Below are 133824 nucleotides of genomic sequence, written 5' to 3'. Positions count from 1 at the left end.
TTCTCTCTCTGTCTCTATTTATAAATAACAATAAAAAAAATAAATAAAACACATGAGAGTTTATTGAACAAACTTCAGCACTTCAAGTTTGCCTTTTAATTTGGACTATATTAGAGGTTCTCAGCCAGGGTGTATCCCCCCCCCCCCCCAGGGACATCTGGTGATATCCAGAGATACTTTAGTTGTCACAATGTGGAGAAGGAGGTGTTAATGGCATCTAGTCATTAAATGTCAGGGATGCTGCTAAACTTTCTACAATGCATAAGATGCCCCCACATGAGAGAATAATCTGGCCCCAAATGTCAATAATACCAAGGTTGGGACATCTTGGGTCATCTTGAGTGTAAAAGGTCCGTGGGCTGTTCAGGGAGACACACAGGAGAAAGCTGGGCCCATCCTGGCAAGTGTGTCTGTGAGTTACCTGACTGGAAAGACAATGGGTGCCCTAGAGCTGGTCAGTAAGGTCACTTGGGGATCGAAGAGGGTAGGGATACAGAAGCTGCACTGAGGGAGAGGGCAGGCAGAAGCACAGCACTGGAAGTGGAGACAGCCACATCTGGAGGGTTAAGGAAGACTGGTAATAGATACCATCACCTGTGCCCAGAAGTCATGAAGTCAAGGCCTCAGAGGGGACAGGTTTGTGGTTAGCAAGTCATCAGAGTCCTCAGCCTGGCAGCCAATGGGCTAAGATCAAAGTGGAAAGATAAGAAGTGGAGGCAGTGGTCGGACTAGGAACAGGGTACCAGAAAGACATCTGGAAGTGGAGCATGACTGGGATGAGGGAAGGGCTTCTCATGGGGCTCCAGAAGCTCACAGCAGACTATTAGGGGCAAAGATTTTTTTAAAAAGAGAGAGAGAGAGAGAGAGCAAGATCCCATTCTACACTGTTGATGGAAAATGATGCAGCCACAAACGGAAAACAGTTTGGCAGTTCCTCAAAAACTGAAATGTACAATTACCATATGACCCAGCAATTTCACTCCTAGTATATACCCAGAAGAATTGAAAACAGGGACTAAGACAGATACATGTATATGTGTGTTCACAGCAAGCGCTATTCACAATTGCCCGGAAGTGGAAACAGCCCAAGGTGCCATAGATGGGGGAATGGGTGAACGAATGTGGTCCATCCAGACAGTGGAATAGTTCTCAACCATGAAAAGGAGTGAAGCACTGACATGATACAACTTGGATGAACTCCAAAAACATGCCAGCTGAGAGAAGCCAAACACAAAAGGCCAGATAGTGTGTGATTCCATGTGTATGAAATGCCCAGAACAGGCAAATCCACAGAGACAGAAAGTGGATTAGTGGTTTCCAGGGGTTCACTGCAGAGAGAGATGAGGAGAGAAGCCCAAACCCAGGGAAAATGGGTATGAAGTCTCCTTTTGAGGTGATGGAAAAATTGGAACTAGATAGGATAGAGGTGATGGTTGTCCAACATTATGAATGTACTAAATGTTATTGAATTGTACACTTTAAAATTGTTAACTTAATATGATGTGAATTTTACTTCAATAAGAAATAAAAAGAGAGAGTTCTGCAGGAAACAGAGCACTCCAATGGGGTAATTTGAATAAAGTTTGATAAAAGTATTCTTTTCAAAGAGATAGTATATCACCCCAGAGGCTAAGAATACCCAGCAGCCATCACCACCCTGTGGGCTTGGGCCTGGGCAAAGAGGCTGAAGCAGTTACTGGAACCTGGACGACCAGATAGGGCTATGTAAGGAAAACTAGCTGGCAACCTTCAGTCCAGGGACACAACCAGCCTGCATAGACCATAAAGGAAGGGAGATGAGGTATTGACACCCTGACCTCACTCTCCTCTCTCCCTCCAATGCCTGCTGTGGCTCCCCATTGGTTGTATCCAACCAGAAGCCACAAGCATAGGAACCTACTAAGTGGTCTATACAAGTCAGCCTCCCAGGACACAAACTATGGGGCAGAAGGGTAGAGACAAGACAGGGGCTATCAGAGATTTGAAGCAAAGACAAGAGCAGTTCAGGAGTGTGGGGCAAATGGGGGAGCAAACAACCCCTTCCAACTCATCACTCACCACTCTCTTGCTCCATCCCAGCCCCTCATGGCCATTTTTTCCAAACCCACCAAGCCATCTCTGCCACCTCTAAACCTTTGTATATCCTGTTCCCTCTGCTTAGAATTCTATTCCCTCTCACCTTTCCAGCTAACTCCTACTTATCCTTCAGATCTCAGCTCGAAAGCCATTTTTTTCTGAGGGTTTCCCCACCTCTGGGCTGAGTTCAAGCCCATACTCTATGCAGTCACATGTCCTGTGCATCCTCAGTCACAGCAAAATTGCTCTTGGAATGACTTGTTTAGCAATTGTCTACCAGATGGGGCTGTGAGCTCCATGTGGGTAGACACGGTCTTTCACATACCCTGTTTTTTCCTCAGCCTCAGCTGGCAGAGAGCACATATTCATTCAACAAACATCAAGTACACAGAGAGTACGGGGTGTTGCTCAACACTGAACAAAAGGGGTCACATTCTTGCTCTCTGGAGATTACATAAAGCACAACTAAAAACACATAATGAAAGGAGGTGTTCTTTGTGACATGTACTATGGAGGGAAATCCAGCAAGGAAAGAGGTAAGGAAGAGCTCTCTGAAAAAGTGATATTCAAGCAGAGACCAAAAGGGAAGGAGGGGGATATCTGGAGGAAGAGCATTCTAGGCACAAGGCAAGCCTGTGCACAGACCCTGAGGCTGGACTGTGTCTAAAGGAACATCCAAGAGACCAGGGAGGCTGGAACAGAGTAGGCAAGGGGGGGAGTGGGAGCAGATGAGGGTAGGAGGTGACAGAACACACCACGCAGGGCCTGAAGGGCCACTGGAAGGACCTAGTGTTTTGGACATCAAAGATCACTAAGGTCTGAATGGTCTTCCACCCTCAGCAGTCCAAGCTCCATCTTTTGGACACAGGCCTCTGTGAAAGGTGGGACACACAGGGTTCTGAGCAGAGAAGGATGAGGCCTGACAGGTTTTAAGACTCCCACTAGTTGCAATATTATGGACCAACTGAAGGGGGCACAAGAGTAGCAGAAGCAGACCAGGGAGGTGGTTGTAACCTTGGCCCTGCACAGCAGCAAAGGAGGTACTGAGAGTTGTGAAAGGTGGAGAAATTTGTAATTTATTTTAAAGTTGAAACTGATGGGATCTACTAACAGATTAAATGTGGTTGTGAGAAGTTATCCTAAAAATAAAAAGATCTTTCAAAGTGAGAGGCAACAGACATTTATCTGAGATCAATAAGAATAGCTATTTGGGAATCATTAATTCAGAGAGATGCCAAAATAGTGTTCTGATTGGGAAACGAACACAAGGAGTGTTTATGAGAGGGGGGAGAAGAACAATTACACCGACGGAAGGAAGGCATTTTTATTGATGCAGATCACATAACATAATGGTATTAATTCTAAACAGTGTTTTTAATTTTCAGTCTGGTAGTCATCAGTCCAATAGTCATAGTATCTGCTTTCTTATCTTGAAACATTACTTGGGGCACAATGTTGTCTTAGGCCCTATCCAAAGGTTATTTTGCCATTTCAACATTCCAGGTATTTGAGGTATAAGACAAGCAAGGCAGTTGGTTCCTCTGGGGTGGCAGCTCTGGCTCCATTTTAAAGTAGCTCCATTGATGTACTTATTTATTGTCAGAGAGAAGGAGAAAAGTCAAAGGTGACTCTAAGGTTTTTGGGCTGGGTCACATTGAGACTCAAGTTTTTGATGGAGAACAAGAGAAAAGGGAAAGGGGGATAGAGAGAAAGATAGCAAATTGGGGGTGGGGGTAATGTATGAGAGGGAGAGAATTCCTGAGGAAGGAGGAGGATGGTATCAATGAAAAGCCAGACTGGGGCAGGGAAAGCCTTGGAGGTGGTGCAGAGAGGAGAGGCCCTCGTCCTCAGAAACTAAACGGAGAGATGGAGAGGTGCTCCCCTAGAAAGTGAGGAGAGTGGGGGTGCTGCTGGGCAGGGGTAGGAAGCTTAGGAGGACCAAGGTGCAAGGACCTCACCCACCACCTAGAGAATGAGTGACTCGTCTCCTGCCTGGGCCAAAAATCCTTATGGTCACATCACTCTGACAAAGGGCTGACAGGCAAAATCTAAATTGGCTGTGATTAGCAAATAGGATGAGTTCACAGGGAGGAACTGGGAACCTAGTTTAAATAAGATGGTCAGGGCTAGGCTTCTAGGAGGAAGTATGTTGGAATGATCCCTGAATTACACAGAAATACATGAATTGGAGCATTGCAAGCAAAGTAAGTGGCAAGTGCAAAGGTCCTGGGGTTGAGTGAGGGTGGCATTCTCAAGGAGCAAGAGACCAGTGAGCTAGAGTGGGGAACCCACTAGGATAGTAGAACAGAGTGACTGATGGAATCATGATAGTTCTAGTGTGTATAGGCAGAAAAGAGAGAGAAGGTGGATGGGTGCCCCAGAGCAGAGGCACCAGCTAAAGCCAACACCTGGAAGCAAGGAAGTACCTGGCCCATGCCTGTCCAAGGCACAGGAAGTCACCCTGCCTCTGGCTGTGCTGATATAAACTGTATTGCAAAAAAAAGGAGTGAGTGAATTGGGGCAAAAGTGACCTCCACCATGGGACCAGTTGTTGTGGTTCATGATCACAGGCCACCCCAGGTTGATTCAGCAAGATTATATGTTGTCAGAGGTCAGCTTCCCAAAGAACAAAGCAACACAGCAACAAACTACCCCCTTCTCCAGAAGACCCACCTTAGGAATCTCTCCTCACTAGCTCCCAGAGGGGTTAATCTTCAGGAAACTTCTCAAAATTGTTTGCAGGCTGGATCCAATCACCAACTGCTGTGTGACTTTTGGCAAGTTACTTTACCCCTCTGAACCTCAGTTGACCACTTTTTTGTTTGTTCGCTTCATCTGTAAATGAAAGGCACCATCCTCTGCCTACATTACCACATTCATTCTCCACAATAAGGCAGGGACTCCGATCATGATCATTAATAGGTAGAGAGATGGTGGCTCAAAGGAAAGAAGTCACTTACTCAAGTTGGGAGTTAAACCCAGATTTATCAGGCCCTGACCAGATAGCTCAGTTGGTTAGAGTATCATCCCAAGACACCCAAGTTGCAGGTTTGATCCCCAGTCAGGGCACATACAAGAATCAACCAATGAATGCATAAATAAGTGGAACAACACCCAAATCTGTCAGATTCCAGTGACAGTGAGGCTTTCAGGGACCCAATTCTAAGATCCTCTATAGCAAGTGTCTGCCTTTGGGAGGCATCAGAGATATGAAGTGTGTAAAAATAAATGGTGGAGCTTCGGCAGTTCCTCAAAAAGTTACACATAGTGTTACCACATGGTCCAGTAATTCCACTCTAAGACATAGACCAAAGAGAATTGAAAACAGTACTCAAACAAGAACGTGTGTCCACATGTGCATAGCAGCACTAGTCACGTTAGCCCAAGTGGAAACAATTCAAATGGTCTATCCACACAGTGAAGTAGTACTCACCCATAAAAGGAGTGTCATGCTGACACACGCTACAATGTGTGTCAAAATGCTGAGTGACAAGAGCCAGACTCAAAAGGACATATATTGTATGATTCCTTTTATATGAAATGTCCAGGGTAGGTAATTCCTAAAGACAGACAATAAATTGGTGGTTGCTAGCAGCAGAAGGGAAGGGAGAACAGGGAGTAATTACTTAATCAATATTGGATTTCCATCTGCGGTAATAAAAATGTTCTGCAAGTCTGAATTGTACGTGGGATCTCCATGACCTCAAGCAGGTTCCACTCCTCTGCCTGAGAGCCATGCAGGTGATACACCCCCACAGTAAGGTCACCACCCTTGGACACAGGTGACTCAGCGAGAGGGCAGAGAGCAGAACCCAGAATACTGGCCAGTTTGACCTGGTTCTTTCCCCCTGGCCCAGGAAAACCCAACCAGGGAGGCCCAGGGCTAAGGGATTGTACCCAGTCTTGTGCTAATACCCCAAGAAGACTCAACTCCGAAGCCAGCAACCCAGGAGCTCCCAGTCTGGACATAGACATCCCAACCTCTCAGTGTCAGCACAGAGCCAGAGAAAGAAGCCTAGAGCTGGGAAAGCCAGAGAAGGGAAGGCCACCTAGAAAGGATAATACAGGAGATGGGTTTTGAAGAATAGCTAGGAGTTCACCAGATTAAAGGAAAAGGCTTGTATTTTGTATACTCTCATACCTTATGAGTGAGAATGCAAAGTGATATAAACAAACGACAAAGCTTGTTAATTTTTCACACACTTTAATACTTTACTAGTGGTAAAGAAAACTGGTGATATCTGGCAAAAATTATATATGTATTTATTCACTTAGAGGACTATATCCCAATGATTCTCTTACAAAGATTTAAAAAAAACATAAATAAATAAGATATTTTAAACACTATTTAAAATATCAAAAGGCTATGGATAGACAGGATGTCCATCCACAGGGGGCGGTTGAATCCGCTATGGCACAGCCACACAAAGAAGTGCCCTGTAGCTATGAAAAGGAATAAGAAAGGTCTCTGTATACTGGAAACAGTGTTAAGTGGAAAAACAGCAAATTTGATTCATATGGATATACTTTTGAAAGATAGACCACGAAGAATGATAAGTGATGACCTGAAGAAACAGTAAAGAATATAATGGAGGCCTGACCTGTGGTGGCGCAGTGGATAAAGCGTCGACCTGGAAATGCTGAGGTCGCCGGTTCGAAACCCTGGGCTTGCCTGGTCAAGGCACATATGGGAGTTGATGCTTCTAGCTCCTCCCCCGTCTCTCTCCTCTCTTCCTCTCTCTCTCTCTCTCTCTCTCTCTCTCTCTCCCCTCTCTAAAATGAATTAATAAAATTTAAAAAAAAAAATTAAAAAAAAAAAAAAGAATATAATGGAAGTACAGGAATAGAAGATAGATGTCTGTCTATACACTCTGTTTTGTAGTTGACTGAAACCATGTATCTTACATAATTCTAAAATAATATTATATTTTTCAAATAATCCCCTCAGTTCACACCCACTAGGATGGCTTTAATAAAAATAAACTAATAAGTGTTGGTGAGAATGTAGAAAAAGTGAAACCCTGTGCACTGGTGGTGGGAATGTAAAATGGTGTAGCTGCTTGGAAAACAGTATAGAGATTCCCCTCAAAATTAAACAAACATACAATTACCATATCATTCATCAATTCTACCTTTGGATATATACCTAAAAAAGGTGAGACCAGGAATTCAAACATATTTGCACATGAGTGTTCATAGCAGCATTATTCACAATAGCCCAAAGTAGAAACAACCCAAATGTCCATCAACAGATGAATGGTTAAATAAAATAGAGACAGACTCATAGATAGACAGCAAACTGACAGCTGGCGGCAGGCAGGGAGAAAAAATTTCATGGACACAGACAACAGTGTGGTGATTGTCAGGGCAGGGGTGAGGGTCAGGTGGAGGGGGTACGGGGGAATAAACGGTGATCCAAGGAGGTTGGATTTGGGGTGGTGAACATACAGTACAGTGTGCAGATGATGTGTTATAGAATTGTGCACCTGAAACAGGTGTATTTTATTAACCAGTGTCACCACAACAAATTCAATCTAAAAGGAGGAGAGTATGGTCCATCCACCCAATGGAATATTATTTATTCTTAAAAAGAAAGGAAATTCTGATACATGCTACACAAGGATAAAACTTTTTTTTTTAATTTTTTTAATTCATTTTAGAGAGGAGAGAGAAAGGGAGAGGGAGAGGCAGAGAGACAGAGAGAGAGAGAGGAGAGAGACACAGAGAGAGAGAGAGAGAGAGAGAGAGAGAGAGAGAGAGGAGAGAGAGAGAGAGAGAGAGAGAGAGAGAGAGAGAGAGAGAGAGAAAGGTGGGAAGGAGCTGGAAGCATCAACTCCCATATGTGCCTTGACCAGACAAGCCCAGGGTTTCGAACAACAAGGATAAAACTTAAAGACACTTTGCTAAGTGAAATAAGCCAGTCACAAAAGACAAACATGATTTCATTTGTATGAGGTCCCTGGAGGAGTCAAATTTACATGGAAAGAAAGTAGATGGTGGAAATGCTGAGGTCGCCGGTTCGAAACCCCGGGCTTGCCTGGTCAAGGCACATATGGGAGTTGATGCTTCCAGCTCCTCCCCCTTTCTCTCTCTCCCTCTCTCTCTCCTCTCTAAAAATTAATAAATAAAATTTAAAAAAAAAACTTTAAAAAAAAGAAAGTAGATGGTGGGTGCCAGGGACTGGGAGAGGGGAGAATGGAAAGTTAGTGTTTAATGGGGACAGAGTGTGAATTTGAGAGATGAAGAAAAAATTCTGTAGATGGATGGTGGACACCTGTTTCAGGTGCACAATTCTATAACACATCATCTGCACACTGTACTGTATGTTCACCACCCCAAATCCAACCTCCGTGGATCACCGTTTATTCCCCCCGTACCCCCTCCACCTGACCCTCACCCCCGCCCTGACAATCACCACACTGTTGTCTGTGTCCATGATGTCAATGCACTTAATGCCAATGAAATGTATACTTAAAAATGGTTTAGGGCCCTGGCCGGTTGGCTCAGCGGTAGAGCGTCGGCCGGGCGTGCGGGGGGACCCGGGTTCGATTCCTGGCCAGGGCACATAGGAGAAGTGCCCATTTGCTTCTCCACCCTCCCCTTCCTTCCTCTCTGTCTCTCTCTTCCCCTCCCACAACCGAGGCTCCATTGGAGCAAAGATGGCCCGGGCGCTGGGGATGGCTCCTTGGCCTCTGCCCCAGGTGCTAGAGTGGCTCTGGTCGCAGCAGAGCGCCCCCCGGAGGGGCAGAGCATCGCCCCCTGGTGGGCAGAGCGTCGCCCCTGGTGGGCGTGCCGGGTGGATCCCGGTCGGGCGCATGCGGGTGTCTGTCTGATTGTCGCTCCTCGTTTCCAGCTTCAGAAAAATACAAAAAAAAAAAAATGGTTTAAATGGATGTACTTTTATTAACCAATGTCACCCCAATAAATTCAGTTAAAATAAATTTTATGTCATATATATTTTACCATAATAAAAAAGTAATGTGATATTACCTCACTTGAATGATCCAGTGTTTCTAGTTGCACAATCTTTTTTTTTAAAGGCGAAAGATTTATACGATCTGAAGAGAAACCAGAGCATAATAATGCACAATCTTATCATGAGGTGTTGTTTTTATTATTGTTCCTATTTACCAAAATTAAAACTTTATGCCATCAAAAAAATCCCTAAAAATCAAAAGCTTCTGGTTAATGGCTCTGGCAGGTTGGCTCAGCAGTAGAGCATCAGCCTGGTGTGAAGAAGTCCCAAATTCAGTTCTGAGTCAGGGCACACAGGAGAAGAGACCATCTGCTTCTCCACCCCCCTCTCTTTCCTCTCCTGCAGCCATGGCTCAAAGCTAGTTGTTACTCGGCTCGGAGGATGGCTCCATGGCCTCACCTCAGATGCTAAAATAGCTCCGTTGATGATCAACAGAGCAGGGGTTTCAGATGGGCAGAGCATCGCCCCCTAGTGGGCTGCCAGGTGGATCCCAGTCAGGGTGCATGCAGGAGTCTGTATCTCTGTATCCCTGCCTCTCACTTAATTAAAAAAAAAAAAAAAGCTTCAGGTTAATAACATAACTACAGAAAGAAACTATTTCAAGTGACAAACAGTAGTTTGTTGGACATAGTTTGTCCAAAAGGACAAAAAGAATCCGAAAAAAAAGGTCTTAAACTGTTTTTCAATTGTTTAAGGTACTGTCAGTATGTTATTCTGAGATTTGATGTGCATGTATTGTGGAATAAAGGAAATGTTGGCATCATTGAGTATTTGTATTTTCAGTGTGGAGAAAAGAGAACATAAGATTGACGACGTTAGGTAAAAGTCATGTAATCTTGAGTATGAAGTGGAAGTATAAACATACATTCATGATGTATTTTATTTAAAAAAAAAAAAAAAAAAAGAATGGCCCTGCCTGTTTAGCTCAATTGGTTAAGAGCGTTGTCTGGAAACAAGATTGAGGGTTCCATCCTGGGTCAGGACACACACAGGAAGCAACCAGTGAATGTGAAACTGAGTAGAGCAACAAATGATGCTTCCCTTCCCCCTCCCCTCTCTCCCATTCTCTGTCTCTGTCAGTGAATTAAAAAAACAAAAATAAATTTAATTAAATTAAGCCCTGGCTGGATAGCTCAGTTGGTTGGAGCATCAACCCAGAGTGCAGAGGTTGTCTGTTCAATTCCTAGGTCAGGGTACATAACAGGAGCAGCTTGATGTTCCTGTCTCTCCTTGCCTGTGGGGCAGCTGTGTTAGGCTTGCCCGCTGTTTTACCGGCTGCAAGCCCTTAGCCTGATAGTGTGTGAGCATGTGGCAGCACCATGTGTGTATGGCCTACATAAGGGTATGGGTATTTGCGCTCAGGAGGATTGTGGATGCGCAGATTGCTTGCCCACCACTGTGAGGGTCCATTTTGCTGTTTGTTTGCTTGAGAGGCAGTTTCCCCTGCCTGTGTGCTTGTCCGTCCTTGTGAGACTTTATTAAACAAAATGGCCCAACCCTTTCCGGCTCCGCAGTTTTTCTACCATCTGCCAGAAACCGATGTCAACCTGCCTGGCCTTGGCCACCAGCATTACATCTGGCATAATGGGCAGGATTTGGAGCAGATGGGTATAGAGCCGCAGCCACCTTTGAGGGGTGGAGTAGAGGACTAGTCATTGTTATGGCTCCCATGGCTGTCCTTTTGGGCAGTGGTCCCCAAACTTTTTGGGGCCACGGACCGGTTTAAAGTCAGAAAATATTTTCACAGACTGGCCTTTAGAGTGGATGTAACAGAGGGAATCTGGCCATTTTTTAAAAATAAAACATCGTTCAGACTTAAATATAAATAAAACGGAAATAATGTAAGTTATTTATTCTTTCTCTGCGGACCGGTACCAAATGGCCCACGGACCGGTACTGGTCCGCGGCCCTGGGGTTGGGGACCACTGCTTTTGGGGACTGTAGGCTGGCTGTTTTTTACAATCCTGCGAGAAGAAACCAAGAGCTCTGTGGGAGAAGCTGAGCAGGTGGAAAGCTCCAGGGTGAGCTGCATACTGAGCGCCAACAATGGTGGGAACTGGAGCGAGCGCTGGAGAAGAAGGCCAATCAGGTCTGAGAGCTGCAGTGTGAGGTGCGGGCTGAGCGTCAGCGCGCCTGGAACTGCAGCAATCTCTGGACAAAGAGTTACAGGTTCTCGAGTTGCAGTTTGCCCTGGAAGCTGAACATTGGCAGTTACGGTTGTTGGAGAAACAACTGCGGGTTCAGGAGCTCGAGAGTCAGCTTCAGGCTGAGAGCTGGCAGCCACAGAAGCCAAAGTGGGTGCAGAAGATGGAGCTGCATTCCTGCCAGCGGAGTGGCTCTGAGTCAGCAGGAGCAGGCATTTCCGACTCTTCTGAGGGGGAGGCTCAGGCAGACTCAGAGCCCAGGCCGCGGTCGCCAAGATGGTAAAGACCCAGCAGCCAAGAGTCCCTCAGGGTCAGCCACAGCCTCCTCCCCAGGTAGAGGAGCACTCTGTGGTCTGGCCCCAAACCCAGGCAGGGCTGATGGAGCTGGGGGTGAAACTCAGGCAGAAACCCACTGAGCTTGGTGCGGCTGCAGGACATCAGGATGAGTGGCATCATGCTCTCTGAAACAGAGGTGGACCGTAAGGTTGTGAGGGCTGCTGCCTGTGCTGCTCCCCCCCCCCCCAACAAGAGAAATGGGCCTGTGAAAGTTACCCAAACACAGATGTGGGTAGAGTTGATTGCAGCTGGGGCAGATAGAAAAGATAGAAATTAGATGGCAAACTTAATAAAGTCTTGTTGGAGCTTTGCCGGCAGCTTGAGTCAGAACAGAGGTTCCAGCCACTGAAAAAGTGGAGGAAGGTGGTGGCCCCGTCATCTGCCAGGAAAATGGCTGGCATTCAGGTTACAGGATCCCCAGACCTGTTGTCCCAGTATGAATAGGGGGAAGGGTGAGGGTCCTGTCTGACAGGGTTGGGCGGGGGCCAGAGACCCCATGAGAAATTGGCAATCCACTGGTCCCCTTCTAGTGTGCAGCAGATATTGGCATTAGATTGTAATAGGTGCTTTTAAGCCTGACCTGTGGTGGTGTAATGAGATAAAGCATCGACCTGGAATGCTGAGGTCACAGATTTGAAACCCTGGGCTTGCCTGGTCGAGTCACATACAGGAGTTGATGCTTCCTGCTCCTCTCCCCTTCTCTCTCTCTGCCCTTGACTCTCTCTCTCCTCTCTAAAAATGGAATAAAGTCTTTTTCTTTTTTTAAAAAAAAGAGAAGGTAATAGGTTCTTTTCTTTCTTTCTTTCTTTCTTTCTTTCTTTCTTTCTTTCTTTCTTTCTTTCTTTCTTTCTTTCTTTCTTTCTTTCTTTCTTTCCAGCAGCAGCAGCTAATAGAACTGTTAAGGCAACACAGGCCTTGAATGTGTTTGACCCTGCCAGGCCCTGTGAGCTTGTTGAGGGGTTTGAATGGGGCTTGTAGCAATGAACAGCACACTATGGAAAGGTGCTGAAGTCCGTTACTAAAGAGCTATATGACTGGTTGCCTGTAATGGACTTTTACCTTGGTGATTTGCACAGACAGCTGGGCTGTCTGTCATAGACTGACTCTTGGACTGCAACCAGAAGCAGAAACTGACTGCCTTAATGGATGGACATGTCGCTTTCGGATAGTACTGTGAGAGACCCTAATTGGGGGGGGGGGGGTGCCGTGACACTTGTGAAGGCCCTTCTGCACTGGTTTTATCCAATTGCAGAGGTGCACCAAGGATACTTTACAGTTTCCATGGACACAGCCCTGGACTATACAGGCCCACCCACCTACTATGGAGTAGGGAGTGAGAGGTGGGTCTCCAGGTGACACCCTAGGCAAAGTGCTCAGAGGACATTGTGAAAAGCACCCTTGTAATTGTGTGATTATTGCGTAACTTTTGCTGTTGCTGTAAGTCTATTTCCTGTCATGTAGATTGTGAAGTGAGCAACCCTAAAGGGGTAGAATGCTGGCAGCTGTGTTAGGCTTGCTTGCTGGTTTACTGGCTGCAAGCCCTGAGCCTGATTAGTGCATGAGAACGTTAGCATCATGTATGTATGGCCTATATAAGAGTGCTTGCACTCAGGGGGATGGCAAATGCATGGATTGCCTGCCACTGTGAGGGGCCATTTTGTTGTTTGTTTGCCTGAGAGGCGGTTTCCCCTGCCTGTGTGCTTGTCCACCCTTGTGAGATTTTGTTAAACAGAATGGCCCAACCCTTTTCGGCTCCCCAGTTTTTCTACTGTCTGCCCTAATCCATTGTCAACCTGCCTGGCCTCGGCCACCAGCATTACAAAAAGAAAAAATAAAACATTGAGGATTTCTAGGTCCTGGTCCTTTAGTTCAGTTGGTTAGAGTGTCATCCTGAAATACCAAGGTTGCTGTTTAATCTCCAGTCAGGGCACATATGAGAGGTAACCAATGAATGCACAACTTAGTGGAACAATAAATGAATATTTCGTGGTGGCGCAGTGGATCAAGCATCGACCTGGAATGCTGAGGTCGCTGGTTCAAAACCCTGGGCTTGCCCGGTCAAGGCACATATGGGAGTTGATGCTTCCAGCTCCTCCCCACTCCTCCCTCTCTCTCTCTCTCTCTTGCTCTCTCTCCTCTAAAATGAGTAAATAAATAAAAATAATTTTTAAAAAAAAGACCTTTCTCATTAAAATAAATAAATAAATAAATAAATAAATATTTCTCTCTCTCTCTCTCTCTGTTGTGTCTAAAATCAATCAATAATAATAAGCTTGGCCAAATAGTTCAGTTGGTTAGAGCATCATCTCAAAGCACAGAGGTTGCTGGTTCCATCCCTGGTCAAGGGACATACAGGAACAGTTTGATGTTCTTGTCTCTCTCTCCCCCTTCCTCTCTCTCTCAAATCAATAAAATAAACATTAAATAAATAAAATATTGAGGGTTTCCTATTTCTTTCCAATAAGAAGACCTAGGAATAACAACTAACCCAGTAGCCACCTGCACCCATATCATCTTGATTGTAGTCTCTGAATATCACTCTCCAATCAAAGGAACAAGAGCTCCTTAGAGAAATGACTGATCCCTGGCTGTGGCAAGAAATGTACAAGATGTTCTTGGACTTTCTGGTTACATCATAAAGTAAGAAAGCTACCTAAGCATCCTACAAAAAAACTCGAGTCAAGGTGAAGAGAATCCCACTGGCCAAAGAAGGAATAGTAATTTGATTATCAGTAATGATAAGAACACTATGTATTGACCCATTTCAGTAAATTCATGGGTTCATACATATGTATATATAGGAATCTCATTTTTACCTTTGGAAGAGGTTAAGAAACTCAGTTACTTTTGAAACTAGAAGGGAAAAAAGTATTTATCTTGCCTTTCCCACATAAACTGTATCATTGGGTAACCAAATGGTAAATAAGAGGATGTCTCTCTTTCCAGAGGTAATCTAGCCAATAAATGAAGAATATTTTAATATCACTGTTTTAGCTTCTAATAAATTAACAGATCTAGGCAATGAGCATCAATGTGAGATAACATCGCAGAAGAGAGCCAGTGAGTGAAGATTATAGAAGAAATAAGATGGCTTGCCTGACCAGGTGATGGCGCAGTGGATAGAGCGTTGGACTTGGATGCAGAGGACCCAGGTTCGAAACCCCAAGGTCGCCGGCTTGAGCAAGAGGTCATTCGATCTGCTGCAGCCCCCCCACACTCAAGGCACATATGAGAAAGCAATCAATGAACAACTAAGGTGCTGCAACAAAGAATTGATGCTTCTCATTTCTCTCCCTTATTGTCTTTTCCTATCTGTCTCTCTCTGTTTCTTTTTTGTTTTGTTTTGTTCATTTTAGAGAGGAGAGGGAGAGACAGAGAGAGAGAGACAGAGAGAGAGAGAGGAGAGACAGAGAGAGAGAAGGGGGGAGGAGCTGGAAGCATCAACTCCCATATGTGCCTTGACCAGGCAAGCCCAGGGTTTCGAACCGGCAACCTCAGCATTTCCAGGTTCTCTCTGTTTCTGTCACACAAAAAAGGCTCATAAATTGACACATGTCAACTGAATGATGGATATTTTTAATATTTTTTAAGTGAGAGGAGCGGAGATAGAGAGACAGATTCCTGCATGTGCCCCAACCAGTATCCACCTGGCAACCCATCTGGGACGGATGCTGGAATCAACCGAGCATCCTCAGTGCTGGGGCCAACCCTCCAACCAATTGAGCCACTGGCTGCAAGAGAGGAACAGAGAAAAGAGAGAAGGGGGAGAGAGAGGGGAAGAGAAGCAGATGGTCACCTCTCACATGTGCCCTGACCTGGGATCGAACCTGGGATGTCCGCATGCCAGGTGGATGTTCTATCCACTAAGCAAACCAGCCAGGGCCTGAATATGTTTGAAATATTCTATTTAGAAAAAAAAATGTTTAAAGCATTTTGCCTTGTGTCATTCTATTGGAACAGGGTGATGATAGCTAGGAGCCTGTAGGTGCTGGGTAAATGTTTCCCAGGGAGTACCAGCACCTGGTCCCATTTATCCCACACTCATTCCTGGCCTCTAGCATACTGCCGTGGGCTGAGTTCATGATTTGCTATAATATTTAGTGTCCTCAGTTACAAAACTTCCTCTGCTCCTGTTCCAGACCCAGGTGTCCCAGAGATTAAATCTCACCTCTACTCTCCCAGAAAGACACAACATAAGTCAACTTCTGCCCACCGGGGACTATAGAATAGCCCCAGCTGGAGGCTGTGAGGTTGATTGCTCACACCACAACTTGCTTTTCCCTTTGGCAAATTAGGTGTGACCAATCCTGTAGCTGGCCTGCCCTGGCTTCAATGATTTGGCTGGGGTTCCAGACTGGGTTAAGGCCCAGCCCTAAGGCCCAGCTGGCTGCTGAGGGACCAGAGCCAACAGGGAAGCCTGGGGTTGGACAAATGCCCCAGCTGCAGAAATAATACATGACCACAACGTGGGAGTCTTGTCATAATGAATTACCCTGTGGGCTGGACCTCTGCTGGGAGACTGGGGCAGGTGAATAGATGGACAGAAGTGACTCCTTACTCACAGAATGTTTTCCATATGCTAGCACGGTCCTAGCTAGTTTACCTCTCACAGTAACACTATGAAGTTGGTTCTATTGCCCTATTTTAGAGATGGACAAAATGAAGCCTAGAGATTAAGCCACTTAGTCCAGCTAGTAAGCAACAAACTGAGAATTTGAGTCTGGGTGGGCTGGCTAAGCACAGATCAGCAAACTTTGTGAAAATAATTGTACCACAAAAACCTATTTTTGCAGATCAGACAGTCTCTGTCAAAACAACTGAATTCTGCTGTTATAGCATGGGGAAAAAATCATAGACAATACATAAACAATTTGGGGAAAATGTATTCAAATACAATTTCATTTTATATAAGCTAATATTCCAGACAATGGAATATTATTCATCCATGAAAGGAATAGTTTCATGATAAAAAGCACTTATTCATACTATAGTGTGAATGAATCTCATAAACATTATGCTCAGTGAAATTTTAAAAAGCCAGAACAAAAAGTCACATATCGCATGATTCCATTTATATGAAATGTCCAGACAGGCACATCCATAGAGACAGAAAGCAGGTCAGTGATTGCCAGGGGCTGATGAATAATGGAGAGCAACTGCTTAATGGGTACAGGGCTTTATTTCAGGGTGATGAAAATGTTTCAGAACTAGATAGAGGTGGTGGTTTCACAATATTGTGAATGTACTAAATGTCACAGAAGCATACACTTTAAGCATACACTTTAAAATGGTTTTATGTAAGGTAAATTTCACCTTGAGAAAAAAAATATAATGTTCACAAAACAGACAGCTAGTCCATAGGCTGTAGTTTGCTGACTCCTGCTATATGACATCTCTTAACAAAACCCAGAGCTAAATAAAAAAGCACAGGCATATATAATCTTAGCTCAAAGCCCTGCACACAGCAATTATTATTATCATCAGGGTCTTCATTATTATTATAGGTACTGCTACTAAAGTGAATATTATTAACTTGGATTTTGGCCCCAAGCCCAGCCCTGCCCCAAGTTTCTTTTCCTCTGGCCTCTGGCCCTGATCCCAGCCTCATTTCAGCTCCAGGGCCCAGGGCTCTGCCTGTCTGTGCCAATGATACTTCCATTAAGGCTGTCCCCAGGCCCTGAACAGGGAATACTCTCACGAGACCCCTGGTCAGTCTGCAGCCTAGAGAGGCCTTGACCAACTCTGGCAGGTGGGCCTCATGAGGTGAATGAATGAAAAGTAGAGGTGAGGTGATTCATCCTTGGAACCCCAGCCTTTCTGCTTCCTCCCTGGCCCAGCTCAGACCAGGTGATTTAGAGTGTGTGTGCCTGCATGTTTGTATGTGTGCGTGTGTTTCACAGCCTGACCCCAAACTGACCCCACATCCTCAATCAAGCCTTTCATGTACTCAGCAATCCTTCCCTGCCACTCACTTGGTCCCTGGTCTGTGCCGAGCACTTCTGGGCACTCCAATAGGACTCAGCATCTTCTAGTCTCAGGGAGATGGAACTGGACAGAGAAAATCCTAGTCCTGTATGGATAGGTCTGGGTTAAAGGGAGGAACCTCAGGCTAGGGAGCCAAAAGGGAAAATGGGGGAGCCAGGGGAAATCAGGGAGGCTTCCTGGAAAAAGTGTAGTATTCTAGAAGGTCACAATTCCCAGACAGACCCTAAAGGAAAGGCAGTTGTCCATGGTATTCCCTGGCTCAAACTTGACCCACTCTCTGCCACCAACTCCAAGCTATAAAAGGGAATCAGGGCTGCCTCTCTGGCTGGCTTGGTAATGTTGCCTGCAGCTAGTCTGCAAACACTTTTCCAGGGTGAAGGGTCATAACTACATTGACCCTAACCCAGCCACAGGAGAGTGAAAACATGCACTGGATTTGGAGCCCTCCCTAGTTTCTAGCTTTGTGACCTTGGGCAAGGTACTTAACCTCTCTGAGCTTACCCTTTCGCTGGGTAAAAAGGGCATACAATGGTTAAATAAAACCACAATGTCCCCCCACAGACACAATTAATGGGACAATCAAAGGGTCAAACCCAGGATCCAAAATGCTGAATCAAGGCCATTCCCAGACCAGGTGGACATCAGGTGGGATCTCATGTGATAGCCACGCCCATAGCATCCCAGGGCTCCCTTTTGATCTATGCTAGGCCACTAGGACTAGGGTGGGACAAGTGAGGCACAAAGACAGGATCAGAATTCTTGATTTTTTTTCTTTCATCTCTGCTCCAGTAGTCAGTTCCTGATCCTGTCTTTATCTAAAATGTTGAGAAATATTTACCTAAAATGTTTGCTCATCATAGATTTTTGACATTCACTTTAGTTTATTAAAATATTGCATTAAAATATTACTTCTCTCTGACTCTCTCTGTCTGTCACAAAAATCATATATTATCTTCATTACTGAGATTTTTGACATCACCCTAAAGTTTGCGCCTGAGGAAGATGCTTCACTCTCCACATTCTAGTCCCTGCCCCAGATGAACACACAAATTACTTCCTGCATGTGCTTCTACCAGGCAGAGCCCCATCCCCTAATCCTTGGAAGCTGGGACTCAGAGGGAGATATTACCTTGGATTCCCCTGAGGAATGGCCCGCGTTCACTTCCTCTCCTAGGACCCTTCTCCAAGCCCCACTGTTTGCCTAGCTTTGCGCTGGACAATGCTGAGTTCCCCAGACGGAAGACACTGGATATCTGAGCAGGCCTCCCTGGGGAATCCCAAACCTGGTTCAGCCTGGGTATTCCCAGGTCCGCCCAGGGCTTGCCTTTTGCTAAGTGCCCAACCTAGTGGGTCCCCCAGAAACTCCCCAGGCTGGTTTTGGCATGGAAGGCCCATAGTGAAGCAATTTACAGAGCATTCCCAGTCATGTTGAGCCCATCCCACCTGACATTCAAATAAAGGAGAGGCAGGCTTACTTCTGCAGAACTCAGCCACAGCCCAGGGGAAGAGAGAAGACCCCTCAATGTCAACCCAGGTAAGCCAAACAACCAAAATCAAGGTCTAGAAGACCCTAGGCCAATCCTTAGCTATGTCTGATATTTTGGGATCAGGAGCTAGAACTGGGTGAGAGAAGATATTTCCTAATCCCCTGGACTCACAGCAGGCCTTAACAAAAATAATCCCCAGCCCTACACCTGTTCTCTGCCTGCACCTAAAGTGCTAGCAGCAAAGGCAGGAAGCAGTGCCAACTTCAGGTGAGGTGTGTCCTTCTCTCCCCGCCCCCAGCACAGCCAGTCTTACCAGTTGGGCTGGCATCTGAGAGTCACCTGCAGTGGCAGCAGCAGCTACTGAATGATCAGAGAAGGGGTAGGGCTTGTTGAATTGGCCTCAGTCTACCTCTCTTGGGAATGGGCAGAGTCTGTTGAAGTTTAAACTACTTGGCTTCCAGGTGCCTTCTAGGTTGGGTCTGGCTTAATGACCTTTGACCTCAGCTTGGGAGGGACAGGATAAGATGGGGGAGCCCTTAAAACCCAGATGACCTTGACCCAGGGCACTCTGTGCCCACACCTCTGCTACCTCCCGCCCACAGCTCTGCAAGAGACACCCATGTCATTCACCCCTGGACTTTGACAGTGGTCAAAATTACCACTCAGTTACCCATGCCCGTCTCCTTCCAGCTCTGCCGAGGTCTCTGCTGAGGTCAACCGGATATGCCTCCCAGAAGTGGGAATCCCACAGCAGTACTCCAGGGTGTCCTCTGGATCCTACTTGGATTGTGGGCAGAGCCAGGGACAGGTAAGTCAGAAGGTAAAGGTCTGCAGCAAGTACAATAAATTCTACAGAAGTGTACTGCTGTCCCTCTCTGCTCAGCCCTGTACAGGGTAAGACTGGAGACCCCCAAGAGACCCCCAAGAGACCCCAGTCACAAGGAACCTCCAGTCCGGGAACACAGATGCTCTCAGCCCACCAGAGTCAAGACAGGGGGTAGGAGAAAGACCTGGGTCCAGAAGATCAAAAATCAGAAAGGTTTCCTGGAGGAAAAGATACAGATCTAGGACAGGAAAGAGAAGAATTTTACTTGGGAAGAAGCAAGAAAGGATATTTTAGCCAGAAAGAAAAACAGAGGAATTACAGTGTATACTGTCTGAAGAAGAACTTGAATTCCTGGGTTCATAATCCTGCTCTGCCTCTTCCTATCTGTGTGACCTGAGACAGGTCCTTTAACCTCTTTGTGTTAGAGTCATTGTGAAGATTAAATTTGTTAAGTTATGTAAGTCACCTACAATGGTGCCTGACACATAGTAAATATTTAATAAAGGTTAGCTACTATTCAACAACCCACCTCAGCTCTGAGCCCAGCACTTCTAGGTTCCAGTTCAGCTGCTGACATTTCCCCCACAAGACACAGGCCCATCCTCTTCTCCCCTGAGCATCCTTCAGACACCTTGCCCTTTAAAATTCCACAAAAATTTTAATCCATCACCAAAAACTGTCCCTCTTCCCTCAAAATGCCTGGGAACTCTGCTCACTTTTGTCCGTCATACTGCCATTATCCTAGCTTTGGCAATCTTTATTGCTCACTCCAAACTGTTTCCCCATCTCTACACTAGCCTCCTGAAAATTCATTCTCCACAGGAAGCCAAAGGAGCAATCTTAGAATGCAATCTGGCCATATCTCACTCCTGCTCATGAACCTGCCATAGCTCCCCAGTGCTCACACATAGTCTAAGCTCCTTAACCTGTTCTCTATGCCCCAGTTTCCTTATTTACATGAGGATGGTGTTGGGGAGGTTATAGGGTTGTCACATAGAGAGCAGGGGGCACTGAGAAGATGTGGAAGCAGCAGAGGGAGGCTCAGGAACAGAGGGCACTGGGCCACTGGGCTAATACCATCTCTCCTCCTGCAGCATCCCTGCCCCTTCTCATGGATTCTGTCATCCAGGCTCTAGCTGAGCTTGAGCAGAAGGTGCCAGTCACCGAGGTCAGCCATACTGCCTCTGCGTGGCAGCTGTCAGCCCAGGACTTTGGTCCCCATAATCCCCTCTATCACTTCCTGTTTGGGGGATGGAGGCTCAAAACAACGAAGTTGGATCCCTCCGTACTGAGCCCAGAGCTGCAAGGCCTGACTGAAAAGGTGATCCAACACAATGTGCGGGGCCGGCAGGAATACGGGGTGGTACTGGCACCCGATGGCTCGACAGTGGCTGTAGAGCCTCTTCTGGCAGGGCTGGAAGCAGGGCTGCAGGAGCACAGGGTCGTAAACTTGCCCTTTGAGAGCATAGCCACCCCTCCGGGTGCCAGAGCCACCCTTCCAGATGTTGGAGCTGTGGTTCCTGACATAAGAGTCACCATCCCAGGACTCAAGGATGACTCTTCAGATATCAGCTCCACAGATGTCAGAGCTATGTCTCCAAATGTTACAGCCACAGATCTCAATGTGGGAGCCATCTTTATGGATGTCCCAGCCCCCTCTCCAGATGACCAAACCTTCTTGCCAGATGCCAAAGCAAAGTCCCCAACCACTGTGGACAGCCTCCTAGTGGTCACCTTGGCCAGAGATCTGGGCCTGACCTTCCTCCAAGGCTCCCAGACCCAGAGCCAACCAGGCCTGGGAGCTGAGGGCTGCTGGGACCAGCTCTCTTTCCCCAGGAACTTCACACTCCTGGAACCTGAGGCATCACCACTTACCGCGGCCTTCCTCAATGGTGCTCTGGATGGGGCCCTCCTTGGAGACTACCTGAGCCGGGCCCCTGAGCCCCGGCCACCCCTCAGCCACCTCTTAAGGCAGTACTATGGAGCTGGGGTGGCCGGAGACCCAGGACTTCGTAGCAACTTCCGACGGCAGAACGGAGCTGCTCTGATTTCAGCCCCTGCCCTGACTCAGCAGGTATGGGGCGCCCTCATCCTGCTACAGAGGCTGGATCCAGCACACCCTCAGCTGCAGGGCATGAGCCAAGAACAGCTGGCACAGGTGGCCACCCATGCCACCAAGGAGTTCACTGAGGCCTTCCTGGGTAAGGCTCCACCCCCTGTGACCCTCCCTAACACAGATGCAGACAGTCAGCTTGATGTGGTCAGGGGCTCCAGAATTAGGGATTCCAGAGAGGGCAATGAGGCTCTGGCTGGTGTGGGGTAGGGGGAGAGGTCAGGGCAGCTGCATAGGTAAGGAAAGGCTAGATTCGTGTCTTGAAGTATGAATAAGAGTTTGACCAAAAGAAAAGTGAGAAAGAAAGCATTTCAGGAGGTGGGCTCAGCACATACAAAGGCACAGAGATTGAAATCGAGGTTCAGCCAGTTATTCCTGTGTATCTTTAGGTGAGTTGCCTCACTTCTCTGAACTTCACTTTCTTCAGTGAAGCGAGGTAAATCTGCTTGCTACCCCTTAGATTTGCTGGATGGTTTGAGAAAGATGAAGCATGTAAAGCAAGTATCGCACAACTAGAGCATAATAAATACGGGCCAAGATTCTTTCTCAGTGTGGTTGTCTCTCCTAGGGCTCAGATAAGGGCCGGCTGCAAATAGTGTTGAGTCCTTGGTTGTAAAGAGCCTTGAAGTCTGAACTGCAATTCTTGGGGTTCATCCTGAAGGGGGTGGGAGTCATAGCCAATACTGTATTCCAATAGTACTGGGATGCTGTTAGATCCCGATGGAAGTCAGTGTGGTGTGAGATTGAGTTGTCCCCAAATCTGGAGAATGGCCCATTAGATTCGTCTAATGGGGGTGCGGGCGTCAGGAAGAGAAATGCTGGCTAACCCAGCCCTGAACAACCCTTCCCCGCAGGGTGCCCAGCCATCCACCCCCGTTGCCGCTGGGGTGCGGCACCGTATAGGGGCCGCCCAACGCTACTTTCGCTGCCGCTCGGGTTCTTGTACGTGCATCACACATACTTGCCCTCGCCCCCCTGTACTGCCTTCATGAGCTGCGCGGCCAACATGCGCTCCATGCAGCGTTTCCACCAGGACACACGTGGCTGGGACGACATTGGCTACAGGTAGGCGGAGCTTGGATGGGGCGGGGCCGGCTACCTCGTTCACAGCTTGCGTGGGCGGAGCCTAACGCAGGATCGGGTTGGACAAAGCAAATCTGGAGAAAAAGCAGAGTGGTGTGGGTGGGGCCAAGATGGGGAGGGCGTGGCCTATGCGGGGTGTGGCCTTTACAGGGACCAGAAATGGGGTGGAACAGGGAAAGAAGGCGGGACCTGGGAGAGGAGCAGGGCTGGAGCTGGGGCTGGAGCGGGGCAGTGATGGGATTGGGCCTAAAACAATCAGAAAAGGGCTGTGAAACTAAAAGGGCTGTGAATTGGGTTGGAGAAGGACTTGAGACAACGGTGAGGGGGCCAGACAGAAAGAGGCGTGGCCAATGCCAGAGAAACAGGAGGGTTACTGGGGTGGTATTTTAGAAGAGGAGCCAGACAAGGCTGGGCCAGGCAGAGGCAGTGCGACCAGGCAGGACTTGGCAGAGATATGGGACAAGGCACCCCTGACACTGCGGTCCTTGTCTCCCTATTTTCCGCAGTTTCGTGGTGGGCTCAGATGGCTATGTGTACGAGGGCCGCGGCTGGTACTGGGTTGGCGCGCATACACGAGGTCACAACTCCCGCGGCTTTGGCGTGGCCTTCGTGGGCAACTACACAGCAGAGCTGCCTGCCAAGGCCGCACTGTGCACGGTGCGCGACGTGCTTCCCAGGTGCGCGGTGCGCGCTGGCCTCCTGCAGCCAGACTATTCCCTGCTCGGCCACCGCCAGCTCGTGCACACCACCTGCCCTGGCGAAGCGCTCTTCCACCTGCTGCGCACCTGGCCGCACTTCGACGCTGTGAGTCACCAACGCCCGCAGAACCTCGACCTGCGACCCATCAGACACGAGCTCAGCCTCTGACCTCTGCCTGTCTCTCCAACCTTAGCAGGCCCTTCTCTTTCCTGTAACCCCTTAGCCTGCACAGTCTGAGCCAGGTCCCTGGTCTCCCTTGCATCCTTTCTATTCAGGCAACCAAGTCCCAGCCAGGGAGGTGTTAATTCTCTGGCACTTTTGGGCTGCTTGTTCTGCTTGCAACATTTCCTCCCCCCAGGCCCCTGCCCGCATAACCTCAGCCTAGCCCCCGACCCAACCAGCTTGTTGTTTGCCCAGCCACCAATACCATTGACCTCCCAACCAGGTCATAGCCCCTAACTCCTGCAGCAGCCCCTCTGCATTCACAACTTCAACCTAGCCTGTGTCACCTTCACATATGTCACAATGCTTCTGCCTGCACAGCCACATCCCCCCCAACCTAATCTTGGCCTCACCCTTTCCCTCTACCCAAAGGACTTCTGTGTATACAAAAGTAAACTAGCTAGTGTCCTTCTGCAGAAAACACCATTTGCCTGCACATTCTCTGTCCAGCTCCTAACCCTATTTTGCAGTCTTCTGACCAGATAATCTCGGCCCCGAGGATGCTTGCTCAGCCCCAGCCTCCTTGGCCCTTGATGACAATTCTCATGCTGGATCAATGGAGGCCCAACCAACACAATGTTGGCCACAGCCCTGACCTCAATCACCAAAACACCTCTACTCACACACCTGCACAAGCTTGTGCTACCTGCATACTACCACTCCATCTCATTAAGCTGGCCTGCAGTCAGTGTTGTACCCACCCCCTCACTTTGTCCTCTTCCTCGGTCGGGGTCCCACCATAAGGAGAGAGACCTAGCCTCACCCCCCCCCCCAGCCTCACACTCTCTTGTCTCTACTAGAATGTGAAGCCAAGAACTTCCAGGAGGGCCTCCAGGAGATCCAAGAGGAAGCTGCCTCCAGGGACCCTGCCAGCCACAGACCTCCAATAAAGAGATTGTGCAAAGAAAGCCTGTGTCTACGCACCATCTGTGTTTGCATAGGTTGTCTTAGTTAGGGTTTGCCCAGAATCAGACCCTGAAACAAAAGTTCCAGTGAAAGGAGTTTGGGAGGTGACCTCAGGACATATCATTTGGGAAATAAGAGGTAGGAAAGGGACAGGTGCTTTATCAAGCAAGTTGGCACTGAGGGTACATGGAACTCAACCCTTTGGGGACCTCTGGGGAACAGTGTGGTACACACACCTCAAAGTCATTTCACCCAAGGGGTGACGGAACTGAGGTATTGATCCTCCAACTCCTATAGTCATTGACTAAGGGCTTTTTTCAGGGAGGTGTTAATAATCTGGCACTTTTCAGCTGCTTGTTGCATGGGCTCCATCTGTCAGAGAAAGTTCTCTAGCAAAAATGCAGGGAGTTGGGAGTCGAGCCAGTATGCAATAAGGTGATAAACACTCAGGTATATGGCAGAACACAAGGAGCCTCCCTGTGTGTGCAGTGAGTGGCTCAGTGCAGTATGAATAAGATGAATATATCTAAGGTGTACGCATCTGCCTGAATGTGTCCTGCTCCGAAAGGGTCTATGGCCCTTACTGAATACCTTCCTCCTCAGGATGGGGTATAAAATTTGCAAGGCCCAGTGCAAATAAAAATGCAGGGCCCTTTGTTCAAAAAGCAGGAACTTCAAGACAGCGTTAGCAGAGCATTAAATCAAAAGTACTGTGGAGCCCTTCTGGGCATGAGGTTTTGGGCCATCGCACATGGAACACACCCATCAAGGTGATCCTACCCATCCCACCCCTTGCCTTTGCACAAACTGTTCCTTCTACCTAGCGTGATCTTTCTATGGCCAGCTCCTTCTCATACTTCAGGTTGCAAATGCCATCTCCTCAGAAAGCCCTTCCTGCATTTTTCCAGCTCAAAGAGTATCACTTCTGCTCAACCTCTCTTTTCCAGTTGGTCTATTTTCTTCCAGGTCCTCCTCATCAGGTAGAAATGTCCTGCCTGTGCTCAGAATCTGTTTCCCTCGCTAAACTGTGAGCTCCAGAAGGGCAGAAATCGAGTTTGTTTAGTTCCACATTGGCTTCTTCAGCACCTAGCACATAATAGATACTCAGAAAACCTTTTCTGAATAAAAGGAGACACTTATTACAAACCTTCTGAAATTGATATTATCATTGTGTTGTACAAATATGAAAATCAAGGCTCAGAGAGAGGAAGTAACTTGCCTGAGGTCACACAGCGAGAGAAATACCAGCTGACACTGGAACCTACTCCTGAGCCAGGATTCTACTGACTCTCATGTTGACTCATTTATTTCTCAGAACAGTATTTTCCCACCTCTTTTTTCATAAAAACATTTATTAGAAAAGTACATCAATAAATTTTCAGAATTGAACACCACATCCATGTAACCAGTACCCAGCTCAAGAAATAGATGTGTTAAATTATGTTATGTGGTCTTCACCTCAATTTTTAAAGGAGAAACAAAAACCATGATCAGCTCCCAGAAGCCTCCCTTATCTCCCCCTCACTAGCCCCTCTAAAGTAAACCGACATCCTGACTTTTGCACTTGGTTTTTCTGCTTTGGAACTTTATATAAATGGAACAACACAGTGTGTATTATTCTTATTCTTCTTCTTCTTCTTCTTCTTCTTCTTCTTCTTTTTCTTCTCAGTAGTTTTTTTGTTTCTGTTTGTTTGGGGGGTTTTGTTTTGTTTTGTTTTGTTTTGTTTTTTGCTCAGCATTGTTTGTGATTTATCTGAGTTTGGTCATTCAGTAGTTTGTTCACTTTCATTGCTGCATGGTATTCCACTGTGGGAAGAGACCACAACTTACCCATTCTACAGTATATGGACACTTGAGTTGTTGCTAGTTTGGGGCCATTATGAATAGTGCCAGTGGGCATATCTATTGGGTAAACTGCTGGATCAGAGGAGAGGTGTATGGTCAATGTTTATAAATCAGACCAAACAGTTTTTCACTCAGGTGAATCAGTCTAGTCTCTAACTAGCAGTAGATGAGAGTTCCAGAGGCTCCATGTTCTCACCAGTATTGGGGCAACACATGCCCATTTTGCAGAGAAGGCAACTGAGGCTCAGAGAGGGACATGTGTTGCCTCCTAGGCAGTGAAAGATTCTGGTTTCTACTCTGTCACCTCCTCTCTTCCTGCATCCTGTCCCCCATTGTGCCCTCCCAGTCTGGCTGTGGGGTGGGGTGAAACGACAGGGTCACGTGGAGTAGCATTCGGCAGGAGGAAGCCAGGCAGTGTGCAGATGGCTGCTGCTTCTGGGGCTGGTCAGTAAATCAAGGTAAGGGAGCGAGTGTGTTTGGTCCCAAGGGGGTTTTCTGGGGATAGAGCTGAGAATGGGGATGGGGCTGAGGTGAGGGTATAATGTGGGCAGACATGGGACAAAACTATCACCCTTTCAACCTCCAGGAGGATCCCCACCATGGACCCACCATCAACAAGCCAGTCCTCCAAAGTCCAGCCTGCAACCCCATCTCCACTAACCTCCTATCGCTGGCACATGGGCGGTGGTGGGGAAAAGGGGGCTGGAGGCTTCCACTGGGGCCGCCTTGCAGGCTGGGGGAGGACACTGAGCCACCAGGAACCCATGGTCAGCAGCCAACCGGCCCGGTGTTCCCTCTTCCATCGTGTCCTCTCTGTGCCTCCCAAGGAGTCACGCACAAGCCGCCTCCGAATATCCAAGGCCCTCTGGGGTAGGCATAAGAGCTCACTAGTGGAGCCAGAACTAGAGCCAAAGGCCTCAGGTACGTAGCTTCCCCACTCAGAACTTGGGCTGGGCTGAGAGCCCAGATGCTTAGGTTTTGTCTGCCTCCAGAGCATCAGCTATACAGACACAGGAAGTTGTGGGGAGTACAAAAGCCCAACAGGAAGTGGCTGGGGCCCTGTTGCCCTCTTCTTTGTCTCCCCCTTACCCAGCGCCTGGGGGTGTGGGGTGTGGCCAAGGACCTGTGGGCAAGGGATTCTAGTCTGGGGAAGAGACAGGGAATAGCCTGATGGCAGTGCTATCCAGATGCCAAATGGTTCTTGCCCCCAACTGGTCTCTTTTCATATCTAATGGCCCAGTCTCATCCTATTCTGCCTGGATATTCACCTCAGTCTCCTCCTGCTCTCCTATCATCCAGCTTCCATGTCTGAGTTTCTTTACTTCCCCATCAGCTAAATGCTAATCATAATTCCTACTTCAAAGGGTATATGTCATTCATTCATTCATTCAAGCAGAGGTCTGTTGAGCACTTACTATGTGTCAGGTCCTAATTTAGGCACTGAGGACACAGCAGTGAACAAAACAGATATCACTGGCTATCTGTGAGGCCCACGGTATAGTGGGCATGAATGACAATGAACAAGTATAAACAAGAAAATGACAGATGGGATAAGTGTTGTACAAAGGGAACTAGAGGGTAGCATGAAATTTGGAGCTCTTTCATGAAGCACTAGCCCAGGCCCTGGCATATTCTAAGTGGTCTGGTAACAGTGGGAGCTATCATTTTTTCCTCTAGTGGTAAGGGAGGTTCAGCCTTCCTATTCCCAGAAGCTCATTTAATTCTCGCCATTCATATATCCCAACCTGCTGTTCAAGTCCTAGAACAAACTCACTCTCTTTGGGAGGCCTTCCTTGACCTGCTATACTACCACCACCCCTTACCCTGACCTTTTTCTATTCCTTTATCAAACTTTTTTTTTTACAGAGACAGGGAGTGAGTCAGAGAGAGGGATAGACAGGGACAGACAGACAGGAACAGAGAGAGATGAGAAGCATCAATCATTAGTTTTTCATTGTGCATTGCAATGCCTTAGGTGTTCATTGATTGCTTTCTCATATGTGCCTTGACCACGGGCCTTCAGCAGACTGAGTAACCCCTTGCTGGAGCCAGAGACCTTGGGTTCAAGCTGGTGGGCTTTGTGCTCAAACCAGATAAGCCTGCGCTCAAGCTGGCGACCTCGGGGCCTCAAACCTGGGTCCTCTGCATCCCAGTCTGACGCTCTATCCACTGCGCCACCGCCTGGTCAGGCCCTTTATCAAACTTTGAATATAGTCCATATTAGACTAGTTATTTATGTAAGAAACCAAGACTGCTGTCTTGTTGTTTAAACTCTTGGACCTTCCCACTGTTGGTTAAAAAAAGAATGCTTGTGTCTGAGGCCCAGCTCAATCAATCACAAGCTGTGTGAATCCATGCCAGTCACTCAGTCTCTCTGGATTTCAGTTTCCTCCTTGGTTAAATGAGGGTTATCATATATACATGATATATATGGGTTATAATATAGTGGAGGATTAAGTAAGAAAAGGCATGAAGAGCAGTAAACATAATTACAAGTCACATAGTAGGTAGGCTGAGTCCACTACCCATGGCCAGTGGGGACAAGGCCCAGAGAGGAGCCTTGCTCAACAACTACCTGATATGGCTGCTTGGGGAGGGAAGTGAGGAGCAGAGGAGGCAATTAGGAGGGAACACTCAATGAGCTTTAGTGAGTGTCAAGGGTGGTCTGAGATTCAGGAAGAACTCCCAGGTCTCCAGCACTTCCTCCTCTACCCAGGGCCTGAGCCAGAGCTGGAGCCCCCTACCCCACAGATCCCTGAGGCTCCCACCCCTGATGTGCTGGTCTGGAACATTGGGGCCTTCACTCTGCTCAATGGGAAGCTGGTGCTACTTGGGAATGAGGAAGAGGTAAGAGGGTGCCTATGGGCAAGGGAAAAGAAGGAAGGAATGGAAGGGAGGGAGGATAACGGAAAGGTGCCTGCCTCTTCCTCGGTCTGTCTGCCTGCCTGCCTGCCTGCCTCCTCTTTCTGACTACCCACTCCTGTGGAGGAACAGGGTTCTCGCCAGTCCCGGGCAGGGAGTGCTAGCTCTGAAAGCAGCATCCACACGGCCATGGGGAACCTCAGAGATTCAGGTAAGTAAGCGTGAGAGGTGGGAAGGGCTGAGGCATTTGGCAGGCCATAATTCTACCACTGAACCACCAAGGCTTACTGCTGGGGCATTTGGGAGCCTGTCAATGTGGAGCAGAATCCAAGATGATCCCATCCCCCAACCTTCTACCCCTGACCACCCACAGACCGGATCCCTGGAAAGACCGAATCTGAGGCTGCTGGCCCTAACCAGGTCCACAATGTTCGGGTGAGGCATCCAGTGGGAGGTGTAGGGGAGGTCAAAGACTTTCACCTCAGAGGTGAAAGGGCACTCTTACTGGATGATTCTGGGAAGGTCACTGAACCTCTCTGGGCTTCAGAGTCTCTGAATAGAACTAAAGGAAGAAACTCCCTCTCTGGGCTTTTTATGATAAATCAGTAGAGAACACAGGAAAGCATATAATTGGTGCTTTAGAAATGGGAGCTATTGGTTGCCTTTATTGTTCCTGCTAATACAGCCTGAGCTTGTGGTCCCTCAAGCTTGTGGTCCCCCAAGACTAGCAGATCCTCCAGGATACCCTGAAGGAAAAGGAGCTGAGGAGGAAGCACAGGGTTCTGCTCTGCTGACATTCCTCTCCCTATAGGGCTTGCTCAAACGGCTGAAAGAAAAGAAAAAGGCCAGGTCAGAGCTGGGAGCCAATGCCTCCCGGGATGGGTAAGAGTCTGTGAGGGGCTAGACGGGCTGGGATTTAACATTACCCCTTCTCCCTCCACCTGCCTTTCATTCTGACCTTCACCACATACTCCTTGTGGCTTCCTCTATGTCCTGTCCTGTGGTGGGTCAGGCTGGGGCCACTGAAAGACCCCAGCATGGACCTAGTCCCCCATGGAAGAGTGGAAGCAAAGTCCTACATAATAACTCTAAAACAGGAGCTAAGTCAAAATCTTGGTCTGGGCCTGACCTGTGGTGGTGCAGTGGATAAAGCGTCGACCTGGAAATGCTGAGGTCGCCGGTTCGAAACCCTGGGCTTGCCTGGTCAAGGCACATATGGGAGTTGATGCTTCTAGCTCCTCCCTCCATCTCTCTTTCCTTTCTCTCTCTCTCTCTCTCTCTCTCTCTCTCCTCTCTAAAATGAATAAAATAAAATTAAAAAAATAAAAAATAAAAATCTTGGTCTGGGAGTGTCAGGGAAGGGAACTGAGCTGAGAGCTAGCTGAAGGATGGGTGGAAATTAACTAGGCTAAGGGCAGAAACAGCATTCCAGGCAGATGGAACAGCATGCACAAAGGCCAAGAAGTCAGATGAAGACACAAAAACAAACCAGTGTGGCTAGCCCTGGCTCAGTAGCTCAGTTGGTTAGAGCATCAGCCCCATACGCCAAGGTTGCAGGTTCAATCCCAGGTTAGGGCACATACAAGAGTCAACCAATTAATGCATAAATAAGTGAACAACAAATAATGTTTCTCTCTCTCTCTAAAGTCAATAAACAAAAATTTTTTGAACTAAAAAAAAAACCCAGCCTGACCAGGCAGTGGCGCAGTGGATAGAGTGTCAGACTGGGATATGGAGGACCCAGGTTCAAGACCCCGAGGTCTCCAGCTTGAGCGCGGGCTCATCTGGTTTGAGCAAGGCTCACCAGCTTGAGCCCAAGGTTGCTGGCTTGAGCAAGGGGTCACTCAGTCTGCTGTAGCCCCCCAGTCAAGGCACATATGAGAAATCAATCAATGAACAACTAAGGATCCCCAACGAAGGATTGTTTCTCATCTCTCTCCTTTCCTGTCTGTCCCTATCTGTCCCTCTCTCTGACTCTGTCTCTGTCGCAAAAATAATAATAATAATAATAATAAAAAACAAGGCTAGTGTGACTGGAGTTCAGACAGTGAAGGATTTAATGAAGGAAAGTGAGGTCAAATGAAAAGAGTTATATACTACGGAAGGTCATGTCATGCAGGGTACCATGAGAAGTTGGGTTGATCCTAAAAGTGATGGGGTCAAGTCCAATTTAGGTTCAAGTCCGTCCTGGCCTCCCTCCACCCTTCAGGCTATAGAGGATGATGAGGGAGAAGGGAGAAGTGACTCTTGTTCTCCATCCCTTTCCAAGACCCCCCAGTGCTCTGGGCTCTCGGGAATCGCTGGCCACACTCTCTGAGCTGGACCTGGGCGCTGAGCAGGATGTGCGAATCTGGCCACTGCACCCCAGCCTCCTGGATGAGCCCCACTGCTTCCAGGTAAATGTAGGCAACTCTTCAAGTCACCTCGACCCTTTGGCTCCACTCTTGGTCTCAGCCGCAACCTGAAATCCCTTTCCCAACAGGTAACATGGGCAGGCGGAAGCCGCTGCTTCTCCTGTCGCTCGGCTGCTGAGAGAGACCGCTGGATCGAGGAACTTCGTCGCCACTTTCTGCCCAGCCAGGTCAGTACTGCAGGAAGTAAGAGACAAGGAGGCCCCGCCAGAGCCAGGACCTACCCCTTTCATCACCCGGGGCCATGGCTCCGCCCTTACCTGCGCAATCACTCTGACTCTCCTCATCTTCATACCAACACCTTGTACAACTGCCCCCCTCCCCCCGTCCCTTCTTTTCATTCTGGGCTTTATTTACACCCAAAGTCCCGCGGCTGCTTCTCGGTACTCTGTAGCCAGGATCTATCTGGGAGATTATGGAACAGCTAAAGGGCTCCCGCGTGGCCACCTTACGACCCCTATGTCCCCACTCTACTCCCCCAGAGGCCCAGAGATCTCCCTGGGGACATGGGCCCCCCGTTTTTATCTCTGGTGCCCACCATCGAACACCTACTCCTTCCCCCATCACTCTGGTCCGCAGGACAATGTGGAACGCGAAGAGACGTGGCTGAGCGTGTGGGTGCACGAGGCGAAGGGGTTGTCCCGGGCGGCGTCAGGGGCGGCAGGAGTACGCGTCGAGCTATGGCTGGACGGCGCGCTACTGGCGCGCACCGCACCGCGGGCTGGTCCAGGCCCGCTCTTCTGGGCAGAGCGCTTCCACTTCGAAGCGCTGCCGCCAGCACGTCGTGTATCGTTGCGGCTGCGCGGAATGGGCCCGGGGAGCGCGGCGCTGGGCCGCACGACACTGGCACTGGAGGAGCTGAACGCCCCCCGGGCGCCCGCCGCGGGCCTGGAACGCTGGTTCCCGCTACTGGGGGCGCCTGCTGGCGCGGCACTGCGGGCGCGCATCCGGGCGCGGCGCCTGCGCGTTCTGCCGTCCGAGCGCTACAAGGAGCTGGCGGAGTTCCTCACTTTCCACTACGCGCGCCTCTGCGGGGCACTGGAGCCCGAGCTGTCCGCGCAGGCCAAGGAGGAGGTGGCGGCTGCCATGGTGCGCGTGCTGCAGGCCACCGGCCGGGCGCAGGTGCGGCGCAGGAACTCGGCGGCCCCGGGTGACCAAAACAAGTGACACCTGCGAGGGGTGGGGCACTCTGAGAGGAGCAGAGTGAGCTTCAGCTACCGAGTGTAGGGCACATGGAGAGGCGGGCCCTGAGCTTCAGCTGAGAAGGACTGGGTTTGAGCTGACCCTCAGCGCTGAAAGGTGAGGTGTCACCTCACCTAACAGTTAGGGACATACCTGTGAGGGCCGGGCCTCAGCTGTAGCTATGAGGGGCGGGGCGTATGCCCAGGTGGGAGGGACTCACCAAGGGCAGGGCTTCCCCAGGCTCAGTCTGAGCCCAGGCAACAAGAACCCTGCTATGCCTAGGCACTGGTGACGGACCTGGGCACTCTAGAGTTGGCACGCAGTGGAGGCCGTGAGGCGCTGCTGTTCCGGGAAAATACATTGGCCACCAAGGCCATCGATGAGTACATGAAGCTGGTGGCACAGGACTACCTCCAAGAGACGCTAGGTGAGCAGTGTGTGTTTGGGGGGTGGGGGCTGTCAGAAGCCTGCTGGGAGGACTTATGGACCCCTTGGAAACCTGGGAATCCCTGGGTAACCTGGATTCTAGCTGAGGGTGATGCCTTGGGGGTGCTGGGATCCTGGGGAAAACTGAGGTTCCTTAAGATGTTAGGTGCCTCCAGAGTAAATTGGAGATAGAGTTGGAGATTGGGTGTGGTGGGTCCTGGTGATCATGGCCCTGGCTCCTGTCTGGCTGTGCTGGACTGCAGGACAGGTTGTACAGCGTGTCTGTGCCTCCACTGAGAACTATGAGGTGGATCCCAGCAAGTGTCCAGCCTCAGAGCTGCCCCAGCACCAAGCCAGACTGCAAAACAGCTGTGAAGAAGTCTTCAAGAACATCATCCAGTCCTATGAGTAAGAATTAAGGCTTTAGCATCTGAGCCTGCCCCTGCATCCCAGCCACTGCGCTAATAGTCAGATAAAGTACAGGGTGCCCAGTTGAATGTGATGCAATATTTGGGACATACTTATATTTTAAAATTATTTATTTTTTATCTGAAATTCAAGTTTAACTCATCCTGTAGTTTTATTAGCTAGCTCTGGCATCTCATGCCCAATATTATGCCACCTAACCCCATGTAATTCCTTGTTGCAATTCCTCATCCTCTAGCCACAGATGACCCCATACCCTAATTCCATGCCACCTGACCCAGTTAACATAGGACCTCAATCCTATGACCTCTGATTTCAGGTGATGTTATGCCCTCAATCCTATAACCCCAGGCCTTAAATGACTCTGTTCCCCAAATCCCATGCAACTGATCACAGGAAACCTGAGATTTCAAATCCTTGACTTCTAACCCTAGGTTATCCTGTATGTCTAATCCCATGTCACCTGGGACATCAATACCATGGTTTCTGAACCTAGGAAACCCCATGAGCCCATTCTATTTCATATCATGTACTCTGTCTGCTATCACAATCTCATGTTATAGCTAGACCCCAAATTAATGGCCTCTGTCCCCATGTAAACCTTTAACCCCAACTCCAAGATTACTGACTCCAGAGGTCACCACAATAACACCACCATATATTCTGATTGCAAGCATCACTCTCCCTGATAGCTCCAATCTTGGAACTCAGAATGCAAGTGACTCCTGATCCCTGACCTTAAGTTTGTCCATCCATGAACTTTATGCCCATAGACTCCCCCTTTGACTATATCCTATTCTGCCCCAGCTGGTTCCCAGGAGAGCTGGGCACTGTGTTCTCAAACTGGCGAGAAGCATGCAAGGCACGTGGATCTGCAGCACTGGGCCCCCGGCTAGTGTGTGCCTCCCTCTTCCTGCGACTTCTGTGCCCTGCCATCCTGGCACCCAGCCTCTTTGGCTTGGTGCCAGAGCACCCAGAACCTGGCCCAGCCCGCGCCCTCACACTGATTGCCAAGGTCATCCAGAACCTTGCCAACCGTGCCCTGTAGGTGCTGGCAGGCTGGGGGGGGCATGGTGGGGCCATGGAGGTGGCAGGTGCCTGACCTGACCCACCCAGTTGGAACCCTGACCCAGGTTTGGTGAGAAAGAGGCCTACATGGACTTTATGAATAGCTTCCTGGAGAATCATGGACCTGCCATGGAACACTTCCTGGACCAAGTGGCCATGGTGGATGTGGATGCAGCACCCACTGGTTACCAGGGCAGCAGTGACCTGGCTCTCCAGCTGGCAGTCCTGCATGCTCAGCTCTGTACCATCTTTGCTGAACTTGACCAGGTGTGGCCTGAGCCCAGAACCCAGGACATATTAGAAAGGAAAGAGGACAGGGAGCTTCTGGCCCCAGAGAGCTTGCTCAGCATCTTCCTTACATGCCTCACCAGGCAACCCGTGACAGTCTGGAACCCCTGCCCACTATCCTGCAAGCCATTGAGGAAGGCCGGCCTGTACCTGTGTCTGTGCTAATGCATCTTCCACAACCCCCCACCCAGGTCCACTCCAGGTAACCTGCCTGTCTCCAGTCTGGTTCAGTTCTGATGGGTGAGAACAGGGGCAGGGCCAAAGGAAAGCTCAGGGTCTGACTAGAATCAGAGGTGAAGGCAGGATTATGTCAGGGGTCAGAGATGAGGTCATGTTGGTGTCAGTCAGAAACACTTGGGTGGAGGTCAGTGGCTGGTCATTGGATGAAGACAGGGTCATCCAAAGGATCAGGGAGAGGCTCACAATGTGATCAAGGGCAGGCACAGGATCTGATTGAAATCCAAGATGGAAATTGGTTATTGCAGAGGTCAGGGAGAGGTCACATCTGGCATCAGTGAGAGAAAGTGACATTGTGGTCAGTGATGAAGCTCAGTTTTCAGTGAGAGGTGTGGATGGGGTTAAATCAGGGGTCAGATGTTAAGACACATCACCAAGGGTCAGGGACAGGTTCATATTGTAAGCAAAGGTCAGAATCAGATGGGTCAAGGGTATGGGCAGAGTCATGTTTGGGGTCAAAGGTCCAGCATCACAGTCTTTCAGGAAACAGACAGGGTCAGTTTAAAGTCAGAGGTAGGGAATAAAAGGGGGTCAGTTAGGAAGGAAGAAGATGATACCCTTATGAGCAGAGGTTGAGCCCAAGGTCCGATTGAAATTTATATTATAGAGGGTCAGGTCAAGGCCCACATTGTCTCAGAGTTCAGGATAAGACTAGATAGAGAAGAGCCAAAGGTTAAATTGGGGTCGTGTCAAAGATCATAAAGAGGACAGTATTATCAAAACTCTAGGACAGGGTCAGAGGTCAAAATGAGATCCCATCAGCGACTGGGTGACATAGAAGTAAAAAGATCATGGGTGTGGTCATTTCGGGTCAGAGCTAGGTGTGAGGTTAGCTCAGGGGCTAAAGGTCTGAACTCCTTCATCCCACCCCCAGCTATTCTGCAGTGGAGAAGCCGGGTTTCCTGCCCCCTCGGGACCTCCCCAAGCACACCCCTCTCGTTTCCAAGAGCCAGTCCCTGCGCAGCGTTCACGGCTCAGGAAGTTGGGCCAGGCAGCGGCCAGATGAGGAGCAGCCCCTACGGCTTCCCCGGCCGGTGCAGCGCACGCAGAGTGTACCGGCTGGCCGCCTACCTGGCCGCCGCCCGTCTGCAGGGCCCCGGCCACGACCCAAAGGCTCCCTACGCACCGGCCTCGCGCCCCGCGGCCAACCCTGGGCCGGGGCCTCGGCCTCACTGCCTCGAAAGCCGTCGGTACCCTGGCAGCGTCAACTGGACCAGCCGCGAGACAGAGACCAGTCGCTTGGCATGCACCGACCCATGGGCAAGGTGAGGTCCAGCCTAGGTCCGAGCACCGAGAGGAGAGACGAGCCGGGAGGCCAGACAGGTCTGGGTTCAAATATCAGCTCCCTGTGTTGTGTTACCCCGGGCCTAGCCCAACCCTCTCTGAGCCTCAGTTTCCTCCTCTGTACAAGAGAGCATAGTTCTCCAAGAGGCAGGGCAATGAGGAAGCAGAGAGCAAGGAACTCGGACGTCAGGGTCTTCCCAGAGAAGAAGGGGCGGGACAGCGGGTCAGATTACAGAGGCTCCCTCCCCTACAGCTGGCCGAGCTGCAGTGCGAGGTGGCCGCCCTGCGCGAGGAACAGAAGGTGCTGTCCGGCCTCGTGGAATCGCTGGGCACCCACATCCGGGCCTTGACTGAACAGCAGCAGCAGCTTCGCGGCCAACTGGAGAATCTGGACTCCAGGCTTGGTGGAAGGTGAGCCCTGCCTCTCCATTAGCTGAGCCCCCAGGTGGACCCGCTAAATGTACTCAGAACGCCTAGGACCCACTTTCATTCAGGCCCTGCCTCTCAATCAGTCCCATTCTAAACCTGCCAGGCACGGTCACGCCCCCTAGGCCAGCCCTGCCCCAAATACACCTGTTAAAACACCCAACTCTAGGTCCGCTCTGCCCGCCCCGAGGTCCCTGGCAGGTCTTTTCGTCAGTCGCCATCCTTTAATCAGGTCCTCCCATCAGGTTGGGCCAGGCCCTCTTAGTCTGGGCACGCCTCCATCCCGGACACCACCACACCCAGGATGGGCCAAGCCCCACATCCAAGGGTTTTTCGCTGGTCTTTTTAAAGCTCCAATTCAGCCTCTTTAGTTTGCCTAGGCCCCGCCTCCAACTCCAAGCCGCGTTCCCGAACCCTAGCTCTCTAATCAGGGACTGGAGCTTCCCCCTTTCCCCTGATTCCTACAGGACATCGCACTTAGACCCAGAACGCAACCTTCCAAGCAATGAGGCCCACAGGCTGAAAACTCTGGTGAGACCCCCAGCCTTAATCCTGAAGCAGATCTGGTTGGTGAGGAAACTAGGGTTGGGGTGCAACCCTCTCCTGGCTTTGAGCCCACTGCTACTACCTCTCCAGGAGCGCCGCCTGGCTGAGATGGAGAATTCTCAAGCCCACCTGAAGGATGCCATCCAGAGCCTGCAGCTCCTTCCAAGGACGCAGGGGTCCTGGAGCCAACCCCTGCCCCTCAAAGCGCCCTGCATCAATGGGGACACCACCTGAACTGCCCACTCCACGTGGTCTGGGAACAAAAATAGCGTTTTAGGGGCCCTGCCTCAACTCTACATGGTCTACAGTGTGGAGTAGAGCTGTAGGTGACAACCTGTCTGGCACTGAGGTTGCCCAGTAAAATTTTGATTTTGGTAAAATTGATGGGGTTTTTTGTCCCTAAGTGTTGACAATCAGAAAGCACCTTTCCCCATTCAGCTCTCCCAGATCCCCCCCCCCAATTGGAGGGCTCATGAAGGAGGAGATGTAAAGAGATTCTCACCAGCTGTGTGACTTCAGACCTTCACTCTCTTAGAGCCTCAATGTCCTCTTTTGCAAATTAGATCTAAAGGTCCTTACACAGTAAAACAACCATAGTTTAAAGTTTCAAAAGAAGGTATGCATAGTTTGTTAGGCCTAACACCTACCTCTCAATGAAGCCCAGATGCTACCTCCACCAACCCCTAGGCCCTAGATGAGAGCATCCTCAAGGGCCCCTAAATCCCATACCAGCTCCCTTATGGCAGGAAGAGCATGCATCTGGAAAGCAGATGAAGGAAGGAGCAGGTCGGTGTGGAGATAGTTGAACTCTGTGGGTGTTGGCTGAGTAAAAGAGTGAACATTTGAATTATGGGTGAGCAGTAGGGTGGACAGGACATAGGCAAATGAATAGGTTAGCATTTGCTGGGATAAACTGTGTAGAAAAGTCCTGTGTCATACTATGAAATAAATATTTGAATCGAGTATGTAGTTATATACAATATGTAGTATGAACATTTGTTAGTGTCCTGAGAGTCTAGAGCTGGGCAATGGGGAAACAGTAATGAATTAGGACTCCTGTTCTAAAGAAACACACCAGTGGAGGAGACAAGTTAATATGTAATTGATGATTGATGGCTGTTCCAGTAGCTGGGTGAAAGATTCTGTCTAGGTAAGGGTGGTGTTGTATAGATCAGTAGGTATTTACTTGGATGGTGGATGGATGAACAGGTAGACTGGACATGGATGGGTGAGTTGAGTGGATGTTCAGATGGGTGGATGAGTGTGGGGATTTGGGAGGGTGACTACCTGGCTAATGGGATCAGATGTTGGTTGAGTGGTGGATGGATGAGTAGGTTAGATGGTTGGTGGCTGGGTGGTTTGAGTGGGTGTCTGGCTAGATGAATAGGTAGATGTTGGAGAGGTGGATGGATAGGTGGTTAGTTGATTGGATGGGTAGATATGTGGTTGATCAATTGAATGTGTGTATGAATGGGTGGGAAGATAATGGGTGGTTGGACATGTGGATGGGTGGTGGCTGGGAGAAGGCAACAGACCTATTCTGTGTGGATGATGAGGTTAGTCCTGGAGTTTGCAACTCTTGGATTTGAGTGGAAAAGGCAGGCTTAGCCGTGCAAACCTAGGGCCGGCTCTGGGGGCATGGAGGTGCTGAAGTCCAGTGTGGATAATGAGGATGGTGGGAGTGAGCTTGTCGTTGGAAGGTAGCTGATTAGGGACTAAAGGCTAAGGACTGGCTAGGTGGAGTCCTCAATGATCTATGAGTGACCCATAGGGGAACTTCTCTGCCCCCTTCCCATTCTTCTGGTTCTATTAGTGAGCATAGCATTGGACGAACCAGTGGAGTGATGAAGAGCCATTGGGGACAGGAGGACAAGAGTGTTGTCATGGTAATAGAGCCTCTCCTTGGACTTTCAGGCTGAGAGTTCCTTTAAGAGTGACCCACCAGGCCACTCCCAACATGGCGCGCTCACGCTGACCGCACCCCCTCCGGGGCGCCGCTGGGGCGGAGTGGGGGGGGGGTAGGGGGGCGCCCCGGACCTCCTCATCATGGCGGCGCGGCAGGGCTGTCGCGCTTAGGTCACGGCGGCGCGCCGGGGGGGCGGGGCGGCGGGGGGGGGGGAGCGATTTAAAGGGACAATGTCCCCCGAGCGGTGGAGGCAGCGGCAGCTGCGGAGGCCGCGGCACCGGCACCAGTAGCGGCAGCGGCGGTAGCGGCAGCGACGGCTGCACCAAAGAGGAGAGTTCCCAACCCCGGCGCCTGGCTGGCGGCGCCACCTCCCCGGTGAGGCCCGGTCTGGCCTGGGGAGCCCGCGGGCGGGGCGGAGTCGGAGCGGGGAGGGGAGGCCCGGCCGGGCCGGGCCAGTTGGGACCCCCTGTAGCGGGGGAGGGGGCGGGGCCGTCGGGGCGGGGCCTGTCCGGGGGCGGGGCCGCGCAGGTGGGGGGAGGAGCGGGGGGTCTTGAGGCAGGTGTTCCCCCCACCTCCGCGCGTCCCGCGGGGTCTCCCACCCCGAGATGCACGGGCGGAGGGCGCAGCTCCTGGACCTTGGTCCCCCGAGGGGTGCGCTAGCGCGGCGCCACTCCCACCCCTGTGACTCCTGGGGGCCGTCCAGGCAGGAGCCCCCTTCCCCACGCTACCAAAGTGCTTGGAAGTTGCGGTCCCGCCGGTTCCCGGCCGGCATTGCCCACCCGGTGGGCACCCGCAGGTGCTTCCTCCAGGCCTGGACAGGGACCCTCGCCACGACTGCCAGTCCACGGACGGGCCCCGTGGGAGCCCCTAGGCCCCCAGGGCAGCGCCTGCAGCCAGGCCTGGAGCCCCGGCCCCGCCCCAGTTGCCTGGGCCTGGCCTCCCCACCACCTCCCCAGGGAGGGCGCCTCATTCCTGCCCTTCACTTTCTGCCGTTACCTTGAAGGTATTTATAGGTGTAGAGGACAGCCCCCACCCTCACAGCCTCCTCAGGGTCCTCATTTCTGGACCAGGAGCCCCATCCGTCCCTATTGCCTGAGACTAGAGAGATCTTGGGAGGGTGGGATGGATTAACCCAGGCTGGGTGTGCATGAGGGGTAATGTTGGGGGAAAGCAAAGGGGTTAATCTGGGGTCACTTGAGGCTGTTGTGAGGGTGAAGGTATTGATGCTGGAGAATCCTACGATTATGTGGGGGAGGGTTGGAGTGTGGAAAAAGTGCAGAGGTAATGATGGGAGGACTTTCGACAGGTATAAGATCAGAGTGTAGAAGTGGTGGACATGCATGCCAAGGCATGGACATAGGGTATATGTGTGCATGGAAGTGAGGGCACAACTGACGAAAGTGCAAAAGGAAGGCATCTGTGAGAAGTAGTCGGATTAATGCTGGGAAAAAAGGTAGCTGAGTGTACCTGTATAAAATGGGTAAACTGGGGCAGCACAGGATCTGTATATAGAGAGGTGTTCTCTGTACACTGTATGGGGATAAGGCCTCAGCACCATTTATTTAGCTCACCTGAGCCAGGAGGTAAACTGAGGTAGTAGGCTGCAAGGGTGAGAACTGGGGCTTCAAGGAAGGAGAAACTGAGGGAAAATCCCTTTCCAACCCCTGCTAAGCACCTGTCTCTTTACCACCAGACCTACAATGCCTCACTGAGCCAGCCCGGCAGCTGAGTGGAGTCAAGCAGAGAGCATCCATGGATGGCCCCCTGGCAGGTGGCCTGGCTGCCCCAGACCGTCCTCGAGGCCCTGAGAGACTGCCTGGCCCGGCACCAAGGGAGGACATCGAAGGTGGGGCTGAGGCAACTGAGGGGGATGGTGGCATCTTCCGGCCCACCCATTACCTATCTATCACCAAGGAGGGCTCCCGAGACATTCTGGATGGCAGAGGTGACATTTCTGGTAAGAAAGTGGGCCCTTTGGCCCTGGGTCCCAAGGCTCAGAGTGGGCCAGGTCATCCAGCCCAGCAGGGACTGAGGTGGGATTCAGATTCTGCTTGGGTCCAGAGCCTTCTCTTTGCACTCTGCTTAGTTTTCCATTTTACAGTTGTTAAAACAGAGGCCCTATGAGCCAATGACCTGACCAAAGCCACACAATGGGTGCCAAGGAGCTCGGACTTGGAACTCAAATCAGCCTGGCTCCCTCCTCTGAGCATACTGATTGGGTCCAGGTGCCCAGTTTAGAACCCCAAACTCCCTGCCCCAACCCACTTGTTCCCCAGGGTTACACTGCCCAGCAATCTATCCTCGCTCTCTCCTGCTGCACTGTCTTTGTGAGTTCTACCCCAGGCCATAAGCCAGAACAGCTTGTAACCTCTAGTGGCTGGGGAGAGATTGGGTAGTTAGGGATGACAACCAGCCCTTTGTGCTTCAGTTTACCCAGCAAAAGGGAATCTCACACTGTCCCCACCTCAAGATTTGTTATTCATTAAATACTCAGCATCTATTATGTGCCAGTCTCTCTTCTAGGCTGGGGATACAGCCATAAACAAGAAACAAGTTCCTGCCCTTGGGGCCTGACATTCTAGTAGAGGAGACAGACAATAACCAAATAAATAAGGGCAAGTAGTGACAGATGTTGTGAAGGTATTCAATAGATTGCCAGACCTGTGGCTGGGAGAGAGACCTGGGAAAGCCTTTCTGAAGGGGTGGAATTTGAGTTGAACATGGAATGAATGGTGGGAAGGGCAAACCATGTGGAGGGATGGCCAGTGCAAAGACCCTGTGGTGAGGAGAAGATTGGCATGTTCAAGGACCAGCCAGGAGCCTGGGATGGCTGGAGAGTGGTGGCACAGGCTGATGCACCAGACACATCTCCCTTCATTTCCTTGGCCTGCCCTGAAGGCCTTGGTTTCCAGAAATCTGCAAGTACCCAATTGCCAAGCCCTTTATATGATCCCCTCATGGCATTCTCAAGAACCCTGTGGGTAGCTTTGGTTATTATCCCATGTTAGAGATGGAGAAACACACCCAGAGGGTTTAAGTTGCCCAAGGTCATAAAGTTAGTCAGTAACCTGGCTTAACAGCCTTCATCCTTAACCCCACACTTCATTAAGGCATCCTTGATCTCCCTCACTCACCCTTAGCAACATACATCATGCTTAGATGTTTATAGAGCACCTTCCTGTGCTGGGCACTGGGGTATTCCTGCCCTCATGGACCCTGCCATCTGGGATCAGGAAGGCAAACCAGCCACCAGGTGTTATGATTCGGTTGCTAGGGGTGCAATGGGGGAAGTCCTGTCTGGCCAAGTCTGGGGGACATGCAGGAATCAAGGATGAGGGACAGCGAATTAGACAGCAGGCTCCATGCATGCACTGGCATGGAGATGACTGGTGGCCCCTGAAGGTGTTATACAGGGGGATGGCAAGGATATCAGAGCTCAGGGAACCTTAGCAATCCCCTTTTCCACACCCTTAGTAACTGAGGCTGAGAGAGAGGCAGGACCCTGTCCCAGGTCACAGTGCCTCCACAACTTCCCTGCAGAGAAGACCCAAGACCTTGACTATGGGAGCCATGCTCTGGGGTCCTGGGGTCCTTTCTGGGTCTGGTTCTGAGAAATTGGGTGCTTCTTCCCTACCTGGCAAAAGCCGCAGGTAAGTAGGTAGGTGTGTCCTCATTTCCCCCAGGGAATCAACGAAGGTCCAGTGCATGTGCCTGGGGGGAAGGAGAATGGCTGTTGGGGGTTCCAGGCCCGCCCCTAGTGGCTCCCTGAACAAATGGCGGCATGGGTGGGGATGGCTTGAAGTGAGGTCTTGGCCTGGAGGTTGGAGGAGGGACTGGGCTTCGAACATGGCATTCCCCCACCCCCTACTGCCCTCTTGCCCTGCTTTATCCCCCTTCCCTGGCACAGGCACCTGCCCTAGTAGTCTTGTGATGCTATAAATAGGAATAGTTTCTGGGGCTGCTGCTTTCACCCCAAAGCCTGGGCCCTCCCTCAGCCACCCCAAGCCCTCAGAATCCCCAAAGGGTACCCCTGGAATGGCCACCTTCCAATTTATCTGCCTGGACATGAATGTGTCCACTGCCTCCTCTGTCCTCTAGTATGGCTGTTGCCCTGGATCCCCCACAACTTCCCTGAGAGTACCCCCCAATATTTGGCCTTTCTGGTTGGCCTCCCAGGTACAGCCAAGTTTTGGGGGGCTAACATGGTCCACACAGATTGGTGAAGAGTTTGATGTGTACTGACATTGGGACCAGGGAGCCAGGGACAAACAACATGTGTACCGTTGTGGAGCCTCAGGCTGGAGAGGAAATCAGAGCATGGAGTGAGGTTCTGGGGCCAGCTTCCAGCTCCCAACCTGGGATGTCAAGCCAGCCCTGACCCCTAGGGCACTCCTAGCTCCTCCCTTCCCTACTACTGCTGCCTCTGTGGATGGAACATTTACTGTGATCTCCTTAGCACAGGTGACCTGCAATGTGAGAGAGGGTCGGTGGCTATTCCCACATACAGAGGCTTGGAATAGGAAAGGCATGCCCTTCCAGTCACTGCTGAATCTTAAACTAGGATCAGTCTGACTCCAAAGTTCAGATTCTTGGCCACTCTTCCATGCTGTCTGGCTAGGGGTTCAAGCTGCTCACAGATACTCTTCTTGTGTTCCTTCTCTCATTTTCAAACTTCTTGGGGATCCCAGAAGGTGGGAGTCCATGAGGACCCTTTGGCATGGCCACTGCCAAGGGCTGCATCCTGGCTGCCTCATCTGACCCATAGGGACTGCTGGATCCCTACTGACTGGGTGAGCTCCTAGCTCCTAGCCCCTGGGTATCCCGGATATGGGGCTCTGTTTGGCCTCCTTCCTTCAAAGTCACTGCCACTAAAAATAGGAGCCTTACTGGAGCTGCTCAAAGAGGCCAATGCGGCCCCCTGGCTCATGGCATTCATTCTTAGACAACAGCAATTGCAGAATCATCAAATCTGGGACGCCTGGAATCTCAGGAGCTTGAGGTCCCAGAATCTGAGAAGCAGGACACCCAGACCCTGAGATTTGTGACTGTGCTGGGGCCTGTTGCCGGTGAACTGGTTGCCCCATCCCAAGAAGCTTACACCTCTGATGCTTGTAGTCTTGCTCCCTTGGCTGGTTCAGGTCTGGCTTTCCCAACCACCGCACTGTCTCCAACACCCCACTCACCCCACCCTCCCACTCTGACACCAGCCCTTGCATCCATGCATACCTCTGGCCTGGCTCTGCTCCTCATCTATCTCAGCAAAGGTTCTCAAACAAGGGATAACCCTGCCCGCAGGGACATTTTGGCCATATCTGGAGATATTTTTGTTGTCATAACTGCAGGGGTGGGGGTGGAGACCAGAGACACTGTTCAGCATCCTACCGTGCATAGGGCAAGCCCTCACCAAAGAATAATTGGTGCCAAATATCAACAGCATCAAGGGTGATAAACTGCTCTGGACAATGAATCTCTATACCTCATTAGCATTTTCACCTTCCAGAGGCCACCCGGCAAGAGTGACAGACCTTTTCTCAGGCTCAGCAGAAAGACCCTCAGGCAGTGACCACAACTTTGTGACCTCTGAACCTATTCCCACCCATACTTTTAATTCTTTGGCTCCTGACCGACAGCTTTCACTGTCCTGGGAAAATTTGATGGTGAAGGATTCGAAAAAGAATGAGCCCCGGCACAGTCCTCTTTCTGGCCCTTTTTCAAATTGATACTAATCCAGCAATTGCATCTGTCGGGCTCTGGATGGGGTGCAAGTTCCCCCAGTGTGTTAACCCTGGCCCAGGCCATTGGCAGGAACCCTAGTTGGCACACTCGCCTTGTTAGGCAGGGGTGTCAGGCAGAGGAGGTGCACACCAGGATCCCTGTAGTTGCGCCAGGCGGCTCCACAGGTGGATAATGGAGAGTTGGCTCTATCTGTGTGAGGAGTCCCAGGAGGGGATTTGATTCTAGGATGTAGGCCTGGAAGGGGGTCTGGAAGGCAGTGACGGGAACACCGCAGCTCAGGCTAGAGAGTTCCTCACTCATCATCTGGCCAGGATTGCTTGAGCACCTATTATATACCAGGTGCTAGATGCTGCCGTGAATGAGGCTGAAAATGTCCCTGCTCTTAGGGGAGCTTACAAGCTAGCAGGGGCCACAGGCATGCAGCCATCCGGAGAAGGAACTAGGCAGTTTCAGAGAGTGCTAAGAGAGAAATGAAATAGGTGATAAGACAGAAAATCATAGGAGCTCATTTTAGAAGGTGGCTAGGGAAGGGCTCTTGGGGGCAGAGGAAATAACCAATGCAAAGGCCCTGTGGCCAGAAGAAACTAGATGGGCTTAAGTCTTCAGGACAAGATGGGGTGGAGTAAGTGAGGGGAGAAGAGAGGGAGGTGAGGCTAGAGAGACCTACAGAGGTCTGACCTCATAGGCCCTTGTAGGTGGTGGTTGGGATATGGCTTTTATCATAGGTATGAGGAGCCAGATGAGTTTTTACCAGTGTGTGACTTTAAAAAATCACACTGGATGCCCATCAGGGACAAAGAGGATGGTTGAAGGCAGCAAGTCGCTGATGTCCCCCAGGAGAGCTAAGGGGAGTCCTTTAAGGAAACCCCTTTCGGGGCTCAGGAATGTAGAGGCCAAAGGCCTCTCAGGGGAGAGAGTTGGGGAGCTGGGCCCTCACAAGGTGCCCAGTAGGGCTCCCAGAGCTGAGGTGCAAAGGGTCCCAGCCAGGGGGACCCCAGCCCCTCAGGGTCTCCCCTCTCTGTTGCAGATGGGCAGCCCCATCCCGGCCTCAGCGAAGCCCTCCCCTGTGCCACATCTGCCACCCATCGGATCAGCAGCTGGTGAGTGCCATGCTGGCCCTGACCTCAGGGAGGGCAGGGGGGCAAGCAGGATGTGCCCAGGCCTGAGAGAAGCCCCGGGAGTGAGAAGGGGACCAGAGGGAATCAGGAAGCCAGGCAAGAGGAGGTGGCTCCCAGCAGGCAAGCCTCTGGGCATGTGTAGGGGGTTGGGGGAGGACTGGGATGAACAGAGACAGTCAACTCTCATTATCCCTGCCAGGAGCAGAGCCAGAGGGGCAGGAACCTGGAGGTTGGACCCTTGGAGTCCTGTCTGTGCCAGTTGGCCCTTAGAACCTTAGAATGATGCCAGGCCTCTATGAGACTCAGTTTCCTCATCTGTAAAGTCCATAAGATGCATCTCACAATTGTCTTAAGGATCCAAAGGATGTTGAGTAGGAACAGGAATCAACAATAATGCTGACGGCAATGACCCTTTATTAAAAGGCTTGGTGCATACTAATATGTAATAATAGTCCTATGGGGATTAATAATATCTCTCTGTTGCTGAGTGCTCACTGTATGCTGGGCTCTTGGCACAGGGTTACCCCACTGATTTTTTTCCACAGCCCTTGGGTAATGGTCCTGTTAGTATCTTATGTCACCAGCGGAGCTTAGAGAGGTGACCCCATGATTTCTGACCAGCCTCTTGGTGTGGTTGACAGTCCCTTATGGAGGCAGGATCTTGGAAATGAAGGAAGTTACAGTAAGAACCCACATTGATCATGGGAGCCAGGCTTTGAGCTAAACAAAGCATTTCCCCAGAACCAAGTTATGTCATCTTCACACTACATTTCATGTGGTCAAGGTCCCCTGCTGAAAGGCTGTGGTAGGGATCATTTAAATAAGTATCTGTCATATGTTAAGTTTTCCTTGTTATGGATATGAAAGCTCCTTAGATCTTACATAAGAGCGTATAAGCTCCTGGTTCTTTGGACTTGTCCCATTTTTAGGATTGGAAAACTGAGGCTCAGTGAGGTGACATCACATCCCCTGAAGGTGGTCAGGGTCACTGGGGCCAGAGGCTGAGTGGGAACTTTGCACCTCTCCTGACTCTACCCTTCCGTGAAGGGAGATGCGGGATCGGGGTAAAGTGGCAAGGGGAGTTATGTCCCTGCAGCCATTCATGCCACAGAGTTTCAGCAAATGTGCTGGAAAGCCTGACCAGGTGATGGCGCAGTGGATAGAGCATCGGACTGGGACGCAGAGGACCCAGGTTCAAAACCCCAAGGTTACCGGCTTGAGCGCAGGCTCATCCGGCTTGAGCAAACGAAGAATTGATGCTTCTCATCTCTCTCTCTTCCTGTCTGTCTATCCCTCTCCCTGACTCTCTCTCTGTCTCTGTCCCCCCCCCCCAAAAAAAAAGTGCTGGAAAGGTGAAACTAAATCACTATATCACCTCAGTTCGGGGAAGACTAATACAAAAGCAGCTTGGAGCATAGGTCTAAGCCTTGGGCCTTCCCAGGGGACAGATGAGAGTTGACTGTGCCACCAGAATTGGGGACACACCTTGTGACCCCAGTGTGGTTTCCACACACTCCCCTACAAACAGGGCTAGGCTATATGCACAAGTGCATCTTGGGAGGTGAACCTGGCTTTTGGTCTAACAACTCTAGAAGGGTCCACAAATACTTCCCTTTCCTCCCCCCTCATACCCACACGCCTAGCCACTCTGAAGTCACCCTCGGGCTGGGTCTCGGGGGCCTGGTTCAGACTGCTTGGGAGGAACCCTCTACCCTTGCCAAGGAAGGGAAACTGAGGCCCATGGCTAACTTGTCCCCATTGGCACTTCTTTGCAGCTGCTGGGATGGAGGCAGCCTGGACTTCCGGCCGGGCTCCCCACCACCCCATCTCCTGGGCCACTTCCCTGGCCTCCCTGATGGCCGGGGGCCCTGGGAGCACCCCCTGGTTCAGGAAGCTGGGGAGGGCATCCCATCTGAGCAGAGGTTCGAGGACTCGGTCATTGTGAAAACTGTCAAGCCCCACACTGAGCTCAAGGGCTCTAGAAGGTTCTTGTACCATCAGGGTGAAACCAAACTCTTGGAGAATTCCCCCCAGGGCTACCCCAGGTTCAACTGGCTCCAAGATGCAGATGAGCAGTCCCCACCCCAGGATGCAGGGCTACCCCTGGACCTGCCACCCCCACCGCCACCTCTCACTTCCTTCAGGACAGTGCTGGTGCCTGTAGAAGACACCACGAAGACCTTGGCGGTAGTGGGCACTAGAAAGCACTTGACAGACCTAGAGAGTCTGGCCCAGCCAACTGTGGAGTGGTGCCTGTCTAGGTCAGCCATGGAAGTGGCCACTCAGACCTGGACAGTGAACTCGGAAGCATCTGTGGAGCGACTGCAGCCGCTGCTGCCCCCGGTTAGGACTGGTCCCTACCTGTGTGAGCTGCTGCAGGAGGTGGCTGAGGGGGTGGCCAGCCCAGATGAGGATGAGGATGATGACCCAGCTGTGTTCCCATGCGTGGAGTGCAGCATCTATTTCAGGCAGAAGGAACACCTTCTGGAGCACATGAACCAGCACCGCCAAGTCCCAGGCCAGGAGCCTCCAGCTAACTTGGCCCCACTGACCTGCAGTGAGTGTGGCTGGGCCTTTGCTGACCCCCGGGCCCTGGAGCAGCATCGGCAGCTGCACCAGGCCTCTAGGGAGAAGATCCTCGAAGAAATCCAGAAGCTGAAGCGGATTCCAAGTGATGAGGGCCGGGAGGCACGGCTCCAGTGCCCCAAGTGCGTCTTTGGCACCAGTTCCTCCAAAGCCTTTGTGCAGCATGCCAAACTGCATGTGCACGAGTTACCGGGCCAGGCTGCCAAAGAGCCCTTTGGGGGTGGCAGCCCAAGTCCTGATGCCACTGCCCTCAGCTATCAGCCCTATGGAGCCTCCTCGGGCCTCAATGCTTGCATTTTCTGTGGCTTCCCAGCACCCAGCAAGAGCCTGCTCAGGGAACATGTGAGGCTTGTGCACGCCCATACCCATTGGGAGGAGGATGGCGAGGCTTTTGAGGAGGATCCTGCCAGCCAGCCTGGCACCAGCCAGGATGTGTACGCCCACTTCCCTGAAACTGCTGAGGACTACTTTGGCAACACTGAGCCGCTCTTGGCCCCCACATGGCGGAAGAACCCTGCTGGATACGACCCCAGCCTGGCCTTTGGCCCAGGCTGTCAGCAACTGGGCACAAGGGATTTCCCACTATCAAAGCCACTACCGCAGAGCGTGGCCCAGAGGCCCCTGGGAAGACCAGCCTTTCCCTCACCACTAGCATCCACCCTCTATTCCTTGCAGCCCAGTAGAAGCAAAAATGCTGTCCATCTTCAAGGTCTCCCAGCCCAACTGGGGGACCAGAGGCATCCTTGGAATGAAGAGGAAGAGGAAAACATACAACTGGCCTCAGAAATGGACTTTTTTCCTGAAAATGGGGGCTTACCACCCCTTGCCATCCCTGGCTTCATCCCAGAGCCAGCCCTGGAGCTGAAGCGAACTTTCCGAGAAGCCCTGCAGGCAGCCAAGGCCTCACCTGCACAACAGCAGCAGCTCCTCAGTATGGTGCCAGTTGTGCTGGTGCTAAGGTCCCAGATCGTGGCTGCAGCAACCAGGGGGCCCCGGAAGCTGCAGCCCCAGGAGCTGGGTCTGGGAGGCACCCACCCCCTGGACTTCCTGCTCCTGGATGCACCACTGGGCAGCCCACTGGGGCTGGACGAAATCCTGGATGGGGACCCAGCAGTGGTGCTGAAGCACGAGGAGCGGAAGTGTCCCTACTGCCCTGATCGCTTCCACAATGGCATTGGCCTGGCCAACCACGTACGGGGCCACCTAAACCGTGTGGGCGTCAGCTACAATGTGCGGCATTTCATTTCCGCTGAGGAGGTGAAGGCCATTGAACGCAGGTTCTCCTTCCAGAAAAAGAAGAAAAAAGGTAGGGGGGCTTCAGTCTAGCACCCACCTCCCTCCAAGGCCCCTGAGACACACAGCTGGGCAGCTGAGTCTGAACCAACCAACCCTCACTCTAAATCCTCCCATAGTGCCAAGCTGGGTGAAGTTGGGAAGAAGTTCCTCCCCTCTGGGAAGAACTGGGAGCCGCAGCAAAGGCAAGCACCTCGGTGGAGGTGTGGGGATACCCCCATGCCCCTGCCCTTCCAGCAGCTGGAGGAAGGAATATAGGCAGAGGAGTCAGCACCAGGCAGGGGATTTCATTGGTTTCTTCATCTGACAAATATTTACTGAGCGAGATCCCCACTGTTCTGGGCTTTGGGGCCACAGAAGTGAATGGAACAGCAGTCTCTGCTCTTCTGGAGTTCGTGGCCCAGCAGTGGTGGGACCCTGGTGGCTTCAAAATCCCTGGGGCTGTCTGTGAGGTATGCAGAGTCCTGGACACCAAAGTTCTGATTCCAGAGGTCTTTCTCCAACACGAGTTCCCCGGGTGGTTCTGATGCTGACAGGCATGGAAAGCACTTTGGGAGGTGCTGGTATGGTGTTTGAGAGTGTGTGTGTGCATGTGCACTGGGGGTAGGGACATGGGTGGACAGCCACAAAACCAGGTGGTTCTGATGTTGACTGACCAAGGCTGTGGTGGGGGAAGTTCTGGAAACATGAGCCCTAGACATAAGAAGGGTCTTAATTGATCATTCACCCAAATGATTGCAAGTCCACAATTGGAGAAGTGTTTGAGGGTGGGGTCCCTGATGCTATGAGCTGTTGAGGGGGGAACCTGGGAGATCAGGAGAGAAGGCTTCTTGGAGTGTGTGTGGAGGACACTCAGGAACTGATATAGGCAGGAGCCTGATGGGCAAAGGGGAAGGGAGGCATCCAGGTGAGGAACAGCACCAAGTGTGTGATCCTTGGAGAATGAGCAGCCCTGGGAGAGGGAAGGGCTGGGACTGTAGAGTCACTTCCTCTTTCCCTCCCAGGCAGTCCATGTTCTCTTTCTCCACAGTGGCTAACTTCGACCCTGGCACCTTCAGCCTGATGCGCTGTGACTTCTGCGGGGCTGGCTTCGACACAAGGGCTGGCCTTTCCAGCCATGCCCGGGCCCACCTGCGTGACTTTGGCATCACTAACTGGGAGCTCACCGTCTCACCCATCAACATCCTACAGGAGCTGCTGGCTACCTCGGCTGCTGAGAAGCCCCTCAGTCCCCTTGGCCGTGAGCCTGGGGGAATGCCTGGTGTCTATCTGACCTCCCGCAGGCCCCGCTTACCTCTCACAGTGCCCTTCCCACCCACCTGGGCTGAGGACCCTGGGCCAGTCTACGGAGATGGTAAGGGGAGAGAAGGTGGGCAGGTGTGGAGCCCTGACCCTTTCCAGGAGCCTGGAGGGATAGAGGGATGGGAGGGGGGCAACCACTCCCCTTTCCTGAAAGAGTTTTAAGTTACTCTACAAAAAATGTTGACAACTGTCCTCACAACCACTCTGCCACTTACAGGTCACTTTTGTTTTACTGTGACTGGCCCAGGGCTCCTCCTTGATCCAGTTCCACCCTGCCTTACCTATGATTTTAACATATGCTTACTGAGCTCTTACTAGGAGCCAGATACTGTTCTAAGCACTTTACAAACATGAACTCATGTACATCCTCATGACAACCCTATAAGGGTGGTACAATGAGCCCCACTTTACAGATGAGGAAACTGAGGCACAGAGAGGTTAATTAACTTGTCTAAGGTCACACAGCTAGAAGTGGTAGATCTGGGATTTGAAACTTCAGGCAGGTCAGGCTTCAGATCCTTGCTCTTAATGACCTCTTCTATCTAGAATGGTGCCTGCCGTTTGGTAGAACTTTCGGAGATGATGGAAATCTGTGCTTGTAATATAAGGCCACCACTGGTCATATATGGCTGTTGAACACTTGAAAGATACAGGGTTAGTCGGATCCTATTGGACAGTGTAGATCTAGAATCTACACTCTACATTTTCAATGGTGCCTAATTTGTCCAGCAGCAGTGATAATCGCTCCCATAATTGAGTACTAAGGTTTCATCACACATATGCCACAAAGCAATTCCATGTGGCTAAGGGTTGTTATGTTCCTGTTTTATGGATAAGGAAACTAGGTCATCTGCTTTGCCATAGCCACAAAGCAGTAGAGCTAGACTTCTGAACAGCATATTTGGTGGTCTCTCTAGTGAGATGGCTTGGGAAATGCAGAAGTAATATTTTGAAGAGGACTCAGGCTGGGCACCATAGAGGGACCTGGCTTTACAAAGCCTGACTTTTTGGAAGCCTTTACTGAACCTTGAGACAGAGAACTTGGCAGTGAGGAGTAAGTGGGCTTTGGGGAATGGAGAAGATACCTGAATATGGTGGGGGTTGGTGTTTGTCCTGGACTGCTTCAGGCTGAGGCTTCCTTCTTTGTTTCTCTTATCTGGAGTTTCCAGGGACCTACCTTGTACTCTGGGATAGGTTGGTCCCATGTGCAAGCCCCCTTACCAGTGAAGGGCATTTGAGGATCTGCAAAAGGGTGGGGAGGGCTATAAGGTTACTGAGGCACAGAGAGAGTATAGTAGTGGGTTGAGATCACATTTTGGGGAAAGGCAGAGTGGGGACGTGACCTCAGGCTTCTTGCCTCTGCTGGAGACTGCCCCCTGGGCATTCAGCTCACATACCTGGCTAGGTTTGTGGTGTCTCAGAATTGGATTGGAGGTACAGCTTGCAGGTCAGAGGCCTGAATGCCAGGTTCACATCCCTTACCAGCCAGGAGCTCTGGCGAAACTGTTTCTACCACAAGACCAATGTGTCAGCTTCCTAGTTAGTGCTAGGGGGCTGGCCAACTATTACAGTATGAGGAAGCAGTCCAGCACTGCTCTGGCTTTGTCCTTGAGAAGGGGAGCTATGATCAGTCTTTCAGTAGGGTGAGGGGCAGCTCAGGGGCGGTGGGCGGTTGAGAGATGGTTAAGATCCTTGAGGAAGGATGGCCAAGATTATGGCTAGGTCTGGGCATTGTCCCTGCAAAGCTGTCCTAAGAAGCCTCTCCCACCCTTCACTATATGGGTCGTAAGGAGCGGGTGCCAACTTGGGGGCGGGGCAACGGTCAGATTCTGGCCCCACCCACCTGTCAAGTAACAGCTGAGGGCAAATCAGATTAGTGTTAGAGAGAAGCGAGTTGTGTTTAAAATGTGCCGGCCGTGTGGGGAGTTCTGTAGAACTGCGGGTCAGCGCGGTCAGAATGATGTTGGGAGGATCCTCGAGGTTGGGAATCGGGGATCCTCCAGGATCCTAGACCCGGATGGGAGGCTTCCAGGGAAGGGAATGGTGTAGGGTTCCAGGTCCTAGTTCCGCTCGTCGGGACTCTGGCAACCTGGCGGCTATTAAGGCGGATGCGTGTGGAGGGAGGATTTCCATCCTAGCCCTAAAGCTGTCCGGGCTGGCACTGTCGTTGGCCGCCGCTGGGAGCACAACTTGCGTGCATCCGCGAGCCGCGGCGCTCGGTGTTTGGCTGGTCGCCCTGGGCGCGCACCAAGGGGCGGGACGGAGCGGAGCGGGTTTGGCGGCGGTACTCGGCGCTCGGCTGCTCCCGCCTGGGGCGGCCGCTCCGCGTGTGCCGGAGCCAAGATGGCCGCCTCCACCGCCCAGTGCCGAGTGACAAAAGCGGAGAGCAAGGCGGCGGCGGGGCCGCGCGCGGGGGGTGTCCGGGAGCGCGCGCCCGCGGGGGCGCCGCCGCCCAGCCCCCCGAGTCCAGGCCCCGCGGTCCTCCCCGCGCCGCTGCCGCCGACCCCACCCCCGCCGCCGCCTCCGCCTCCGCCGCCGCCTCGGGACGGGCCCAAGGCCGAGTCAGAGCCAGGGCCAGGGCCCGCGCCCGCGCCGGGTAAGAACCCGAGCCGGGGAGGGTTAGGGGAGGGCAAAGTCGGCGTCCTGCCCGCCCCCTGCTACCCCCGACACCCACCGTCCAGTCTCTGGGACTGCCCCTCCCCCCCAGGCCCTCCAGTAGCGCGGGTCCCGGCCCTCGTGTCGCTGCTCGCAGGGTCCCGGGCTTCAGAAATACTCCACCGGCACTCTCTGGGACCCTTGCCCCATCTGACAGATACCCTTTGCTCCACTTGGAGCCCCGGGAGCGTCCTTCACCAGAGTTACGGTCTCCCCGGCGCGGAAACCCACTCCAAGGTCCGTGTCCCACCTGACAGACGTGCCCACTTCACTTCACTTCACTTCACTGGGAGACTTTGACAAAGTCCTCGGTGTCCCGGCCCCACTGGCCCCCTCTTCCTGACTTCTCGCTTCCGAAGGACTCTAACTGAGCAGGGGACACGCCGGCACCCCATCATAGACTGAGTGCCTCCAGGGCTCCATTTGACACACCGTCCTTAATCCTCAGAGCCCTGTCCATCCATGCTCTAAGCACTAATCCTAGGGCTCAACAGGCCTCTCAGGCCTCTTTCTCTGAAAAAAATAGACCATGAACATGCACCTTTGACTCCCTGCCTTCATGCACACCCAATCCAAGGAAACCTAACTGGCCTGATAGATGATGCTTCACAAACTTTATACTAAGTTCTGCGAGTCCCACCCCTTCTGTCTCCAGACATAAATATACCCGTTCTCACCTTACCGCACTTAGAGCTCAGCTTGTGATTAGCCCAGCCGGAGGTCCCTCAGTTGCCTCTGCAGCCCCAGCCGCAGCTGTCTTCTCTACTTGGAGATTGCCCACAAGTACCTTTGAGCCTCCTCTCTGTCCTTGGCTCCTCGCCTAGCATTGCCTCTCTGGCCTTTGACCCTGGCCTTCTCTTAACCAAATTCTTCTGACCATCACCCCCCATTTCCCTCCAAGACTGAAAGATGTTCCCCACCACAGTTCTGTCCAAAGAAAGATTTTCTCTGAGATCTTCTAGGATGGGAGTCTTATCTCAGACTAACACTGCATTCCTGACTTGTCTGTGTTCAGAGTCTGGGGTGGAAGCTGTTCCCAGTCTCTGCTATCAGTGGGCAGCCTTTACATCCCTATGTCATACTGGTTCTGGAGGTTATGGATGGAGCCTCAACTTCCGTAGGGTAAGCTGCCTCCAAGAGTGAGAGCAGGAGCCAAGGATGAGGAAGAAAGTTCCTCCCACCACCATGTTCCTGCCGTCAGTCCTTATGGGGGTAGACAGCCCAGGCAACACTTGTCTTCCCAACCTCACAGGCCTGGGTTCTGAGGAAAACACCATGGTGGCTATGGACTTGGGCTCCCCACCGCTCCCCAAGAAGAGCTTGTCTGTTCCTGGGCCCCTGGAGCAGGTGGCCAGTCGGCTGAGCAGCAAAGTAGCTGCAGAGGTTCCTCATGGCAGCAAGCAAGAGCTGCCGGACCTCAAGGGTGAGTGGCCCAGGTGGCAGGGTGGGGGTGCTGGCCAGGCTGGTCACACTCACAGGTAGCTCTTGGGCCTGGGGGTTAATGTGGGGCCCCTGGTTGGCCACAGATTTCTCTCTGGTACCCCAAAGTACCAAGGAAACATCACCAGCTGTCTTTACTGAGTTGCTGCTGCCTGGCCTTGAGCTTCACCCTCACTGGGCAAGGGTGGGGCATCTGGAAAAGCAATGGGCACGGTTGTCAAGATCTCATACTCAGACCCAGTTCATTAACTGACTGACCCTTGTTAGCTATGTGATCATCCTCATGAAACTGCCTTATCTTTGTGTTGATTCTCAGGTCATTATTGAGTAGTGACGTACTGTCCTGGACCTCTGTGTGAGAGATGAAAAATAGACCTGGTCCTTATCATGAAGTTGGGAAGTGGGGAGGCAAAGAAGCAGACAAGCAGGGCCAAGAACTCTCTGCAGAAGAGTGTGCAGGGAACCACAGGGACTGTGGCTGGGGCTTCCAACCCAGGGTTTGGGGCATGAGTTGAGTGGGATAGGGTGACCAGGGCTTAGCTGTGTTAAGTGCATGTCTGGCAGGTTGTGTGAATACCTGTTGCCAGGACATAGGTACATTGGAGATCTGAAAGGCATTTTACCAGCCGAACCACAGTAGGACTCTTCCTCCTGCTGTGTGTGCTTGGGTACAACTCGTCCATCCTCTGAGACTCAGTTTCCTTATTTGCAAACTGGACAGGCCAATTTCTGCCTCATTGAGGTCATTTTAAGGATCCTGGGCGCTTGACTGAAGCAAAACCCTTATAAGGAGCCTGTGTGAATGGGGCCCCAGGGGAAGAGAAATGGGAGAGAAGGCCCTATGGGGCTTCACAGCTGGCTCTCCTGGCCTCTCTCTTACCCTCCAGCCCAGAGCCTGACCACCTGCGAGGTCTGCGGTGCCTGCTTTGAGACACGCAAGGGTCTGTCCAGTCACGCGCGCTCCCACCTGCGGCAGCTGGGTGTGGCCGAGTCCGAGAGCAGCGGTGCCCCCATCGACCTCCTCTACGAGCTCGTGAAGCAGAAGGGCCTGCCCGACACACCCCTCGGGTTGCCCCCAGGCCTGACTAAGAAGTCCAGCTCACCAAAGGAGGTGGTCGCTGGGGCCCCCCGACAGAGCCTGCTTACCCTGGCCAAGCCCCTGGACGCCCCTGCTGTCAACAAGGCCATCAAGTCGCCTCCTGGCTTCTCAGCCAAGGGCTTGGCTCACCCGCCCAGCTCCCCACTCCTCAAGAAGGCACCACTGACCCTGGCAGGCTCCCCTATCCCCAAGAATCCTGAGGACAAGAGCCCCCAGCTGTCCCTGAGCCCCCGGTCGGCCTCCCCAAAGGCACAGTGGCCTCAGTCTGAGGATGAGGGGCCCCTGAACCTCAGTGAGTGTGGGTCCTGGGAGCCGAGGGAGGTGCCAGCACTGGGAGGGTGCGGGCCTCAGGTTGGGCCATAGAGTCCCGGGTGGGGGAAATGGAGACCACAGCTCTTGTATCTTGGGTCAGAGTATTTATTGGTCATGGTGCTGTGTCTCCTGTTGTGCTGGCCAAGCTACATATTATCATCTGTCTCCCACTGTACTTTGTTATTTTTCCCCTAGAGGCTTGGCTGTGGTTGCTAAGCCAGCTAGGGTCACCCTTGCCACTTAGGAGCAACTTTTGGCCATATATGGGCCTGAGGGTTGGGGCAGTGAAGGGAACAAGGGTTCTTGTGGAGCATCTTGGGTCCTGCAGGTAGACAAGTGGTCCACCTGACAGGAGGTCCTGTGATTGGCCCTGTCTTCACATGCTCAGCCATCAGTCCTATGCCGAGGCACCACTGACTGTGCCAGGTTCAGTCTGCCTGTGGTCCTAGCTAAGTAGGCTGTGGGAAAAAAACCTCCTCAGACACAGCAGGATTCACTGGGGTGGCCCTAAGGAAGTCAGGCCTTCCCACACATTGGTAGCCCCTAGAGCCTGGTGATGAGCCCAGAGTCTTGGCCCCCTGCTCAATTGGACACCACAGTTGGCACCTCAGGTTCCAGTGAAGCTGCTTCCATGGTCTACTGTGCTTCCAGAAACAGGCCATAAGCTGGTGTGCCCTTGGCTGCACGATGCTGGGCAGCCAGGCAGGGCCCTGCTTTGTACCTACCGCCCACCCTGCACAGCTCCGATAGCTGGGGTTCCAGGGAAGAAGGCCTGGGAGCATCAGATTAGACCACTGGAATTGGGCTACTGCTTCTACCCCACATCTTTTGAGCTCTCTACACTCACTTTGATGTTAAAAGACAAGAAGGAAGCAGGACTTCCCAATTCCCAGAACCTCTTAAAATCAATCTGCGGCATAAGTCTTGGACCCTGGATGGCCTGAGCAGCTGAGAATCACACCAGGCCCTCCTGCCTCAGTTCCCCAGGGCCAGCCAAGGTGGCGGCCGTGAACCCCCACCCTGTGTTTTGTCTCCGCAGCTTTAGATAGTGACGGGGGCAGAGAGCTGGACTGCCAGCTGTGCGGTGCCTGGTTTGAGACCCGCAAGGGCCTGTCCAGCCACGCCCGTGCCCACCTGCGCCACCTGGGCGTCAGCGACCCGGACGCCAAGGGATCCCCCATAGACGTGCTCCACGGGCTCATCAGGAGGGTCGGAGTCCAGAATCGCCTCCCACCCGGGCGCGGCGTGCTGGCCCAGCTCGGGCGGCCTCCACCCGCCTCTGCGGCCCTCTCTTTGCTCCCCCCCCCACCGCCGGCCAAGAAAGCCAAGTTGAAGGCTGCGGGTATGGCCAACCCCTGGGGGAAGCAGGACCTCTCGGCCGCCGCAGCTGCCGGCATTTTCTGGGCCTCTGATGTGGAGCCGTCTCCTCTCAACCTCTGTAGGTTCTCGCTTCAGCTGCCCCCTCCTCCCTGCGGGCCCTGGAGCCCCTCCCGGGGGGGGGTCGCAGCCCTCTCCCCACTCTCTCCCTGCTGGGGCAGGGAGTAGACAGGGGCCCTTGGCAGTGGGCTGGTTCAGCCCAGAGATCTTGTTGGCAGTTGGCTATTATGCCCTCCCTCTTGGCCTTTGACCTCCATGACTGTGACCTTCCTTGAGAATGAAGGCCAAGGGTGGGGTGTTGCCTGTTGGTGTGGAAGGTGCCCATGGTTGTCCCTGGTCTGGAAGGCACATGGCAATTAGGCTGCCACTTTTTGTCCTCCTGCCCCACTCCTTGTCAGTACCCGCAGAGCTGTGGAATCTTGGTTCCGTCCTCCGCCAGGACCGAGGGCCCATGGCTCTCTGGAGCTTACCCTCACTCCTGCCGGCTGTCTGACCCCTACCCTGATCCTCAGCTTCCTGGTCTGCACTTGCCCTCTACCACCACCCCAGCCTGTGGGCGTGCGGCTGCCCACACCCAGCTGACCAGGAGACCCACAGGAGACAATGCTGATGGTGCCCATGTTGCTAACTGCCCCTCTCTCCTGCTGCAGCCTCAGGCCCGGAACCAGCTCGCGACATCCGCTGCGAGTTCTGCGGTGAGTTCTTTGAAAACCGAAAGGGTCTTTCCAGCCATGCACGCTCGCACCTGCGGCAGATGGGCGTAACTGAATGGTATGTCAACGGCTCGCCCATCGACACACTACGTGAGATCCTCAAGAGACGGACCCAGTCTCGGCCTGGCGGACCACCCAATCCACTGGGACCCAGCACAAAAGCCCTGGCCAAGGTAGTGGGCAGTGGAGGTCCTGGCAGCTCGCTGGAAACTCGCAGCCCTGCAGAACTTCACCTCTCGCCCCTGGCCAAAAAGTTGCCGCCACCACCAGGCAGCCCCCTGGGCCACTCACCAACTGCCTCTCCTCCTCCCACGGCCCGAAAGATGTTCTCGGGCCTGGCTGCACCTTCCCTGACCAAGAAGCTGAAACCTGAACAAATGCGTGTGGAGATCAAGCGTGAGATGCTGCCGGGGGCCCTTCATGGGGAGTCACACACTGAGGGTCCCTGGGCAGCACCACGGGAAGACCTGGCCCCTCTGAACCTGTGTAAGTGTGACCCTGGGGCAAGCCAGGGAGCACAGGTCGGGTGGGAGCATTTCCTTATCTCTTCCCCGCAGGGTACCCAGAGGGCCAGGGTTGAAATGGAAGAGAGGATGCACAGGTCCAGAGGATAAGGGGCTAGCCGTATAGTCCTGCTAAGCTCACCCCCATCTTACCTGCTTCTTGATTCTCCTTCATTGATACATTCAGTGGCAGCAAAAAGATTCTATTTCTTATGTCATCTTCAATCAGTTGCTTGTGGCTACCAACCAGATTCTGAAGGAGAAAGATTGCAGGGCTCAATTAGTAATGTCTGCCATGGGCAGAGTATAACCCACCATAAGTCAGCATCTAAACTGTGTTTCTGACATTTGTGGTCACTAAGTGCTTGACATTTGGAGTTAGGGTCAAGTTAGGATCTCAGTTGCCCCACTGGCTAGCAATATATGACCTGTAAGTTTCCTCTTTTTAGAAGATAGAGATTAGCACGGTCCCTACTCATATGGTTTCTGAAGTGGTGTGAAGTGCTTATACGGTACCAGCTTTAAAAAAGCTATGTGTGCCTGACCAGGCAGTGGTGTAGTGGATAGAGCGTTGGATTGAGACACAGAGGACCCAAGTTTAAAACCCCGAGGTCTTCGGCTTGAGTGCAGGCTCATCTGCCTTTAGTGTGGGCTTACCAGCTTGAGCGGGGGTTGCAGGCTTGAGAGGGGGATCGCAGACATGACCCCATGGTCACTGGCTTAAGCCAAGGTCGCTGGTTTGAGCAAGGGGTCACTGGTTCGGCTGTAGCACCCTCCCCCCCCCCCCCCGTCATGGCACATACGAGAAAGCAATCAACGAACAATTAGGGTGCTGCGACAAAATTGATGCTTCTCATCTGTCTCCCTTCCTGCCAGTCCTTCGTTCATTTCTCTGACTCTCTGTCTTTGTCAAAAAAAAAAAAGCTATGTGTAAGCAGTAGTTTTAATGTCCCTGTTACTGATTTCCTTCTTGCACTACCAGGTTGGCTGAATTCTTACTGCATGCCTAGCAGTTAAGGATGGCCTAGCCCTAGGCTTTAGTGTTTATGTGATTTTATGCTGCTTGATGCCACGTGCTCTGAACTGCTCCTGCTTTAGGCCATCCCAGTAACATGGGGAGGTGGAACTTTTCATCTCCTTGCAGAGGGGAAAACTGAGGCTCAAAGGGGAAGTGGCTTACCTAGCGTCACATGGAGTCACGGCCACCCTGGCATCTGAGCCCGGGATCAAGGGAATGCTTGCTCCTTAATACGTTACCATGTCACAGGGAGTCATCTGGAAGCCAGCTAGACTTTGAGGTGACAGAATAAAAGCCCTTGGAGGCAGACAAGGGAGTAGGTCATTTGGCTCTGGGGCTGTACAAACAGGTCAGCAGGGTAGTTAACATTGGCCTTGAGTTTGGAGGCTTTCTGCCAGTAGCCAATTTCTTCTTCCACTCTTTCCTGACCCTGTGTAGCATCGCGGGCAGAGCCAGTGCGTGACATCCGTTGTGAGTTCTGTGGTGAGTTCTTTGAGAACCGCAAGGGCTTGTCCAGCCACGCACGCTCACACCTGCGACAGATGGGTGTGACTGAGTGGTCTGTCAATGGTTCACCCATCGACACACTTCGAGAAATCCTTAAGAAGAAGTCCAAGCCATGCCTCATCAAGAAGGAGCCCCCAGCTGGAGACCTCGCCCCTGCCTTGGCTGAAGATGGGCCCCCCACAGCAGCTCCTGGGCCCGTGCAGCCCCTCCTGCCGCTGGTGCCCATGGCTGGCCGGCCAGGCAAACCAGGAGCTGGGCTGGCCCAGATACCTCGCGAGCTCAGTCTGGCACCCATCACCAGTGCCAAGCCCTCAGCCACCACCTACCTGGGCTCAGTGGCAGCCAAGCGGCCCTTGCAGGAGGACCGCCTCCTCCCTGCAGAGGTCAAGGCCAAGACCTACATCCAGACTGAACTGCCCTTCAAGGCAAAGACCCTCCATGAGAAGACCTCCCACTCCTGTAAGCAGTGGGTGGAAGGGTCTCGGGAGGGCATATGCCGGGGCCTGCAGGGCTGGGCACTGCTGAACGCATGCCTACCCCCAGCAGGGGTCGAGGCCCCAGTGGGAGGCGGGGACTGGCTCCTGATCTGGGCAGCAACTTCTGGGTACCCTGCTCCCTTGGGACTGGAGCTCAGCAGCGCCCCCTCTGCCTGCAGCCACCGAGGCCTGCTGTGAGCTGTGTGGTCTTTACTTCGAAAACCGCAAGGCCCTGGCCAGCCATGCTCGGGCACACCTGCGGCAGTTCGGCGTGACTGAGTGGTGTGTGAATGGTTCGCCCATTGAGACGCTGAGCGAGTGGATCAAGCATCGGCCCCAGAAGGTGGGCGCCTACCGCAGCTACATCCAGGGTGGCCGCCCCTTCACCAAGAAGTTCCGCAGTGCTGGCCATGGCCGTGAAAGCGACAAGCGGCCACCCCTGGGGCTGGCACCTGGGGGCCTGTCCATGGTGGGCCGCAGTGCTGGGGGTGAGCCAGGGCCAGAGGTTGGCCGGGCAGCTGACAGTGGTGAGCGGCCTTTGGCAGCCAGCCCCCCAGGCATTGTGAAAGCTGAGGAGCACCAGCGGCAGAACATCAACAGTGAGTGTTGGGGGCAGGGGGTCATGAGGGCGATGGACACAAGGGGTCCACCCGCTGCCCCCCCCTGGGTTTTCTGATGTGCATCTGCCCTGGAGTCACTTCCTCAATTGCTAACCTGTATTCACTTATCTATCCACCATCCCACCTGTCACCCAGGCCAGTGGCATCCAGGCACCAGCTGGCCCATCTTACAAATCTCCACAGTAGACTCCCATCATTTGCTGAAGGCAGGAACTTCCCCAGGGACCTTGCCCTCCAGCTTATCTCCCACCCCTCTCCCCTCCCCACACCATAGAATTTGAGCGTCGACAAGCCCGTCCTGCAGATACATCTTCATCCAGGGGGGATGAGGAGGCCAATGACCTGCAGCAGAAGCTGGAGGAGGTGCGGCAACCCCCACCCCGGGTCCGGCCAGTCCCCTCCCTGGTGCCCCGTCCCCCCCAGACATCACTGGTTAAGTTCGTCGGCAACATCTATACCCTCAAGTGCAGGTATGAGGCCCCTGGGAGAGGGAGGGAAAGGAGGCGGCTACCTGCTTGGGGCTTGGTCACGCAGAGCCTCTGAACAGGACGGGCTGCTTGGGGTCGGGAGAGGGAGCAATGCACTGGGATGGGATGGGCCTAGGCTAAAGGCCTCTCACAGACAAAGGTGCCTCAGAGCATTCAGCTGGGACCGTGAGCTTTGTAGCCAGTGACGTTTTACACTTAGCAGCACGCTCAGCACTTGTACCTTGGGCAAAGACTTTCTGCTCTGTGCTTCAATATTCCCACCTCTACAGTAGAGTTGATAGGCTTACCTACTTTGTTATGAAGACTAAGAGTTAAATGTTTATAAAGCTCTCAGACTGTGCCTGGAATACAGTAAACTCTCTCAACAAGTATCTGCCTGATTAAGAAAAAAATAGGTCTTAGTTCATTCTTACCAAAGTCTAGGTGAATGTCAGAAACTGGTAGTCTGGGATGTGAGAAGGCCACCTCAGGCCAAGTCAGAAGTAGGATTCTCTTCAGCCACAAGCTTGGGTTTGGGACTCCTATGCTGTGAGACCTCCCTTAGGGCCATGAGGGCTGGGAGCTGCTGGAGAGTTGGGTGCATGACTAGGGTAGGTGCTTGTTAGGGCCTGACCCTCCTTTCCCCAGCTTCATCTTTCTGTCCTAGAGCCTAGAGGGGCAGGATCTGCTTCTCTGCTCTCTCCAACCAAAGCACATGCTTACAGTCAGATGGTGGAGGTGCTTGGAAAGCCAGATGGCCCATACCCATACTTGAGACAGCACACAGCTTTGAGCATAGAGATGGGAACTCCAGGGGACCCTGCCAATACCCCATGATGGGTAGAGATAGTTGTCCATTGGAGAACATCTGGCTTCTGGGGTCCCTCCCCTCAAGTCCTGGGCTTGCTCTGTCCACACTGAGCAGCAGCAGATTTGCTGGACACTTAGGGTGTAGCCAGGACACTGGCCACTCCTCCCTCTCTCTGTCCTCCACACAGGTTCTGTGAGGTGGAATTCCAGGGACCTCTCTCCATCCAGGAAGAGTGGGTGCGGCACTTACAGCGTCATATCCTGGAGATGAATTTCTCCAAAGCAGACCCCCCACCTGAGGAGCCCCCGGCTGCATCAGCACAGACAGTGGCGGCAGAGGCACCTTAACACAAAAGCATTCCAGATTTCTCTCGTGCCACGACCTCTGTCTCCTCCCTCTCCTCCTCTCTTTTCTGTTCCCAAAGGAGCAAGCCAAAACCTCAGACCGGCACCCTTGGAGGCCGGGCACACTACAGCTGGGGCGCCCCCCATTGCCCCAGCTCAAAGACTCTGGGGTCAAACCCAGGGTGTCTTCCTTCAGGCCACACCCACCCGATCCAGCCAGGGCAGGGGCCAGGTCCCTGGTGGCAGGTGATCTGGTCAGGGAGGAAGGCCAGCGCTCTTCAATGTCTCGCAGCCAGGCGGGGCTCTGTTTGCTATCTGTGGCCATTTGCAAAGACCCCAAAGAACCCCTTGTCCTGGTTCCCTCTTGCCCCATGAATATCCTCTCACACTCACACAAACGCAGACACACACACACATACACGCACACACATGCACACACACACCTCGTGAGACCTGGGATCTGCCCCAGCCCCCCAGTTCCCGAGTCAAATGACCACATCATGCCACGGTGCTTGCTCAGGGGGGACATGCTCCCTCTGCGAGCCCACAGGGCCTGGGAGCCCCCACTGAGCCCACAATGCCACGGACATCCTTGTTGGCTGCCCCCCCCTCCCAGAGGGGCCTTCCCAGATGGGGAGAGCTCAGAGCTGACAGCTGCCTCCTGCCATGTCCAGGCCCCCCCAGAGCTTGGGGGGCTCCGGGCCCTGGAGGGGTTGGGGTGGGACTCTCCTTCTCCACCCCAATCCTCCCTCTTTTCACTGTTACTTTCTATGTATAGCTCCCTAGACCTTTCACTTTTTAAAAAATGCGTTTTGTGTAGAGAATAAGGAACGTGGATCCTTTTATTTTGCAATCCTGGGCTGGCTAGAAACCGGGAGCTTATCGATCTTTTAACTTTTTTCAGTGGCCACATTTTGGTTATTGATGTACCTAGAAGTATGTAAATTAGATTAAATTTCTCTTCTGGAAACACCCCAGGGCAGGCAGCCAGCGTGTGTTTTTCTGTCGAGTGGACAGGCTGGCATCGGCTGGCACCTGGGGCTGGGATCAAGCTGCCTCTACCCAGAGCCTTTGGAGGCCTTGGGTTTTCCCATTGGCCACCAGGCCAACCAGGCCCAGCTGGGGATGAGCTCAAGTTTCCAGCTTGTTGGCTCATATGGCATGGCTGGTAGAGCTCTGGCCAGCTGGTAAAGCAGCTCCTATGTGCAGAGGAGAGGAAACAGCTCTGGGCAGCTGTTCCAGGAAAGGAGCCAGGATGGAGAAGTGGTTGAGGTCCAAGGGCTCTTGGAGGCAGGAGCTGGCCAGCGAGGGTGTGAGGGACACGGGGAAGGAAGAGTGCATCGCTGCCAGGAGCCTTGAGAGAGAACTGGCCTGCCCTCATGATGTGGGACCTGTCAGGAGACACATGCACCCTGAACTCCAGTAACAAGGAGAAGGGAGCTGTTGCATTCTCTTCAATGTTATTTATTTTCTCGTTCTTCAAATGTTTATTGAACATTTCTGAGATTTTTAAGAGATTCTGTTGGCTGCTCCTCATTTATATTGCATATGGTTTTTCAACATCATTATCACTTAAACAGCCAAGGGCTGGAAAGTGGGAATGACTTCACAGCGTGTGAAAAGAAGAGGCCTCCTCAACCCCCAACCCTTTTACCCCAGCCCCAACCATATACCTGGCTGGGAAGGAGGGGCTTAGAAGATAGGACAACATGCCCACCACAGGAGAGGTCTCAGCCTGCACGCTTGACTTGGCTTTCCTGCTCGTGGGAAGTCAGGACACATCTTGCCCAGTAGAGAAAGGCTTACCACTGCTGTTCATCTGTGTCTGACACTTTGTTTATTTATTTATTTATTTATTTTGTATTTTTCTGAAGTTGGAAACGGAGAGGGAGTCAGACTCCCGCATGCGCCCAACCGGGATCCACCCGGCATGCCCACCAGGGGGCGTTGCTCTGTTGCAACCAGAGCCATTCTAGCGCCTGAGGCAGAGGCCATAGAGCCATCCTCAGTGCCCTGGCCAACTTTGCTCCAATGGAGCCCTGGCTGCGGGAGGAGGAAAGAGAGAGAGAGAGAGAGAGGGAGGAGAGGGGGAGGGGTGGAGAAGCAGATGGGCGCTTCTCCTGTGTGCCCTGGCCAGGAATCGAACCTGGACTCCTGCACACCAGGCCAACGCTCTACCACTGAGCCAACCGGCCAGGGCTTGTGTCTGAGACATTGAAAGCAGGAAGGTATCTTATCTCTTGGATGAGAATGGACCTAAAGGCACTTTACAAATTAGTTTAAAAAGTATAGAAGTGATGTAAGCTAGATATTTAAAAAGTTCAAATGATGCAAGACCTTAAAAAGTAACATGGGGCCCTGGCCGGTTGGCTCAGTGGTAGAGTGTCGGCCTGGCGTGCGGGAGTCCCGGGTTCAATTCCCGGCCAGGGCACACAGGAGAAGCGCCCATCTGCTTCTCCACCCTTCCCCCTCTCCTTCCTCTCTGTCTCTCTCTTCCCCTCCCGCAACCGAGTCTCCATTGGAACAAAGTTTGCCCGGGCTCTGAGTATGGCTCTGTGGCCTCTGCCTCAGGCGCTAGAATGGCTCTGATTGCGGCAGAGCGATGCCCCAGAGGGGCAGAGCATCACCCCCTGGTGGGCATGCGGGTGGATCCAGGTCGAGCGCATGCGGGAGTCTTGTCTGACTGCATCCCCATTTCCAACTTCAGAAAAATACAAAAAAAAAAAAAAGTAACATGGGAAGCCCTTTCTTACCCACAATTGTGTAGTGATAGCTGTGTGTATTCTTGAAAGGGTCAGAGACAGTTCTTTGCACAGATGGGTCTCCCTAAAACTGAGCACACCCCTTAAGTCATTCTGACTCTCTTCTGAGGCAGAGGGATGAATGTGAACAAAATCGTTAAATGAGGGTAAAATGATGGCTGTGGTGTGTGCTATGAAAGAAGCTTCCCAGGAGATGTCCAGAGGACTTTGGAGGATGGGCAGGCAGGCAGGTATCCCTGATGGTGACACAAATGAGCCCCCAAACTGGAATCACATTAATTAGTTTTATGCGCCTCACATATGGAGTTTCTCAATGCATCATAAGCCTTGTCCCATGTGGCAGCAACTTCTGCAGAAGCCCCATTTGTAGGGGGAGGAATTGTTTTACTAAGATTTTTATCCTGGAGAATTCCAACCCTACAAAAGAACCCTCTCATTCACGTACTATTTCTTTACTCATGACCAATCTCTTCAGCTGTAAGCTCTCCACTCACACATTCCTCGACATCTGAATTATGCCAGAAAAAAAGTTCACAAACATATGTTAAGTACCATTTTCTGTGTCTACAGCTCTGTCAAGTAATGTCACAGAAGTTATGAGATGTCTTGGACACTGGATTGCACACATCCAGTGAGGGTGCTGAGGACAGGACTGGAACCTAGTTGGGCCACTGCAGGATCCCTAAAGTCCAGAACGACAAAGAAGGTTCTAGAGGGGTCTTCCAGCTTTAACTCTTAAACGTCAAAGACTTTGAGCAAGTCCTGAATTCCAAGTCTCAGTTTTTATATCTTTTAAATGAAAATGTAAAAACAAGGCCCACGCAAGTATGAAGGAGTATTTGAGATTATTAAACAATACACATTACACATACAATTTAAACATGCTATATAAGTGTTATGTAACTACTAATAGCAAAATGTAACATTTATATAGTACATCCAGCACTGGACTGATTGCTTTACAGTACATATATTAGCTCATAAGTTTGAACCTGTGCCCGGCATCTTGTTTGGTGCTCAGTTGAAATTTTCATTCGAACATGGGTTTATCGCTCTCGTTTTGGAGCTGAAGGCTAGAGACATTAGAAACAGCCTAGCCTGACCTATGGTGGTGCAGTGGATAAAGCATCGACCTGGAAATGCTGGGGTCGCCGGTTCGAAACCCTGGGCTTGCCTGGTCAAGGCACATATGGGAGTTGATGCTTCCAGCTCCTCCCCCCTGTCTCTCTCTCCTCTCTGTCTCTCTCTGTCTCTTTCTCTCTCCTCTCTAAAATGAATAAATAAAAAGAAAAAAAATTAAAAAAAAAAAAAAGAAAAAGAAACAGCCCAGGTTGGCATAACACTCCGGAATTGGAGCAGTGCCCTGTGCTGTAGACCTGGCTCCCTCTGGCGGACCTCTCTTGAGCCTCAGGTCTTTCCGTAATGCATAGCTCCGCCCCCTCTGAACTCGACAGGATTCCAGCTGCAGACCGGCTTACCTTAGCCAATCACCATGGGCTTGAGATAACGGGAGACGGAAATAGGCTGGGTTTCTTATATGATTGGCAACACCCTTAGCGATTGGTATGAGGATGCTGTAAAATAGACGTGAACCTAGAGCCGTGCGTGAGCCAATGCAGGTCGGCAGGCGGGGCTAGGTTGTGTGTAGAAAGGGCCCGGGGGATTGTCCCGGCTATCTCGACGGCCGACGTGTGGCGCATTTGCTGTGGTTATAGCGCTGGCTGCTATCATGAGCTATACAGGTGAGACGGTCACGGCTAGCGGTCGGGCTCCAGGTGGGGAGGGACAGGGACGTGCCAAGACCGCGCCGGGGTCAGCTGCTCCTACCCCGGCGCCTACAGTCCTCTTAGTGGTCACAAAATGGCGCCGCGGGCCGGTTGCTTCACGTTCGTGACCCTCAAGACTCGGCTCCCTAGTTCTCTGTGCTTGCACCTCCGCGCCCCGGCCCGGCTTCTTCGGACCTCGCAGTCCCTGGTCGCCCTTTGCCATTGCTGCATTCTCCCCCACGCAGTGTCCCTGCAGGATGCCGCGGGCCCCCCGGATTTGGCGAGGCACCAGGCCCTGGGCGGGAAGTATATATTTAGAAGGTTTGGACGGAGCAGGTACAATGCTGGGCTGAGCCTGAACCTTGAGAGGAATGGTTGGTTTCCGCTGTAATTCATTCACCGTTTGTCAGAGTCATCGTGTCAGATACTGAGTGGGCACTGGAATATGGCAAGAGTTCCTCAACCTGTTCATAGGCCAGGCTGGGGCAAGCAAACAGATGAATATGGGATATATGCTGGGTTGGTCATTACCCGAGGGAGACCTCTAAAGAGGTGACATTCAAGTGGAGACCGGATTAGAGTAAGGGAGTTGAGAATATTTGGCTCAGGGAACCCTTGACATAAAGATCCAGGGGCAGGAGCTGTCTGGCTCCTTAGAGAATCTGCCACATAGGCCAGTCGGACTTGAGGAAAGTGGAGGGTGGATGATGAAATCAGAAAGGGGAACCTGGGAGATGCTTGGGTGATTGTAAATCATCCCTGGATGAACTGGACTGCTAGGCTTTTCTTGGTAGCAGCCATTAAGGCTGCTTACCGGGAGCCATAGACTGGGCGTTCCCTTTTGAGGGAGGTGTTAGGCTGAGTGTATATGGTTGCCTGGCAACCGGCATTTTACTCTGGAATATTAGAGACTGAGAATGGAACCTGAGCCTCTGGGGCTCCTCTGTAAGTTGCTTTATGTTGGCCTGGCAAAAATGTAGTGCCAAGCTTCCCTCCTCTGGCTCCCGGGTCAGGAGCTTGGCAAGAACTCCAGGCAGTGGTCCCTTAGCCCAGTGGTTCTCAGCCAGGGGCAATTCGACCACCCCAAGGGACATATGACAATTTTTGGAGGCATTTTTTTTATCTTTTTGTTTGTTTGTTTGTTTTTCTGAAGTTGGAAACGAGGCAGTCAGACAGACTCCCGCATGCGCCCGACTGGGATCCACCCGGCACGCCCACCAGGGGGCGACGCTCTGCCCATCTGGGGCGTCACTCTGTTGCAACCAGAGCCATTCTAGCCCCTGAGACAGAGGCCACAGAGCCATCCTCAGCGCCTGGGCCAACTTTGCTCCAATGGAGCCTTGGCTGCGGGAGGGGAAGAGAAAGACAGAGAGGAAGGAGAGGGGGAGGGGTGCAGAAGCAGATGGGCGCTTCTCCTGTGTGCCCTGGCCGGGAATCAAACCTGGGACTCCTGTGCACCAGGCCGACGCTCGAGGCATTTTTGATTGTCCTGTCTGAGGGAGTGGGTAGAGACCAGGAATGCTGCTAAATATCTTACAGTGTAGAAACTGGGTCCCCACCATAAGAATTAGTAATGCTAGGGTTTAGCATCCCTGCATTAGCATTTCGGAAGCTTTCCTTATTCAAGAGTAAAGCCAGTAGGGTTGTTACTGACATATCTGTAATTGAAATGTAATTTTTTTCACCAGTTCTTGACTGGAAGACAGTTCTGTGGTGATTAGGGGCAAGACTGATGAAGAAACCAGAACATGAGTGGTTAGGTGCTGTAGGGTAACTTTAAAACGGAGCATTTATGGCCCTGGCTAGTTGGTTCAGTGGATAGAGCGTCAGCCCGGCATGCAGACTTCCTGGGTTTGATCCCCAGTCAGGGCACACATGAGAAGCAACCATCTGCTTCTCTTCCCCTCCCTCTCCCTCTTCTTTCTCTCTTCCTCTCTCACAGCCAGTGACGGTTGGTCTGAGCATTGGCATCAGGTGCTGAGGATAGCTTGGTTGATTTGAGCATTGGCCCCAGTTGGGGGTTGCCCAATGTATCCCTGTAGGGGCACATGTCAGAGTCTATCTCCACTTCTCTCATTAAAAAAGGGGGGGGGGGGGCCTGGCCGGTTGGCTCAGTGGTAGAGCGTCGGCCTGGCGTGCAGAAGTCCGGGTTCGATTCCCGGCCAGGGCACACAGGAGAAGCGCCCATCTGCTTCTCCACCCCTCCCCCTCTCCTTCCTCTCTGTCTCTCTCTTCCCCTCCCACAGCCGAGGCTCCACTGGAGCAAAGATGGCCCGGGCGCTGGGGATGGCTCCTCGGCCTCTGCCCCAGTTGCTAGAGTGGCTCTGGTCGCAACAGAGCAACGCCCCGGAGGGGCAGAGCATCGCCCCCTGGTGGGCAGAGCGTAGCCCCCTGGTGGGCGTGCCGGGTGGATCCCGGTCGCGCGAATGCGGGAGTCTGTCTGTCTCTCCCCGTTTCCGGCTTCAGAAAAATACAGAAAAAAAAAAGGGAGGCCTGACCAGGCGGTGGCGCAGTGGATAGAGCGCTGGACTGGGATGCGGAGGACCCAGGTTTGAGACCCCAAGGTCACCAGCTTGAGTGTGGGCTCATATGGTTTGAGCAAAGGCTCACCAGCTTGTACCCAGGGTCGCTGGCTTGAGCAAGGGGTTACTGGGTCTGCTGAAGGCCCACGGTCAAGGCACATGTGAGAGAGCAATTAATGAACAACTAAGATGTCGCTGCACGCAATGAAAAACTGATGATTGATGCTTCTCATCTCTCCGTTCCTGTCTATCTGCCCCTATCTATCCCTCTCTTTGACTCTCTCTCTGTGTCTCTGAAAAAAAAAGGGAACATTTATATTTATAGATAAGGAAACTGAGTTAGATAGATCACTAATGACCAAGACTGAATTTCAAGTCCAGATCTTGTAGGTTTGAGTGGGTATAGAGTTAGCAAAGTTAATGAGGTAATGATTAGTATTTTCTTGATCTTGATCAGCCAAAAACCACAGAAACTTTATGTCTTTCCCTTTTAAAAAGAAGACCACTAAAGTGAAAAGTATTTTAACCGTATCTCAGACAACTATGTTGCCTTTAAGGAGAAGTACTGGAGGCCTTGAAGCGAATGCTACCAGTATTATTACTTATAGAATGTGATTCAAATAACTTTTTTGATTAGATAATTTACCTTTATGATAACTTGTCCGGTATTGGGAAAACAGCTGTGTTAGGCTTGCTGGCTTACACTTTGCATGAATAGTATGTTTAGCCTATGTAAGGTTACGGATGCTTTCCCTTAGGGCGGATTGCTTTGTCTGCCACTATGAGGGGCCGTTTTGCTTTCAGGAGAAGCTGTTTTCCTCTGCCTGTTTGCTTGTCTGCAGTTGTGAGAATCTATTAAACGGGAATGGCCCACTGCTTACCGGCTCCACAGTTCCTCTACCATATGCCCAAATCCAGTGTGAACCTGCCTGGCCTTGGCCACTGGCATTACATTCCAGCTTTTGAACTTAGTTTATGTGTACTTGGGAAAGGAGTCTCCATCTCTGGCACTGAGGGGAAAGATGAGAGCAATGGAGACACAGAACAGAAAAGTCCGAAACCAGGCCTTCAGACAAATATCTTAAACGCTACCAGTGTTTTTATTTTTTTATTATTTTTTTAAATTTTTTTATTTATTCATTTTAGAGAGGAGAGGGAGCGACAGAGAGAGAGAGAGAGGAGAGAGACAGAGAGAGAGAAGTAGGGGAGGAGCTGGAAGCATCAACTCCCATATGTGCCTTGACCAGGCAAGCCCAGGGTTTCGAACCAGCGACCTCAGCATTTCCAGGTCGACGCTTTATCTACTGCGCCACCACAGATCAGGCGCTACCAGTGTTTTTATAGGAACATTATTATCTCACAGTTACTGTGTGTTAGGAACACACAAGTAGTTTAGCTGGATGGTTCTGTCTTGGGATCACTCATGAGGTTACATTTTGGGTGTTAGCCTGGGCTGTAGTCATCTGAAGGCTTGACTGGTGCTGGAGGATGCATGCACATCCAAGGTGACTTAAATTCATATGGCTGATAGGTTGATGCTGGCTGTTGGTTCCTCACCATGTGGACCTCTCCACAGTCCTACTTTACAACACCGTGGCTAGTTTTCCCCAGAGTAAATGATCTAAGAGAGAACAAGACGGAAGCCTCGATATACTCAAGTCACTTTTGCAATATCTTATTGATTGTACTGGCTATCTCTATCAATTTGGGAAGGGACAACATAATGGCAGAAGACAAAAATATTGGAGGCTGTCTTTTTTTTTTTTTTAGATTTTATTTATTCATTTTTAGGGAGAGAGGAGAGAGAGAATGAGAAAGAGAAGAGGGGAGGAGCAGGAAGAATCAACTCCCTTATGTGCCTTGACCAGGCTAGCGCGGGGTTTTGAACCAGCGAACTCAGCGTTCCAGGTCAAGGCTTTATCCACTGCACCACCACAGGTCAGGCTGGAGGCTGTCTTGAAGGCTGATTATCCCCTTTCATAAAAAAAAAGGAAAAAAATAAAACAGAAGCTTTCTTTTTTTAAGTTGATTTTAGAGAGAGACAGGAACATTGATCTATTCCTGTTTGCGCCATGGCCGGAGAAAACTAAGAAGCTTTGTATAGTTTTTGTGTACAAAAGATGTCAGGGAGGCTGGCCAAGAGGAGGGGGCTATGGTGCATCGTTACATAAATCCATGGTCTGACCCTTACTTAGCTTTATAGGACTAAAAACTTGCTTATCATTATTATTTTTTTACTCAGAGCTGTTCGGGCTGGTATATGAAACCAAGAAGAGAATGATTGATGAACCCTACAAGAAAGAATTTACTCACAATTAGAGCGTAACTGGCTAATGAAGGTCGTGCCCTGGAGACAGTACTGTGGAACAGAATGCTAATATGGGGAGGACAGAACTAGAGCAGAGGTTTCCATTGAGCTCTTAAAGTTAGATAGTTGTCTTTCTTTTTTCCCAGGAAAGAAAGAACCAGGGCCCCTTTATCCTGAACAGACAGTTTTTGCTTTGCCCCTTTCATACTATGTTCCAGTATGTATTACTGTGGTAAGTTCCAGTTGCAGCTGCATGTTACCTAAAGTCTGGTGCCATTTTGCTGGTGACCCAATTGCTGAACAAACAGGTTCCCAGAAGCTATTTTAGCAAACAATTTAGAAAGCAGGTGTTGGGTGCTTTTATACACGATGAGGCTTCTCCACAGGTGAACCTTATGAAGAATGCTTTCAGTGTTTCTTGATCTGTTTGATTAATGCTTAGAATTTAGGAAGCTAGTGGGTCCCAGGAAGGAACCACTTGAATATGCCCTCTTTAATCAGGAAGGCTTAAAAAGGTTGGATTTGGGCCCTGGCCGGTTGGCTCAGTGGTAGAGCGTCGGCCTGGAGTGCGGAAGTCCTGGTTCGATTCCCGGCCAGGGCACACAGGAGAAGCGCCCATCTGCTTTTCCACCCCTCCCCCTCTCCTTCCTCTCTGTCTCTCTCTTCCCCTCCTGCAGCGAGGCTCCATTGGAGCAAAGATGGCCCGGGCGCTGGGGATAGCTCCTTGGCCTCTGCCCTAGGCGCTGGAGTGGCTCTGGTCGCAACAAAGCGACGCCCTGGAGGGGCAGAGCATCGCCCCCTGGTGGGCGTGCCGGGTGGATCCCGGTCGGGCGCATGCGGGAGTCTGTCTGACTGTCTCTCCCTGTTTCTAGCTTCAGAAAAATACAAAAAAAAAAAAAGGTTGGGTTTGTATACTTTTTGGCTTTCTCCTTCCCCAGTACCTCTTCTCAGTTCCCTCCTCTGGAAATTAAAGATGAAGTGTGGGTCCACTGATCCTTGTTTGAAACCCTTGGCACTGGGTGTTTTTGGAGTTCTAACTCGAGAGGACATTCCACAGCACCTAAACCGGGATGCGGGCTAGCACTCAATAATTAAAACACATTATTTCTGTACCAAGTAGGCTAAAGAAAGACCTCAATTGTCCTCACAGGTCATTTTTGTCCCAAAATGAATGTTGTACCACATTTGAGGAAAACACTTGGTTTGCATACCTTTTGGACTGTGGGATTGCCGGGTAATGGGAACTTGGCCCTGTCCCTGTTTTTGGCTGTGGTGAGGATACAGTGAAATAATGCAGATAAAGCTCTTAGCATCCTGTGGGGGAACACTTGCTCAGTGTTGGCTGCTGTGCTGTGGTCTTTATTGCTGTAGTCCTTTTCTTTTCTTTTTCTTTTTTAGATGAAAAGCATCAATTCGTACTTGATCCTTTTTAGTTGTTCATTGATTGCTTCTCGTACATGCTTTGATGGGGGGCAGGGGGGTGCTGCAGCCAAGCTGGTGAGCCCTCTCTCAAGCTGGCAGCCTTGGAGCTTCAAACCTGGGGCCTCAGCGTCCCAGGTAAATGCTCTATCCACTGCGCCACCACCAGTCAGGCTTTATTGCTGTGTTCTTGAGAGATGAACTAGAGAGACTGTCAACAATAATATGAATACTCACCCCAGGAAAGGCACTTGATGTATGTTTGTTTGTTTGTTTGTTTGTTTGTTTTAGCAAGAGAAAAATGGAGAGAGAGAGGAACATCGATCTGTTCCTGTATGTGCCCTGACCAGGGATCGAACCCACAAGCTCTGTGCTTTGGGATGATGTTCTAACCAGCTGAGCCATCTGGCTAGGGCTGATGTATGCTTTTGTTGTAAATAACTTATTGGAGGTGCTGGCTTTTATATTTAGGTCATTAGTTGGCTCTGATGGGAATAGGCAAATATTGCTTCTTTTATTTTTTTAATGATTTTAAAGAGAGAGGAAGAGACAGAGTATATGTGTAACATTTCTTGTTCCACTTTTTTTTTTTTTTTTTTCAGAGAGAGTGACAGACAGGGACAAACAGACAGGAACGGAGAGAGATGAGAAGCATTAATCATTAGTTTTTCGTTGCGCGTTGCAACACCTTAGTTGTTCATTGATTGCTTTCTCATATGTGCCTTGACCCCGGGCCTTCAGCAGACCGAATAAACCCTTGCTGGAGCCAGTGACCTTGGGTTCAAGCTGGTGGGCTTTTGCTCAAACCAGATGAGCCCGCGCTCAAGCTGGCGACCTCAGGGTCTTGAACCTGGGTCCTCTGCATCCCAGTCCGACGCTCTATTCACTGCGCCACCGCCTGGTCAGGCTCTTGTTCCACTTATTTATGCATTTATTGGTTGATTCTTGTGTGTGCCCTGACCGGGGATTGAACCTTAGTGTATTGGGATGATGCTCTAAACCAACTGAGTTACCCGACCAGGGCAAAATATTTCTCCTTATGGTATCTGTCATAATTTCAGTGCTATGGGTAAATCATCAAAAAAATGTTTTTAATGTGCTTTTAAAGGTAGTGTTAGGATTCATCATAGTCTATTGTAATAAGCATTAAGAGCAGTAGTTCCTGGTAGAGGTTCAAGTTTACTAATTCATTTTAAGTTGAAGAATAGTTTGTGTTGAGAAAATAGGAAATAATATATATGTGTGTAACGTTTATTTCATGTAACCATACCAACCCAAGTAATTACAGTTGAGAGATAATGGTAACACATATACATTCTTATGGGAAAACTAAAAATACAATAAAGTTTTGGTTCCAGATTTGGGGGAAGGAGAGAGGTATTATTTGTCTTGCCATTGTTCAAAAATCACCCCTGTCTTTGTTTGAATTGAAAGTGGCTCACCGCCAGTAATCAGTGGTTTGATATAAGAATTTTCCTCATTTAACTGAATGATAATTTGGGTATTCATTTATCAAAATGGGTTACTATTTTAAAGTATTTGAAAATTTTTATCCAGTTCTTCTGGTGTAGCAACTTAAACATAACCTGCCTTTCCAATGGTTAATATAATATGTTCTGGAGGTGTAATTAAAGTGTTCAGAGGCCATAGTTTTTGGTGGCTTTCCATTGAGGGGAGGGCCTGCTAGTCTGTACTAAAAGGTAGTCTTAGGTAATTTTTAGATGGCTTGTTTGGAGAAATTAACCACACTGTGTATATGTTTAGGCTTTGTCCAGGGATCTGAAACCACTTTACAGTCAACGTACTCAGACTCAAGTGCTCAGCCCACCTGTGATTATGGTAAGTGCGGACCACTGGGAACCAGAGGGTGAGTGCTCTGCCTTCTCTTGTGCCAGAGAAGTCTGGTGTCTTGTTAGTTGCCTTTTTTTCTTTTTACAGAGACAGAGAGAGGGATAGACAGGGACAGACAGACAGGAACAGAGAGATGAGAAGCATCAATCATTAGTTTTTCGTTGCGCATTGCGACACCTTAGTTGTTCATTGATTGCTTTCTCATGTGCCTTGACCGCGGGCCTTAAGCAGACTGAGTAACCCCTTGCTCGAGCCAGCGACCTTGGGTCCAAGCTGGTGAGCCTTGCTCAAACCAGATGAGCCCGCACTCAAGCTGGTGACCTCAGGGTCTCAAACCTGGATCCTCCGCATCCCAGTCCGACGCTCTATCCACTGTGCCACCGCCTGGTCAGGCTGTTAGTTGCCTTTTGGCCTTGCTGTCACCCTGTCTTGCTTTTATAAATCTAAATTTGTATAAAATGGTTGGTGGGCTGTTATAGTAGCTGGTGTTCCCAATTCAGAGGCAATTATGGAAGATGTTTGTGATATTGAACAAACTGAAGATACTGGAGCTGGGAATGATTTATTCCTTTGACTCTTTAACATTCTGTTAGAAGTCTGTGACAGATCTGACTTTAGAAAATCTTGAAAATCTGGGAAGGAGACTTGCCAATTAAAGTAAAAAAAAATTGGTATTAGCAGAAAACAAGCCATTAACTTAGCCCCAGGATAGTGCATGAAACCACCATGCCAGAGAGGCTGCCTCTCTAAAGTTCCTGGTAGAGGTATTAGAGATGTCAGGCCGTCTCAAGCCAGGCATTTCCTCACACGTAGGATTGAGGGAAAGTCTCTGATTTCTCAAGTGTAGATAGACACACTAAATCTAATTCAGAAGTAACCACCCAATGGGGCCCACAGATATTGTCAGTATACCCTGGCAGCAGTAACTGCTGATAAAGCTGGGCCTTCCATGGTCTGTTTTACCCTAGGTGTCTGTTGACAAGGAGCCCTCTTTGGAATTAATAAGGATAATATCTTGGTTGCTGAGATAAGTAGTTTGTTTTACTACCAAGGCCTGGGTAAAGACAGCCTGCATGGTGACATTCCCTCAGGAGTCACTGAGTAAATGAACATATAAGTAAGCTACTTGAAGTATTAGCAACTAGTCCCTGCAGGAGAGGGAGACTTAAAATGTTTTGAAATTGAGTAAGAAGTTATCAGGTATTTTCATAAAATGAGGAGAAACATGGTTTGCCTGGCTTACCTCTCCTGCCCTTCTTGCCTCACCCCTTTTAATCAAACAGTACCAAATTACACAACATTTTTAAATTTTTTCCCCTCTGGTTTACATATTCTGGGTAGAAGCAATTTTTTTTATTTATTTATTTTACAGGTACAGAGAGAAATTCTGAGAGAGGGATAGATAGAGACAGATAGACAGGAACGGAGAGATATGAGAAGCATCAATCATCAGTTTTTTGTTGCAACACCTTAAGTTGTTCATTGATTGCTTTCTCATATATGCCTTGACCACGGGCCTTCAGCCAGCGACCTTGGGTCCAAGCTGGTGAGCTTTGCTCAAACCAGATGAGCCTGTGCTCAAGCTGGCAACCTCAGGGTCTCGAACCTGGGTCCTCGGCCATCCCAGTCTGAAGCTCTATCCACTGTGCCACCGCCTGGTCAGGCTGGGTAGAAGCAATTTATCAAATGTGCCATTTACAAATATTCTATACTGTGGCTTGTCTCTCTTTTCTCTTGTCAGTGTCTTTTGAAGAAAACAAGTTCTTCATTTTGATGAAGTCCAGTTTATCGGTTTTTAATAGATTGTGATTTGGAGGTTGTATCTAAGAACTTTATGTCTAACCTGCAGTCACAAAGATTTTCTTTTAAGTTTTCTTTTCAGTGCTTCGTAGTTTTATGCTTTATATTTATTTTGTGATCCGTTTTGAGTTAATATTTCTACAAGGTGTGCAGGATAGATCAAGAGTCTTTTTTTACCATTGTTGAAAATGAATTGAACGTATATGTGTGGATCTGTAACTGGACTGGATCTATTTCATTGACCTGTGTGTCTAAATTTCTTCCAGTCCCACACTGTCTTGATTAACGTATGGTAAGTCTTGAAATCAGTTAATGTGAGTCCTCCAGGTTTGTTTTTCCAGAATTGTTCTAGTATTTTTGCTTTTGCTTATAAATTTTAGAATCATTTTATCCATTTCTATAAAAATTTCTTATGAGATTTTGAGTGGGATAGCCTTGAATCTGTAGATTAGTTTGGGAGAGCCAACATGTTAACAGTATTCAGTCTTCTAATCCATAGTACTCCATTTATTTAGGTCTTAGACTGCTTTCATTAGTGTTTTGTAGTTTCCAACACACAGATCTTTCATGTACTTTGTTATAACAAATATTTACACTTAAGTGGAGTTTTTATTGGTTTGTTTGTTTTTAGTGAGAGGCAGTGAGAGGGACAGACAGGAAGAGAAAGATATGAAGCATCAGTTCTTTGTTGAGGCACCTTAGTTGTTCATTGATTGCTTTCCCATATGTGCCTTGATGGGTGGTCTGCAGCTGAGCCAGTGACCTTTGGACTCAAGCTGGTGACGTTGGGGTTTTGAACCTGGGTCCTCTGTGTCCTAGGCTGATGTTCTATCCACTGTACCACCACCTAGTCAGGCTAAGTGTTTCTTTTCTTAGTGCTAAGGTAAATAATCATTTTAAAATGTTCAGTTTTCCACTGTTCATTGCGACTATGTAGAAATTGGGTTGATCTTAATATATTAACTTTGTAGGAAACCTTGCTAAACTCACTTATTCTAGTAACTCTTGTAGATTGCTTTAGATTTTTATTTATTTATTTTTACTGTAGACAGTCATGTTATGAAAGTATAGAGATGGTTTTATTTTTTCTTCTGGCTTAAATTGCAACAACAATATAATATCATTTAAGTAACATTTTGAAAAATAGCCAAAATCCCACCATTTTAATATGTAACTTTTGTCAGCATACTTATTTTAGGTATGAATAATTTACAGGTGGATAGAATTGTGTATCCTGCTTTGTTTTTCTTCCTGTAGCACATTTCCTTGTGCTACATAAAGTGTTCTTTTTTGATGCCTACATGAGATAGTTCACTTAGTATTTATTTTTGCTCTGTAAGTATTGCTTACTATGACCATCTCCTTTTCTTTCCTCTCTTACTCTTTCTCTTTTTTAAAATGTGTCCTTAAAATTCCTTTTGTTATCAGTGGTCTTCCTTTTTGGGGATGGAATTGAGTTTGGATATTCTTTTGGAAGGGGCAGGTCTTGCGGGGGTCAGGGGTTGTCTCCAAATGCCATAGTGTAGACAAAGGCTTCTCTCTGAGGGGACCCAGCTGGGGAACCCAGCAGGAAGCCTGGATTGCTCTAGGCATAGCACATAGCACATAGAGAGTGCTTGCCCAGCCCCATCATAGCAGCCAGCAGCATGTGCTTGTGTTCACAGAGTCAGTGCCCACTTCTGCTTCTTCACTGTTCTGATGGGTCCTCAGCAGCTGAACCCCAGGGGACCATAGTCTGCTCTCACAAGCAGAGCCCTGATGAGTCTGCCTTGACTCCCAGTCCTGTCTCCTTTTGAATAGGTAGTGTCCACTGACCCTGATGCAAACAGCCACATGGCCAGGCTCTTGTAGCTGCCGGGGCTAAGTCCTTGTGTGGCTCTGTCTGCCTGTCATCCATTATGTGATTCCCCACTCCTGGCTGTCCATTGCTACTCGCTGGTCAGTAGTATCTCTCTCCTTTAACATGCAGTGCTCTGGGCCTGAGCAGTGCCCAGATCTGTCCGTCTCTGCTCTGTGTGCCCAGGGTGATAGTTGTTGAATAAATCAACGAATGAGAACCTTCTGCTTTGGTTTTCCCAAAGAAGATTTTTACTTTGTGAGCTCTTTTGTTCACACATTCATTAAATGTAGTGGTCATCTAAAGTCTTTTGCTGGTTTTTGACGCCTCTTCATTCTGTTTTTGCACTGGATTGAGGAAGACTTCAATCTGTCTTGTGTTCTCTCTGGTTCATCGTGTTAGTGTGTGTTCTTGCTGTGTTATGGCTGGATTCTGCTGCTCATTGTGTTGCTGTCTCACTGAACTTTATTCCTGCGCTGGAATGAGCATGGCCTGTTTGCAGGGCAGAGAAAACTGGGAGTATGAGATGACTGCTCTCACCAGGGGCACTGGGTAGGTTATCATATGTTCTTGGCCTCCGCTGGGGAGGAAGCACATCTGCTTGACTCAGTTCCCACTTGGCTTCGTGCTTTCTCAGTTCTAATTAGCTTTGTGTTCCTGAAGAAATTATTTTTTCTCATGTGCTATGATAAACTCCAGAGCATATTTAGTTTATAATCCAGATTGAAGTTGTGTCTTGCCCTTCCCTCTTCTGATGTGTTCTGACACAGCATACTCCCACAATTCAAGGGCTTGGTAGCTCTGCCTGTGAAGGCAGACATTTAAGGAACTACAGTGGTTTGTTTCTCTATTCCAGATTGCTTTGTTAAACAGTTTGACTGACGTGACTTCAAAGTGGATATGGACTTGGTCCTGAGCTTCTTGTACAGAAGAGTCTGTGTAAAGCACTGGGAATCACTCTCCTTTGCCTCTGATTGGTGCTTTGCCAGCAGTAGGGCCAATCTTCTCATTTTGGCTCGTTAAGGGAGTATAGGAGCCAGATTCTTTAGCTAAGGGTGTTTTAAAGGGGAGTCTCCTTGAATAGCAGATGGTCAGAGCCACAGAAGGTCGAGCATCAGGGCAGCGAGTGGCCTGGATCATTTATGTGGTGCTGTTAAGCTCCAGGCTTCTTAATTAAGGTCAGGCTCAGTCTCCTGCAACCAGTCAGATACTGGAAGTCATTGTCTTCATTTGTTTCTGAATTAAGCTCTCGCTATATTGTAAGATGTAATTACCCTTTTACTTTTTTTAGGATATGGAACTTGGAACTCTGGGACAAACAGAGGCGAGTATCATTTCCATGATCGCTCTCCTCTACCTTGGGATTGAACTGGTTGTGTGTTTCTGCCACTGCCCAGCTTGGCCGGGTGGGATGGGTGCCTGTGGGGTTCTGAGCCAGCTACTTCTTCACAGTAGGAATCTTTGGGTGGTTAGGGTCCCCAGATTGTTCTGTAACAGAAAATGTCCTTGTCTCTGTGTTTGTCTATCTCTTGCTGCCTCTCTTTTCCCTGCCGTTGCCATCTTTGTCTCTCTGTTTCCCTTGTTGCAGGCTACGAGAACTATGGCTATGGCTATGGCTATGGCCAGGATAACAACACCAACTATGGGTATGGTATAGCCACTTCAAACTCCTGGGAAATACCTAGCTCTGACACAAACGCAAACCCTCATGCTGTGGGTAGCTCCAGTGCCGATTCCGTTTTGTCCAGAATTAACCAGCGCCTAGATATGGTGTCGCACTTGGAGACAGACATGATCCAAGGAGGCGTGTATGGCTCAGGTGGAGAAAGGTGAGTGGGTACCTATTTAGGGACTGAGGCTCTGCAGGGGTGCCTCTCGCCTGCTGCCCGCTGGCTTCTCCCTCTCTGTACCACCTCCATGTCTGCTTCTTCCCTCCTTGCTCTGTTGCTGGGGTTCTCAGAGACTGCTGGGTTCCAGTGCACTGTCCTTCCCTCTGGAGACAGCCATTTGGAGTAGGTGCGAGACTCTGCATCCTTCCTGCTGTCAGGGCAGTACAGATGGGGTTGGGTGTGAAGTGTGAGATGGCCTTTGGGGCTGACCACAGTGGGCTGGGCCACCCCCACATAAGAGACAAGTCAAATGTGGACATTTGGCCTCTCTTCAGTGCCTGACAGATGTGCATCTGTTGAGGCTTTGAAGTCCTCTGTGAAGAACTGTCCCTGTCCTGATTCTGCACATGGAGAACATGAGGTACAGGCTGGGCCTGGTACCCAGACCTGCCCTACTCCATAGCATCACACTGTGGGCATTTCTCACTGTCTGAACTATTCCTAGCTCAGGAGTTCTTGTGTCCTTGCAAGAGGCGTCAGGGAGGGGGTCACACAGATTTCTAGTGCAAGGTGTAGTAGAGTGACCTAATGGCTCCAGCTGACAGATGGGGGAGAGTAGAAAGTAAGGAAAGGCCTGGCTGGGTATCAGGGGGGTCAAGTAAGGACCCTCCCCCCAGGGCCATTGGGAAGTAGAGGGACTTGCTAGCATGGGATTTATAACAAGCAAAAAGTATGGGGTGGGGACCCCAGGCACACCCTGTCCTCATGTTGGGACAGTCACAGTGCTTGCAGCTGGGCTGCCAAGGGCAGGGAGGGCTTGGCTCTTGTCTCAGTGGCCATGTGAAACCTGTGCTGCTGCTTGTATACCGTTTGCCACAGCCTGGGTCCAGAGAGTAGGCATGAGGGATAGAGTGGCAATGCGGTAGCACTGGCCACTTTGTGTGCCTGTGCAACAAGTAGGGTCTGAGCTTGTGGGGTTGTGGGCTTCAGCGATGGTTAGAATGGCTCTCTGGTGCCCTGTTATTTTCATTGGTCTGTTTAGTTTTTTTAAAAGATTTTATTTATTGATTTTAGAGAGAAGAGAGGGGGGTGTGGGGAGGAATGAGAAGCATCAACTTTTTTTTTTTTTGACAGATACAGAGAGTCAGAGATAGGGACAGGTAGGGACAGACAGATGGAGAGAGATGAGAAGCAGCAATTCTTTGTGGTGGCTGATTGCGTTCTCATATGGGCCTTGACCCCAGGGGCTACAGCAAAGCGAGTGACCCCTTGCTCAAGCCAGTGACCTTTGGGCTCAAGCCAGCGACCATGGTGTCATGTCTGTGATCCCACACTAAAGCCAATGAGCCTGCACTCAAGCCAGCGACCTCGGTGTTTTGAACCTGGGTCCTCTATGTCCCAGTCCAACACTCAGTCCACTGTGCCACTGCCTGGTCAGGCGAGAAACATCAACTCTTAATAGTTGTTTCTCACATGTGCCTTGACCAGCCAAACCCAGGATTTCAAACAGCATTCCAGGTTGATACTTGCTCCGCTGTGCCACCACAGGCCAAGCTGCTGTGTAGGGTGTGATGTCTTACCGCATTCCCCACCCCCAGGGCTTTAGGTTAATGTAATAGAGCTGCTTTTTTTTTTTTTTTTCCTAGTCCTTGGGAAGGCTAAATGTGTTTTTCCTGGGAAACGTTCCCCATTTTGTCCCCTTTCTCCTTTTGGATGGTAATGGACTTTGGAGGGTTTGGGGAATTCCCCAGCCATAAGGGGTGAGATCACAAGTTTCTCATTGGTGTTATCAGCCCATTGGACAGGCAGTTCATGTGCTGGATGATGTTAGGGTGCTCTGTGCACCCCCTCCCCCTTAAGGAGCAACCTTGGCCATTATGGCTACCACAGACACATGTGTCTGCTTTCAAAAGTTGTTAGTCCTGCCTGACCAGTCGGTGGCGCAATGGATAGAGCATCGGACTGGGATGCAGAAGGACCTAGGTTCAAGACCCCGAGGTCGCTAGCTTGAGCGCGGGGCTCATCTGGTTTGAGCAAAAGCTCACCAGCTTGGACCCAAGGTCGCTGGCTCGAGCAAGGGGTCACTCAGTCTGCTGAAGGCCCGCGATCAAGGCACATATGAGAAAGCAATCAATGAACAACTAAGGTGTTGCAGTGAAAAACTGATGATTGATGCTTCTCATCTCTCTCCATTCCTGTCTGTCTGTTTCTATCTATCCCTCTCGTCTCTGTAAAAAAAAAAAAAAAAAAAAAAAAGAGGAAAAATAAAAGTTGTTAGTCCTTAGGCTGGTGCATGTCCACACACAGACTTTGGAGCATCAGCTGAGAGGCCCTTTCTACTTCTAGAACTCAGTTCCTGACAGGTCTTTTATCTGCATTTCTGAACACTGAGCCTCTCCAGCAGGTTGGGTGGGTGCTGGAGCGATGCTTCCTGTCCCAGGACAGGGAGTTTGGGGGAAGACAAAGGCACCTAGACCTGAGGCACTCCCTGATGCTTGCTACCTGCTTCTGCAGATATGATTCCTACGAGGCCTGTGACTCGAGGGCCGTCCTGAGTGAGCGTGATCTTTACCGGTCGGGCTACGATTATGGCGAAATTGATACTGAGATGGAAATGGCCTACGAGGGCCAATATGATGCTTACCGAGACCAGTTTCGTATGCGTGGTGACACCTTTGGCCCACGGGCTCAGGGCTGGGCCCGGGACTCCCGGAGTAGCCGGCCAGTGGCTTCAGGTTATGGGCGCGTGTGGGAAGACTCCATGGGGGCCCGGGGCCAGTGCATGCCTGGTGCCTCCCGACTGCCCTCCCTCTTCTCCCAGAACATCATTCCAGAGTATGGCATGTTCCAGGGCATGCGAGGTGGGGGCGCCTTCCCAGGTGGCTCTCGCTTCGGCTTCGGGTTTGGCAATGGCATGAAGCAGATGAGGCGGACCTGGAAGACCTGGACCACAGCTGACTTCCGGGTGAGTGGAGGGAGCCTTCCCTCCTGGTTGCTGACTGGGTGGAGTGAGGGCCCCAGAGCCACATGCCCTAACCCTGCTCCCTTTTTCTGACCTAGACCAAGAAGAAGAAGAGAAAGCAGTGCGGCAGTCCTGATGAGCCAGACAGCAAAGCCTCCCGAATTGACTGCTCAGACAATAGTGACTCAGACAATGGTGAGCCAGACTGCCCTTGCCCCCTGTCCACTGTCCCCTGCCCCCTGAGGCTCTTGGGCTGAGTATACATCCTATTCCAGATGAAGGCACTGAGGGGGAAGCTGCAGATGGCACTGAAGGTGTGGATGCTGTGGAAAAGGGCTCCAGAGCGGTAAGTGGCTCCGGCCCTGCACACTTTATGGTAGAGAGTGGACTGCCTGAGCCACAGGACAGAGCCTTCACAGGCCAGCCCAAGGCAGCTCTGCATGCGTGCATGACCTGCATAGGGAGGCAGGGAGCTCTGGTAGAGGGAACAGGCTGCGGGGAGGTTACCTAGCCAGAGGCAGAATGAGTCCTCAGTGCAAGGGCTGTGGGGAGGGTGTGAGGCACGTGGTCCAGTGTCTGGCACATAGCAGGGCCTTGTCATTTAGAGCCATTATAAACAACTGCATGCACTTGATGTTGGATTTTTGAAATTGTGTCTTAGGAAGGAGAAGATGAAGAAGGAAAAGAGGGGAAGGAAGATGGCAAAGACGATGCAGACAAGGGTGAGTCTTCTGAGTGGCCTGGATGTTGGGGCGACTCTTCCAGGCACTCATGATGGGAGGCATCCCGCTGAGGGCAGGGTTGTGGCAGAAACATGGCCAGCTTGGGCCTTCCCTTGTGGGGCTGGCAGGGGGCTTCTCTTCCTCTGTCCCTGTTCTTCCTAGGCAGAGACTTGGGGGCAGCAGGCAAAACTATGGGGAAGCCCCAGAAATACTCCCTGCCCTCAGTCCCTCAGCAACATCAACCCAAGTCCTCAGTGGCTGGTGTCTGAGCTGGGACCCTTGGTGCAGTTTTTACGGCTCTGGTTTGCGTGTCCTCTTCCTTAGCGCCTCTCCAGCCCCTGTGTTGGGAGTCTGTGTCCCCCCACCCGAGTGATGAGCGCCAGCAGGTACCTGACAGTAAATCCAGCTTCAGCCCACTATTGCCGTGGTGCCCAGTGGGGGGTAGGCAAGGCCATGTGAGCTTTGGGGTCTTTTACCCTGGGGGTTGCACATAAACCCCAGCCGTAGCCTTCCTCCATCCCCCCAACCAGGCTTTCCCCACCAAGACAGCCTCTCTCTTTGCCTTCCAGTCTCCCTGTGACCCACTCTGCAAAGTGTGGGTGTCCTGGAGAAGGGTGGGGTCAGTGCCTGTCTTCCCCTTTTAAGGCCAAAGCCAAGGCCCAAACTGCTCCATGTCCAGCCCAGGGTACCCACCTGCTTGGGGCCAGAGGCCTTGCTCAGACAGTTGCTCTCAGAATGAACCCCTTGGAGCAGATGGCAGGTGATGCAGCCAGAGGTCACTGGGACTGCCCTGACATGTTGGAGCCAAGCTGGTAACTATGCCCATTTGTTCCCATAGGGTCCGTGAGCACCCAGGATGACAGCAGCCAGACCAAGCACAAGTTACAGGCAGGCAAAAAGAGCCAAGACAAACAGAAGAAGCGGCAGCGAGACCGCATGGTGGAAAGGTAACCGGCTTCCCTTTACTCCTTTGCTTCTGCCTCACCATGGGGCTGTCACCAGGAGGGCAGGGCCATAGCTCTGCTGCCTCACCACCCTCTGGCTTCCCTTGGGAGCTGCCACCTGCTCAGCTGTGCATGAACCCTGCTTCCTGCCTGGCCCAGCTCCCAAGGCCTGGCTCATCCCCTGTCCCTCTGTGGCCACCTGGTGACCACTGGCGTCTTTGGCCTGAGACCCAACACTGCTCAGCACTGTTACCCAGAAGCTCTGGTGCTCAGTCACTCAGCGCAGGAGCCCCGAGGTGCACTGGGGGCCTGATGCCCCTGCGGGAGGGGGCCAGCTCGTCAGAGACTCAAGGTCCAAGGCGCCTGTGCCACCCCAGCTAGCTGCCAAGAGGCCACCGCCATGCCCAGGAGAGATGGCAGCACCTGTGGGCTGTGGCAGCCTCGGGCCTGCTTTCTGCCCTGTCCGCCGGCCCTGTTAGGCCGGGCCTATCAGCGGCTGAGCCCTTCACGCCCCTTGGTCGGGTCTGTCTGCCCTCAGAGCTCCCGTACTGGCGCTTGCCTCCTCCTCCGTCTCAGACTCTTGCTCTTGCTGGACCTTCCTCAGCCTCGCCGGCGCCCGGCCCCTGGGCTCTCCAGAAAAAGCTGACCCCGTGGCCCAGATAAGGACGTCCGGCAGAGGTAGGGACCTGCCCTGAGGCCTCGGTGGCGGCTGGCCTCCTCTGCCCCTTGCCACGGCGTCCTGCTCCAGCCCAGGCCCCCGACCCCAGGCTTCTGCTGTGGACACCAGGCCCAGACAGAGCACCTCGCTCAGGTGACTCCAGGCTGCCCTCTGGCAGGCCAGGCAGGCGTCCTCCTTCCAGCTCAGACTGGTCTCTTCTTGGAAGAGGAAGATGAGGCAGCAGGTGCCCAGGCCTGCTTGCCTCCCACCCCTCCCGACACCACCCCAAGCACTCTGAGCAGAGGAAGGGCTGGGTCTTTCAGTTCCACAGACCCCAGGAGGAAGATGCAGCACCTTTTCGGGCCCTGCCTCGGGACTGCGTACTCCACTCTGCACATCAGGGCCACCTGGCTCACGCCAGGGCATCCTTCCTTCTGGTCCCCAGCTGGGCCAAGTGCACGAGCTCCTGCCCAGCCTTGGTAGAGACCCTCCGACTACCTTCTAGTGACTCCTTGCCCGTTGCAGCAGATGCTGTCACAGGCTTCAGCGGGCGTCAGCCTCCTGCCTTTGGGAAGGAAGAGCTCCTACCCTGTCCCCTACGTTGCAGTAACTGCAGCCTACAGACTTTCTGTCCCTTTCTACTCCCAACCCTACTGTTCCCAGCCTGTCCCCTGCTGGGACTGCACTTCAGAGGCCCATGCGCAAAGCCTGTTTCAGGGCTTGCTGCTGGGCTGGGTGAGGCAGCAGCACTATTCCTCGGGACCCTCAAGGCCTCAGCCCCTCATTTCCCTCCTGTGGCAGGATCCAGTTTGTGTGTTCCCTCTGCAAGTACCGGACCTTCTATGAGGATGAGATGGCCAACCACCTTGACAGCAAGTTCCACAAGGAGCACTTTAAGTACGTAGGCACCAAACTCCCTAAGCAAACAGCTGACTTTCTGCAGGTGAGCCTTGAAGCGGCACAGCTGCTCCTCTCTTCTCAGTCACTTCAAATGTAGAGCTGCCTGCATGAACCTTGGTCTCTCCTTGGTGTCTCTGGCAGGAGTATGTTACCAACAAGACCAAGAAGACAGAGGAGCTCCGAAAAACTGTGGAGGACCTTGATGGTCTGATCCAACAGATCTACAGAGACCAGGATCTGACCCAAGGTGAGAAGGTTCCATCCCATTTCCACTGGCAGGGCCTCAGCCTGCCCTCCTCTGGTTTTGACTCCTCTCTTTCTCCGGGGAGTGTTTGTGAAAACAGCCTCAGGGTCACTTGGAACTTGCAAGGTGAAGTGAAGATCTAGTCTGGTGTTTTTCCCAACCTTCTAGGTCTGTCTTAGGTACCTGGTATCAGTGGTGACTACCCCTTTATCCCCTACAGAAATTGCCATGGAGCATTTTGTAAAGAAAGTGGAGGCAGCCCACTGTGCAGCCTGTGACCTCTTCATTCCCATGCAGTTTGGGATAATCCAGAAGCACCTTAAGACTGTGGATCACAACCGGAATCGCAGGGTAAGTGGCCATCCTGTCGGGAGGTCCTGGGGTTTATAACCTGCCTTTCAGCAAGGGACTGCAGGGAATGCAGGGGGCAGGCAGATATAGACATTTCTGGCCCAGTGCAGTTACAGAGAATCGTGGAAATTGAGGATTCTGCCAGAGAAGTTAGCATCAGAGCTAGACCTTAAGAAGCAAGTAGGTTATGGGATATGGAGACCTCCATGTGCATTGGGGCCAATGGCTAGATTATGTTCAGAAACTTAAACGAAGACTATAGTACACATGTTGCTGGACAAGGGGTTGGACTTTAGAGCTTCACAAAGAGTGGGCTGAGGGGTCTGGGCTTGCTCCTATAGGTAGCAAAGTTTATAAGTAGGAGACTAACAGGAACTACCCACAGGTTGAGAACCGCTGGACTAGAGACTCTGGACATCTGGTATGGGAGGGAGGCTGGGACCAATGATGGACTCCTACTTGAGAATGAAAAGAAGGGTGGGATATAAGAGCTATTTAAGGAAACAAACAGGATCAGCACAAGGGTCTGACCCAGATTTCTGGCTTGAGTACCGGTTAGACCAGGGGTCTCAAACTCAACTCAGCATGTGGGCCGCAGAGCAAGATCACAGCCGTTCGGCGGGCCGCACTAGGTCTACAAAAGGCAACTGTTACGCAACACTTTTCTCACTGCAGTTGAAAACAAAAAAAAATCAGTACAACAAGCACAATCGTACATGCAGTTTACTCAGTGTCACAAAACGACCAGAAACTGTAGTTCGCGTCACAACTGCTGTTAACTAAGCTAATATCTAGCTAGGATGCTAGAGAAATGAAAAATACAAGTAAGCCTCTAGGCTTACTTAATTTTATCCAAAATATTTTGAACTTCGTGGATTAGTCTGCGGGCCGCACAAAATACAAGTAGGCCCCTAGGCTTACTTAATTTTATCCAAAATATTTTGAACTTCGTGGATTGTTCGGCGGGCCGCGAGTTTGAGACCCCTGGGTTAGACAGTGATGCTGCCACAATGTGGAGGACAATATATGGTACAGGTAAAGGAACAAGTTTGGCAAGAAATTGAACAAATTCTGTCTTAGTTTTTTCAGTGGATCCTCAGTGCCTAGCACAGAAGCCAGTGTAGGTTAGAGTTTATAGTTTTTTGGTTGAATGGGTTACATGCCAGATTGGAGGAGGCTGTTATAGATTGGGTGGGGTTGGACGGGGCTATGCAGTAGGGAGAGAGCTGAGAGGACCAGGCCTGATATAGAGAGAGGCTTGGCTGCCATCACCCTGGAGGAGGCGGAAGGGATTTATGAGCAGGTGGTAGCAGTCAAGGGAAGCGTAGGAAATAGCATTTATCTTTTTCTATGCGCATTAAGTTCATTTCTGGTCTTTCTCAGTGTAGTGATTGTCAATAGTGAGATGGAGTTAGGGGTCTGGGTTGGGTGGTTGAGATTCAGAATTGGTATTTCCAGTGAGAGTGGAAAGATAGGGAAAATGTCCATTGGCTTTGGCAACAGAGAAGCTGTAGGGATCCTGCCAAGACCAGATTTCTTGGGTTGGGAGCAAATAAGAGGTAGGAAGAGAGCAGATTGCAGAGGATAGATAGACAGTGTGTGGCATTAACTGTTGGAAAATCTAGGTGAAATGAATGATAGCTAGCAAAATATAAACTCAAACTTGACCCTGAGAAGTTAAAAAGAAAAAGAAAGAAAGAAAAAGAAAAGCAGCCATAATAACTAGGAACCATAAAGGGTTTGGGAGGGTGATGAAAGATACTTAACAGAAGTAATGGTTTATAGAGATAATTTGAATACAATTTAAGTACTGTGTATATTTAAAATTATGGGCCATAGAAATGAATGGAAAGCTTCTAGTTATTATTTTTGGTGACAAGTTTATTAAGACATAATTCATATACCATACAATTCACCCTTTTAAGTTATAAAATTTAAGAGTTTTTGTTTTTGTTTGTTTCAATTACTGTTGATATTCAATATTGTTTTGTATTACTTTCAGGTGAACAGCATAGTGGTTAGACCATCATATACTTTATAAGGTGTTCCCCCCTATACCAGCACCGACCTGGCACCATACATAGTTATTACAATATTATTGACTTTAATTCCCTGTGCTGTACTTTTACATGCCCGTGACTATTTTGTAACTTCCAGTTTGTACTTCTTAATCCCTTACAAGTCAGTCGTTTTTAAAATATTTTCAGTTCTGCAACCATCACCACAATCAATCATAAAACTTTTTTATCACTTCATAAAGAGACCCAGACCATTTGTTCATTACTCCTCCATCCCAAATGTTTCCACGCCTTAGGCAACCACTGATCTGATATCTGCCTCTATATACAGCAGGGGTCGGGAACCTTTTTCGCTGAGAGAGCCATGAACGCCACATATTTTAAAATGTAATTCCATGACAGCCATACAACGACCTGTGTACGGTAGGCATTATCCAATAATAATTTGGTGTTGTCCCGAAGGATAGCTGTGATTGGCTCCAGCCACCCGCAACCGTGAACATGAGCGATAGGAAATGAATGGATTGTAATACATGAGAATGTTTTATATTTCTAACATTTTTTTTATTAAAGATTTGTCTGCGAGCCAGATGCAGCCATCAAAAGAGCCACATCTGGCTCAGGAGCCATAGGTTCCCGACCCCTGCTGTATATAGCTTATTTTGGACATTTTATATCATTGGACTCACATTACTTGTGGTCCGTGATTTGCGGCTTCTCCTTAACATAATGTTTTCAATGTTCATCCACATTGTAGCATGTATCTGAACTTCATTCCTTTGTATGGCCTAAAAATATTCTCTTGTGTGAATCATCCGTTTGGGGGTTGGGGTTGTTTCTACCTATTGACTATAACCAATTTGTTACTTTTTGTGCAAGTTTTTGTGTGGACTTATGTTTTTATTTCTCTGGGGTATGTATTGAGGACTGGAGTGTCTGGGTCAAATAGTAACTCTTAACTTTTTGAGGTACTGCCAGACTGTTTTCCAAAGTGGGTGTACCGCTTTATATTCCAACCAGCAGTGTCTGAGGGTTCTGAGTTATCTACATCTCACCAACAGTTGACTTTTTTTCTTCTGCTTTTATTTCCAAGTAAGAGGAGGGGATAGAGAGAGACAGACTCCCACATGCACCCTGATGGGGATCCACCCGGCAACTCCGTCTGGGGCTGATGCTCTGCCCATCTGGGGCCATGCTCACAACCAAGCTATTTTGAGCACCTCAGGTAGAGGCTCTAAGAAGCCATCCTCACTCAGCACCTGGGTCCAGTGCCCTCTAACCAGTGAAGTCATGATTATTGGAGGGGTTGTGGGGAAGGGTAGAGAAGCCAATAGTTGCTTTCGCCATGTGCTGTGACTGGGAATCAAATCGGGGACATCCACATGCCAGGCTGATGCTCTACCACTGAGCTAAACAGCCAGGGCCATTATCTGACTTTGAGTCTAGCCATGCTAGTGGGTGTGGAGTGGTATCTATTACATTTTTTTATTTGCATTTCTCTGATAACTAATAACATTGAGTATCTCTTCATAGGGTTTTTTTATCCATTTGTTTATCTTCCTTGGAATTGGAAATGTTTGTTCAGTTTCTATGTTCATTTTTTAATTGTCCTTTTGAGTTGAGTTTTTTAATGTTGTCTGGATAGAATTCCTGTATCAGATATAGGATTTGCAAATATTATTTCCCATTCTGTAGGCTTTTTCTTTGCCTTCTTGATGTGTTGTAGCACAAAAGTTTAATTTTGATGAATTCCAATTTATGTTTTTATTTTGTTGCTTGTGCTTGGGATTTATCTAAGAATCCACTGCTGAATCCAAGATTATCACAGATTTACCCATTTTCTTAGACAAGTTTTAAACCTATAATTTGTATCTTTTACCCATTTGAGTTCACTTACGTATATGGCTGAGGTAAGGGTCCAATTTCATTCTGTTCCAGGTGGAGATCAAGTTGTCCCAGCACCATTTGTTGAAGAAACTATTCTTCCCCCATTGTGCATGGTCACAGCACCCTTGTCTCAAAAGTCCTATAGCTACATGGGTTTATTTCTGAACTCTCAATTCTACTCTATTCAATACACGTATATCTGTCCTTATGCTGGTACCACATTGTAGCTTTGTAGTAAGATTTGGAATTGGGACAGGTGAATCCTCCAACTTTGTTCCCTTTTTCAAGATTGTTTTGACTTTTCCTGGATTTTCTTGAGTTTTTGGCTGGTATTGTGATAAGATTGTGTTCCATTTCGAGATCAAGTTGGGGAGTAATGCCATCTCAGCAATATTGTCTTCCAATCCATATGTAAGAAATGTCTTTCTATGTATTTCAATTTTCTTTAATTTCTTTTAACAATATTCTGTAGTTTTTAGAGTATAAGTTTTGCACTTTTTTTGTTTTTAAATATATTTTTATTTTTAAGTATTTTATTCTTTTGATACTATTGTAAATGAAATTGTTTTTGTGTGTTTTTATTTTTATTTTTGGAATTGTTTTTCTTTAATTCTATTTTCCAGTTTTTTGCATGTATATAAAAATGCAATTGCTTTTTGTATATTTATTTTGTATTCTGTAACCTACTGAATTGATCAATTCTAATAGTTTTTAAATGGATTCCTTAGGATTTTCTGCGTATAGTATCAGTCATCTGCAAATAGAGATAGTTTAACTACTTCGTTTTTTATCTGGATGCCTTTTCTTTCTTTTTCTCACTGAATGGCCCTGGCCAGACCATCCAGCACAATGTTGATAAAGAGGCAAGAGTGAACATCTTTGTCTTGTTCCTGATCTTGGGAGTAAAGCTCCAGGGTTTCACCATTAAGTATGTTGTTAACTGTGGCTTTTTCATAGGTTCTTCTTTCTGGTTGATAAATTTCTTTCATTTCTATTTTGGTGAGTGTTTTTATCTGGGAAGAGTATTGGATTTTGCTAAATGTTTTTTATGCATCTTACTGAGGTGATCATGTAGTTTTGTTTTTTATTCTCCTGGTATAGTATACTACAGTTAATTGATCTGGGTATTACCTTACCGGTAAACTATCCTGGCATAGCTGGGATAAATCCTGCTTATAGTATATAATTCTTTTTATATGTTGTTGGATTGGGTATTTTGAGAATTTTTGCATCTGTATTCATAAGAAATACTGGTCTGTGGATTTTGTTGATGTCTTTGTTTTTGATGTTAAGGTAATACTGACCTCAAAGAATGAGTTGAGTTTTCCCTCTTCTGTTTTTTAGAAGAGTTTGTGAAGAATTGGTATTAATTTTTAAAAAAAGAATTGGTATTCTTTAAGAGTTTGGTTGAATTTCCCTGTGAAGCCATCTGGACCTGGGCTTGTCTTTTTTTTTTTTTTTTTTTTGTATTTTTCTGAAGCTGGAAACGGGGAGAGACAGTCAGACAGACTCCTGCATGCGCCCGACCGGGATCCACCCAGCACGCCCACCTGGGCGACGCTCTGCCCACCAGGGGGCAATGTTCTGCCCCTTCGGGGGCGTTGCTATGTCGCGACCAGAGCCACTGTAGCGCCTGGGGCAGAGGCCAAGGAGCCATCCCCAGCGCCTGGGCCATCTTTGCTCCAATGGAGCCTCGGCTGCGGGAGGGGAAGAGAGAGACAGAGAGGAAGGAGGGGGGGATGGAGAAGCAAATGGGCGCCTCTCCTATGTGCCCTGGCCGGGAATCGAACCCGGGTCCCCCGCACGCCAGGCTGACGCTCTACCGCTGAGCCAACTGGCCAGGGCCTTGGACCTGGGCTTGTCTTTGTGGGTAGTTTTTCTATTACTAATTCAGTTTCTTTACTTGTTATTGGTCTATTTAGATTTTCTATTTCTCTTTTCAGTTTTAATAATTTTTATTCTAGAAATGTGTCCAGATATTATCTAAGTTACCTAATTTATTAGTATATATTTGTTTATAGTATTCCTTTATTACCCATTTTATTTCTGTAAGGTCAGTAGTCTCATTCTTTCATATCTGAGTCTACTAATTTGAGTTTACTTTTTTCTAGTTTAGTCTGAGGAATGCATTGTTAATTTTGGCTTCATTGATTCCCCCCACCCCCTCATTTTTCTCTTCTTGACTTAATTTCCATTCTAATCTTTAATTCCATTCTTCTGCTTGCCTTTTAGGTTTAGTTTGCTATTCATTTTACTAGTTTCTTTTTCCTTTTTAAATTATTTTTTATTACTTTTTTATTTTCTTTTTTAAAGAAAGAAAATAATTTATATGTCATTTCACTTAGCTGTGCTTTCATTGGTTGCTTCCCAGATGTTCCCTGTCTGGGGATCAAACTCGCAATGTTGGTCTTTTGGGACAACACTCAAGTGACTGAGCTAAATGGCCAGGGCCTCATTTTACCAGTTCTTTTGTTTTAAATATTTTATTTATTGATTTTAGGGGATTTATTGATTTTAGAGAGAGGAGAGAGAGAGAGAGAAAGAAAGGCAAAGAGGGGAGGAGTGGGAAGCAGCAACAGATAGTTGCTTCTTATTATGTGCCTTGACGGGGCAAACCCGGGTTTTTGAACCAGTGACCTCAGCATTCCAGGGTGATGCTCCATCCACTGTGCCATCACAGGTCAGGCTTATCAGTTCCTTAAGGTTGAAAGGTACGTATTTTCTCTCTCTCTCTTTTTTTTTTTTTGAGAGGCAGACAGAAAGGGAGAGAGATAAGAAACTTCAACTCTCCCTGGCCGGTTGGCTCAGTGGTAGAGCGTCGGCCTGGCGTGCGGAAGTCCTGGATTCGATTCCCGGCCAGGGCACACAGGAGAGGCGCCCATCTGCTTCTCCACCCCTCCCCCTCTCCTTCCTCTCTGTCTCTCTCTTCCCCTCCCGCAGCAAGGCTCCATTGGAGCAAAGATGGCCCGGGCGCTGGGGATGGCTCCTTGGCCTCTGCCCCAGGCGCTAGAGTGGCTCTGGTCGCAACAGAGCGACGCCCCGGAGGGGCAGAGCATCGCTCCCCCTGGTGGGCGTGCCGGGTGGATCCGGGTCGGGCGCATGCGGGAGTCTGTCTGACTGTCTCTCCCCGTTTCCAGCTTCAGAAAAATACAAAAAAAAAAAAAAAGAAACTTCAACTCATAGTTGCAGCACTTTAGTTGTTCATTGATTATTTTCTCATATGTACTGTGACCAGAGGCTCCAGTGGAGCCAGTGACCCCTGGCTCAAGCCAGCGCACCCACACTCAAGCTGGTGAGCTCACCTTCAAGCTGGCAACCTCAGGGTTTCGAACCTGGGTCCTCAGCCTTCCAGGCGACGCTCTATACATTGTACCATGTCCTGATCAGGTGGAAGTTATATATTTTCTGAGTACTGCTTTCACTGCATCTCATACTTTTTGATATGTCATGTCTTCATTTTCATTCATCTCAAGTTATATTTTGTTTCAAGTTATTTTTTAATTTCCCTCTGATTTCTTTTTAGGACCATTGGTTATTTAAGAGTGTGTCATTTCATTTCCACATATTTGAATTTCCCAAATTCACAAATGATTTCTAATTTTATTCAGTGTGGTCAGAAAACATGTATTGTGTTATTTCAGTCTTTTAAAATGTACTGAGGCTTGTTTTGTGGCCTAGCATATGTCTATCCTTGAGAATGTTTCTTGTGCACTGAGAAAAAGTATATATCTGCTGTTCTTGGGTGGAGTGTTCTGTAGATAATTGTTAGGCTTTTAGCTTTTATAATGTTGTTCAAGCCTTCCGTTTCCTTGTTGATCTTCTGCCAAGTTCTATACATTAATGAAACTAGGATGTTGAAATCTCTATTATTATTGAATTTGTTTCTTCATATCTGTCAATTTTTATTTTATATATTTTGGTACTCTGTTAGGTGGATCTATAATTATTTTATCTTTCTGCTGCATTGACCCTGTTATCACTATAAAATGTCCCTTTCAGCATTAGTAACTTTTAAAAAAAATTTTATTGATTGATTTTTAGAGAGAGGAGAGAGAAGGTGAGAGAAAGGGGTGCGGGAGGAGTGGGAAGCACCAATTAGTAATAGCTTCTTGAAGGTGCCTTGACCAGGCAAGCCCAGGGTTTTGAACCGACGACCTCAGTATTTGAGGTCAATGTTCTATCTACTGCACCACCAAAGGTCAGGAAGTAACTTTTTTTTTTATAAAATTAAAAACAGTTACTGATTGATTGATTTTAGCAATAGAGGAAAGGGAAGAGAGAGACAGGAGCATTGATTTGTTCCTATATGTGCCCTGAGTGGGGATTGAACTGGCAATGTCTGTGCTTCAGAACGAAGCTCTAACCAACTGAACCATCTGGCCAGGGCTTTTTTTTTTTTTTTTTTTTTTTTTTTAAGAACACCACCAATCAGGTGTCTCCTTGCCCATTGCATTTACCTTTGTTTTTTAAGTGAGAGGAAGGGAGATAGCGAGATAGACTCACAAATGTGCCCCTACTGGGATCCACCAGTTGGTGTTTGCTATCCTCAATGTCTGAGGCCTACCCTCAACCAACTGAGCTGTCCTCAGTGCCCAGGGCTCACATTTGAACCACTCGAGCTATTGACTACAAGAGGGGAAGAAGAGAGAAGGAAGGGGTAGAGGAATGGAAAGAAGAAAAGCACATGGTTGCTTTCATGTGTGCCCTGACTGGGAATCAAGCCTGGGATGTCCCTACCCTACGCTTTATCCACTGACCCAACCAGCCAGGGCCCAGGGCTTAATTTTTATTTTTTTGAGAGACACAGAGGAAAGGAGAGAGAGGGAAGTGGGAAAGGAAGCATTTGTTGTTCCTCTCAGTCTTGCATTCTTTTTTTTTTTTTTTTTTTTTTTTTTTTTTTTTACAGAGAGAGTCAGAGAGGGATAGATAGAGACAGACAGACAGGAATGGAGAGAGATGAGAAGCATTAATCAGTTTTTCATTGTGACACCTTAGTTGTTCATTGATTGCTTTCTCATATGTACCTTGACCGCGGGCCTTCAGCAGACCGAGTAACCCCTTGCTTGAGCCAGCGACCTTGGGTCCAAGCTGGTGAGCTTTTTGCTCAAACCAGGTGAGCCTGTGCTCAAGTTGGCGACCTTGGGGTCTCGAACCTGAGTCTTCCGCATCCCAGTCTGATGCTCTATCCACTGTGCCACCACCTGGTCAGGCAGTCTTGCATTCTTGGTTGCTTCCTGTGTGTGCCTGAGGGACAAGTGATTGAACCTGCAACCTTGTTTCAGGACGATGCTCTTAACTGACTGAACTAACTGGCCAGGGTCTATATTACATTTCTGTATATTATTGGCCAAAAAGTATAATTTTATATATAAATATGTATGTGTGTGTGTATACTTTTATGCAGTTTTTAAATCAGTTGAGAAGACAGAAATAAGAATTTATAGCTTGACTTGTGGTGTAGTGGATAAAGGATCGACCTGGAACGCTGAGGTTGCCGGTTTGAAACCCTGGGCTTGCCGGTCAAGGTGCATATGGGAGTGATGCTTCCTGCTCCTCCTCCCCTTTCTCTCTTTCTCTCTCTCTCTCCTCTCTGTCTAAAAATGAATAAATAAAATCTAAAAAAAAAACATTTTTTAAACAAAGATATGCATTTATAATGTCTTTTATAATTACATGATTAGCTTTATTCTTCTTTCATGTGAATTCACTTACTCTCTGGGATCACTTGCTTTCAGCTTGTATGGTCTGCTAGCAGTTTGGGGTTTTCTTTTTTTTGACAGAGAGAGTCAAAGAGAGGGACAGACAGACAGGAAGGGTGAGAGACTAGAAACATCAATTCTTCGTTGCGGCTCCTTAGTTGTCCATTGATTGATTTCTCATATGTGCCTTGACCAGGGGGCTACAGCAGACCGAGTGACCCCTTGCTCAAGCTAGAGACCTTGGGCTCAAGCTGGTGAACCTTGTTCAAACCAGATGAGCCTGTGCTCAAGCTGGCGACCTCAAGGTCTTGAACCTGGGTCCTCCACATCCCAGTCCCGACACTGTATTCACTGCGCCACCGCCTGGTCAGGCTGCTAGCAGTTCTTTATTGCGGAATGTTTTTACTTTGCCTTTTTTTTTTTTTTTTACAAACAAATTTTTATTGATTTTAGAGAGAGGGAGACAGGAACATTAATCTGTTACTACATGTGCCCTGACCAGGCATCAAACCTGCAACCTTTGCCCTTCGGGATGATGCTCTAACCAACCAAGCTATCCAGGACGGAATAAAACAAACTTGATTTTCCTGAGTTGAGCCAGTTATGCAGCATGGGAACACATGTCTTTGCTCCACATGAATTGTTCACGTCATCTCGGTATCCTGGGTGCTAGTCATCTCCCATCTAGTACTACAGCATCACTGCTACTGAAATTCAAGTCTCTTCATTACAGAGCATCTGTTAGAGTAACAGTACTGTCCTGTGTGTGTTCACTTCACCCAATGTCAGATGAACACATTGGGAAAGACGAGGAACTGACGTGGATAACATCACTTACAAAAAGTGAGAATAACTTTTTTTTTAATTTAGTGAGAAGGAGGGAAGGCAGGGGCAGACTCCTGCCTGTGCCCCAACTGGGATCCACCCAGCAAGCCCACTAGGGGGCAATGCTCTACCCATCTGGGGCCTTGTTCCATTGCAACAGAAGCCATTTTTTAGTGCCTGAGGCAGAGGCCTTAGAGCCATCCTCAGTGCCCAGGGAAAACTCGCTCTAATTGAGCAATGGCTGTAAGGAGAGGAGAGAGAGAGAGAGAGAAGTGAGAGGGGGAGGGGTGGAAAAGCAAATGGGTGCTTCTCCTGTGTGCCCTGACTGGGAATCAAACATGGGACATCCATATACCTGGATGACATTCTACTTCTGAGCCAGCTGGCCAGAGCCAAACTTAACCTTAGTTTTTGAAAGATATCTTGGCTGGGCATAGGATTATTAGTTGACATTTTTTTCTAGAGCATTTTAAATATATTATCCCACTGCCTTCTGGCCTGTTTTAATTACTTAAAAAAGAAATGATTTCCTGAAGAGGCAGTGGCGCAGTGGATGGAGCATCGGATTGGGATACAGAGGACCCAGTTTCGAAACCCCAAGGTCACTGGCTTGAGTGTGGGCTCATCCGGCTTGAGCATGGGCTCACCAGCTTGAGCATGGGGTCGCTGGTTTGAGCATGGGATCATAGATAATGACTCCATGGTCGCTGGCTTGAAGCCGAAGGTTGCTGACTTGAGCCCAAGTTGCTGGCTTGAGCAAGGGGTTACTTGCTCTACTATAGCCCACTGGTCAAGGCACATATGAGAAGGCAATCAATGAACAACTAAGGTGCCGCAATGAAGAATTGATGCTTCTCATCACTCTCCTTCCTGGCCGTCTGCCCCTATCTGTTGTCCCTCTTTCTGACTGCCAAAAAAAAGGAAAAAGAAATGGTTGCATCATTTTTTAAAATTAGAGCCTGACCAGGCAGTGGCACAGTGGATAAAGCATTGGACTGGGATGTGGAGGGCCCAGGTTCGAGACCCCGAGGTCACCAGCTTGAGCCCAAGGTCACTGGCTCGAGCAAGGGATCATTCGATCTGCTGTAGCCACACACCCCACCCCACCCCCACCCCAGGTCAAGGCACATATGAGAAATCAATCAATGAATGACTAAGGAGCCACAACGAAGAATTGATGTTTCTCACCTCTCTCCCTTCCTGTCTGTCCCTATCTATCCCTCTCTCTGACTCTCTCGGTCTCTGCCACAATAAATAAATAAATTTACTACCACTGATTTTTAAAGAAGAGAGGAAGGAAGAGAAACATCAATTTGTTGTTCTTTGTTATGCTTTCATTGGTTGATTTCCTGTGTCTGCCTTGACCTGAAATTGAACCTCTACCTCTGGCATATCAAGATGGCACTCTAACCAGCTGAGCTAACTTGTCAGGATTCTGGCCACTGCCAGGATATCTGATAAGTCAGCTTTTAACCTTATTGGGTTTCCTTTTTAAAAAGTTATTATTCTGGCCTGACCTGTGGTGGCGCAGTGGATAAAGCGTCGACCTGGAACGCTGAGGTTGCCAGTTCAAAACCCTGGGCTTACCCAGTCAAAGCACATATGGGAGTTGATGCTTCCTGCTTCTCCCCCCCCCCCCCGTCTCTATTCTCTAAAATGAATAAATAAATTTTAAAAAGTGATTATTCTGGCCTGGCTAGGCAGTGGTGCAGTGGATGGAATGTTGACCTAGGATGTTTGGGGCCCAGGTTCAAGGTCCTGAGATCATCAGATTGAGTGCAGAGTTGCTGGCTTGAGCGTGGGATCATGGATTTGACCTGATGGTCACTGGTTTGAGGCCTGGGGTCGCTGGCTTGAGTGAGGCCTCACTGGCTCAGCTGGAGCTCCCTCAGGGGACATGGGAGAGGGCAGTCAATGAACCTCTTTAAGTATCACAATGAGGAGTTGATGCTTCTCACCTCTCTTCCTCGCCCCCCCCCCCCACATTCCGTCTTAGCTTTAAAAAAAAAGCCTGACTAGGTGGTGGCGCAGTAGATAGAGCATCAGACTGGAATGCAAGGAGCCAGGTGTGAAACCCTGAGGTCACTGGCTTGAGTGCAGGCTCACCAGCTTGAGCCCAAGGATGCTGGCTTGAGCACAAGATCACTCACTCTGTTATAGCCCCCCCAAGGTACATATGAAAAAGCAATCAATAAACAACTAAGGTGCTGCAACGAAGAATTGATGCTTCTCATCTCGCTCCCTTCCTGTCTCCCCATCTGTCCCCCTCTCTGTCCCAAAAATAATAATAAATAAAAATGATGATTCTACCCTGGTCAGATAGCTCAGTTGGTTAGCATCATCCCAAAATGCAGAGGTTGCCAGTTCCATCCTTGGTCAGGGCACATACAGAAAAAAAAATCAATGTTCCCGTCTCTCTCTGGCTCTCCATTTCTCCCCCTGAAATAAACTTTTTTTTTTTTTTTGTATTTTTCTGAAGCTGGAAACGGGGAGAGACAGTCAGACAGACTCCCGCATGCGCCCGACCGGGATCCACCCGGCACGCCCACCAGGGGCGACGCTCTGCCCCTCCGGGGCGTTGCTCTGCCGCGACCAGAGCCACTCTAGCACCTGGGTCAGAGGCCAAGGAGCCATCCCCAGCGCCCGGGCCATCTTTGCTCCAATGGAGCCTCGGCTGCAGGAAGGGAAGAGAGAGATAGAGAGGAAGGGGGGGGGTGGAGAAGCAAATGGGAGCTTCTCCTATGTGCCCTGGCCGGGAATCGAACCCGGGTCCCCCGCACGCCAGGCTGACACTCTACTGCTGAGCCAACCGGCCAGGGCCTGAAATAAACATTTAAAAAATGATGATTCCTTTTTTTCTTGCTGCTTTCAAGATTTTACCCATGTCTTCGGCTTTCAGCATTTTTATTATAGTGTCTTTGTGGATCTCTTTGTGTTTATCTATTTGGTGTTTTGTTAAGCTGCTTTGATGTGTAGATTAAAGATATTCATCAGATTTCTGAGGTTTTTCGCCATTATATTTCCAGATAATTTTTCTGCTTTCTTGTTTCAGACTGACTATTCATTTTCCTTAATTTTTTCTCTTTTTCAGAGTGTGTGATCTCTACCTACAAATTTGTTAATCCTGCCAGTTCAAATCTGTTGAGCTTCTGTAGGGAAATTTTCATTTCCATTGTTTTTTCAGCTCCAAGATGTGTATTCATTTTTTTTTTATATATCTTTTTATTATCTATTTGGTGAGACAGCGTCGTCATGCCTTTTCATTCTCCCCCACAACAACTCCCAAGTCTTATTATTGTTTGCTGGTTTGTTAGTTAACTAGTTAAATTTAGTCAAGTCTCTTTCATTCCCACAGTATGAAGCCTCTGATAATTGTGCCTTGTAGGAGGAAACTATAGGCAAGTGCACAGCCACCCTGGGATAACTGGTTTTGACAGGGCTCTCTTTGACTGTTTCTTTCCCAGACTACATTTAGCTGTTAAACTCCAAACTGTTGGCTGATTTCTCTATTTTCAACAATACCTTGAGTCATTAAATTGCTCTGCAATCTGATCTAATTAAATTTGGGAAGGGAGTTTCTTAGCTTTCTGTTTTACAGGTAACCCAGCCAATCAGTTTCGTTTATATTGCTATCAAATCTACCTGTCTCCTTTTAATTGCTTTTTCTACCCACTTCACTGTTTTGAGAGAGTTCTTAGTCTTGAACTTCCCCACACTCCTGCAAATGAAGTTAAGTTCTTTTGGGAAGAGATTTAAGACCTCATTGTTTTAAGGCCTTTCTCCCTGGGAAAAATCTTTTGAGTCTAGGCTCTGGAGCAGGGTTTGAGGACAATGAATTACTTCTTTTTTAAGCCAGTGGTCCCCAACCTTTTTTGGGGCATGGACCAGTTTAATGTCAGAAAATATTTTCACGGACCAGCCTTTAGGGTGGAACAGATAAATGTATCACGTGACTGAGACAAGCGTCAAGAGTGAGTCTTAGACGGATGTAACAGAGGTAATCTGGTCATTTTTTAAAAATAAAACATTTAAGTTCAGACTTAAATATAAATAAAACGGAAATGTAAGTTATTTATTCTTTCTCTGCTGACGGGTACCAAATGGCCTATGGACCGGTACCGGTTTGCGGCCCGGGGGTTGGGGACCACTGCTTTAAGCGACTTTGCAGCTTTAGAAGAGATGGGTGGGGAAACAGCTGTAGCCTCTGGTCTTAGTTTAATTTGCCTCTCTTGGCATGGGAGCTCTGCTTTATGAACAAAACCATTATTTTCAGCATGCCATGCCCAACCCCAGTTGAGCTTTTATTACATAAGAACTGGATAAAAGAAGGGAACCCCTCCACTTCTCTGCTGAACCTGACCAGAACAACTTAGCCTCAGAAGCAGGTAGCTAGATTTTGATATCCTATCCCTCCTGGTAAGGTAAAAGCCCTTAACTGTGATGAACTGGGTAGAGAGAAGAGGCCTGTGTTCTTGGTGGTACTGTCTATCTATAGAGTTTTTTTTGTTTTTTTTTTAATTTTTTTATTTATTCATTTTTAGAGAGGAGAGAGAGACAGAGAGAGAGAAGGGGGGAGGAGCTGGCAGCATCAACTCCCATATGTGCCTTGACCAGGCAAGCCCAGGGCTTTAAACCGGCAACCTCAGTGTTTCCAGGTTGACGCTTTACCCGCTGTGCCACCACAGGTCAGGCTATCTATAGAGTTTCCATCACGCTGAGCTACAAGGCAGGAAAGCTACAGGTTATGTTTTAACACTGGTAACTCACACTCTTCTGAGTTTTATGAGCTTCACATCAGTAAATGTTTCTTCATTTGCTTTATGTCCTTGGGAACATTTCCAGGGACTTGAAATATAATCAGTTGTTTGTTTTAAGTAGTTTTCATTAGTTTCACTAGGGAGCAGGTCTGCAGAACTTCTCAGGCTGCTATGTTGGAAGTCTATCCTAAAATTCAGGTTTAGGAAGCTTTTTTAACCTTAATTCCAAAAATTTGGTAAAGGTAATACCAACATGATACTGTAAATTAGTTTATTATTAAAGAATAGAAGCATTAAATAAAACATTAGTAATTATCAATCTAGTAGTGTTTCAAATGTGTGATACACTGTACGTTTGTTTTTGGAATACAAGGATGGTTCAATAAAATATAAGCAACATTATAAAATGCTGGGAATGGAAGTTTTTTTGGTTTTTTTTTTTTTTGTATTTTTTCTGAAGCTGGAAACGGGGAGAGACAGTCAGACAGACTCCCGCATGTGCCGACCGGGATCCACCCGGCACGCCCACCAGGGGCAATGCTCTGCCCACCAGGGGGCGATGCTCTGCCCCTCCGGGGCGTCGCTCTGCCACGACCAGAGCCACTCTAGCGTCTGGGGCCGAGGCCAAGGAGCCATCCCCAGCGCCCAGGCCATCTTTGCTCCAATGGAGCCTTGGCTGCAGGAGGGGAAGAGAGAGACAGAGAGGAAGGAGGGGGTGGGGTGGAGAAGCAAATGGGGGCTTCTCCTATGTGCCCTGGCCGGGAATTGAACCCGGGACTTCTGCACGCCAGGCCGACACTCTACCGCTGAGCCAACCGGCCAGGGCTGGAAGCTTTTAATATGCAAAGAAATTAGTATATTCTCATAAAAGGTGATTGATTCCAGCAAAATGTTCTTAATTCATTGAATTTGGTAACCAAGGTGGGATTCAAGATAACATAAAAAAGTAGGGGTTTTTTTGCACTCTTTATTATTTTTTTATTTTTTATTTTATTGGTTGATTTTTGAGAGGAAAGGAGGAGGGAGAAACATCGATTTGTTGTTTCGCTGTATTATATATACATTCATTGGTTGATTCTTGTATGTGCCCAGTCTAGGGGCTGAATCCAAATCTCACCACACTGGCATATGGGGACCATGTTCTATCCAACTGAGCTGCCCTGCCAAGGCAAGATCTAGCCCTGTTTTAAGGACTCCATGGTGTTTTGTTTTTTTTTAATAATTTTATTTTTTTAATGGGGCGACATCAATAAATCAGGATACATATATTCAAAGATAACATGTTGACCCTGGCCGGTTGGCTCAGTGGTAGAGCATCGGCCTGGCGTGCAGAAGTCCCGGGTTCAATTCCCGGCCAGGGCACACAGAAGAAGCGCCCATCTGCTTCTCCACCCCTCCCCCTCTCCTTCCTCTCTGTCTCTCTCTTCCCCTCCCGCAGCTGAGGCTCCATTGGAGCAAAGATGGCCCGGGCGCTGGGGATGGCTCCTTGGCCTCTGCCCCAGGCGCTAGAGTGGCTCTGGTCGCAATGCCCCGGAGGGGCAGAGCATTGCCCCCTGGTGGGCGTGCCGGGTGGATCCCGGTGGGGGCGCATGCGGGAGTCTGTCTGACTGTCTCTCCCCGTTTCCAGCTTCAAAAAAAAAAAAAAATAATAATAATATACAAGCCCTGGCCGGTTGGCTCAGCGGTAGAGCGTCGGCCTAGCGTGCGTAGGACCTGGGTTCGATTCTTGGCCAGGGCACACAGGAGAAGCGCCCATTTGCTTCTCCACACCTCCGCCGTGCTTTCCTCTCTGTCTCTCTCTTCCCCTCCCGCAGCCAAGGCTCCACTGGAGCAAAGATGGCCCGGGCGCTGGGGATGGCTCTGTGGCCTCTGCCTCAGGCGCTAGAGTGGCTCTGGTCGCAACATGGCAACGCCCAGGATGGGCAGAGCATCGCCCCCTGGTGGGCGTGCCGGGTGGATCCCGGTCGGGCGCATGCGGGAGTCTGTCTGACTGTCTCTCCCTGTTTCCAGCTTCAGAAAAATGAAAAAAAAAAAAAAAAAAAGATTAAAAAAAAAGATAACATGTCCAGGTTATCTTGTCGTTCAATTATGTTACATACCCATCACCCAAAGTCAGATTGTCCTCTGTCACCTTCTATCTAGTTTTCTTTGTGCCCCTCCCCCTCTACCTCTCCCCCCCCCCCCAACCACCACACTCTTATCAATGTCTTAGTCTCACTTTTATGTCCCACCTACGTATGGAATAATGCAGTTCCTGTTTTTTTCTGATTTACTTATTTCACTTCATATAATGTTATCAAGATCCCACCATTTTGCTGTAAATGATCCGATGTCATAATTTTTTTTTTTTTTCATTTTTCTGAAGCTGGAAACAGGGAGAGACAGTCAGACAGACTCCCGCATGCGCCCGACCGGGATCCCCCCCGGCACGCCCACCATGGGGCGATGCTCTGCCCACCAGGGGGCGGTGCTCTGCCCATCCTGGGCGTCGCCATGTTGCGACCAGAGCCACTCTAGCGCCTGAGGCAGAGGCCACAGAGCCATCCCCAGCGCCCGGGCCATCTTTGCTCCAATGGAGCCTCGGCTGCGGGAGGGGAAGAGAGAGACAGAGAGGAAAGTGCGGCGGAGGGGTGGAGAAGCAAATGGGCGCTTCTCCTGTGTGCCCTGGCCAGGAATCAAACCCGGGTCCTCCGCACGCTAGGCCGACGCTCTACCGCTGAGCCAACCGGCCAGGGCCATGATGTCATCATTTCTTATGGCTGAGTAGTATTCCATAGTGTATATGTGCCACATTTTCTTTATCCAGTCATCTATTGACGGGCTTTTTGGTTGTTTCCATGTCTTGGCCACTGTGAACAATGCTGCAATGAACATGGGGCTGCATGTGTCTTTATGTATCAATGTTTCTGAGATTTTGGGGTATATACCCAGTAGAGGGATTGCTGGGTCATAAGGTAGTTCTATTTTCAGTTTTTTGAGGAACCACCATACTTTCTTCATGGTGTTCTTTTGAATGTACGATTTGTTTAACCAGTTACCCACTGAAAAATATTTAGGTGCTTTCCAGTTTTTCACTAGTGCAACCACTGCATGCAGGCACGGTTCTATTTCTTCAATTTAAGATTCTCAGAATTGCCGTGGTAGGATAGTTCTGTTGGTCCCTGGTCAGGGCACATAACAGAAACGGACATGTGTTTGTTTCTTTCTCTCTCTCTCTCTCTCTCTCTCAGCCTTGCCATTTGTAATACTTCATCCTGGATTAAAAGGATGTATATTACTTAAATACACTTTTTGACACTTGTATTCCTGCTTTTATATCCCCCCTGTTGATCCTCAAGAGTTCCTTGCTTACTAGGGAAGCTGGCTTCTTGTCACGGATGGAACATTTGGCTTTTAGTGGGTTTTAATATGTTCACTACTTTTACTTTTTACATAAGTAAATTAGATTTCTGCAATACACTTGTAAAGACATGTCTTGAATCAGTTACATCAGCAAAGTATGGGGTGGAAGAATGGAGCACTTCGGCAATGATAAAAGCAGGTTGTGGCTCCATGGTTTGAAGAGAATGGCCACACGCTTGTTACATACCTACGCAATCTACATAGTTGGGAGCCCAGGTGAAGCTGTGCTGTGTGCTAGGATTCCACAGCCTGGCAGGGTGGGGGGTTTTATAGACTCTCCAGCCCCGTCCCGCCTGTCCTATCTGCAGCTCATGATGGAGCAGTCCAAGAAGTCCTCGCTCATGGTGGCTCGCAGCATCCTCAACAACAAGCTTATCAGCAAGAAGCTGGAGCAGTACCTGAAGGTGAGGTGCGGGCGCCTGAAGCAGGCGTCGGCTGCATCCCAGGTCTTGGTACCCAGCCCTGGCCTCGCGGGTGTCCTTTCTCCCTTCAGCATCCATTCCCTTTCCACAGGGCGAGAACCCTTTCACCGACAGCCTCGAGGAGGAGGAGAAGGAACACGAAGAGGCCGAAGGCAGCGCCCTGGACGAGGGAGCGGTGGTCGAAGCGGCAGGGAGCACGGCGGGTGCCGAGAGCAGTCCGGTGCAGCCCCCAGTGCCCCCGGAGCCAGCCCCCGGGGCCGCGTCACCCCCACCGCCGCCACCCCCTGAGGAAGACGAGGAGGCCGTGCCTCTGTTAGGCGGGGCGCTACAGCGCCAGATCCGCGGCATCCCAGGCCTCGACGTGGACGACGACGACGACGAGGGCTGTGTTGGCGCCCCGTGACTATGGTCGGGGCAGCCAGGGTGCGCGCGACAGAGGCTGGAAGTCAAGTTTAATAAAGTTATTCCCATCCCACTTCCAGGCTTGTCTCGGGGGGGGGGGGGGGGGGGGGGGGGGCGGCGCGACATCCGGAGGGGGAGGGAGGGGGAGGGATGCGCCTGCGCGCGGTGAGGCAACGCTACCCGACACAAATTCCCAAGATACTATGAGTGCCAAGCTCGACCAACCGAAAGGCCAGTTGGGGTGATGGAGGCGGGCCCATCAGGAAAGCCAGGCAATGGTATCGTGCAGGAGAGATTACGTACGACCCTGGTCTTCCAGTAGCGGCAGTAGGTTCACCGAGCGCATGCGTCCGGTGGCTGCCTAGGTAAAGGGGCTGCTGGCGGGCCAAGTCGAAGCCATGGAGCAGGGCTACGGAGGTTGGTGTTCGCACTCCGGTGCAGTGGGGAGGGCAGACGGTATTCAGGTTCGCCACCATGCAGAGGGCCGCAGGATCGAGGCCTACACCCGAGTGCAGTTGCCGCAGCCTGGCCGTGTTGGTGTTGGACGGGCGCGCGCGCGCTGTTCATTGGGCCGTGGCTCAGTCGCTTCCGCGGCGCTGCATGCGGATTGGACGGCGGCTCCTGAGGAGGCGGGTGGAGCTTGGCGTCCGGACGCTGCGGCGGGCTTTAGGGGGGCCCCTTGGGCAATCCGGCCTGTTTCTACCCCTGTCTTGGTTAAGCTGTTTTACCTTACCGCTTGGTTTGCAGGCCCGCCTTCCCTTTCGGAAGACGCTACAAAATGGCGGCGCTGGGGGGCGGAGCCACCGCTCGAGCTCGTGAAGCGAGGGGTTCTCTTCCCGGGCTGCCAAGCTTGTCTGGAGACCCACGAGTGTGGGTGGGGGCCTCCGCGTGGCGGACGTCGCAGGGGGCGCCCATCTCGGAGTGCGTTTGGGCGGCGCGGGGTCGGGGTCTTTCCCACTAGCTGGGCGGTGCTGCGCGGCCGGTCCGGGTGCGGCCTCTGTGGGATTCAGCCTCGTGGTTCAGTCGCAAACTTGAGTCGTGCTAGCTTAGGACGAGACCTTGAGGGTCAAATGCTGGGTATTCCTTGTGCAAAGCTGGAAACCTAATGTGCTCTGGGGTGCTGACAGTTTGGTGGCTTTCTTTCGGATAGTGCTTTATGGTGGTCTGAAGGTGTTAGGGGGCTGTGTTAAAGGAGATCGTGCCCTTTCCACACTTGGGTTGCAGGGCCTGCGGCCGGTCTGACCTCGGGATCTGCTTTTTGTCTCGAGAAACAGCCTCCTGGGGAGCCTTTGCTACGTACTGGGATCCAAGTTTGCCAATTGGGAACAGTTGTGACTTAACACTTAGAGCTGCTAAGTTGGTAAGCCAAAGTATATGAGGTTCGAGGAGCAGGCGGTCTGATCTTGGAAGCAACAGCTAGAGAAGGCGTCTATTTTGAAAGGTAGAAGCGTTGTCAGGATCCAGGCCACAAGACTTGGCCGAAGCAGAGAGATTCTTGAGGTGCATGTGTGTGTCTGAGGTACTGGGGTGACTCAGCCTGGCTCTCCTGGTCTTTTCTGCAGCTTGACTGGGTCTCATCATTCTTTGCCACCAGATCTTTCAGCCAGTAATCATACTTCACACATGCTGTTAGCCTGGAGAGGTCCCCCCTCAACCCCCAACTTCCTACTTGCTTATAAACCTTTCAGGCTCAGTTTAGATGCTGCAGCGTCCCTGAGTCCTTCTGTAGCTTTTCTACCTGAAGTTATTTCCTAGGACTCCCTGACCTTGACAATTCCCTGACCAGCTTCCCAGCCCCATGATACTGGGAAAGTGACTTAGGTTTTCAAGCCTTTAAAGAAAAAAGTATCTACCTCAAGGGCATTGTGAAGTTCTGTGAGTAGCATGTGCCATTTTTGTTAGATCAGTGCTTCACAATGAAGCATTCAGTACCCACTTGCTGTTACAGATGTGGAAGGGGGCATGCCTGGGGTGTACCTTGCAGAAGACAAACTTCATGTGACTTTGGATCCAGTTTCCTAACCTGAGCCTTAGCTCTCTGGTCTCTGAATGACATTCTGTGACGCTGGCTAATGTGTGCTTAGTGCCTATTGTGTGTCAGTCCACAGTAGCCATTCACTTAGTGGTTTGGGTTGTCCAGGTCAGGGAGACCAGATACATCCTTGCTTTGTAAAGGTGAAGTCATTTGACAGATGTGGATGATTGCCTGTGCCCAGCTCTGTGCCACATCCAGGGTCACAGAGATGAAGAGGGGGCAGATTCTGTTATTGTGGTCTGGAGGGGCAGGCAGCCCCCACAGAGGCAAGCACAGTCTGATGCCCTAGGACCAGGATGAAGCGCTGGACTTGAAGGCCCACAGGAGCATTGGAGGATTCAAAGTTTCTTCCCAATTATGGGGTATTTATAGCTGCTTAGTTGGTGAGCCAAGGAGGGGAATGGACTGTGTCCTAATGCTGGGCTAGGTGATGGTTCTTCCTGTGTCCTCAACTGTAGGTTGAGGCTTAGGCCAAGGTCTCTCAGCACCTTACAGGCAGAGCTGGCCCAACGTGTATTCCCTTCCCCTCTTTTGTCTGCTTTGACCTTGGGCAGGTAGAGTGTGAGGATACAGTCAGCCAGCAGAGCCAGTGGTGGAATGACTTTAGTGTGGTGGTTATGCTGCCTTTTTGTAAGGCTGGCATTGAGCTCTTTTGAGGACATTCCTTTTAGGCTCTTCAGAGCACCTCCAAGGTATGTGTTCTCTGGTGTGACACAGAGGATCCTAACTCACAGGTCTTTTGTTCACAGGGTATGGGGCATGGAGTACTGGACCCACCAACACCCAGGGTAGGTGGGACCTGCTTTGCGGGGAGGCATGGGCTCCTGGATCCCTAACCAAAAGCACCAGACTTAACAGGTGTTCCTGAGGCTACATCAAGGGGACAGTGGCCTGGAGCCTGGAGAGGCACAAAGGGGATGCGAGGGTTGCAGCCTGGGGACAAGGGCTAGATAGTATGTTTTTTTGGCTTTGCAGGCTACACGATCTCTGACGTGCAGAAGCCACCATAGACAGCTTATGAATAAATAGACATGTCTGTGTTCCAAAATTTACTGAAGATCACAGACATTTGCATACCATATATAGTTTTTCACATGTCATGCAATAGTCTATTTCAGCACTTTTTGTTATTTTATTGTAGGTAAATAGCTGAGTGTATAACCAAAGATTTTTTAAATTTAGTAGACTTTTGCTTGGTAGTTTTAGATTTATAAGATTGAGCAGAGAATATGTATATAGAGTTCCATATGCTCACCCTACCGTCAGATCTGCACAGTTTTCTCTGTTAACATCTTGTATTAGCAGGATACATGTATTACAATTAATAAGCCAATGTTGATAACACTGTTAATAACTATAATCAATAGTTTACATTAATATTTACTTTGTATTATACATTTCTGTGGGTTTTGACAAGTGTATAAATGGCATTTCATGTCATGAAATAGTCTTGATTTTTCTTTCTGTTCCCAACCATTTAAAAATGTAAAACCCATTCTTAGCTTGTGTGTGGCTGTACAATTGGCAGTGGGCTAGATTTGGCCTGGGGCCTGGTGCTGACTGTTCTGGAGTCCAGATCATAGCACTCAGTACCTTTAAGGAGGCAGGATGTGCTCTGGCTGCAGCATTTTGCAGAGTTTGTTTGAGGGGAGAGGATGATGGTTCCCTTTGTTTGCTGAGCCTGACACTTGCCCATAGCAGCATTGGGAGCAGGCTCACTTCTCTGCCTATCACTGAGTTTTCTCGGGCCTGTGAAGAGGTTTCCATGTCACACAGATACAATGTCCACTTGCTCAGTTGAGTTGGAGACGTGATTTTCCACTGGTGCGTTCTCCATGATTTTGGCGGTGCCCGAGTGAGTGCTGGCATCTTAGAAGGGCTCTGCCTGGAGATCTGGCCTGTTGGCCTCCAACACCATTTCCATTGCCTCAATGGGAGAAACTGGGCTTGCCTAGGAGAGAAGCCCTGATGATGCTTAGCTGAGTGCTCTGGAGAAAATGAGTTTTACTGCTAGTGGGCCCAGCCTTTCCTGGCCTTAATAGGCAACCAAGGGTACCTCCCAGAGTGCTGCCACAGCTGCCTGCAGCCTTGGTCCTATGGATAGTGGAGGGAAGTGACAACTGGCCTTCAACATCTGGGGGGTGGGATGTCTCAGGTGCCTTTGTTGCAAACAAAGCTCTTGTGTGTTCTTGTTTCCTCTAAGGTGCATATGGAACTGGTGTGGCTAGCTGGCAAGGTAGGCCCTCCTGGGGGTCATTGGGTGGGTGAGGGGGCCTCTGATCAGCCACCCAGAAGAGCTGGGATGCAGGGACACCCATCTCCCCTTTGGGCTGTGCTCACAGCTCTCTTGAAGGCTTGGCAGGCTGAGCCTGATGTGTTGAGGAGGCCTGGAGGGAACCTTGCAGGAAGTGAAGGTGTTTTGGTTATCTTCTGGAGCAATATCTCCAATATCCCAACTGCCACTCATTGGCTCTCAGCCACCTCTGTTTTTGGATGGGAAGCAAATCTTAGGATTTGGCACAGAAAATCCACTGCTCAGAGTTGAAGTCTCGCCCCTGCCCTCTTCCTGATGCCTTTATGAGTTGTACAAAGGTAATGTGGGTGATGTCATTGGAACTTGGTCCTCTGACTCTCTTCTCTAATGGCAGTGGGTACTCCTCCCCAGACTTGTCCACCATGGAACAGCCTTGTGGCTGCTGAGGTTTGACTTGGCTCTTCTTTCCCCTGGCAGGTTATGAAAACTACAGTTACTACAGTGCCCAGAACACCAGTGTCACCACAGCAGCAACCTACAACTATGGCCCAGCCTCCTGGGAGACCTCCAAGGCCAGCGATGGCCTGGCAGCTGGAGGCGCTGCCATGCATGTGGCTTCTTATGGCCCAGAACCCTGCAGTGACAATTCTGACTCACTCATTGCCAAAATCAACCAGCGTTTAGACATGATGTCCAAGGAAGGAGGCAGGGGTGGGAGCAGCACCAGTGGGGAGGGCATACAGGACCGAGAGAGGTAATTACCAGCCTGACTCCTTCCCTGGGGATCCAGACACCATGCTTTGTATAGACTGAGGTGGGCAGCCACTCGTGTAGGAAGGCTCTTCTCAGCTCCCTGCTGAGCCTGGGTAGAGGAGTTGGGACCAGTAGTTTTCAACCTTTTTACACTTTAGGACTGGAGAAAATAGAATTATTTCAGGGACTACTAAAGCAGTAATCACCCTGAATGTAAGCAAATTCGACCAAGATCATTGGGTCTTTAATGTTCATACATCAGGGCAGTTGACTCTTGCATAATGTTGGTTTAAAGATACTGGTTGGGACAGGCATTTTAACAGGACTCGCTAGTTTCCTGAGTGGTGGGGTTTAGGGCATGACTTGCTAAGCAATGCCAGACTCCTTGTTTTTGCACCAGGAACTTAGCATACCCTCCCTGTTCTTGGGGCCAGTGGCTTGTGCCTTCCTTCCTCAGTATTAGGAGGGGTGTGGTGTTTCGGTTTGTTTTGGTGTCCTGAGCGGAGGGAGGTCAGCTCCTCGGGATTGTTGAGGTCACACCCAGAACTGTAGTGATGGTTGTACTTTCTTTGCAGTTCCTTCCGCTTCCAGTCATTTGATTCCTACAACTCCAGGCCTTGTCTGCCAGAGCACAACCCCTACCGCCCCAGCTATAGCTACAACTATGAGTTTGACATGGGGCCTGACCGCAGTGGTGGCTTTGGTAATCAGTACAGCAACTGCCGGGACCCCACCCGTGAACGGGGTTCACTTGATGGCTTCATGCGGGGCCGGGGCCAAGGCCGCTTCCAGGACCGGAGCAGCCCCAGCACCTTCATGCGCAATGACCACTTCTTACCGTCAGCAACCTCCGATCCCCTGCCTGCTCCCTGGACAGAGCTAAATTATGTGGGTGGGCGGGGCCTGGGAGGCCCCTCCCCCAACAGGCCCCCATCTTCCCTCTTCTCTCAGTCCATGGCCCCCAGCTACGGGGTGATGGGCATGCAAGGGGCAGGAAGTTATGACAACTCTGTGCCCTACAGATGTGGCCAGTTACAGACCCGGATAAAGGATCGGGTAAGCTCTTGTGAAGTTCTAACTCACCTTCTTTTTTCTTTTTAAACATCTTTATTGAAGTAAAATTATAGATTATAAGATTCAGTCATTTTAAATATATAATGCTACTTTTAGTAGAAATATACAGAATTATGCAGTCTGTACCACCATCTAATTTTATGTTAATATCAACCCAGAATGAAACTTATTAGCAGTCATTTCCTATTCTCTCCCCCAGCCTCTGACAACCACTAATCTACTGTCTCTGGATTTGCCTGTTTTGGACATTTCATATGAATACAATATGTGTCCTTTTATGTTTGGCTTCTTACAGTCAGCAAAACTTTTGTACTAGAGGGGGCGGGGGGAATTAAACCAGGGGTCTCAAACTCAACTCAGCATGTGGGCCGCAGAGCAAGATCACAGCCGTTCAGCGGGCCACACTAGGTCTACAAAAGGCAACTGTTACGCAACACTTTTCAGTGTCACAAAACAACCAGAAACTGTAGTTCGTGGATTAGTCTGCGGGCCACACAAAATTGTTCGGCGGGCCGCAAGTTTGAGACCTCTGAATTAAACTGTGTTGTCTTTACTTTCTGAAAAGATTTTATCTACCTTTGTTTTCTGACCTTATAACTTCTGCATTCTTCATTTCTCTGGGGTATTGTAATGGTCTGGGTAAGTGGTACATCAGGATGTACTTGTGTCTGTAGCCCAGGTGGCGAGGGTTTGACCGCTGTGGCCCAGACAGCATAGGCAGAAAACGGAAGCAGTTGCAAATCTACGATGAACTTGACACCAAACAGGCCCGGGCTGACAGTGAAGGAGATTTTTCTGAAAATGGTACGCTCTGGGAATGGGACACAGTGAATTGTCAGTGGATAGAGGATGAATGAGTTGCTCTGCCTGCCTGTACAGTGGACACACAGAAACTCAAGGGTGCCCTTTGTCACCCAAGTTCCCACAGCCCCCACTAGAGTCATAATAAGCTTGGTCACTCTGGACAATGAGCTTGAGAGGGTGAAAATAGTGGGCCAACCACTAAGAGGCTGACTTTCCCTATTCCTTTTGTATCCGGTAGATGATGGAGCTGGTGACTTCCGGTCGGGAGATGAAGAATTCAGGGGTGTAAGTCCACCTTCACTGGGCAGCCTCCTTTGTCTCTAGTGCAGGGTTTTTTCCTTATTTTAGCTTCTTTCTTTTTTTTTTTTTTTTTTAACAAGGACAGAGAGAGAGAGTCAGAGAGAGGGATAGATAGGGACAGACAGACAGGAACGGAGAGAGATGAAAGCATCAATCATCAGTTTTTCATTGCGACATCTTAGTTGTTCATTGATTGCTTTCTCATATGTGCCTTGACCACGGGCCTTCAGCAGACCGAGTAACCCCTTGCTGGAGCCAGTGACCTTAGGTCCAAGCTGGTGGGCTTTTTGCTCAAGCCAGGTGAGCCCACGCTCAAGCTGACGACCTCGGGGTCTCGAACCTGGGTCCTTCCGCATCCCAGTCTGACGCTCTATCCACTGCACCACCGCCTGGTCAGGCTTTAGCTTCTTTTTCACAGAAGTGGGAACTGTTACTCTGGTAGACTCGCCCCAACCTCATGAGTGGGTTTAATACCCTGACCTGCAGCTAGGCTTTCTAAGAGTTATCACAACAATCTTTCCCTCCCTGAAAAACTTCCCAGAACCCTCTCCAGCCACTCCTGTGTCTTTGTAGTGATAAACCTCGTACTTACACATGGTAAGTACAGTGGCTGTACAGCCTGAGGCTTCCAGACATGCTGAAGACTGCCGGCTTCATGCGGCTAAGCTGCACCCACGTCATTCATTCCTTTCATCCAGTCATGGTTGATTGGTGTTTATGGCTGGCTCTTACCCGGGACCTGGGAGCGAGCCTTTGCCATGCCCTGCAAATTTTTTTTAAAAAGGTTTTTTTAAGATTTTATTTATTGATTTTAGGGGTGCGAGGAGGAGCAGGAAGCATCAACTTGTAGTTGCTTTTCTCGTGTGCTCTGACCGGGCAAGCCTGGGGTTATGAAGCAGCGACCTCAGCATTCCAGGTTGATGCTTTATCTACTGCGCCCTCATAAGTCACGCCACCCTCTGCCAAGTTTGGGGTAGGACCCAGAGATCTGGGTGTATAAAGGCATTGTCCAGATGCTTGTAATGGCCAAATGGGTTGGCAAAAGGTGGGAGGGGCAGGATACAGTGAATTTTCAGCTTTTCTGAATGTCTTGCTTGCCCCCTATTTGTCTTGAGTCCAATCTGTACCTGCTGATTGGTAATTTAATCTTTGGATGCCTAAGGAATGGGTTCCCTTTCCATTTTTAGTTAGATTGTCATTATTATTTTTTTTAATGATTTTTATTTTATTTTTTCAGAGTCAGAGAGAGTCAGAGAGAGGGATAGATAAGGACAAACAGGAACAGAGAGAGATGAGAAGCATCAATTATCAGTTTTTTGTTGCGTATTGGGACACCTTAGTTGTTCATTGATTGCTTTCTCATATATGCCTTGACCAGGGGACCTTCAGCAGACTGAGTGACCCCTTGCTCGAGCCAGTGCTTGGGTCCAAGCTGGTGAGCTTTTGCTCAAACCAGATGAGTTCACGCTCAAGCTGGCAACCCCAAGATCTCGAACCTGGGTCCTCAGCATCCCAGTCCGATGCTCTATTCACTGCGCCACCGCCTGGTTAGGCTAGATTGTCATTATCTATACCTGATTTTTTACAACCTTTGGTAAATACAAAGAAATGGCTGGGAAACTTGGTAATGCCCATTCAGTAAAGAGCAGTGGAAATAGCATCCTACAAATTGGGGTTTCTTGACATACAACTGATGAATGAGCTCCTGGCATTCTTCTGTGCAGAATATACATTGTCAGACTATTGAGCTCTAGAAAAAGCTGAAAGAGGGTCAGTATCTTTAATTAAAAAGTAAAATGGCCTGACCTGCGGTGGCGCAATGGGTAAAAGTGTTGACCTGGAACGTTGAGGTTGCTGGTTCAAAACCCCGGGCTTGCCTGGTCAAGGCACGTATGGGAGTTGATGCTTCCTGCTCCTCCCCCCCCCTTCTCTCTCTCAGCTTCTCTCTCTGTCCCCTCTCTCTAAAATGAATAAATAAAATCTTAAAAAAAAAAAAAGTAAAATAGCCCCCTGGCCGGTTGGCTCAGTGTTAGAGCGTCGGTCTGGCATACGGAAGTCCCGGGTTCGATTCCTGGCCAGGGCACACAGGAGAAGCGCCCATCTGCTTCTCCACCCCTCCCCCTCTCCTTCCTCTCTGTCTCTCTCTTCCCCTCCCTTAGCTGAGGCTCCATTGGAGCAAAAGATGGCCCGGGCGCTGGGGATGGCTCCTTGGCCTCTGCCCCAGGCGCTAGAGTGGCTCTGGTCGCGACAGAGCGATGCCCCGGATGGGCAGAGCATCGCCCCCTGGTGGGCGTGCCGGGTGGATCCCGGTCGGGCACATGCGGGAGTCTTGTCTGACTGCCTCCCCATTTCCAGCTTCAGAAAAATACAAAAAAAAGAAAAGAAAAGAAAAAAGTAAAATAGCCTAACCTGTGGTGGTGCAATGGGATAAAGCGTCGACCTGAAACACAGGTTGCTGGTTCGAAACCCTGGGCTTGCATGGTCAAGGCACATATGGGAGTTGATGCTTCCTGCTCCTTCCCCTCCCCTCCCCCCCTCTCTCTCTTTCCTTTCTAAAAATTGAGTAAATAAAGTCTTTTAAAAAAAAATTAGTCATCATCACAGAATCTTAGAAAGCAACCAGTAGTGACAGGACTCACGCAGGCTCTATCCCATGGCCCTGGGCCTTGTCTTAACACATTGTGTCTGGGTTCCTGGTGGCACAGCAACCGCCAGGTAGTGGCAGAGAGCTGGGCTGGCTGGTGTGGAGAGTTGTGGAAACCACCTCACTGCCCAACTTCATGTGTGTCCCTTTTCAGGAGGACGAATTCTTCGACTCTGGGAGGCAGAGAGGTAGGAATCGCTTGTTGTCCCTTTGAGCTTTCCTTTGTCTGCCTGGCTGTCCTGCACTCACTCTCCAACTCCCAGCTGAGCTGGGCCTCTGAGCAAGCCTGGGGCATGAATGGGGGGGGGGGCTGATGGCTCAGGGCAGAAGAGGAGCCATGATCGCTGGGTTGACCTTGGCCATGGCACTCACCTCAAGACTTTGCTCCATTGTTTAGAGCAGCACTTGCAGGAAACTGGTCTGTGGTCCTCACTCAATGCAGGCTGTGGAGAGGGGAAATTTATCTGTGAGTGTATGCAACAGCTTACAGTGGTAGTGAAGGGAGTCTCAAAAACACACGAGAAAAAGAAAAGGTACCCTCCAGCCTGTCCTTAGCCAATAGTAGCCCTGTCCTGTTTTCTCCTGGGATTCATTCTTTCCACAGTTCCCTTGGTTGCTAGCCCAATGCTTTCAGCCTCTAGGTAGGGGTACTGGCAACTGCAGTGCACATTGCTGCGTGGGACAGAGTTCAAACACCTGCTTCAATTGGGAACTCAGGGCAGGGGGATGACCTGTCAGGTACAATAGACCCAGATACTCCAGATGCAGTCATTGCTCAGCGGGTGCTATCAGTTCCAGTGCTAGGGACCTAAAAGTCCAAAGTTAGCAGCAAGAGCAAAGCCAAATTAAACCTCGTGGGGGTGCATGGGGAAGTGGCCTGAGACGTGGTGGCTTTGAGCTTATCCAAAAGCCAGTTTTCCTGTACCCATCAGTTTCTAGTTTTCCCCCCATAAATTCTGATGGCCCCTGGCTTAGATGCTTCTTCCCTTAATGTGTTCAGGCATAGCCAACCCTCAAGGTCCGCTCACCCTGTTTATTGAAGCGATTATGTTTGTAGCATGGGACTACACAGCATTGAGCAGTTCATGAAGCGGGGAAAATGCTAAAGCAAAGGTGACATGTTTATTGCGTGCAGGTCCTGCTACCTACCCGGAATGACTTTGCTATTAAACAGCAGTAATAGTTTCAGGCAGTGACCTCTTGCCAAAAATCCCACACGCCCTTTTGAGAGGCTTCTGAGCAGCGCACGCCGGTCGCCATCTTCGTGGGACAGTCTCGTGACTGGCATCAGGGGTAGGGGTTTCAGTTCAGATGCTTAACCAACCTTTTTTCAGTGTCTAGCCCTGTCCCCAAGCTGCGGTAACCTGGCCTGGCCTCACTCTGGGACACTGGGCTGCTCAGCTCTCAGAGGAGCTCTTGCACTGGCCCCAGGGGATGGATGGAGGACCAGTAGCTCTCCTCCCACTTTTCTTTCTAGGAAATGTTTTCCACATGGCCCTGGGAAAACCCTAGAGTGATAGTTTTTGTGAGTGGAAGATAGAGTTTGGGCCAGCAAGGACTGACAGACCTGCTGAAGCCCTAGTTTAGAGGAGGCCAATGGTCCACCTAGAGGTGGGACGGAGGGAGGTAGAACAGCTTGCTTTATTTTCTGAGGCCTTCCAGCTGCTGCCTCTCTACCTAGGAAGAAGTGCTTCTCTCTCTTAACTGATGTTGGGAGAAGACCTCATAAGGCACTGGATTAGAAAAGCAGGATAGGGAAGGGCAGAGAGCAGGTGGGCCACGTTCCTGGCCCATCCCAGCCCTATCTGGCCTGGGAGGAGTGAAGTGTCTCCCCTGGGAACTCCCAAAGGTTCTCATCAAAGCCCATCCTTGTTGGGAGCCTTTGACAGCCCCTTGGTGTCTCAGGGTGTCCTGACCCTGCCGTGTTTGGAGGCGGCAGTGGGGCACGGGGTACATTGGCCAAGTTGTGGCCCCATCAAGGCCTCAGGGCCCAATTCCTCAGTGGGCTCCGCAGAGGGTCTTGAAGGGATTTCTGTGTTGCAGGAGAAAAGGAGGATGAGGATGATGAAATGAAGAAGAGAAGGGAAAAGCAAAGGAGAAGAGACAGGATGCGGGACCGAGCAGCTGACAGGTGAGGTGAGAGGTCCTCTGACCTGGGCACTGTAAGGCTCTCCTGACATCATCGATCTTCACTCCATGGTGCAGGGGGGCCTGTTGTGGGGTATTCCAGTTGTCTGTGGGGAAAGCCTAGTCAGAGCAGTGGGAGACAACACTTGGGGTACAGGTATGGAATCATACCCTTGCCAGAGGGTCCCTGTGACCCTCATGTGCCCAGCAGGGGGCTCTGTTGCTCTCCTACGTACCTGTGGGAAGTTTCCTTGAACCCTGGTTGTGTCTGTCATCCCAGACAAGTGACCTTCATTAAGTAGAGCTGCTAAGAAGGTGTTCTCATGCCTTGTGCAAATCCAGATCACCTCTGGAGTTTGACTTAACAGTTTATACATGTATAGATGTTACCTTTAAGATTGTGTTTAAGTAGAAAAAGAAGCCCAAAGTATGTTAGTGTGACTTTACCATGCGCCTCTCTCTCTGTCCAGTGATTATGTGGCTGCTTTCTAGAAATGTAAACCACTGGTGGCCATGGGGGCACTTGATTGCTGAGGCCTTAACCACACGTGGCTTCTTCTCTGTGCACAGGTTCTCTTTATGACTTAAAAGGGGACTCCTTGCTTTTTAAGACTTTTTTCTTGTGCAAAGAATGCTCAGCAAAAGGGCTAAAGGAGCCAGGAACTGAAAAGTAGGAGCTTTCAGATGTTACAAAAATTTATCAAAACCCTTATTAAATAGATGAATAAATGATGGCAAATTTTATCTGTTTTCATGCCACATGAGAACTGAGGTGATGTTTTTTAAAAAGAATCTCTAGATTCCATCCTAGTAATTGAGTATCCTCAGAGCGCTTGTCAATCTTGGAGCAGTTATCACAGGTAAGGTAAAGATACAGCCAGGAAGCACATTTCTTTCTGACAGTTTTGCACATAGGGCCTGGGTAATTTTTTCCCTTTTCACTCCTCTGTCAGAGGTATGTACGAAAGCTTGTGGCCCTGGTCTGGAGATCCAAAGCCAAAAATTTGAGGCCTACAGAACTCTGAGGAGGAGTCCATAGGGCCTGTGCTCTTACCACAGAAGATCTACTGGCTCCTGGGCAGAGCCATGGGAAGTGGCACTCCACAGGGGTGTGTGTGGAGGTCGGCAGTCTTCTCTCCCCTCATCCTACAGCATGATTGCATTTGTGAGACTTTGAAAGCACAGACAGCCTGACCTGTGGTGGCGCAGTGGATCAAGCATCAACCTGGAATGCTGAGGTTACTGGTTCAAAACCCAAGGCTTGCCCAGTCAAGGCACATGCGAGAAGCAACTACTAGAAGTTGATGCTTCCCACTCTTCCTGCCCTTCTCTCTCTCTCTCTCTCTCTCTCTCTCTCTCTCTCTCTCTCCTCTTTCTAAAATCAATAAAGTATTTTTTAAAAAAAAGAAAGAAAGCACATGACAAAGAAACATGTTTTTATCCATGAATTTGATATAACATGTCTTTCAATTGAATTCCTGTGGGAGAACTAATATTAGGTCCTGTAAATTTTGAATCGTTTAAGATCCTCAGGAATTTCTCCATCATATGATATAGGGTTGCCTTGTATCACCCCTGTGGCTGCAAAAAGAAACATACCTGAAAAGCTGTGGTATTAGGTACTACATCCCCAGAGCAGTGGGCTAGAGGCTTAGGGAGTCTGCAGTCCTGAATAGTCTCTTAGGGTGTTCTTTGTTTTGGGGGGGAGTGACAGAGAGGGACAGATAGGGACAGACAGACAGGAAGCAAGAGAGATACAAAGCATCAATTCTTTATTGTGGCACCTTAGTTGTTCATAGACTGCTTTCTCATATGTGCCTTTACTGGAGGCCTATAGCAGAGTGAGTGACCCCTTGCTCAAGCCAGTGACTTTGGGCTTCAAGCCAGCAACCTTTGGGCTCAAGCCAGTGACCACGGAGTTATGTCTGTGATCCCCTCGCTCAAGCCAGTGATCCTGCACTCAAACTGGTGAGCCCGCGCTCAAGCTGGTAACCTTGTGGTTTCAAACCTGGGTCCTCCACATTCCAGTCCAACGCTCTTATCAACTGCACCACCACCTGATCAGGCTCTTAGGGTGTCCTTTTAAAGGCCTTTGGGTCAAAAAGACTAGAACTACTGTAAATTGCTACATGAATCATTTTCCTGAATAGTTTCAAGGTTGTATTTTCATTCTTAGAATGAGTAAACGGGTAACAGCTGTTCTTGACACCCTGTGAGAAGTTAGAAGTCTTAGCTCAGAAATAGCTTTCCTGTTTCATTTCGGTTCTAACCAGAAATGAACTAGTTATCACTGCATCACTACTCGTTTTTGTCTTTTTTCTTCAGGATTCAGTTTGCCTGTTCCGTGTGCAAGTTTCGTAGCTTTGAAGATGAAGAAATCCAGAAGCATCTGCAAAGTAAATTTCACAAAGAGACCCTGCGGTTTATAAGTACCAAACTGCCTGATAAGACAGTGGAGTTCCTTCAGGTGAGGCACACTTGGTCTCTGTCACAGTGTTTCCTGATGATCCTGCAGGTGTCAGATTCCTCACAAGGAAGGGGAAGGAAGATAAGAGGTCTAAACTTGGTTAAGGTTTCTATTTTCAAGATAACAGTTGTTCCAGTCCCCATGTCAGAGGGACAACTGAGAGCCATTTTAGTTCCTGTTAGTTCTGCGCACAGAGAAGCTCTGATAGCCATCTTCCCACCTTAGGGACAGCTGAGACAAGGCTGTCATCCAATAGAGGCTTGGCAGCCACCCATGGTGAGCTGCCTCTGGTGCATTTGAGAAATACTCACGTGCTACCCTTTCTTGATTTGGTGCCATCTCCCAACCCCTCTAGGAATACATTATAAACAGGAATAAGAAGATTGAGAAGCGGCGTCAGGAACTGATGGAAAAGGAAAGCACAAAACCAAAACCAGATCCTTTCAAAGGTGAATTGTGATCCTTGGGGGAGAGGGGCCATGCTGTTCTGCACAGCGCTAAACACATGATTCGATGTAGAGCCAGCAGAGTTGCTGATGATGTGACATGAAGACCCTTGGGTCACTTAGCAATGGAAAGAGGCCCTCGAGTATGGCCTAAGTTAGATCTCAATTCTATAGGCAACTTAACAGAGTGATAGGAAGTACTCTGCAGTTATTTCTTCCTTGGACCAAAGGATGAGAAAAGTTGGAAGTAATAAACACCCCGGTGCAGAGGCTGGCTGTCCTGACCCTGCACTCCTTCTGGAAGGCCAATGATGCCTGCTTCTCTGTGCTAACTGAATTCCTACAGAGGGCTACAAGGAGAAAATTGGGGGCTGGGAGGAAAGCATCACATGCATGTTGTCTCAGATCCTATATGACTTGGGTTTCATCAACAGGGATTGGCCAGGAGCACTTCTTCAAGAAGATTGAGGCTGCTCACTGCCTGGCTTGTGACATGCTGATCCCTGCGCAGCATCATCTCCTTCAGCGGCACCTGCATTCCGTTGATCATAATCACAACCGCCGGGTGAGTCCCCTCTTGATACTGGCTGAGGGGCAAGCCTTCCTGGGCTGCCAGTGGGGGGTTCAGAACCTTCTGTGTTTCATGGGAAATGCTCACATCTTTAGAGGCTCTTGCCATATTCCATCAAGTCTGTCACTTCATCAATGAATTGAGCTTTGCATCCCAGTTTGTTGAAATGTGAGAAAATATGTTGCTTAGAATTAATTAAATACAAAACTGAAATTGTCCTGGTTTGAGAATGTTCTCTGTAAACCACACATATCAATTCCCCAGTAACTGGAAAACTGGATTTTCTATAAACTGAGGTCAAGGGCCATTCAGAGCAAAGTGGCCTGGGGGACCCATTTGGCCCTTACTAGCTTATGGGGCTTAAGGCTAAAAGTTTAGTTCCATGTCAGCAAATTTTTCTTTAAAGGGACAAATTGTAAATATTTTCAGCTTTGCAGGCAATTTGGTGTCTGTCCAACAAGTCTGCCATTGGGCAGCAAAAGCAGCCACAGATGACTACATGAAGGAATAGGTGTGGCTGCACTTGGCCCACTGGCTGTGGCTTGCTGATCCCTGATTTAACATCTCTGTCCAACTATGAAATAAAGCTAGCAATACCTGCCTACCCCATCTCCCAGTTTTATTAATGAGAAGCCAAAAACACTGTATAAGCAAGGGATTACTATATATGCATGTCAAGCTGTTTTTAAGCATTCATAATTTTGCCATTGAAATTAGTATAAAGTTAATCTTAACTCAAAACTGAAAAGAAAATCCTTCTTTTCCTACTTAGTTCTTCTAAACTGTAAATGCTCATTTCATCTTTGCTTATGCACATATGCACATGATACTTGGACATCAGAGGTGTGTCTGTGCTTTTATGTTTTTTGTTTTTGTTTTTGTTTTTGTTTTTTGAGAGGGAGGAGAGAGAGAGAGAGAGACAGGAACATCAAGCTACTCTTGCGTGTGCCCTGGCTGGGGAATCAACCAGCAACCTCCACACTAGGATGACATTCCAACCAACTGGGCTATCTGCCCATGGTTTTATTTATTGATTGATTTTTAGAGAGACAAGAGAGGAAGGGGGTGGGAGGGAGAGAGAGGGAAAGCAGTCATTTGTTGTCCCATTCAGTCATGCATTTATTTATTTTGTATCTTTCCAAAGTGAAAAGCGGGGGTGGGGGGGCAGTCAAGACAGACTCCCGCATGCTCCCAATGGACAGAGATCCACCTGGCATGCCCACCAGGGGGCAATGCTCCGCTGCAACCAGAGTCACTCTAGTGCCTGAGGTGGAGGCCATGGAGCCATCCTCAGCATCCAGGCCAATTTTGCTCCCATGGAGCCTTGGCTGCAAGAGGGGAAGAGAGAGATAGAGAGAAAGGAGATGGGGCCTGACCAGGTGGTGGCGCAGTGGATAGAGCGCTGGACTGGGATGCAGAGGACCCAGGTTCGAGACCCCAAGGTCGCCAGGATGAGTGCGGGCTCATCCACCAGCTTGGACCCAAAGGTCGCTGGCTCGAGCAAGGGGTTACTCGGTCTGCTGAGGGCCCACAGTCAAGGCACATATGAGAAAGCAATCAGTGAACAACTAAGGTGTTGCAACGAGAGAAAGGAGAGGGGGAAGGCTGGAGAATCAGATGGGCGCTTCTCCTGTGTGCCCTGGCCAGGAATCGAACCTGGGACTTCCACACACTGGCTGACGTTCTACCACTGAGCCAACTGGCCAGGGAGTCATGCATTTATTGATTGCTTCTTTTGTGTGCCCTGACTGGGGATCAAACATGCAACCTTGTTTCAAGACAAGGCTCTTAACTGATTGAGCTAACCAGCCACAGCTACTTTTATCTTTTTTTTTTTTTAATTCATTTTTTAGAGAGGAGAGAGAAAGGGGGAGAGAGAGAGAGAGGAGAGAGAGACAGAGAGAGAAGGTGGGGAGGAACTGGAAGCATCAACTCCCATATGTGCCTTGACCAGGCAAGCCCAGGGTTTCGAACCGGCGACCTCAGCATTTCCAGGTCGACGCTTTATCCACTGCGCCACCACAGATCAGGCTACTTTTATCTTTTTTTTGTTGTGTTGTTTTAAATGAGAGGACTGGAGATAGTTAGGCAGACTCCCACATGTGCTCCAACTATCCACGTGACAACCCCTGTCTGGGGCCAATGCTCAAATCAATTGAGCTGCTTTTAGCGTCTGAGGCTGACATGCTCCGACCAACCAAGCTATCCTCAGTTACCTGGGGCCAGTGCTCGAACTAATTCAACTACTGGCTGCGGGAAGAGAAGAGGGAGAGAAAGGGGAGAGGTGAGGATAGAAGCAGATACTTGCTTCTCCCTATGTGCCCTGACCCAGAATCGAACCCAGGACATCCATATGCTGTGCTGACGCTCTGTCTACCAAGCCAACCAGTGGGGGCCAGCCACTTTTATCTTTTTTTTGTTAATGTATTTATTTATTTTTTTTTTTTATTTTAGAGAGGAGGGAGAGAAAGAGAGAGAAGGGAGGAGGAGCAAGAAGCATCAACTCCCATATGTGCCCTGACCAGGCAAGCCCAGGTTTCTAACTGGCGACCTCAGTGTTTCCAGGTCGACACTTTATCCACTGCGCCACCACTGGTCAGGCCACTTTTATCTTTCATCAGACTTTGTATTTTTCTGAAGTTGGAAACGGGGAGGCAGTCAGACAGACTCCCACATGCGTCCGACTGGGATCCACCTGGCATGCCCACCAGGGGGCGATGCTCTGTTGCAACCAGAGCCATTCTAGCGCCTGAGGCAGAGGCCACAGAGCCATCCCCAGCGCCTGGGCCAACTTTGCTCCAATGGAGCCTTGGCTGCGGGAGGGGAAGAGAGAGACAGAGAGGAAGGAGAGAGGAGGGGTGGAGAAGCAGATGGGAGCTTCTTCTGTGTGCCCTGGCCGGGAATTGAACCCATGACTCCTGCACGCCAGGCCGACGCTCTACCATTGAGCCAACCGGCCAGGGCTCGTCAGACTTTTCTACACTATTTCACAGTGTTAGTTCCAATGTTGTTAAGGTGCCTTCTTTCTCTCACTCTTGGAGTCTGGCATTTTGGGATTTGCCTCACTTAAGAAAGATGTTAGTGGCCCTGGCCTGTTGGCTCAGTGGTAGAGCGTCGGCCTGGCGTGCAGAAGTCCCAGGTTCGATTCCCGGCCAGGGCACACAGGAGAAGCGCCCATCTGCTTCTCCACCCCTCCCCCTCTCCTTCCTCTCTGTCTCTCTCTTCCCCTCCCGCAGCCGAGGCTCCATTGGAGCAAAGATGGCTCGGGCGCTGGGGATGGCTCCTCGGCCTCTGCCCCAGGCGCTAGAGTGGCTCTGGTCGCAACAGAGCGACGCCCCAGAGGGGCAGAGCATTGCCCCCTGGTGGGCGTGCCGGGTGGATTCCGGTCAGGCTCATGCGGGAGTCTGTCTGACTATCTCTCCCCGTTTCTGGCTTCAGAAAAATACAGAAAAAAGAAAAAGAAAGATGTTAGTCATTGCCTGACCTGTGGTGGCGCAGTGGATAAAGTGTCGACCTGGAAATGCTGAGGTCGCCGGTTTGAAACCCTGGGCTTGCCTGGTGAAGGCACATATGGGAGTTGATGCTTCCAGCTCCTCCCCACCTTCTCTCTCTGTCTCTCTCTTCTCTCTCTCTTCCTCTGTCTCTCTCCCTTTCTCTCTCCTCTCTAAAATGAATTAAAAAATTTAAAAAAAGAAAGATGTTAGTCATCTGTGCATATGGCTTATCTCAGGGCAATTTGCTAGTCTGGCTGGTGTGTTCTCTTGCTGCTCTATATGTGCCATTTTTAAAAGTCCATGTTTCGTTCCCTTTGCAGTTGGCTGCTGAACAGTTCAAGAAAACAAGTCTCCACGTGGCTAAGAGTGTTTTGAATAACAGACATATAGTGAAGATGCTGGAAAAATACCTCAAGGTTAGGAGTCCATTGGAAGGGAAAAGAAATGGAAAATTAACTACAAGTATGGGACTGGATCTTGAGAGCAGCATTTAGCATTTCTGAGTCTTTTGAAAAATTGAGGGATGTTGGAATGTATCAGGCTTGGGAATTCCACAGTTGTGGGTTTCCTGAGACGGTGCTTGCTTGGAAACTCCGGAATGTGGTTCTGCTTGACTAATTAAAAAACATATCCAAGGTAGGTAATTATCCAAGAAAGAAGCTAAGAAAAGGTTTTTCTGGAGATTCAGCTGACAATGAAATGGAGTACCAAGGCCAAAGGAAGAGCTGGAGGTGCCACAACCACTGAGCCATAGGAACAGGAGCAGAGTAATAAAAACTCCCAAAGAGCCCTGGCCAGATAGCTCGATTGGTTAGAGCATCATTCTGAAGCACAGAGGCTGCCAGTTCAGTCCCTGGCCAGGGCACATATAGGAACAGATCAATGTTTCTGTCTCTTTTTCTTTCTCACTAAAATCAATAAATAAAAATTAAAGCCTGACCACGCAGTGGTGCAGTGGATAGAGTGGCGGACTGGGAGGACACGGAGGACCCAGGTTCAAAACCCCAAGGTCGCCGGCTTGAGCGCGGGCTCATCTGGTTTGAGCAAGGCTCACCAGCTTGAGCCCAAGGCTCGAGCAAGGGGTCACTCAGTCGGTTGTGGCCCCCCGGTCAAGGCACATACAAGAAAGCAATCAATGAATAACTAATATGCCACACCAAAGAATTAATGCTTCTCATCTTTCTCCCTTCCTGTATGTCTGTCCCTGTCTGTTCCTCTCACTGTCTGTCTCGGTCTCTGTCACACACACACACAAAAAGAAAAAAAAGAGAGAGAAGAAAGGTACCTGGTAGAGAAGTTGGAAGATCCCCTCTTTCCTCCTTGGGAAGCCCACTTTGCTAAATGCTCATCTCCATGACTTTTAACATTTGAGACCGGTAGCATAGGCTGGATAGCACCTGTTTGCCCTCCTCTCAGTTACTAAATGCTTTAGTATTTGACAATTCATTCTATCCATCAAAGGCACAGAATCTTAAATACAGGAGATCCTTGAATATTCAATATCATTTTATTATAATGTTGAGAACCTGACCCTGTGGTAGCCCAGGGGATAAAACGTTGACCTGTAACACTGAGGTTAGCAGTTTGAGCAAGAGCTCACTGGCTCAGCTATAGCCCCCCCAGTCAAGAGCACATATGAGAAAGCAGTCAATGAGCACTTAAAGTACCACAACAACAAGTTGATGTTTCCCATCTCTCTTCCTGTCTCTCTCTCACTAAAAAAATAAAATAAAAATAAACTAGAGACAGTTTTAACATACACTTGTGAGAAGTTTGGCCTGAGAAAGTCAGGCTTGGATGACTGATGTTTAATAGCTTTGTGACCTCTGGCAAGTTACAGACTCATTTCTTTATAAAATGGGGATAATCCTCACGCCAGGAATCTGAGCCTATTTAAATGAAACTAAAATTTAAAATAATCTTAACCTCCTGTTAAGAGATTATTTTAAAATTTGGTTTAGATACTAGGTCTTTTTGAACTTTTCTTCATGGTTATATGCTTGAATAAAAGGTCCAAAATAGTTCTGGGGAAGCTTTCTCAGAGATGTCTTTTTTTTTTTTTTTTTTTTTTTTTTACAGAGAGAGTCATAGAGAGGGATAGATACGGACAGACAGACAGGAACGGAGAGAGATGAGAAGCATCAATCATTAGTTTTTTGTTGCGACACCTTAGTTGTTCATTGATTGCTTTCTCATATGTGCCTTGACCGGGGAGCTACAGCATACCGAGTAAGCCCTTGCTCGAGCCAGCGACCTTGGGTCCAAGCTGCTGAGCTTTTGCTCAAACCAGATGAGCCCGCGCTCAAGCTGGCGACTTCAGGGTCTCGAACCTGGGTCCTCCACATCCCAGTCCGACGCTCTATCCACTGTGCCACCTCCTGGTCAGGCTCAGAGATGTCTTTTCTGAATCTATTGGCTCTGAGAACCTGTAGGATTAAGTCATCTGGTATATATAGTTCAAAGTATTTCTCTTGTTGTTTCTGCCCATCGTGAAAACATGAGCTACCAGCAACTTGGGCCTCCGTCCGTGTCTCGCTTAGACGGTTTTTTAGAGTGCACTTACCTGCGTTTCTCCTTGGCCAGGGTGAAGACCCTTTCACCAGCGAAACTGCTGATCCAGAAATTGAAGGAGATTACAATTTAGGAGGAGAGGATAAAGAAGAGACACCTGAGGAGGTGGCTGCAGAAGTGTTAGCTGAGGTGATTACAGCAGCAGTGAGGGCAGTAGAGGGGGAAGGAGTGCCCACTTCAAAAAGTATTGAAATGCTGGCTGAAGGGGAAGGTTCCATGGACACCGCAGAAGCCACTAGTGGTCTCCATCCTGTACAGCTTCTGGAAGTGGACACACACTGTGGAATGACATCTGAGAAGGAGAACGCTGAAGCAGAGGTTGGAGGTGAAGGTTCCCAGGCTAGAAATGAGGCTGCTGAGGCTGAAGGTGAAGCAGAGGCAGAAAGCGCCGTAACCGTCACTGTTCCTGCCCCAGCTGCCAGAGAAGCCGAAGTGGAACAAACTGATGTGGAGTCCAAAGATGGGAATCCCACAGAATGATCCTCCTTTCCCTGTTTCAAGGGATGGTCTATAATGCATTGCTTTTTTACCTTTGGTTTGTAAGTAGTACTGGGGAGTGTGTTACTAGAATATGCTGGAAACTTAATTTTGGTGAAAAGACCCAGCCATTTCCTTCAGAAAAATGTACCTCACAGGCTTTCTGAGTTGTGTGGCTTCCTGCCTTGGTTTGAAGGCTGCAGAAGTACATTCCCCCAAGCAGCTGTGACCTCTCTACACTGCAGTTGAATAATAAAAGTTGGGTAATTAGATTTTGATGGTAACTTTTCTTATTAAATATAGCCACTAGCTAAAAGACCTTTTCTTTTTTTATTATTTTCTCTGGGAACAGCTCAAAATACTAGGCTATATCTTGCTTTATAAAGAATTTTAAGTTTCAAGAATTGGTTTGGCTTCAGTTTTTTACCTCTGCTGTTGTAGTGCACTGAATGGTATGTGATCCTCACAAGATAGCAGAATCTTGTTAACATGTGATGTTGGTTCTGTTACATCACTGAATTCTCAAAGGCCTGATAAATCTGACATGACTGCACCACTAAAAGCACAACCAGTTGCCCCTCAAGAATGAGGGCACTTTGCCTAGCATTGTTTCCCAATCTCTAATCCTGGGTGAATCACCTTCAGAATTTTTTATTTTACATGTGTTCACCTCTGCATAACTTCAGGGCTTTTTCTTTAAATTGAGTTACTTCCAATATACTTAAGTATATTTGAAAAGAAAACTTGTTCCTCTGAAGAATAGGAAACCAGTATAAATTGCCACAGATAAGACATTATCTATAAAAAAAGAATATAATGAAATAAACATTTCATTTTAGATAAATACTCTTCCTTTGGAGGTTTCTGAGTCTGTGAGAAGGAAAGCTAGCATGTGTTAAAAGTGTAGCAAGTGCCACTTACATGTTCATATAATCAAAAGAATTGGAAGAGACCTCCCTTTTGGAATGATATTGCGGGGTGTTTCCCTTTAAACTTTTAAACTTACCTTTGAGGAAGCATTTTGGCTAGTAGGAAATTATTTAGAGGTATTAAAAATATTTAATGCATCTATACTGTGTAGTGTACCAGGTGTTAATTCATGATAAAAATAAGATATGGGCACTGCTCTCAAGGAGACGTATTGGAGAATTGAGGTGAATATTTATGAAAAAGTCAATATTAGAACTAAAAAAATAAACTATTCAGTAAGTAAAAAAATGGTGCCTCTGAATTGTTTCTGCTAATCATTCCTTAATACTGCATAGATGTGGCTTAGTCACAAGTTCAACATGCCCTTTGAAGCTTATCCTCTTGAGGCAGAAATGTTGGTAGCATTGAACATCGATAGTTTGAAAAAGGCTAACAAAACCATGAAATTGCTTTATTTTGTTTTTCTTATAAAAGTAATTCAAGGCCCTATGTACCCCCCAAAAAAGAAAAAGACAGAAGAAAAAGTAACCCAAGGCTTGTCATTAAATCTATCTGAATTTTCTGACCTGTGGTGGTGCAGTGAATTAAAACGTAGACCTGGAACACTAAGGTCATTGGTTCGAAACCGAGCTTGCCTGGTCAAGGCACATATAGGAAGCCATTACTATGAGTTGATGTTCCTACTTCTCCCCCCACAACTCATCTGTCTAAAAATCAATCAAGCCCTGGCCAGTTGGCTCAGTGGTAGAGCGTCGGCCTGGCGTGCAGAAGTCCCGGGTTCGATTCCCGGCCAGAGCACACAGGAGAAGTGCCCATCTGCTTCTCCACCTCTCCCCCTCTCCTTCCTCTCTGTCTCTCTCTTCCCCTCCCGCAGCCAAGGCTCCACTGGAGCAAGGATGGCCTAGGCGCTGGGGATGGCTCCTCGGCCTCTGCCCCAGGCGCTAGAGTGGCTCTGGTCACAACAGAGCGACGCCCCGGAGGGGCAGAGCATCGCCCCTTGGTGGGCGTGCCGGGTGGATCCCGGTCGGGAGCATGCGGGAGTCTGTCTGACTCCCCATTTCCAGCTTCAGAAAAATACAGAAAAGAGGCCCTGGCCGGTTGGCTCAGCAGTAGAGCATCGGCCTGGTGTGCGGGGGACCCGGGTCTGATTCCCGGCCAGGGCACATAGGAGAAGTGCCCATTTGCTTCTCCACCCCCCCCCCTCCTTCCTCTCTGTTTCTCTCTTCCCCTCCTGCAGCCAAGGCTCCATTGAAGCAAAGATGGCCCGGATGTTGGGGATGGCTCCTTGGCCTCTGCCCCAGGCGCTAGAGTGGCTCTGGTCACCACAGAGCGACGCCCCAGAGGGGCAGAGCATCGCCCCCTGGTGGGCAGAGCTTCGCCCCTGGTGGGTGTGCCGGGTGGATCCCGGTCGGGCGCATGCGGAAGTCTGTCTGACTGTCTCTCTCCGTTTCCAGTTTCAGAAAAATACCAAAAAAAAAAAAAAAAAAAATACAGAAAAAAATATATAAATAAATAAAAATAAAAAAATAAAAATAAAATTTTTAGCCTGACCAGGTAGTGGCGCAGTAGATAGAGCGTCGGACTGGGATGCAGAGGACCCAGGTTTGAGACCCCGAGGTCGCCAGCTTGAGCACAGGCTCATCTGGTTTGAGCAAAAGCTCACCAGCTTGGAACCAAGGTCGCTGGCTTGAGCAAGGGGTTACTTAGTCTGCTGAAGGCCCACGGTCAAGGCACATATGAGAAAGCAATCGATGAACAACTAAGATGTCACAACAAAAAACTGATGATTGATGCTTCTCATCTCTCTCCATTCCCATCTGTCTGTCCCTATCTATCCCTCTCTCTGACTCTGTCTCTGTAAAAAAAAAAAATTTTTTTTAATGATTTTTTAAAATTTATTTTTATTTAGACAAATTGAACAGGATGACATTGGTTAACTAGAGTACATAGAATTAAAAATTTTTTATAAAGATTTTATTCATTATAGAGAGGAGAGAGAGAGAGAGAAGGGGGGAGGAAGATAAAGCATCAACTCCCATATGTGCCTTGACCAGGCAAGCCCAGGGTTGTTTTTTTTTGAACCAGCAACCTCAGCGTTTCCAGGTTGACACTTGATCCACTACGCCACCACAGGTCAGGCTAGAGTACATAGAATTAGGGAAAACATCTCCACATTATTTGGACAGTCGATTATGTTGTATATCCATCACCCAAAGTCAAATCATCCTCTGTCACTTTATATTTGTTTCTCTTTATGCCCCTCTTACCTCTCCCTCAATAAAAAAAAAAATTTTATGACACAGTGGATAGAGCATTGGACTGAGATGCGGAGGACCCGGGTTCCAGATCTCGAGGTCACCAGCTTGAGTGCAGGCTTACCTGGTTTGAGCGCAGGCTCACTAGCTTGAGCCCAAGGTCTCTGGCTTGAGCAAGGGGTCACTCGCTGTGCTGTA

The 133824-nt window shown here is 49.6% G+C and overlaps 5 protein-coding genes and 2 long non-coding RNA genes across 19 annotated transcripts; 5 read left to right on the top strand and 2 right to left on the bottom strand.

Annotated features, from left to right (window-relative positions):
• Nucleotides 1-18976: 18976 nt before the first annotated feature.
• PGLYRP2 (peptidoglycan recognition protein 2) lies at nucleotides 18977-24852 on the top strand. Of its 2 annotated transcripts, XM_066361058.1 has the most exons (6): nucleotides 18977-19051; nucleotides 19695-19812; nucleotides 20925-22031; nucleotides 22798-23008; nucleotides 23533-23830; nucleotides 24748-24852. In XM_066361058.1, the coding sequence occupies exons 2-6, from the start codon at nucleotides 19728-19730 to the stop codon at nucleotides 24835-24837; spliced, it is 1791 nt and encodes a 596-aa protein (XP_066217155.1). In that variant the 5' UTR covers nucleotides 18977-19051; nucleotides 19695-19727; the 3' UTR covers nucleotides 24838-24852. The 2 variants fall into 2 exon arrangements, with proteins under 2 accessions (XP_066217155.1, XP_066217154.1); XM_066361057.1 differs by lacking the exon at nucleotides 18977-19051 and having other exon boundaries at nucleotides 19668-19812.
• Nucleotides 24853-27090: 2238 nt separating this feature from the next.
• Nucleotides 27091-38779, top strand: RASAL3 (RAS protein activator like 3). Of its 2 annotated transcripts, none has more exons than XM_066348358.1 (18): nucleotides 27091-27156; nucleotides 27285-27619; nucleotides 29415-29545; nucleotides 29693-29771; nucleotides 29934-29995; nucleotides 30372-30442; nucleotides 31830-31956; nucleotides 32043-32141; nucleotides 32551-33093; nucleotides 33436-33580; nucleotides 33843-33987; nucleotides 34813-35049; nucleotides 35139-35340; nucleotides 35445-35563; nucleotides 36473-36863; nucleotides 37136-37293; nucleotides 37776-37839; nucleotides 37945-38779. In XM_066348358.1, exons 2-18 carry the CDS (start codon nucleotides 27298-27300, stop codon nucleotides 38086-38088), a joined length of 3039 nt encoding a protein of 1012 aa, XP_066204455.1. In that variant the 5' UTR covers nucleotides 27091-27156; nucleotides 27285-27297; the 3' UTR covers nucleotides 38089-38779. The 2 variants fall into 2 exon arrangements, with proteins under 2 accessions (XP_066204455.1, XP_066204464.1); XM_066348367.1 differs by having other exon boundaries at nucleotides 27107-27142.
• Nucleotides 30212-32433, bottom strand: LOC136380504 (uncharacterized). Its single transcript, XR_010746959.1, has 3 exons — nucleotides 32232-32433; nucleotides 31984-32129; nucleotides 30212-30386 (listed from the first exon to the last, which is right to left on the bottom strand). It is a non-coding gene; the product is annotated as an uncharacterized lncRNA (long non-coding RNA).
• A 280-nt stretch (nucleotides 38780-39059) lies between the features above and the next one.
• On the top strand, nucleotides 39060-64539 carry WIZ (WIZ zinc finger). Of its 10 annotated transcripts, none has more exons than XM_066348257.1 (13): nucleotides 39060-39082; nucleotides 41454-41717; nucleotides 46524-46596; nucleotides 48390-50506; nucleotides 51524-51847; nucleotides 55703-55873; nucleotides 56778-57281; nucleotides 58341-58739; nucleotides 59329-59877; nucleotides 61351-61878; nucleotides 62075-62494; nucleotides 62790-62985; nucleotides 63981-64539. In XM_066348257.1, exons 1-13 carry the CDS (start codon nucleotides 39079-39081, stop codon nucleotides 64138-64140), a joined length of 5709 nt encoding a protein of 1902 aa, XP_066204354.1. In that variant the 5' UTR covers nucleotides 39060-39078; the 3' UTR covers nucleotides 64141-64539. The 10 variants fall into 10 exon arrangements, with proteins under 10 accessions (XP_066204354.1, XP_066204378.1, XP_066204388.1 ...); XM_066348266.1 differs by lacking the exon at nucleotides 39060-39082 and adding an exon at nucleotides 39992-40135; XM_066348271.1 differs by lacking the exon at nucleotides 39060-39082 and adding an exon at nucleotides 40310-40763.
• Nucleotides 51384-55220, bottom strand: LOC136380510 (uncharacterized). Its single transcript, XR_010746963.1, has 3 exons — nucleotides 55128-55220; nucleotides 52881-53037; nucleotides 51384-51445 (listed from the first exon to the last, which is right to left on the bottom strand). It is a non-coding gene; the product is annotated as an uncharacterized lncRNA (long non-coding RNA).
• Nucleotides 64540-68488: 3949 nt separating the features above from the next.
• On the top strand, nucleotides 68489-108492 carry AKAP8L (A-kinase anchoring protein 8 like). Of its 2 annotated transcripts, XM_066348523.1 has the most exons (15): nucleotides 68489-68641; nucleotides 76679-76753; nucleotides 81694-81726; nucleotides 81991-82048; nucleotides 82151-82231; nucleotides 84746-85196; nucleotides 85292-85388; nucleotides 85469-85539; nucleotides 85855-85915; nucleotides 86754-86862; nucleotides 88319-88460; nucleotides 88559-88664; nucleotides 88882-89012; nucleotides 107909-108004; nucleotides 108114-108492. In XM_066348523.1, exons 1-15 carry the CDS (start codon nucleotides 68629-68631, stop codon nucleotides 108423-108425), a joined length of 1836 nt encoding a protein of 611 aa, XP_066204620.1. In that variant the 5' UTR covers nucleotides 68489-68628; the 3' UTR covers nucleotides 108426-108492. The 2 variants fall into 2 exon arrangements, with proteins under 2 accessions (XP_066204620.1, XP_066204610.1); XM_066348513.1 differs by having other exon boundaries at nucleotides 81991-82231.
• Nucleotides 108493-108700: 208 nt separating this feature from the next.
• On the top strand, nucleotides 108701-130713 carry AKAP8 (A-kinase anchoring protein 8). The gene is made up of 14 exons (XM_066348246.1): nucleotides 108701-108841; nucleotides 111209-111247; nucleotides 112663-112695; nucleotides 113191-113467; nucleotides 114042-114522; nucleotides 115215-115344; nucleotides 115583-115629; nucleotides 118443-118476; nucleotides 120332-120419; nucleotides 122741-122882; nucleotides 123238-123331; nucleotides 123763-123893; nucleotides 127714-127809; nucleotides 129977-130713. Exons 1-14 carry the CDS (start codon nucleotides 108823-108825, stop codon nucleotides 130442-130444), a joined length of 2079 nt encoding a protein of 692 aa, XP_066204343.1. The 5' UTR covers nucleotides 108701-108822; the 3' UTR covers nucleotides 130445-130713.
• The last annotated feature ends 3111 nt before the right edge of the window (nucleotides 130714-133824 follow it).

Source organism: Saccopteryx leptura, chromosome 1 (assembly GCF_036850995.1).
Source record: "Saccopteryx leptura isolate mSacLep1 chromosome 1, mSacLep1_pri_phased_curated, whole genome shotgun sequence".
NCBI classification, from domain to species: Eukaryota; Metazoa; Chordata; class Mammalia; order Chiroptera; family Emballonuridae; genus Saccopteryx; species Saccopteryx leptura.
The sequence above is the reverse complement of the archived record's forward strand: the minus strand, read 5'-3'. Positions and strand labels throughout refer to the sequence as shown.

Excerpts from the sequence above, each read along its gene's own strand:
- PGLYRP2 (XM_066361058.1), top strand. The coding sequence starts at position 19,728 with ATGCCTCCCAGAAGTGGGAATCCCACAGCAGTACTCCAGGGTGTCCTC. Across the intron at positions 22,032-22,797 it reads GTTCACTGAGGCCTTCCTGG|GGTGCCCAGCCATCCACCCC; the intron begins GTAAGGCTCCAC and ends CCTTCCCCGCAG. Across the intron at positions 23,831-24,747 it reads CCTGGCCGCACTTCGACGCT|AATGTGAAGCCAAGAACTTC; the intron begins GTGAGTCACCAA and ends TGTCTCTACTAG.
- RASAL3 (XM_066348358.1), top strand. The coding sequence starts at position 27,298 with ATGGACCCACCATCAACAAGCCAGTCCTCCAAAGTCCAGCCTGCAACC. Across the intron at positions 29,996-30,371 it reads ACCAGGTCCACAATGTTCGG|GGCTTGCTCAAACGGCTGAA; the intron begins GTGAGGCATCCA and ends CTCTCCCTATAG. Across the intron at positions 35,341-35,444 it reads TCTTTGCTGAACTTGACCAG|GCAACCCGTGACAGTCTGGA; the intron begins GTGTGGCCTGAG and ends ATGCCTCACCAG.
- WIZ (XM_066348257.1), top strand. Across the intron at positions 41,718-46,523 it reads TGGCAGAGGTGACATTTCTG|ATGGGCAGCCCCATCCCGGC; the intron begins GTAAGAAAGTGG and ends TCTCTGTTGCAG. Across the intron at positions 62,986-63,980 it reads ATCTATACCCTCAAGTGCAG|GTTCTGTGAGGTGGAATTCC; the intron begins GTATGAGGCCCC and ends TCCTCCACACAG.
- AKAP8L (XM_066348513.1), top strand. Across the intron at positions 85,540-85,854 it reads TGGAAAAGGGCTCCAGAGCG|GAAGGAGAAGATGAAGAAGG; the intron begins GTAAGTGGCTCC and ends ATTGTGTCTTAG. Across the intron at positions 88,665-88,881 it reads AGACCAGGATCTGACCCAAG|AAATTGCCATGGAGCATTTT; the intron begins GTGAGAAGGTTC and ends TATCCCCTACAG.
- AKAP8 (XM_066348246.1), top strand. Across the intron at positions 118,477-120,331 it reads CGACTCTGGGAGGCAGAGAG|GAGAAAAGGAGGATGAGGAT; the intron begins GTAGGAATCGCT and ends TCTGTGTTGCAG. Across the intron at positions 122,883-123,237 it reads AGACAGTGGAGTTCCTTCAG|GAATACATTATAAACAGGAA; the intron begins GTGAGGCACACT and ends CAACCCCTCTAG.